At 42.9% G+C, this 143,861-nt stretch overlaps 5 protein-coding genes and 1 pseudogene across 8 annotated transcripts in view; 4 read left to right on the forward strand and 2 right to left on the reverse strand.

The window, feature by feature from the left end:
- Window positions 1–510, forward strand: part of lhx5 (LIM homeobox 5) — a 22,748-nt gene extending 22,238 nt beyond the window's left edge. Inside the window, exon 5 of the mRNA XM_015943103.3 lies at window positions 1–510. This exon is cut by the window's left edge and continues 1,178 nt beyond it. The gene's annotated coding sequence lies outside the window, so the exon portion shown is untranslated.
- Window positions 511–23,291: 22,781 nt separating this feature from the next.
- LOC139070254 (uncharacterized) lies at window positions 23,292–25,266 on the forward strand (annotated as a pseudogene).
- A 2,371-nt stretch (window positions 25,267–27,637) lies between these two features.
- On the reverse strand, window positions 27,638–41,611 carry LOC107374825 (beta-1,3-galactosyl-O-glycosyl-glycoprotein beta-1,6-N-acetylglucosaminyltransferase 4). Its single transcript, XM_015943104.3, has 2 exons — window positions 40,920–41,611; window positions 27,638–32,404 (listed from the first exon to the last, which is right to left on the reverse strand). The coding sequence occupies exon 2, from the start codon at window positions 32,401–32,403 to the stop codon at window positions 31,099–31,101; it is 1,305 nt and encodes a 434-aa protein (XP_015798590.1). The 5' UTR covers window position 32,404; window positions 40,920–41,611; the 3' UTR covers window positions 27,638–31,098.
- Window positions 41,612–51,540: 9,929 nt separating this feature from the next.
- LOC129164199 (interaptin-like) lies at window positions 51,541–55,200 on the forward strand. The gene has a single exon (XM_070552427.1). The coding sequence runs from the start codon at window positions 51,629–51,631 to the stop codon at window positions 55,058–55,060; it is 3,432 nt and encodes a 1,143-aa protein (XP_070408528.1). The 5' UTR covers window positions 51,541–51,628; the 3' UTR covers window positions 55,061–55,200.
- A 13,565-nt stretch (window positions 55,201–68,765) lies between these two features.
- LOC107374826 (3-hydroxy-3-methylglutaryl-coenzyme A reductase) lies at window positions 68,766–81,879 on the forward strand. 3 transcript variants are annotated; one of them, XM_015943105.3, is made up of 20 exons: window positions 68,766–68,885; window positions 71,901–72,097; window positions 72,173–72,284; window positions 72,543–72,630; window positions 73,728–73,812; window positions 73,926–74,031; window positions 74,118–74,224; window positions 74,301–74,420; window positions 74,549–74,682; window positions 74,771–75,039; window positions 75,232–75,338; window positions 75,423–75,617; window positions 75,736–75,894; window positions 75,989–76,146; window positions 76,249–76,354; window positions 76,775–76,945; window positions 77,017–77,157; window positions 80,388–80,546; window positions 80,926–81,074; window positions 81,152–81,879. In XM_015943105.3, the coding sequence occupies exons 2-20, from the start codon at window positions 71,936–71,938 to the stop codon at window positions 81,204–81,206; spliced, it is 2,583 nt and encodes an 860-aa protein (XP_015798591.1). In that variant the 5' UTR covers window positions 68,766–68,885; window positions 71,901–71,935; the 3' UTR covers window positions 81,207–81,879. The 3 variants fall into 3 exon arrangements, with proteins under 3 accessions (XP_015798591.1, XP_054600499.1, XP_054600498.1); XM_054744524.2 differs by having other exon boundaries at window positions 75,235–75,338; XM_054744523.2 differs by lacking the exon at window positions 68,766–68,885 and adding an exon at window positions 70,279–70,347.
- Window positions 81,880–82,305: 426 nt separating this feature from the next.
- LOC107374827 (ceramide transfer protein) lies at window positions 82,306–118,987 on the reverse strand. Of its 2 annotated transcripts, XM_015943106.3 has the most exons (19): window positions 118,644–118,987; window positions 114,320–114,454; window positions 99,461–99,577; window positions 99,261–99,326; window positions 96,252–96,359; window positions 95,971–96,106; window positions 91,716–91,796; window positions 91,374–91,531; window positions 91,201–91,293; window positions 90,897–90,983; window positions 90,723–90,815; window positions 90,536–90,592; window positions 88,388–88,483; window positions 88,175–88,307; window positions 86,403–86,473; window positions 86,164–86,292; window positions 85,953–86,082; window positions 83,316–83,452; window positions 82,306–83,218 (listed from the first exon to the last, which is right to left on the reverse strand). In XM_015943106.3, exons 1-18 carry the CDS (start codon window positions 118,752–118,754, stop codon window positions 83,325–83,327), a joined length of 1,929 nt encoding a protein of 642 aa, XP_015798592.3. In that variant the 5' UTR covers window positions 118,755–118,987; the 3' UTR covers window positions 82,306–83,218; window positions 83,316–83,324. The 2 variants fall into 2 exon arrangements, with proteins under 2 accessions (XP_015798592.3, XP_015798593.3); XM_015943107.3 differs by lacking the exon at window positions 90,536–90,592.
- Window positions 118,988–143,861: the final 24,874 nt, after the last annotated feature.

Here is a 143,861-nt window from a genome sequence, read left to right on the forward strand (position 1 = left end):
GAGGGGGCAGACAACATCTGTGACATTACGGCTGTCTGCTCTGAAGCACTCGCTGCCATCTAGTGGCCACTTTTCCACACATGAACCAAAACCAAGCAGAGTCCGGCTGAATTTTCCATTTTCTGAAATGAGTCGGGGTCAAGCTTCATCGAGGCTTCTGTTTTGTTTTGTTTTTTAAACTCAGCATCAAATGAAGTCTTATTTTCAGCATTTCTTTTGGCGCCGTCTCGTCACACAAAGCACATCTCACACCAACTTAGCTCTACTTGAAATCTTGCTTTGAGATCGTTTGTCTTTCCTTTGAACATTTTATAAAATCTAGAAAGAATGTGTCTTATCTTCAGCGTACCCAAATGTGCTGGGATACGGACGAGTGTGTGTGTGCGCGTGTGTGTGCGCGCGTGTGTGTGTGTGTGTGTGTGTGTGTGTGTGTGTGTGTGCGTGTGTGTGTGTGTGTGTGTGTGTGTGTGTGTGTGTGTGTGTGTGTGTGTGTGTGTGTGTGTGTGTGTGTGTGTGTGTGCGTGTGGGGTTAGGGTGGGGGGTTGGGGTGAGGCTGTATGATTTCTATGTAAATAGCACTGGTAATAAAATTTCTCTTACAACACCTTGAACATCTGGTTTGGTGGCTGAGTTTTGTCAGTTTAAAATAGAAAGCATCTTGTGATTAGAACCTCCTCATCTGAAAAGGCGGGTTTTCTTCCTGTACGTTCCGGAGCGCAGCTCTGCAGCAGCAACAATAAGAAACCCATTTCCCCAGCTCTGCAAACACAAAAGTGCTAAATGCTCATTCACACCAGCAGCGACGGACCCCCCGTGTGGACGTTCTTCCTTCTAAAACCGTCATTTTCTAGAGAATCTGAAAAACCTCGAAACCCTCGCTGAGTAAATTGGAATCAGCCAAAGTTAATGTTGCCAGGTCAGAGCTGGACAGAAAATTCAATTCAATTCAAAGATACTTTATTAATCCCAGAGGGAAATTAGAGTTTCACACACAATTCAGAGATCAGACATACATGGGCAAGACACATGACAAGAATTGGCATGGACGTAATTTTCACTTTAGAAGTGGGGTGGGGGGGGTGGGGGGGTGGGGGGGGGGCACGGGGGGGATCTTTACAGTATGTTCTAATGGGAAACAGGCTTCAACACAAACGGTTGTTTTCCGCTTGGTCCTAGAGCTCAACCAGTGTCAATTTAATATAAAGTAATAATGTTTTTGGATGGTAAAAAGTGCAGGGGTCAAAACTTGACATGTCCCCCCCCCAAAAAAAATTACGTCCATGAGAATTGGTGACTGTGGTCATTCACAACCCTGAGTTGCGCTACCTTAATAGAGATCAGAGGGGTTGCATGAGGGTTGGTTCAGGTGGAGGAAAAAAAGGCAGTTCAGAGTTACCCTCCATGGACATCGGCACGGTCCCTTATAGCCAGAATCAGTCCATCTGAAATTTAAAACAAAAATGAGAAATCTATAACAGTGTGTCAGCCTCAGACCGTCAGAATGGTACCTGTCAAGTCATGTGACCACAAATCTTTCAAAATACTCAGGGCGCAAAGAAAGCTCTGCCCGTGTTCACTTGTAGACATTTATCACACTTTAGTCGGGTTTTTGTAACAACTATGTAAAAAAAGTAGCTTCAGCAATTGTTTTTAATTCGATTTCTGGAATTCATCACGAGTGACGCAGTGAGGTCCCGACCCCAGCTCTGAGAACCACTCATCTATAGTAGACATAAAAAATAAAAGCAAGACATCAGCACAATGATCTGATTTTGGGCCAAACGTTTGATTTGACTTTGGCTTCACTGCAGCAGAAGCTAATCCCAGTTGAATCTGTCTGACGTTCACGTAGCTTTATGAACTCAGAAAAAGGGTTTTATCACGACTTTAACTGGCTGGAATGTCAGCTGTTTTTTTCACCTTTTACACACAAAGCAAACTTTTGATTTCATTATAGCATTCATCAATTAATATAAGGTAAAATACCTGAAATATGATCAGAAGTTTAGTTTAATCAGCTCCACTTTTTAACAGAACGGAGCTTCTTGGTCCAGCTGGTGATTAAGCTTGATTGGAGATTCACTTTAAAATTTGTTAGAAAATATTAGATGTTGTTTTACCGCCCTAATGTAAAAGTATCTGTTTAGTAAAAAATCCATCGAGCCTCCAGCAGATGCTGCGCTGCCTTCTCTAAACGCGCCACACCTGCTGCTAAAGCTCCTCCTCTTCAGGATTCGCTGCTTCGGTTCGGTCCGTTTGATTTCTGATTATGGAAGTGTTTTATCTTGAAGTAACGGCTTCTCCGTGGTGACAGCATTCAGCAGGTCTCTGGTTCAGATCTCAGCTGGAGCCACGGACCTATTTCACTAAACATTTACACTTGAGAAAGAAGAAGGGCTGCATTCCACTTCTGCAGCGGTGCATCCTGCTGCTGTCTAACAACACTTGCAAGTGGAACTTCTTTTAAAATGGAACACCACACCAAAACAAACAAATAACTGGGGTATAAAACAAATGCAAAAACAGGACAATTTAATTTGTTTATCACCATTGAAGATTAATTTAAACTTAATTAGAATAAAATTTTAGAATTAAGGATATTTTATGTATTTAAGAACTGCTGCTTTTAAATAAACATAACATTCATGGTTGTCTGATAAAACTAGATTTACCTTATAGAGTAAGGTGTTCGAATCAGAGTCATTCCCTCATTAAAGTCCTGCTACGGAGGCCCGGAAAGGACAATCTCAAACACAAAATGTTATTTTTTTTTCCATTTTGTTCTTTAGTTTTAAGTTGTTTAATTTCTATATGTTGGGTTGCGGCTGCGCAGTGGCGCAGTGGTTAGAGCTGTTGCATTGCAGCAAGAAGGTCCTGGGTTCGCTTCCCGGCCTGGGATCTTTCTGCATGGAGTTTGCATGTTCTCCCTGTGCATGCGTGGGTTCTCTCCGGGTACTCCGGCTTCCTCCCACAGTCCAAAAACATGACTGTTAGGTTGATTGGTCTGTCTAAATTGTCCTTAGGTGTGTGCGCATGATTGTTTGTCCTGTGTGTCTTTGTGTTGCCCTGCGATGGACTGGCTCTTTGTCCAGGGTGTACCCCACCTGATTGCCCATTGACCGCTGGAGATAGGCACCAGCACCCCCCCCCCCCCCCAAACCCCACATGGACAAGCAGGTTCAGAAAGTGGAAGGATGGATGTTTGTTTGCTTATGTGGCTTCTTTTTCATGTCTAGACCTTCGGTCGTCTTTAGCAGCAACCTGCAGTGTGACCTCACGACCTGGACGTTCTGCACACATTCAAATGGAAGTTTTTGGCGATTTGACTTTTTTTAAATGCCTTCCATCGGTTAAGATCTTTTAAATGAATAGTTTAAATAGTAAAAATGTTTTTTTAAATGCTCTTGATGTATAACACAAACCTAATTTCCTCCAGGCGTTAACGTTTACTTTCTTTAACTGTGCCAATAATAATAAAAATACAAGAGTCCAAAGACAGATTTTTTTAAATTTTGACTTTTTTTTTCTCAAAACACTATTACAACTGTTTAAAGTTTCAATGCTGATTTGCTGCAGCATAAATTCTATGTTTTTACTCAACCAGACCAGACTTTTATCTGATATCTAAATACTTTACAAGAGGGTGTAAAATAAAACTCCTCCATGCTTTTAACCGTGGCAGCAGTGATGGACTCAGCACAGGAAATCCTTACTCGCAAGAAGCTGACTTCAGACCAGTGCCGTGGGCAGTCTGGTCCCTCTCTAGGCCCCCATGACCCCACCCCCCACCACCACACACACACTATACACACTCCCCTTCCTCCCTCCCTCCATCCTCTTATCCCTCTCTTTATCCCATCCTCTGGCTCCACATCCAACTCTCTCCGTGGGGCCAGGTGGGCAGACGGTGGTCCAGGTCTGCAGTAATTTTCCTCCTGACTGGTTTTAATGTAAAGGGTAATGTGAGAGGAGACAGCCACACACACACACACACACACACACACACACACACACACACAGTGTGAGTGGATATATGCTCACACACAGGCGGATGTGTTCCACAGCATCCAGCAGTCCATTACCAAGAGGCTCTACATCCTTTTTATTTATTTCTTCTGCTCCCTCTGTTTACTCTCAAGAGTATTTTCCTCAATTCTGGTTTTTATCACTCCATCTCCTCAGCCGTGTATCTCCAGCAGAGCAAGACAAGCGCGCGCACACACACACACACACACACACACACACACACACACACACACACACACACACACACACACAAATACAAACCTCCAAAACTCCAGTAAACCTCCACCAAACAGCCCGAGTAACCTTCAACTTCTTTTCACCCAGAAGCATCTGGTTATCAGTCTCACACACATGCTTATTTGAGCTTGCACACATACACACACACGTACGCACATGCATGCACGCATGCACGCACACGCACTCACACACACATACTCACATGCACACACGCACGCACGTGCGCGCACACACACACACACACACACACACACACCACCATCCCATTAACATCAGTGCTTTGGTAATGGATGTGTTTGTGGTGCTGCTGTGGGAGAGAGGAGAGACCTGAAGTAGCTATCATAAATCATTCGCTTGTTCCCCCCCTCCCCCTGTCACACACACACACACACACACAAGCCATTCATTGGTATCGCTACACGAGGCTCCCATTCACTGACTCTGCAGCAAACACACACAATGCTTCTCTCTCTCTCCCTCTCTCTCTCTCTCTCTCTCTCTCTCTCTCTCTCTCTCTCTCTCTCTCTCTCTCTCTCTCTCTCTCTCTCTCTCTCTCTCTCTCTCTCTCTCTCTCTCTCTCTCTCTTTCTCTCTTTCTCTCTCTCTCTCTCTCTCTCTCTCTCACCACACACACACACACACACACACACACACACACACACACCCTACAAACTCCCTCTATACAGCCTCGGGTGGGTAAATCCTATTACCCTATGAAGAGAGGGAACACATCATTAATTACACTCACATACTCCTGCACACACACACACACACACACACACACACACACACACACACACACACACACGTATGTACGCCAAACTTCAGCGCATCACATCAACTCTTCATTCACACAAACCCAGAACTCCAAAATGAGCTGTACCAGGCTGCAGGATTTCTGTACGTTCCTCTGTCAGCTGCATCTTGACAGGTGATATTAGAGCGGAAGGAGCTTTATTTGATGGCACACACACACACACACACACATACATATACACACACACACACCCCTCCGCATCAGCAAGAAATGTGTCAGAAAGTGTGAGAAGGAGCAAAGTTACGATCACCAAGAGAGATTTCAGACAACACGGACCAGGCAGTTCAGGGACTGTCAGAGCATCAGCCTCAGATTTATTCGGGGTCTCAATCGTCCATTTCAAGGTTTGCCACATAAATGGGTGCCATGAAGTGATGTATGCACACTGTAAAACAAATGGAAGGGAGTCAAGGCATGCATGCCGGTCTGGTGTGTTCATTTACCCAGGTGGGCATCTTCAGGACACGTTAAGTCACGTCTGTCTGAGCCCAAATAGAAGCAACTGGAGAACATTTTTAACACGGATCTTCTTTATTTTTCTGAGTGTTCAATATTACACGTCCTTGTTACTAAATTGTGAATGAACATCTGTGTGTTTTATTATATCCCCTCTTTTCAGAGCTGATTGGTATGCAAGCCTTTAAAAGGCCAGTAGTAAGCTACTCCTCCTATTTAAACTCCTTTCAGCAACTGGCACTATTTATTTGTGAGCCATGTAAGTTGAATTATTTTGTTTTTATCATTATTTGTTTGTTTAATTGGAGTTTTGGTTTGGTAACACCAGCTTTAACAGTTCAGAAGTTTAGTTTTTTTCCACAGTTAGGAGAGGTTACAACTTTTTAGTCAATGGCATGCTTGGGTTGAGGCTTTCTCCTTCTTCTTTAATTTAGTTTGAACTTGGTCTCTTGAATCTCGTATGTCTGCTTTGAGAATATTATTTTCAATTAAACAGAAAATGTTGCAATTTGAATCACTCTTTTGATGCTTAGACGATGAGGTTTGGGGGCTTGTCCGGGATATGAACTCAGTATTTCGTATTGAGTTAAATTCTGTCTAAAAGAAAAACATTCACTACAATGAGATTACTGCAGCAGAACAACTGTATACAAAAGATAAATTCTAATAAACATGAGGAATTTACCAACCTTCAAATCCCATAAATGTCCGTAAAGAAAATATTCATGTGTTTAATGTTACTGATGTCACGATCTGCCCCTGCCTTCCTGACTGTGTCTCTCTCCTGCCCTGATAGTATGATCCCAATGAGCCATCTTATAGTCAATTTGATTTCGATTCTTGAAATGCATCTAAGGTCTTATTTTGATTGTAAAAATTAAGAATCTGCTATTTCTTTATTTATAGCTAATCAAATCTGTGCTAACAGTGATTCCTCATATGAAACCAAACGTTTCAGCATTTTATTCTCACTTTTTTCACCAAATATTTTTTATTTTGTGTAACAGTTAACTAGTACTGGTATGAAACCTGAGAATGTGCCACAATTCCAGTATGTAAAAGAAGAAGCACAAAGAGGGTGAACTAAGAGCCTTTTCTGATTGATGTAGCCACAGCGCCCCCAGGTGGATCCAGAGCACCACTGCACATGTGCTGATCAGTTTTCTTGAAGCCAGAACAAAAAGATGAAAATCAGTGAATCGAAGTAGATTGTAACAATAGAAGAATCAACAGTCAAGTAAATTAAGAGTTTTTACAACAGCATCCAAAATTAAATCTTCGGGATTATTGATGGATCAAGGTCAACAATGTCATGAAAAGGTAAACCAACTGATTCAGTGTGAGTGGAAGAGGATGGATGGACAGCTGGATTATTATCACTTTTCTCCATTGAAACACATAAAAAGTTCTGAAGCAACAATCTGCCATTAGGGGAGGTAAGCTTTCTTTTCCACAGAATCCGAAGAGATCATTCTGGTCTACAGGTTAACAAGGTCAGTGAGGTAAACAGGTGTCATCCAGTGTCTTGAAACACCATCAAATCTTAAATTAGGATTCTAAAATGAACAACGAATCAACCCAAACAAGCCAAACAGGTGAGGTGGACTGAAAGGAGTCTAAAGTTTTGACAAGCTACGCTCGACTAAGTCAAGTTTAAGTTCCAGTAGTCATCATCACACACTGGTGAAATGACATCTCTGCATTTGAGCCAGCTGTGGCTGTGCTCGGGAACTCTTTGGTGATTCAATTCCCCAATCCAACCCCTTAAAGCTGATTGTCAAGCAAGGAGACATTGGGTCCCAGTCAGGACTCGTACCACTAGGCCACTGAGAAGGTTAAAGCAGCTAAAGCAGGAAGTAACACAAAAACATATGATATGATACACACACACACACACACAGATATATATATATATATATATATATATATATATATATATATATATATATATATATATATATATATATATATATATATATACACATACATACACAGTGAATGTAAGCAGTTAGTTGTGGTGGGTTGTCAGGTCAAAGATGACACTCGTTGATTTTGCTCTGCAGGTCAGCTTGTAGAACAAAATCCTCTTGCTAATGCTACCTTTGGTCTAGAGTTCTCAGCTGATAAGTGACTATTTGCAAAAGCATCATTGGGTTTAGAAGAGTCATCATCAACCACAGCATGGTCCGTTTTAGCTGAAGTTAAAAGCTTTGTGCAACATGATTTTTAAAAAATTAAAACAGAAATTAGGGTGAAACTCTTTATGTTGTTTGGGATTCATGTTTGCTGGTGGAACAAAAGTGCAGGTCCTCTAGGAACCAAAAGTATCTGTAAAATTATTCAATTGCTAAAAATTTAAATATGAAATTGATTGTTATTTACATGTTTGTTTTAAAATTTGAACTAAATAAATCAGTGAGAACAGATGAGTGAAGGTGAAGTTTTACTTGAGTTTGCACTTGTTTCTTTTTGCATGATTTGTTCCCTTGTGTAAAAAAAACCTCACACATACACACACATACACCTCAGTGGTCATTGTGGTGCAGCAAACACACGTACAAAATAAAAACACAAACAAACTCTACTCTTTAAACAGTAAGTGCAGAGGAACTTTTCACCATCCTGAAAACCAATTATCATGTTTTGAAATTATTTCCTAAATGTCCGGATGGGATTCTTCCAAAGACTGGATGGATTCATTTCATACCAGAGACCATTCTCGGAATACCAAAAAATATTGCATCCTATTTTCCGAGAGAGGTCACCACCTAAACAGGATTAAAACACAAAGCTCTGGCCCTGGGGATCCTCAAGGATTGTTCTGATAAGTTTTAAAAAATATTTTCTCTGCTGCTGGAAAATCAAAAATGTAACTTCTGAAAGACTCTTTTTATAAAACCAACCCAATAAATGATAGAAATTGTTTCCTTGTTCTTCGTGGTAGTTACTGACCAGCATGTAGTAGATGTAGACTTTAATTTCATTTTCATCACTTCTTTCTTTGGACATTTTTCAGTATGAAACGTCTTTGTGAATAAGTGCTTATGATAGGGTTTCTAATTTTATGAGAAAGTGAAATTTTATGAGTTTTAGAAACACGAAACTGTTCTTAGCAACACATTATTATTATTATTATTATTATTATTATTATTATTTATCTTTGGTGTGTTCTTACTCTGTTTAGTTTCTAATTCCATTTTTGGTTCTTTTTAAAACACAGGAAAGGTTTTTCTTTACCTTGCTAACGTACGTTTTGTTTGCCGACTGCAAAACATCCTCAGTCGGCAAACGAAACGTACGTCAGCAAGGTAAAGAAAAACCTTTCCTGTGTTTTAAAAAGTAGCAAAAATTGTATTATTATTATTATTATTATTATATGTGCAATTCTAAAAGAAGACATATGTACACATTAAAACAACAATAAAACACCTAGAAAAATGAAAAGAAAAAACCTGAACACTGGAAGGTTATACACACACAGGTTATATATATATATATATATATATATATATATATATATATATATATATATATATATAAATGAAAAGAAAAAAGAAATAAAAACTGAATTCTAGAAGGTCACACACACACACACACACACACACACACACACACACACACACACACACACACACATATATATATATATATATATATATATATATATATATATATATATATATATATATATATATATATATATATTAGTGTTGTGCATCTCTACTTGCTTCACGATTTGAACCGATTCCGATTATCTGCCTAAAGATTCGACTTGAGTCTGAAATGCATCACGATTCTTCACACAAAAAATGTCATTACTTAATAAAAGCAGTAGAATAGTTTTCAATTTCTTTTTTATTTCGATATCCCCGAAAAACAGAATATTCATCTATTCACTATAGTGAGCAACAATTTTTAAAGTGTGCTGCCTATAATTACTTAAATAATATAGGATATAATGTTTTCTGTAGAGCAGCTTTAAGATAGAATACAACTGAACTTAAAAATAGTAAACAAACACTGTAAGTGATTCTTTCACATCCAGGATCCCAAAACCGAAATTAGCCCAGACATCCGATTTAAATGTAACAGGTGCATCTTTGATTATTGGTAATGTTCGTCCTGTATCCCTGTTCGCCATTTCTGTTGTAAATTGGCGCTAGAGCAACGCAGTGCGCGTGTCATTGCAACTCTGCCCCCAGAATTAGTTGTAAAACCTCAAAACTTTATTGTCCTCGTGCATCCAGAACATAGACATAGACATAGGGAGAAAATCTCATTATGTCACGTTGCTGCATCGATGCAGAATCATGCTTGGCTGAATCGCGGATGCATCTTAGAATCGATCATTTTTCCCACCTCTAATATATGTGTGTGTGTGTGTGTGTGTGTGTGTGTGTGTGTGTGTGTGTGTGTGTGTGTGTGTGTGTGTGTGTGTGTGTGTGTGTGTGTGTGTGTGTGTGTGTGTGTGTGTGCGTGCGCGCGCGTGTGAAATTTGCACCTGTAAACTTCAAATCAACCCCATCGTTCTGTGAAAATGTCTCAATGACTTGCTTTCAGCTCTAAGAAAAGAACAAACAGCTGATTCTGTTCTTGTTCTAAATAATTGCCTAACAACAGGGGATTAAACCCCCCCCCCCCCCCCCCCTCCACACACACACACACACACACACCCTCTGTAAAGGCGGTTCTCATGTGTTCACCTGCGAGGATAAAGGAAAAGCCTCTGAGGGCTGTCCTACTGGCAGCTGTTCCGTTTGGCTTCACGCCTGGCCTGGGGAAGTCCTGCCCAGAGACTAAGTCGCCAGAATAATTAGCATTAACGCCCAAACGTGTTTTAACAAAAATCTAAGAGAGACACATTGACATTTAACTGGATAAATACGACAGATTTTAGGTTGTGGAATTTGATGTTTTTGAAGTTTATGCAGCAGATGCGGAAGAACTGATCAGCTGATGTTTCTGCTTCTCTTCTCATTCTCATCCTGATGGACTCTCAAGGGAAAGGGTTGTTCTCTTAAAGGGCGCGGTATTTCACCATCTGAGTCCTCATTGGTCTGTTTGATGCTTGGCGTGGCACTGGTAAGCAGGTGCTGCACTAAAAACCCATCAAATCATTTTGATGCAAACTGCAAACTGTTACTAAAGAAAATAAGTACCACAATGCACCTTGAGACATCTCAGCTCCGATGATGTTCCATCATTCTATGGTCCTTTATCTTTTTGTTTCACAGTATGACCTCCTCTTTAGTAACTGTGATGCACATGTGACACAAATCACCCTGTCTTCTTCTGCTTCTCCAAGTCCATCTCGGTGAGCCGGGAAGCCCATAGTGTCCCCCACATCCCACCAGCTCCTTCGGGGGCATCTCTAGGCATTCCTTGGCCAGCCTAGAAAGAGAACACCCCCCAGAATATTCTGGGCCTGCTCTGGCAACTCCTCCCTGTGAAGTGTCAGGTTTTTTTTTTTCTGATCTCAAGCCCGAGCCACCTCTAATACCTAATGCTTTTAGAAAGTCAGTGTGGTCCAGTCTGCTGGTAGTTCGCAGGGATGCTGAGAGGAGAGCTGCAGGTCCCACAGAAGCCACTAAGGGGCGGTGCAGCCCAGCCAGAAAACATTAACGTGGACGTCTTTGGGCCTTTCCGTGGTCTCTTAACTGTGTTGTAATAAATTCTCAGCATTAAAGGTAAATAATAATTAAAACTTCACGTAATCATATAGATGGATATAGGACTTTTAACACCGATATACAGAAGAAGACATTATGCTTGTATTTCTGTTGTGGTTGTTAAAGCCACTCCCCCAAGCCCATTCCCCACAGCAGCACACCTCAGCTAAACCAGCATCACCTCTGAGGAGGACAATGCGCAGCTGTTAGGTAAAGTTTACCTTGGAAGCTTTCTGCCAGGATAGCTCCTGGAAAGACATATGAAACCGTGTGATGTCATAGCTTAGCAGCAAAGTGTTGGATTCAGTTGCTACACAAACAAGCCAAAAAAGATACTTTAACATGAATCACTCGCACACTTAGTAATAACAGTGTTTTCCTTTTCCATTTGGGTGGTTTCGGGTAAGAAATGTGCCGATGATCTGGAAAATATTCTAGTTCTGGCTGGGGAAAATGTTGGAACACTTCCAATTAAAGGGGCCCTAGAATCCAGAATCACACTGACCTTGTTGTTGTTGAATACAGGCAGCTGTAAGGTTAAGACTGTGCCAACCTCGCTTTTTTTCTTTTGTAAATTACCGTAAATCCTCTAATACAGGCCCAGGCCTGCATCTGACTCAGGCTCATCAAGCTCCAGGCATTTATTGGAAGGAGGGCCAGTATTAGAGGCAGGCCTCTATTTCTATTTGAGCAAAATGAACTAATGTTTTGCTGGAGTTTTTGACAATTAATATTGCGCCCACATTTTCAAAGTTAAACACATTTAACAATGGTAGTTTCTGCTTCAGCCCTCTCCCCCCTCCCCCTGCGCAGCGGCCGCAAACACACTGATGCGCCTGCAGCCTCTCAGAGTTCCTGCTGCTCTAAACATTAAAATAATTATTTCATTTTCTGTTCCTCACTTCTGATTACCTTCAGTGGTGTCTGTTTGTTGCAACCAGCAGGTACAAAAACTAACTTGTTTTTATTTGACAATTTTTCTGTCCTGTCTCTTTATTATCTTCCTGCATCTCCTCTCAATCCTAAAGAAAAACTGCTACCTGGGTTCATATATATTCACCTTATGAGTTACCTTTGAGCTGCAGTTCTAAAAGATCTACCGACCGCAAAAACAGCGGAGCGCTTGCTGTTTGCCGGCCGCATCAGTGATCGGTGCTTCGGAGGACAAGTTGATGCGCCCCGCTCCACAGCAGCGAAACACATCAGGGGCAAACAAAAGACAGAAAACATTAAAGGAAATGAACCGACATGAACGATCGCGTGTTAAATAATGTGGCAACACCTGATTGTTACTGTGGCCGTGCTCAGGAGGCAGATCTACCGACCGCAAAAACAGCGGAGTGCTCCCTGCTTGGCGGCCGCATCAGTGATCAGTGCGTCGGAGGACAAGGTGATGTGCCCCGCTCCACAGCAGCGAAACACATCAGGCGCAAATAAAAGACAGAAAACATTAAAGGAAATGAGCCGACATGAACGATTGCGTGTCAGTATCGACGCTCTGGCAAAGCACGTTCCCCCCCGAGCGCAGGAGCTTGTCACCTGCTGACAGCAGGCTGCTGTCTTTTCCGAGGGCTGCATCTTGCCGGTCATTATCACGTGACAGCGACTAGTCGACGACAGGCATAAAAAGTCACTATAGTGAAGTCGACTAGTTCATACAACCCCTATTGCTCCCCAGAGTGTTCTGTAGCGCACGTTCTCTTTGAACTTGATATCAAATTTTCGCCTCCTCTTCATCTCCGCACGGTTAAAGTTACCCTCGCGGTCTATCACTGGCAAATCCAAAGTGAGACGATGACACAACCGCCCCCGTACTTGTTTGTTACCACATTCCACCCGGCGACAATAAGAGACCGGCCATTATTCACCTCCGCCGACTCCGACACCGGCCAAAATTGGAGACCCGGCCTTTAATTGAATACTGGCCTGTATTAGAGGATTTACGTAATAATGTTGAAATGGCCACTGAGAAACGGTGGGTTCTGAGAAAAGCGGCGTTAACTCACCAGAAGCTTCAACAAACACACACACACTTAAATTTGCATGTGCAACCTACTTTAACATCAACAGTGTACATATTGGTGAAGCCATAGCAGATGGCCTTGACTGGGCCAGGGACCAAAGGCGCCCCAAAACCAGGATTTCTCCTTTTCCCTTGCTCCTTTGGATTCCCTTCTGATCCTGGACCTGGGTCAGCAGACAGATATTTCCCGCCTCTATTGGCAAGTGTAGCGTGGATAATCTACATACTAGGATATAACGCTGTTTGCTATCAGCTTTGTTAGATCCTGAGAATGATCAAGCAAATTAGCTACACAAGCATGGGTGCTAATTGTAGAACAGAGGTAGCCCAAGCTGCTAACGTCTTTTCTCAGACGAGAGGAAAACAACAAAGAAGAATGTCACAACACACATGTAACGCTCCAGGATGTAATGGGAATATTCAGATTTGGATGAATGCCTATTGAGCTTCAGGCAGTCACAGAGCCATCGGGATAAACCGGCCAATCAGCAAGCAGCTCCTTTAACCCTTTGAGCGCCAGTGTTTTTTCAAGAAAATATTTGGTTTTGACATGACTATTTCAAAAGGTTGTAATTTGGAAATGGCTAGGGATAAAGGTAAACGGTAAATGAGTAAAATCTTCAGTAAGACCCAAAGTTTGTTTTGGGAGCAAATTCACTCATCTAATTAGCATATTATGACATCATCAGGCTGCCGTATTGGAATGCATCGTTTTTACAGATTTATTAACTATTAACTATTTTGAAATTTCATTATGTTTAGAAAATTGTATTTATATCTACATTTATAAATATTGTTTATCTTTTATATTGTGTGTTTTGATATTTAGATGTGCCTCGCTGAAGAGAAATGTTTTATAGCTGTATTTGTCAGAATTTTTTTTGGGCTTGTACGGCTTCAGGGGTGTCCTTCCCTTGAATGTAACGAACATTTAATCCAAGGGCAAGAATATTTTTATGATTATGTGACACATTTTGACTTCCATATATAACGCATCTGCCACTTTATTTTGGCTTTTTTTTACATTACCACTATGTCTGTAACATTAGCATAGTTTTTACCATCATTTCTACATTCACCGTGTCCCAAACACAGTGAAACAAACTTCATATCCAACATTTGGAGCTTGTAAATGCAGCACCAGCTGTCTGTTGCTGCGTGCTGCAGCAGTGCCAGTCTTTCCGGCTGGATGAGTGAATTACTTAATTATAAAGTCAATGTTCTGCTTCATAATCGGAGTCAGTCATGCCCAGACAAAAAGATCAGTCAATAAAGACCAGACCTGCCGGCAATTGTAACTTTTATCCCTCTATTCACCCTCTTCGTGCTGATCTCGTCTCCCTCTCTTGTCCTCTCCCCAACCGGGAACCTCTCGGCGGGAGGCAGTTTTAAAACTATAAAAACTCTGAAACGTTCAATATAAACACACCCATAAGTGTTGCTCAGCCTGAAGTTACACATCTCCACTTTCTTCTGGTGTAAATTGTAACTTCATGATATTTGTAGCTGTGGCTTGTTGAAGTCAACAATGCCGCTTGTCGCAATAATGTGACTTTAGCGCTTAAATAGTTAATTTCCATGTCCTGGCCAAGTGGGCGGGGTTAACCCAAGAGCACCTGACTGCAGACCTCCACTGTCAGACTGCTTCCGGTGGAGGCTCCACTGTCAGTATGGTCAGGACGGGAAATGCACGGCATACATTACAAAATAAAATGGCAAACATACTTACGCTCGGAATTGATAGGTTTCAATATAAAATATAACTTCAAATCTATCAATTATTTCTCTGTTGTTTATATTTAATTGTCATTTAACATACTTACGGTTGTAAATTTTAAAAATGAATTAACGAATGGCCAGGATAGGTTTCAACATAAAACGCTAACATACGCTAACATACTTCCGGTCGTCATATTTCTAAATAAAATCCCAAATGCTGTTTCGGTTGAATCGCTCTTTTCACAAACGCATTTATTTTATAATATTACGTAAATCTATCAATTCTTTCTCTATAGTTCATATATAGTTGTCCTTTATTTAGTAAACCTTAGTTTTGTTTGTCATTTTTGTTGTGTGTTTTCCTTTACTGTTGCACAACGTGGTCATTATGATATATTCTTTCATAATCTAACACGTGATATTAAAAAATGAATGCGTTTGTGAAAAGAGCGATTCAACCGAAACAGCATTTGGAATTTTTGACAAATCTTACATAATTTCTGAAAGGGACGAACTCCGGAAAAATCCTTTAACAAAACATCTTTAAATGTCAAACAGAAAGTTTGTCTCCTGTCACTGTTAGTCAGAAGAAGCCTGCTGGTCACAGATCAGTTTACTGCGGAGGGATTGGTTAAAGGTGACTGAACAACCTGGAATCAGCTGGAGGATCCAAGTCCTTCAGCGCTGAGAGTCCAAACACAACCGCTTACATACCAGAGAGCACTGTGCTGCAGCGTAAGACCCCAACACCAAACTCAGCAGCCTTTATCCGTCAGACTATATGTGCTGCCAGCGTGCACAATGAACATTTCTATTACTTGTGCGCTCAGAACAGTGCGTTGCATTCTGGGTAGAAACCTGACACCTCTGAGACATGTGGTTGGTGAGAGGCCACAGAACTCTATTTAAGGCCTTTTCCTCTGCCCTGCTTCTCGCCTTCGTAGAAACCACACAAGTGTGATTTGTGCAAGTTTCTTTCACAGTGATCCATGTTATCTCTCCCGTTTCTGAAGAAGGGACTCGTTTTACATGTGGAGGGATTTGTGTCCATAGAAACGACAAAAAAATGTAAATGTGTACTTTCAATAGATACAACTATCCTAAGTAGTTTGCATAGTTGCGGCATGTGGGTGCACTCAGATAACATGCATGTAAATATGTTTCCTCTCTTACCATCTTTATCCTTTTATTGAATCATAAATTCCTAAGTTTCTTAGATTTTCGTCACTTTAACAGGATTACTACATTATTTTAACTTTAACTCCTTTGAGCTTTCAGGAGATAAAGGCTAATTGTACTTTTTATAATTACATAATATGATGTTTTCAGTAATATGTTTCATTATTTAATTGAAATTGACGTCAGATAGTTTCATATATAAAGATTTAAACGATAAAAAAAAAAATGTTGAGTTGATTGTTATTTACTGTGTTTATGCCTCCTATTGGGGCTGTTTTTCTGCTGCAGATTACTCAGAAACCCTTTATATTTCATCGACCCTGATCTGCACTCCACCCATCAGCAGCTTATCAGTTCACCTCAGCCGGAAACAGATCTGCCGCTCCTCCTTAGGTGTTGAGAATTGTTCTTATCCAGAACTCTGCTGCTGCTGCTCTGCTCCTACAAGCCTGAAACTCCAAACTACCAACTCTAGAATGAACATGTAGTTGACAAACCGGTTTCATACATCTCAGTTTTGCTTCCTTGTGATCTGGTTGTGGTCAAAACGCAACAGAAAGTTCAGTTGACTCATTTCTATTTCCAGAAAAACATAAAAAATACCAATAAAATATTAATTTTTCATCATTTAGGAAAACATTTCCTAAATGATATGTAACTGCTGATCTAGACCAACTTAGAAAATATAGTATAACAAATACACCAGATATACTGCATAGCGTTTATTCATGTTGTTTTAGAGGTATTTCCATTAAAAGCAGCATGTTTTGAAATCCTATAGGAAAATTCCAAGCCACACCTGTACAAGGATCACCATTTACAACCCTGAGTGGTTGGGTGGCTTCATCTATGTCCTCAGCTCTCTGAGCTCGAGCCGACTCCACAGTAGAAGTATACTTTATTTTCAGGCTTAGGCTTTAGCAGAACTTGAATCTCAATAGGAATGTTTTAGAGTTAGTAATTAGCTAATATTCAAACTGAGACCATACAATAGTAGCAGTCAGGGTGAAGAAATCCCTTATCTAACATCTCTGGGTCCCTTTGATTGTACAGATAATGTGAACCTGTTTAAACATCAATGAGTCAATGAGCAATTAACACCGATACGCCGGGGATACACCGGCCGCCGAAGCGCCGCGAAACGGGGACCGCCTTCATGTGGCGCCATTGTTATCCTATTCTATAGACCACATAGGCCGCCGAAGAAATAAAATATACTTCTACTGTGGAGTCTGCTCGAGCTCAGAGACCCAACGATCCAAACTCCCTGGAGCGTATGTGGGAATTGCTTTCAGGGCTTTGTGAATTTTGTTTAGTTACCAAAAGTCATAAGACACCATCCTCATTTGATCTGTGGGTTTTCATGTGCTTTCTGTGTGGCTTAATGGGCAAAAATTAAAAAGTAAGAAGGGTGTTTTTGTTGCCTGTGCAATTAAAACAGTGATAAAGACTGTGATCATTAACCACCAAAGAGCTAAATAAATATAGAATGTATCAACATCATGACCTGAAGACGCAATCTCTGGATTACTTTTAAGGTGAGGACATAGATGAAGCCAGCCAACCACTCAGGGTTGTAAATGGTGATCCTTGTACAGGTGTGGCTTGGATTTTTCCTATAGGATTTCAAAACATGCTGCTTTTAATGGAAATACCTCTAAAACAACATGAATAAACTCTATGCAGAATTCCTGGTATATTTGTTATACTATTTTTTCTAAGGTGGTCTAGATCAGCAGTTACATAACATTTAGGAAATGTTTTAACTCATACTTCCTAAAAAACTGCTGTTAAAATGGAGCTTGAAGCATCCTCCTGGAGGAGTACGTTTATGTTTATACATCTGGCAAATGCTTTAATTCAGATACCTTCACCCAGAGCACACAACGGGATTCAAAAATTGTCCGACAATTTTCAAAACATAAGAACACACTCTTGGTATTCATTTGTTTTGGTCCTACTGTGTGTGGTGCAAATACTACACACAAACCAATGTCACACACGAACGGGGATCAGACTGAGAAATATCACAAGATCAAATGTGAATTTGGAGCAAACTGACAGAGGAGTGTGCAGCGTGCCTCCTCACTTACCTGTCACATTCAATATGCAGCACACTTATTTATAAAAGTTGGACCAAGACAGTCCCAAGATGTTTAATATCTGAACAGTCTTGATGTGCTTTTGAGCAGACCAGAAAACTCTTAACACATCACACACGGCAGGAACATCTGATAAGATCATCTTTAGAGCCATTACAGTAATTGGGCGCATCCCTTTAGAGCAGGTTCACAGAGAAAACTGATTTTACTTTTTTTTTTTTAAAGATCAGGTACTCTGAGTTTAAAATGCAGGCTGAACATAAAAATAGTTTTCTACCCCCATCTTGGCTCGTGATGGGGAAGGCTGTTGTTGGTTTAGCCTCCAGGGAACTTGGCTAGTAGAAGCTATCGGTTAGCATTAGTAATTCCACCGCACACAGCAGAACTCCTTCAGGCTTGTGGTATTCACGGAGATTAAACATTGTCGAGTCAGTGGTAGAGTCTCGTTGCTGTTAGCCAATCAAAGGCGAGATGTCCAAATATTAGGAAATAAGACTCCAAATCCTGTCGTCTGGTGCCACTTTCTCCTCCAGCTGACTTCTGTGTCCTCAAACAGGAACATATGAGCATATTCATTCCTGCTAGAGACCACTGAAAATGTATTAAAATGTGAGTGAACTTGAACTTTAACATTGTAGGAAGGGGTGGATCGGGCCAGACTTTGGCACAATTATCCTGCCGTGTAAAACCGGACGTTACAGATGTGGCAGCACTGCCTGTGCAACCTCTGCAGGGTGCAGGTATCATCCCATGCTACCAGGTGACAATGACCCAAGTCAAATGCCAAGCTACTTAAAATCAGTCAAAGACGAGGAGGGAAAATGCCGGTGGCTGACACCTGTAAAACCATTTCTGTTTTGGGCGTTGGTTCCATTTAGTGCCTGCTGTAAATTTAACTATCAGCAAAGTAGCTGACAGTCATTAGCAACACCCTCTGCTACATGACCGACCAGATTAAGATCCCAGAAATGTATCTGCTTTGATACTATATTAAAATATGTTCCTTTAACTTTTGAGATGCAGTGTTTAATTGTGAATACAGGACCTAGAGGATAGTTTTATGACATGGTTATTCCCATGTCCGGCCATGCTGCCACTAGCCTGGCCTGCCAGACTCCTCTGTTTAATTCTGCACAGAGAATGAGTCTGGTGACTTACAGGCAGAGAGGCACTTGAGGGGCGGGACTAGGCAGCTCAAAAATGACCAATCAGAAAAAAGACGGAAATTCCGACTGTACTTTGTAGTTGTAGTAAAAAAAAATAGCGTCTGGCAACGGCACAAACATCTTTTACTTTTTTAGAAGAAATGCTTTTAGCGCTTCTGCTTGTGGTTTTAAAGACATTTGAGTCATTTAGAACAGAGGAAAGAGTCGCAGCAAACACCGCCGCTGTCTTCGTGGTTTATGAGAAACTGAGCGCCGCCGTGTGTGACGTCCGCGACGCTGTAGTGTTTTTTAGCTGTAGTAAAAATGGAGTCTGGCGACAGCGCAAACATCTTTATTTAGAAAAAATGCTTTTAGAGCTTCTACTTGTTGTGGTTTTAAAGACAAGTTCGAATCATTTGGAACAAAGGAAAGAGCCACAGCGAACTCTGCTTCAGTTGCCATGTTTATGACAAACTCGGCGTTGTGGTGTGTGACGTACGATACTCAGCGCTGATTGGCTCGGTTAGAATTCTCAAGGGGTGGGGTTATTTGAATAGGAGAGTTCCCAGACCCTCTCTGTGCAGAATTAAACAGAGGAGGAGTCTGGCAGGCCAGGCTATGCTGGCACACCACACGATCTCAGTAACGAAGGTGCTGATTGAAATCTCAGTTTGTCAAACAAAGACTGAACTGTACATGGAATAAAGAAAAAGAAAACTTCACTGAGCTTCTTCCTGTATGAACGGAAACCCCTTTGAACGTTTCAGTGGGTGATGTTTTTCTAAATTCTGGTTTTAACAGGAAGTCTTGGTATTTGTTGTTCTGGAAAGTCCCATGGTTGGCATGTTAGTTTCATTTCATTAACCACTGTGTGGTGTAGCAGCAGCTTTGAAACAGCTCTCAGCTTTACGTTATTGACATGTTTTCTTTTGCTTATGGAAAACACCTGCTGCAGCATCAGGATGGCGATTCACCTCAACAGACAACACACATAAATATGTTTGAGTCCTGGCCAAGAGGCAGCAAAAGTTACAAAGACATGTTATGTACAATATTACAGAAGGCAGTTACAATACAGGGACTCTGTCTGAAGGGCTCTTGGTCTGGTTTTAAATGTATTTAAGGAGATAAACTTGGTTACTTTCCAGTTTTCCTGCAGCCTGTTCCACGCTGAAGGAGCAGAGTGAACGAAAGCCCTTTTGCCCAGTTCGGTGCGAGCAAACAGGACACAAAGTAACAATTGATCGTTTGCACTGTGAGAAGTTACACTTCTTGAGATTAAGTTACGGATGTAGTTGGGAAGTAATCCAAGCATGGTCCTATAAATGAAAGTGTACCAATGTCCCAACCCCCTGGTGGATAAAGAAGGCCAGCCCACTCAAGAATACAATTCACAATGATGGGTCAGTGGTCTGCAGTTAGTAATAAACCTCAGCGAGGCATAATAAACTACTTACCAAGACACTGGACTGAGGCATTCATATACAAAAGATCTCCATAATCCAGATCTAATAATCTAGCTAGAAATGTTGCAGTAACTAGTCTTTTTTTTTTTTGCCTCAAAGGAAAAACAGTTTATTTAAAAAATCGAAACCCAGTCTGACTTTGACTTTCTTCACAAGATTATCTATATGGGGCTTGAAGGAGAGGGAGTCATAGAGCCAGACACCAAGGTATTTGTATGTGTGGACCACCTCTATGACATTTCCCTCAAGAGTGGTCACTGAAGGCATACTTAGAGGTATTTTTGTAGAGTTTGAAAACATTGGTTTAGTCTTGTCAGCATTGAGGACCAATTTTAACTGCGGAAGTGTTTGTTGGACCTCATTAAAAGCTTTCTGTAAGAATTCAACAGCTTTAGTGGGGGATGTTGCAAAATAGTAAATGATTGTGTCATCAGCGTAAAAGTGCTAATTGGCATCCGGCACATTTTGTCCTATGTCACTGATATACATAATGATCAAGAGGGGCCCCAAGACTGAACCCTGTAGTACTCCCTTGTGGACACTCAAAAATTCAGAGGACAACCCATCACATTTAATGCATTGAGTTCTGTCCTTCAAGTAGTCTGTGAACCACAAGGTTGCATGTTCAGACAATCCCAAACAACGACATTTCCCACATTTCTGTGGATTATTTAGGTTCTCAGTTGTGACAGATAAGTATTAGTCTGGTTTGGCCTTTTTGATGAAAGTTGTACATTTATTTCTTAGTAGTCTAAAGATAGCCCAATCAACCAAAACCCTTTTCTGGCTTTGGCCCATGCCACATTTGACTGCTCGTGGGAGAACCAGGGATTTTCTCGTCCTTTGATTCTGTTTCCTGAAGGGGCATGCTTATTTACATTTTCCATGAAAGTCTCCTTGAAGAATCTGCATGCTAGCTCGACATCTGGCAACAGATCTATTTGACTCCAGTTAGCCAAAGACAAATCCTTATGAAAAGCTTGTTCACTGAATTGTTTACAATTTCTGTTGTAAATGATGTGATTTGGATTTAGGCATTTTAGTGCTCCTGCAAGTGGCAACAACACAATGACCGCTCAAGTCGTTGCAGAAAATGTCTAACCATGAGAATTTATGAGGGACATTTGTTAAAATTAAGTCAATCAAGGTGGACTTATCAGGACTCTTAAGATTGGGTCATGTGGGTTAGTTGACCAACTGGCAGAGATTTATGGAGTCACAGAAGCTTTTGAATTAATCTGAAACTGCATTTTGCAAGTCCCACTTGAAATCACCAGCCAACACAAGTTTACTATGATTTAATTTGGACAAGAGATGCCTTAAGGATGATAATGTTTCCTTGGAAGCCGATGGAGGTCTGGAGCACCGGCAACAGTTATAGAAAGTGATTTGGCAATTTCCACATTTAACCCTCTCAGGCTCAAAGTAAGTTTTGATGAAAGGACGAACAACTAAGTCCTTCAATATTCATCAAGAAAACACAACATAGTCCCAAGTCCAAAACAACCAGAAAAAACAATGAGGCAATGTAAAACATTATAATTTTCTTCTTGCAAAGCACAAGGTCAGCAGAATAATGTTTTTAAGAAACAAATGCACAGGAGTTAGGTTCTGGAAGGTGTTGAAGGCTCTGTCAGACTCTGGGGGAGCACCAGGGCCACGCTACGTTTAGGAGCCTTAAACTGAGCAGAAACGCAAGCATGGTCTTCTCTCACAATTTTCTGTTTAACTAATGACGTGGATTTCCTTATTCCCACTTGTGTGATTTTGATGTTATCACTTGTAAAAATAAAGGTGGTGCTGTAATCTCTAGGCGTGTCGCTGCTGCCTGTTCTGTGATTAAACAACTAACAACTAATGAATACGTGTGTGTTTGAGGAAAACTAATACCTGAACGTTTTTTATGCTGCACAGGTGTAGCGTTATATGTGTGTCTAATTACCCACACACACACAGTGCAGCGGCATTAATAATTGACTAAAGCATAATAAACCCAGTGAGCCTTGTGTGTGCTCTTCGGAGTGTTCAGTAACTTAACTACTTGGTGAGGATGATAGATCCTGTTCACAGTGATCGCTGTCACATTACCCAGCTGTTACACACCGTGGTAACATTTAAAGGAATACTCTGCCACTTTTTCATATTTTTAATCATTTTCTTGAGCGAGTATGTGCTAAAATGACCCTTTACAGGATTAATGAAAAGTCACTCAGACCCCCACCGCCCCCCGTGGCCAGAATATCGCACTTGCAAAATTAGACTGGCAGGCCCCCACCTGTGGACTTCCATGAACACAGCTGATTTGTTTAATTTAGTGATTAACCGATCTTGTCGAAACTAATGAAGGCTGAGGAGACATTTCAGCTGTTAGATTATTGTGTTACAAAGACGAACGCACAGCGATAAGTTTCATTTTCTATTCTACTAAATGAACACTAGGGGGTGCTCAAAGCATGCCAAAACTGCCAAGCGTGCCTTTGATGTTGGATGTTTTCTGCATAATTGAAGGTGAGGTAAGAGATGTTCTTATGGAGCAGTATTTGTTTTTCACACACTGATGACATCTAATTAATGTAGTGTAACATTATTTTTGGATATCAACAACTGACAGCAGGTGCTTGCTCTAATGTCCACTTTTCTTTCCAAAGACATCCTGCTACCCGGTTGCACCTAATTACCAAATATACACGCATGCGCACACAGACGCAAATTCAAGTGATAATGTAAATGAAAGCTCTGATATTAAAATCTGTTTAGCTGACGTGGCCCCAGAAGATTAAATGCTCTATGTGGGTCTAAAGGGAGACAGACTTCAGCTTGAGCATCTCTTTCCTGCTTGGTCCAAGCTAGTGCCTGACAGGTATTCATATAATATAGTTGAATTTTTATTTATTTTTAAACTGAGGACATAATGGCATCCACATATTTGTATGAATAAAACTTAATGTACACAATAATTTGTTACCATCCTTGCACCTCTGGTGGGGAACACCCCACACCACATCAAGAACTTCACCGACTTCACTGACAAGGTCCAGAAACTTACCCTGGATCCAGATGAAACCATGGTGTCCTTTGACGTAGTCTCCCTCTTCACTTGCATACCCACTACGGAGGCAGTGGAGACTGTCAGAAAGCGACTGCAAGAAGACAGCACCTTGGAGGACAGGACCAACTTCACACCCGACCAGATTTGCACACTGTTAGACCTCTGCCTCACCACTACATATTTCAAATACAACAAAGGTTTCTACAGACAAAAACATGGCTGCGCCATGGGCTCCCCCGTGTCACCTAATGTAGCCAACCTTTACACGGAGGAAGTGGAAAGAAAGGCTCTTGGCTCTTTTAAAGGGAGAGCACCCAGCCACTGGTACAGATATGTGGATGACACCTGGGTCAAAATCAAAACACAACAAGTGGAATCCTTCACTACACACATCAACGCCGTGGACAAAAACATCAAGTTCACCAGGGAAAACATAAAGGACAACTGCTTGCCTTTCCTGGACTGCGCTGTGCACTTTGAAGAAAATGGCAACCTCAACATTGAAGTGTACAGGAAGCCCACACACACGGACCAGTACCTCCTCTTCGACTCACATCAGGAACACAAACTTGGAGTAATCAAGACCCTACACCACCGGGCAGAACATGTTCCCTCTAAGCCGGAAGGGAAAAAGAAGGAACACACACATATAAAGGAATCACTTAGAACATGTGGCTATCCTAATTGGGCGTTTATAAAGTCAGCAAAGATGCACAGAAAAGAAGACCAGACACCAGCTAGGGAGGATAAGGAAGACAGACGCAACAACCTTGTCATCCCCTATGTAGCCGGTGTATCAGAGAAACTCAGGAGGGTTTTCTCCAAACACAACATACCAGTGTACTTCAGACCCAGCAACACACTCAGACAGAAACTGGTTCACCCGAAAGACAAAACTCCTAAACACAAACTGAACAATGTGGTGTATGCTGTACAGTGCAGCAAGGAATGACCAGACCTCTACATCGGAGAAACCAAACAGCCACTTCACAAGCGCATGGCACAACATAGAAGAGCCACCTCCACGGGACAGGACTCAGCAGTTCATTTGCATCTAAAGGACAAAGGTCACTGTTTCAAGGATGCCAACGTTCACATGTTGGACAGAGAGGACAGATGGTTTGAAAGAGGAGTAAAGGAAGCCATTTATGTCCACTGTGAGCAACTATCTTTGAACAGAGGCGGTGGTTTACGACACCAACTGTCTACCATCTATAATCCAGTTTTGAGATCCCTTCCCAGATGCCTCAACGCTCACGCATATCCTGGGCCATCTGACCTCAGGAATTCACATGATAGGGTGGGGCCAGGCTTCACAATGAGCTCAACCGAAACTCTGCCTGAATAGGACGCACACCCACCCTCACACCTTGGCTCATGTGTTTATGTAGAAGATCATCAGGGGGTCTTTTGTTCCCTCTTCAGGGGGAACCTCCCACTGGGTTTGAATCTGGGACTCTCCACCATTTGACCTAAAGCCGGGCGTACACTGTGCGACTTTTTCACTCGCAGCGTTCAGCTTCAGCTCAAACTGTACGACTTCCTCGCAGAGCAGATCTCACGAGTCGTGTGCTCACACCGTACGACCCAGTTCTCGCATGCGACCTGACTGCTCACACTGTACGTCTGGTAGCAACACGTCGGCCCTAAAAATGTGCTAAAAATAGCAGTTTTTACTCAACACGTCAGACTTTTTTGTCTTGCCTGTTGTCCTTCGGAAGTGCTGCAGGAGGACACACAGGGATTTATGGGGGTTGGATGAGGAAAACGAAATAAAGAAAGTGAATCTGTGTTTTGTGATCAGTTTAATTTGACATGAACACGACAAACACGCTTTCTTGACAATCTTTGTGAGTAAAAAAACGTGTAGAAACAAAAACGAACAGCGTGTGTTATTAGGGAAATAGCGAGCGACCGGCCGGCGTTGATGCAGGATTGCGCGCGCATGCGCCGTGAGCGGTTCTGATACTTTTTGGATCGTAGCTGCTCGCAGCTGCTCGCAGCGCCGCTTCAACAGTGCGATACCCTCACAAGGGACGAGCGAAATATTAAACACACCAGAAGTCCCTGCGACCTCACGACTGCTGATCGGCGGCTGGTCACGTGGTGTTAATCGCCTCTCGTAACCCCCTGTACACTACACGACCGCTCGGCGCAAAACTCGCCCCGATGTCGTGGTTTCTCGCACGACTGGAAAATCGGCTCAAAAAAGTGAAAAAGTCGCACAGTGTACGCCCGGCTTTAGAACTGAAGAAGCCTCTCGGATGAGAGGTGAAAGGTTTTCAAGCAACTCAAAGAAGTCCAGATGCTTTTCTTTCAAAGCTCCTTAGACCAGCAACCCTACAGTTTCTTTCAAAACACCACTGTAAGAAGTTTCTGAAGGGATCATTCATTTGGACAGCAGCAGCTCAGGAGGTAGAGCAGGTTTGTCCAGTAATTGTAAGGTTGCAGGTTCGATACCAGCTCCAACCAGAGAATGCTGCTGTAGTGTCCTTGAGCAAGACACTTAACCTGCTTGCCTGCTGGTGGTGGTCTGAGGGACCCGTGGTGCCAGACCTAGAGCCGAGTCAACAGCGGCAGATCTTTGACCACGGGGGAACAGCGAAGCCCGATGTACTCGGCCAGCTCACCTAGTTTGGATTTTGTTACTAAGCAGGCCGGAGGCGCCTTCACTTTGGAGTCACCTTACCACATTTTTCTTGCTAAAAAAGCCCAGAAAGCTCCGTTAGCTTCATGTTAGCGTATAGCTAACGTCCCGCTGGTTTCCGACCGTGGAGCATGAGCTGATGTGTAAAAGGCCATGGCGTCCAGCCACAATCGCAGCAGTCTGAGGCTCTGTAATGTAACAGTCCCAGTCCATATTGGATCTCCACAGGAGACCAGCATACTGCCTCGCACGGAGGGTCAGTCAGCTGTGAGGGTGGGCTACCCCAGTCCCTGAGGCTCCTTCTTAGCTTCATGGGTTAGCTAAGTTAACTAGTAGCTACATGGATTCATTTGTTCCAACTGTAACAGCCCCACCCTCAGCTTCACCTCTTTTCCCATTTTTGGATTGTCTGGGCGTGACGAGACGTGTGACACGGTCAAAATAGCGGTGGTGAGAACTTCCCATCTGGAAACAAAAATGAATCATTTGAGCCTATGGACATTAAATGTCCAGTATATATGTCCATGCTCGTCACCCGTTACCTTCAGAGTTCATTTTAGAATCCAAACTGTAACGTTCAGGGTTCTACATAGTCCAGCTCCTCCCTATATCACTGAACTGTTAAAGCCAGGTCCACAAACCAGAACCTTCTAGAAGCCCCAAAGACCAGATATAAAAGTTGAGGTGATCACTCTTTCTAGGCTGTTGCAGCCCGACTCTGGAATGATCTTATTGTAGTATCGACAGTTTGGTCGCTTTAAAAAACAGCAGAAGACCCTTTTATTTAAATCTACTTTAACTAACTGTACTGTGATCCCCTTTTCATCTAAATGAAATGAGTGCTGTTCATGGCTGCTCTCGAGGTCTGCCTGTATCTGTTTTGTCTACGTGTGTGTGTAAGAAGAAGAAAATATCATTTCTATAGCGCCTCTCAAGATAAAATCACAAGGCGCTTCACAAAAGCAAAAAAATGTAAAAATATTAAAAAGCATTTAGAAAATGTTGAAAAATATATTTTAAAAGAGCAAAAATAGGAAATTGTGATTAGAAAATGTTAAGAAAGAGAGAAAGTGAACAGGAAAGAGGGAAATCAGTGGATCCTGAGGAAGGTGGAATAGGTGGGGAGAGCAGAATAAAGAGAGAGGGGTGATGAAGGTCACACAAAAGCCAGCTTGAACAAGTGAGCCTTCAACTGCTTTTTAAAGGAGACCACTGAGTCCACTGATCTCAGGCTCAGGGGGAGAGAGTTCCAGAGTCTGGGGGCCACAGCAGCAAATGATCTGTCACCTTTGGTCTTTAGCCTGGTGCTGCACAACCAGTAGGCTTTGATCACTGGACCTCAGGGACCTGCTGGGGGTGTAGGGACTAAGAAGATCACCAATGTAAGATGGTGCTTGTCCATGTAAGGCCCTATAGAGCTCCGAACCCCACGTGACTCTCAGTTAGTAGACGTCATATTGGCAGGTAAAAGAAGCTAAACAAACACGGATCTTAACCATGAACGTGAACGGGATCAGCTTGGATTTTACTTCGTCGGAGTTTACTTCACACTTTAAAACCGAAGAAATTGTTTTATATAGTCAGAAATTAAATAGACTAAACATCTCCGACCCTTACCGTGCCCCTGGGATACTTTTTAAAAATGCCAGAAGCTGTCGGAGCGGACTTCTTACTGGACCTGGCCGGGGAACCCCTTGGGATTCCCCCGGAGGAGCTGGCTCAGGTGGCTGGGGAGAGGGAAGTCTGGGACTCTCGACGCTACTGCCCCCGCAACCCGACTCCGGATACGCGGATGAAAATGGATGGATGGATGGACAAATAACAGATTTACATGAAAGTAGTTTAAATAGAGTGCTGTGCTGTTTGAATGTATAAACTGAACACCAAGAGAAATCACTAGTTTGATTTTTTTTTCCGTGAATAAAATAAATATGTCAGGCAGGAGCGTCTCAGGATCTGTCTGAGAGCTGTCTCGGTGACACAGATAATAGCAATCCAAAGTGCTTTTTATGTGTGATCTGACAATTGATCAACCATTGCTTAAAAATTAAATACAGCTTAGCCGGTTAATTGCTGTGATCATAAAACACGTAAACGGCAGCACGCAGAACTCACGAGGCAACGTTTTACGTGACGTTTACTTGTTGCTATGAGTAATAAGACAGAAAAAGCCACGCCGAAATAAGTTTAGGAAGCCCACTAAGAATCGTAATAAAAGCATTTAAAATAAATACCACACACAGTTGAGGAAACGTTGGTTTAAGTACCTGATATGAAGCGGTCGCTGCATAAGTGAAAACCTTTACTCTCGGGATCCCACAGCTTCATTTTCGCCCGGTCACTAGAGCGTTTCATTACAATGATCCAACGTTTGCGGCGCTCCGGATCTTGGGGAATCCTGTAGATGGCTCATTCCTTATGTCGTCCGTGTCTGTTCTGCATCCTTGGGCACAACAGGAATCTACCATATTTCCCGTTTGATTGAGTTTTTTGACAATAACAAATAGTCCAGCTGCCGGCTTCTACCTGCCAATATGGCGCCGTTTCGATTTGAACTGTTGCATGCCGGGAGAAGTGATGTCAACTCCCGGAGCTCTATAGACCAGAACCAGGATCTTGAAATGAACCCTGAAGTTGACTGTAACCTTGGTCAGGCTGTGCTGCGGAGTCAAATTCCTATGCTTCGGGGCGCTGGAGCAATGGCAATAAAGCTGTTCTGATTCTGAACTAAATCTTTAGTTTTCTTATTTTGAACTCAAATTTCTAATCATCTTTCATTTGTTTTATTTTTCATAATTTTGTGACTTTGTTTAGCTGATTTTATTTTATTTCTGATTTAAGATCATTATGATTTATGACTTTATGATTTTTTTTAATCTATGTGAAGTGCTTTGTGATTCTGTGATGTGTGCTATATAAATAAAACAATAATTTGTAATATGTAATTACTTACTTTCAAGTAGTCGAGATGTTCTCTGCTGTTTCCTGGATGCTAAACCAACAACAGCCTTCTCCATCACGAATCAAGATGGGCGAGTCCCCGATTGTTTGACAGTTTGACGAAGATCTGTCAGGATTTTCTGAACTGAGTGTTTTCCTATTTTCTATCAGAAGCTAATGCAGGAGATAGGTGTAGGAGACTATTTTCATGTTCAGCCTGCATGAGAACCTCAGAGGGACTGTTTGTTTTCAAATTTTAAGTAAAAAACAGTTTCTCAGTGAACCCGCTCTTTAATTTTGTTAAATATCCCCCACGGGCTATTGGAATGAACGGTCACAAGAAGAATACATTAAAACAAGATCAGCATTTTTTTCTCATATTTATTCATCTGTAGTCAAATTGTTTTTTAAATAATGTCAAATTTTAACAATTACAACTTTTCAAGAGCAAAATGAATCTTGTAAATTAACTTTGAGCCCAGATCACATGGCAGGATAATCATGAGTAGCTTCACCGCTTCCGACAATCCCAACCCCGGTTGCTCCAGAAGAGCAGCGGTGTGTTATTCATGGCTTCATTCCTGGCAGTGGAAAAAAACATCACATCAAATGTGATTTCCTTCTTTTTGGTTTCATGGCAGATTGCATAAACAAACCGTGACCTGAAGTGTGATCTCGCGAGTCCAGCGAAGAGCACAGCGAGGAAGCCGTGCCGCTGCCAAGACTCTCCCGGTGTGAAAAGGACCGCTTTGAAGTTCGCGTGTAAACTGTTTTGCTGCCGTTTCGCGCCGCTGGTGTTTCCAGTATGAAACTGGGGTTAGGGTTTGTGGCTGATTTCTGTAATGGCTCTAAAGATAATCTTATCAGATAATCCTGCTGTGTGTGGTGTTTTAAGAGTAGTCTGGTCAGCTCAGAATGACGTCGGGACCCCTCCAATCATAAATTCGACTGTAGAAACTTGTTGGATTGTCTTGGTCTGATTTTCAGGGACGAACAAGTGTGATGCCAGTTGAATGAAACGTTCAGCCATCAGAAAGCAATGTGATGGAAGCACACTGCATGCTCCCTCCACCATGATAGTTTACTTCAAACTTGTGTTCATTCTCATGAGAATTTCTGTTTGTTTGATTCATGAGTAGTCTTTGTCATGTTATTGCACACCATACACGCTGGTAAATGTGGTATAAAGATGTTTTAGCACCTCGTGGGGTCTCTTTGAAAATTATCGACTATTAAAAAATCCTGCCATGAGAACCAGGCTTTAGTTGCTGCATGTAATTATAGCATTTCAAGGGTCCTTCTCTTCTGTGTTAAAACATTATTTTTGCCCATTTGTTACAAAATCCTTTTGAACCAAACAGAGCAGAACAAGTTTTTCGAGAAAAGCTTAAAACAGGAATTAAACCTACTGACCGAATGAGAAGAGCTCTATGATGATGCATTTTTTTCTTTAACTATTGCATAACAGAAAATGATTGTGACTCTGCAAATGATTTCACATGGGCTGTTTCGATTTGACGATAAGTGTCATTGCATGGCTCAGCTGGTGCAACAAAACGACTGTTTCACTAAATTATAAAGCAAGATATAGCAGCACATTTCTTTTTCCAAGGTCACTGCAGATTCAGCTAACTTTACCACAAGTCAAAGCTGTCCGTGACTGAAATAACTTCCTTTTTTCCTCCAGTTTCTCCTCAAGACATTGAATTAGAATGGGATCAACTTTGGGATCAAACTTATTGGCAAACCAGTGGCCATAGCTGAGTAACCACCGCATTTCTGCTGCACCAAAGATACAAACGCTGCGAACGTGCTGTCCGGTGCACGGTGGGTAAAGGTTCTCCTCCAGGTATTGCCACTTCACCAGCCTGGTCTTGCTCATCAGGTCTGTGATATCTGGCTGGGATCTGGGAACCTCTCCGGGAACGCCCGGCACTCTCACGAGCGTGGCCCAGAAGTGCTCGTCCGGAGAGTAGGTGTCCTCCGACCAGGCCAGGAAATCCTTCACCACAGTCGAGGAGTTCATGTGCACAATGAAGTCCCGCGACAGCACAAAGTAGGCGTTGCCTATGAACATCTCTATCCCATGTGGTGGCGGGGTCTTTTCCTGCTGAGTTTTCACTGGCAGTTTTCCATATTCAAAGCTTATGTCTTTAAGCTCATGGTGGAACATGAACCTCTGCTTCTTAAGGCTAGATGGTCGGCTTGTCTCCAACATGTTGGCGCCCATCAGCTTCCTCAGCTCAGACACCAGCTCGATGTTGGATTTGAGCGGGAAATCCTGCCCACACAGGTTAATGACATACTTCCACCTGACTTGTGAATTCAACAGGTCCGACAGGCAGTTGAGATCAGCTTTGAGTCGGCTGATGCTTGCGTAGAAGACTTCCTCGTGCTTGCTGGAGATGAAGACGTTAGGCAGACAGCGGGCCAGGCCCTTCATAGCAGTAACAAACTGAGCTGAGGACTTCTGATCATAATGGACACAGTAAATGTTGTTGGGAGAGTACGCTGCCCTGATTAGTCTCTCCACCATCCACGCATTTTTATGAACAACCAGAGAGTAAGCAAGAGGGAAGTCCTTCTCCTCCTCGGAAATACACACGTCATCATAGCCTCTGGTCTCGATGAAGAGGGAGCAATCGTCCATGAGGTCAATCAGACTTCCATCTTCAGCCTCCACCTTGTTCCTCCTGATGACCAGGGACTTGCCCACTTCCACTGGGTCCATGTCATAAATAGATGAGCAGTTAATGTTGTGTTTGAGAAACGACTGATTCCCCAGAGGAAGCAGGACATCTGAGGATCCGGGGACCTGGTTGTACTTCACTCTGACCAGCAGCAGGACACTCAACGTCAGCAGCAGCGACACGATCGAGGGAACGAGCTGCTTCCTCTTCAGCCTCACAATCCAACGCTTTATATTCATCCTGTAGAAAAACAATTTAAAACATTCAGATAGGAAGAATGACACAAATATTTGATCTTTTTTTTTTTATTATCATGAATTGAATGTCAGCGACGTGCTCCACATTTATACGCTCCTGTCAGAGGTCCCTGGGCTTTTGGTAGCTAAGGAGACAGTTGCTGCAGTTTCAATAGAAACATGTTTCCCCATCAACCTTTCACACATTTCAGCCCTTTGTCTTTTTTTGTTTGTTTGTTTTTATTGTTTTCATGAAGCAAATATTTTCTCCAGGTCAGGGTCGCTGTGCAGTCTGTGTAGCTCTTAGACTTGTTAGTTGTTATGAAGTGTTTCCTGACCAGGAAAGGAGACTTTATTCAGCATTAAAGAGAAAATCCTGTATTTATCAACAGAATCCGAGTCAGAAGACTCCAAAGCGCTTTACACTACAGTGTATCATTCACCCATTCACACACACACACTCACACGCTGGTGGGGATTAGCTATGGTGTAACCACAGCTGCCCTGGGGTTAGGAACAAAGGCGAGGCCACCGAGCACAGGCGTAGGAGACTACTTTCACATTTAGCCTGCACGTTAAACTCAGAGTGACTGATCGTTTTCAATAAGAAGTAAAAAATGGTTTCTCAGTGAGCCTGGCCTTTAAAAAGTACAGTAATGCTTATCATGTTAATAAAATAAATATTTAGAATTGAAAATTAAATCATTTTGAATGTTGTAAAGTTAAAGGAACCTGCCAAGCAAAGACTGGGGTGGGTAGGTCCCCTCTCTAACGTCTCACCATTAGCTTGACGGTACGACTGGGGGAGTCCGTGCGACCTAGGATCATTTATTCATGTTCCTGTCTAGGCTCTCTCTGGAAATGGACTTACCGTGAAAAGGACACGTTAGACAGAAGATATCTTAACCTTGTTTGTTATTGAGTGTTTTGTTACAGCTTTAGTTTTACAAACACGCTCAGTTTGCACTTTATCTACATGTTTAAATTTTGTTACTATTGAGTTTTGAACACTTATATTTTTTTTATTTCAATCCGAAAATTTAGATTAAATCTTTTGTTTATCCACTTTGCCAACACGTTACCTAGTATGCGTATGACTGGCCTGTGGGGAAAAAAACGGGAGTACCCGGGAAAACCCACACATGCTACCTCCACGCAGAAAGGCTGTTGAAGGGATTTGAACCACCAACCTTGTTGCTGCAAGGCTACCATCTACATTTTGATAAATAATCTTTTATATAATTACTTTTAGTAGTTAAAGGTAGGATAACATTGCTTTCCTTTTTTATTGTATTATATTATAATCTGCAGGCCACAGTGGGCAGAGCTAATGATCACCAATATTCAGTTTCAGTGTTGTTTCCATCACGTTTTCTCTGAATCCTCCTACCCTTTGTAACGGAATTAAATGACTGTTTCCCCCTCTCCTCTGACACAGGACTAGTCAGCATGAGATATGGCCTCAAGGTCTCATGCATTTGCTTCTAACTGTCACGGTGTAGGAGGTGGAGATGATGGACCATGTGTGGATGAGCTGAGCAGGAGGAAAAATGCAGGCTTCAGTAAAAGTAAAAAATGGTTTAATGGCAGGATGGGATGAACAGGAACACCAGCAGACAACAACAACAACAATGAACTGACACAGGACAGGGGCAAACAGGTGGTTTAAATACAGAGGGCTAATCAGGGAAACATGGGCAGGTAAACGAGGGACAGGTGAGAACAATAAAGGCAATCACGACAGGAGAGGAACACAGTCATGTTGGGCAGGGGCAGATCGTGACAGTACCCCCCCCCCCCCCCCCCCCTTAAGGGCGGAGACCAGACGCCCACAAGGCTATACAACAGGAGACAGGGACTTGAAGACTGGACATGACAGGAACAGGGACTGGAACAGGGACATGACAGGAACAGGGACTGGAACAGGGACATGACAGGAACAGGGACTGGAACAGGGACATGACAGGAACAGGGACTGGAACAGGGACATGACAGGAACAGGGACTGGAACAGGGACATGACTGGAACATGACTGGAACAGGGACCTGGACATGACTGGAACAGGGACCTGGACATGACTGGAACAGGGACCTGGACATGACTGGAACAGGGACCTGGACATGACTGGAACAGGGACCTGGACATGACTGGAACAGGGACCTGGACATGACTGGAACAGGGACCTGGACATGACTGGAACAGGGACCTGGACATGACTGGAACAGGGACCTGGACATGACTGGAACAGGGACCTGGACATGACTGGAACAGGGACCTGGACATGACTGGAACAGGGACCTGGACATGACTGGAACATGACTGGACTTAGGCGTGGGGCCCAGGCAGAGAAACTGCTGGAGCAGGCGTGACCTGCAGGCATAAGCCCCACAGCGTGGACCAGGAAGTGGACGAACGGCAGGAGCGATGCGAGGGAACCCAGCTCAGCGGCAGGTGCTCGACAACCGGTCAGAGCAGGTACACGGCACGATTGCTGGGTCTCAGGCAGAGGCTTGGGTGCAGGGAAGCAGGAGAAGAGCGGGGAGACCAACCCTACCACCCCGGAGAATGATGGCGTGCGTAGGGGGTGTAACTCCTTCAGAGCTCCAGGATCCGCAGCTTCCATGAGACAAACGGGACGGGAGCAGAAGCAGGAGAGGAGAAGGGCTCGACCACCGCAGGAAATGAACTGGATGCGCCGAAACCCACCCAGAGGCTTGACCACCCCGGAGAACAGGTAGGATGCGCCAACACCCTGGGCCAGAATCTCCTTCTGCTGAAGGACAAAAAAGAAAAAATAAATCCTCCAGGGAGATTTAGAAGTGCTCACCACAAGTCCCGGTTTGGTCAGTTCATTCTGTCACGGTGTAGGAGGTGGAGATGATGGACCATGTGTGGATGAGCTGAGCAGGAGGAAAAATGCAGGCTTCAGTAAAAGTAAAAAATGGTTTAATGGCAGGATGGGATGAACAGGAACACCAGCAGACAACAACAACAATGAACTGACACAGGACAGGGGCAAACAGGTGGTTTAAATACAGAGGGCTAATCAGGGAAACATGGGCAGGTAAACGAGGGACAGGTGAGAACAATAAAGGCAATCACGACAGGAGAGGAACACAGTCATGTTGGGCAGGGGCAGATCGTGACACTAACCTGCTTCTTTTCAGCTCAACAGAAGAATGAAGAATGGACTCTTTTCTTTTAATTAATCAAAGAACTCTATTTTAATAAAGCTAATCAAGCAAAGTGTTAGTCAATAAATAAGATGTAACCAATCTGTGAAATCAAAATAATAATTACTTTATTATAATCCTATAGAATATAAAGGTACTATGACTTTAAATGTTCCAATAGGACTGATCTCATGTAGCGTTAAAAGACATGACACATTGCTTTCACTGATCCAATCAGAATCTGCCAAATCTGACGGAGGCGTGGTTTTGATGGTGTTTGGTAAATCTGTCAACTTTTCATTCGACCATAAACCATAACATCCAAAGTATAAAACTATGCCCACGTCATCTTTAACGCCAGTTCAAAGCGTTCTAGAGAAGTTGTCGGAGTGACCAATCCGTAACTCTCCTCTTCAACCGAAAGAACCAACGACAAGCTGGAAAATTTTTTTGCTGTTCCAACTGCTGCGACGATTCCTTTCAGAATAAAAGCTGAACCATCAAGACCCAGGTGGGTCTCACCAGACACCAACAAAATTGTTGTGACCCGGGAGTATGTCAAGACGGGTGGTCGGCTGCCGTGGCTTCTTCTACGGGCTCCGGCTCCATAAAGGTCAAGCTGGACCTCAACATTCTTGCTCTAACGGGAACTTCCGCTCAGGGTATGTAGGCCGACAAATGGTGTCGAATGTGTTTATGAATCTCCTAACTAAAGCTTAACGCGAAGACATCACCTTCAGTTCCCATCAGAACTAATCGCGTCTTCGGATTTGCTGGTTCTGAGCAACATTACACCTCACCCCATTCACCGTCTCATCCACCTTAGTTACACCATACATTTAGTGTTTAAGTTAGTCTAGTTTAATTTGTTAGTAATACATTTTTAAACTTTTAAACTTGACTCTCTCTCTTCTGTTGTCTGAGTGAATACGAAGCTGTTATCTAATCCCTGCATTAAAAAGTTCCAATCTTCTGGGTTAAAATAACGTCACAGATCCATAAGGTTGATTTCATATTTCCTATGGAATCCTACGCCTTATGGTTTATTAAATAACATGTAATTTAATTCATTACACCTTTGAAAACAAACTGAAGGGACACAAGGTTTATTACCTTCTCCTTGTCGGCCTACGCTGTTGAGATTTATCTGGGACCAAACAGCCTTTAGATTTAAAGTCAAGCTGGTGAGTTTTCCTCCCTGATCCCGCTCTGCTTTTCCCTGGTGGGTTTTGAGCTGCAGCATGAAGCCATTTTAGTTTGTCTTCCTCAGCAGAGAGGCATGAGGAAGTATGCCTCAGCCACTTGCACTGAACATAAATCAATGTTAGTTACACTTTAATATAAACCGTATGAAAGTGTAACGTTTATCATTAATGCTTCAGGAATGAACGGTTGGAAAAGTAGGAGATTGCATCATCATCTCGCTCCTCAGTGGGAACAGATCAGCTGTATTTACTCCAGCTCCTGTTTTGCTTTGGAGATTAAACCTCAGATTATTGAGACCAAAAGGGGAAAATAAAAAGAACGCTCACCTCAACACAAAAAGATAACATTTATTTGAAGTTCTGCCAGACTTTTATGAATTATTTTTGCACTATAGTTTTCTGCTTCTTGCATAAAAAAGGAAAAGGCTGAGTAATGAGCCTGTGGTACTTCCGTTCCTGAGCTCATTAGGCAGCTGGTGCAACAGTAACTAAAAATCAGGGGCAGCCATGGGTTGACATGGGCTGGGGCTCTCCAGGACACTCCCAGCTTTGAACTGGATTTTTTGCAGAAACCCTCAGTTCGGGTTCGGCCGAAGAACACGCCGGCTTTCTGCTATTCTGAATCACGACTGTGGCCGAGGAACCAAGAGCCCGTCTTGTAATCAAAGGGTTGTGTCCCGTTTGGTCTGCTACTGCCTGCTGGTGGTAGTCGGATGGACTGATGCGGCTGTGACTACGATGTAGCTCATCACCACCGGCGCGTGAATGTGTGTGCGTGGGTGAATGATTATGTAACGGAATGAAATGACTGTTTCCCCTCTCCTCTGACACAGGAATAGTCTGCATGAGATATGGCCTCAAGGTCTCATGCATTTGCTTCTAACCTGCTTCTTTTCAGCTCAACAGAATGAAGAATGGACTCTTTCCTTTTAATTAATCAAAGAACTCTATTTTAATAAAGCTAATCAAGCAAAGTGTTAGTCAACAAATAAGATGTGACCAATCTGTAAAATCAAAATATTAATTACTTTATTATAATCCTATAGAATATAAAAGTAATATGACTTTAAATGTTCCAACAGAACTGATCTCACGTAGCGTTGAAAGACATGACACATTACTTTCACTGATCCAATCAGAATCTGCCAGATCTGACGGAGGTGTGGTTTTGATGGTGTTTGGTAAATCTGTCATCTTTTCATTTGAGCTTAAACCAAAACATCCGAAGTATAAAACTATGCCCACGTCATCTCTAACGCCAGTTCAAAGCATTCTAGAGAAGTTGTCGGAGTGGCCAATCCGTAACTCTCCTCTTCAGCCAAAAGAACCAACAACAAGCTGGATAAAGTCTGTTGCATTTTACAAACAAGCAATGGTTCCTTTCAGAATAAAAGCTGAACCATCAAGACCCAGGCGGGTCTCACCAGACACCAACAAATTTGTCGTGACCCGGAAGTATCTCAAGACTGGTGGTCGGCTGCCGTGGCTGCTTCTACGGGCTCCGGCTCCATAAAGGTCAAGCTGGACCTTTACACCTCCTGATCTAGACGGGGACTTCCACTAAGGGTATGTAGACCGGCAAATGGCATTGAGTGTGTTTATGAATCTCCTAACTAAAGCTTAACATGAAGACATCACCTTCATTTCCCATCAGAACTAATCGCTTCTTCGGATTTGCTGGTTCTGAGCAACATTCCATACTACACCATTCTCTGTCTCATCCACCTTAGTTACACCATACATTTAGTGTTTAAGTTAGTCTAGTTTAATTTGTTAGTAATACATTTTTTAACTTTTAAACTTGACTCTCTCTCTTCTGTTGTCTCTGAGTGAATACGAAGCTGTTATCTAATCCCTGCATTAAAAAGTTCCAATCTTCTGGTTTAAAATAACCTCACAGATCCATAAGGTTGATTTAATATTTCCTATGGAATCCTACACCATATGGCTTATTAAATAACATGTCATTTAATTCATTACAACTGGATGTGTTGTGAAGCGCCTTGAGGGGTTGTAGAATCCTAGAAGGTGCTATATAAATAAAGCCGTTTACCACTTTACTCTTTCACAAGGGTGTTTTTTTTTTTGTCCAGGAAACTTCCCAGACTGTCTAGTATTTATGTTTTCATCTCGTGGTCCAGAGCCCGATCACACTGAGAGCTGTGAGTGAGTTTTCACTGCTGGAATAAGCTCCCTTCCCCAAAAGCCCAGCAAGGAGTTACCTCATTATCTCGAAGGCCAATGTAGAAAACAAATCTGTTGAACGGGTGAATCATAACAGTTTCTACTTTTAGAGTTCACAAACATGGCACGCCTATTAACGTTTGTAACTGCTGATAGCTACTGGGAGATGAGGAACCAGAATCATCGAGGAGGTTTACCTCAAAACGTGCAGACGGTTTCTCATCAGGAGCTCCTGATAAAAAGTAAAAACACTGACATCGTCATCTTGGTCTTTCTGACATCAGATGAGAGGGATAACAATAGTCACTCAGGAAGAACTGCACACCCTTCACAGCTGGGGTTGGAGGTTTTCTTATCTGTTGTAGATGGATGATGAATTGCCTCTTTTCTTAGAAATGGAGCCAACAGTTAATCTGAGGACAGGTTGGATAAAACTGCTCTGTTCTCGTAAATATCAAAGCAGTTTATCTATGTTTGGTTAGAAACTTTTAAATGCTTCTGATTCACAACTAAGGTCAAAAGTTTCAATCAAAAGCAGAAACGGCAAAAGATTCAGCACCTAGAACGCTTATTTTTATATTTTTACCAGAGGTGTGACCAAGTCACTGCTTTGCGAGTCACAAGTAAGTCACAAGTTCCAGTTTCCAGTCAAGTCTCGAGTTAAGTCCAAGTCAAAGACAACCAAGTCTAAGTCGAGTCCAAAGTCAATGATCTGGAAGTCCAAGTCAAGTCCAAGTCCTTCACTTTGTATTTTCAAGTCATAATCAAGTCATCTGTCCAGCTTCAATTTAACGACAATGATAACAAATAAATTCCAGAAATAATCCTTCTTAAAGCTTCGTTTATTTGATCAAACAAGCAGAAACTGAACTTGATTATAAACAAAGCAGAACTAGATCTAACCCAGAACGAAGAATGATGTATGATTCGTGTCCATGTCTGCCACTTTTGGGCTAAAATCTCAAATATGCTCAAGTCATGATCAAGTCAACAGATGCAAGTCGATTCAAGCCGCAAGTTATTGGCGTTCAAGTCCGAGTCAAGTCGTCGTTGTCGTCTTCCTCCGCTTATCCGGGTCCGGGTCGCGGGGGCAGCATCCCAACTAGGGAGCTCCAGACCGTCCTCTCCCCGGCCACCTCCACCAGCTCCTCTGGCAGGACCCCAAGGCGTTCCCAGACTAGATTGGAGATGTAACCTCTCCAACGTGTCCTGGGTCGACCCGGGGGCCTCCTGCCGGCAGGACATGCCTGAAACACCTCCCCAGGGAGGCGTCCAGGAGGCATCCTGACCAGATGCCCAAACCACTTCAACTGGCTCCTTTCGATCCAGAGGAGCAGCGGTTCTACTCCAAGTCCATCCCGAATGTCCGAGCTCCTCACCCTATCTCTAAGGCTGAGCCCGGCCACCCTACGGAGGAAACTCATTTCGGCCGCTTGTATCCGCGATCTCGTTCTTTCGAGTCAAGTCGTAAGTCTTTATAGATGTTATCAAGTCAGAAGCCATTCAAATAGTGACTCAAGTCTGACTTAGTCTGACTCGAGTCCAAGTCATGTGACATGAGTCCACACCTCTGATTTATATACTCGTGTTTCTGCGAGTAATGGGTCAGAGGTCCTTTATCTCGGCCCTCCTTGTTTTTATGAGACGTTTCCCTTTTTAAAGCTGATTTTACGTCAAGACCTTGAAGAAAACATTTAAACAAGTTTGATAAGGTAAGCAGGTCATCGAAGCATCAGAGCTCCTAGTCACTGCCCAGTTTTTATCTGATAGAAGTTTTAGTCTGAGGAAAGTTAAATCATTCACACCATCTGTACAGGTGTTCACTTCCCGCGTTTAATTACCTCGTAATAAGGTGACAAATACAAGCTGCACCTCAGCCCCTAACAAATGAAATTTTAAAGTTTAACAGTTGACTGTTTCTAAAGAAATAAAAGCTGTCGTTATTCCTTCCACTCACCTTGATCCATATGCTGGTGCTGGGTGGGTAAACTCCTCACAAACCTCATCGAGTCATCCTGAAACCGAACCCATCTCTGCCTCTCGCTGTCTGACGATCCTCTCCAGTCAACTTGTCACAAGAGCAAAAAGGATGATTCTGTTTCCTCTTCTTGTCTATTTGCTCCGCCGGGTTTTACGCACATGCGGTTCAGAGGAAGACCTAACCAGCGAAGAAGCACCAACGTGTAAACAGACAGATTTTGTAATAAAACTAATCAGAGAAACGGAAAGTTAAAGAAGATCTACGTGCGCGCGCTCTCTACCGGTGACCCCCACCGCACCCCGGTGAGAAATAACCGGAAAGGAGGGCTAAAGAGGCGAAATATACCCGGTTCATCCGCTCAGCATACAACCGGGCTGTCTTTACATGCCTTATTAATACCACAGGTGGATAACAGATGAGGAAGTGAGAATGAAGCTGAATTAAAACGAGACAAAAGCGCAGTGGCGGCGGAGGAAACGCGCAAACCGCGTCTGAACGCACTGGAAGTCCCAGTCCAACTGTCGGGAAGTTCTGGGGAAAAAAACTTTAGAGCGGGGCGGTTCGCTGCTGCTGAGACTGAGTCCGGCACAAAAAGAGTCACACACGAGTAGCTGGACGGGACCAACCCATCCAGGTCCTCCGATCCGAGCGAAGGGAAGCGGCTCAATGCCCGCATTGTCTGCGTGAAAAAACTCAGTCCAGCCTGTGTGTGTGTGTGTGTGTGTGTGTGTGTGTGTGTGTGTGTGTGTGTGTGTGTGTGTGTGTGTGTGTGTGTGTGTGTGTGTGTGTGTGTGTGTGTGTGTGTGAGAGAGAGAGAGAGAGAGGGAGAGAATCTAGGTGTTTTATAACTATTTACATGGACGTAGTTTTCAGGTCCCTCTTAATTGTTTGATTTGTTTGCAGGTAAGCTTTGCAAGTTTCCTGCCTTAGTTTTAATTCTGCTGTGAAAGAAATAAAAGTCACGCATCTCAGATATGCCCAAAGGGACCCGCGTGAAAAAGTCCTTTGTTTTGTTACAGAGGATATATTGGTTTAACAGGTAAAACGACGGCAAGGCATTTTAACATTTAATCAAATCCTTTGCTCAAAACAGTTGTTTCAGTTATTGTTTACATAAAAATGTAGACTGTTAAAACTTTTTATTTGCCTGTCTTTCAACAGATTTATATATGTTTTTAAAAATGGTAAGTACAAGTGGCACACACTTTTAAAGGCACACTTGGCAGTTTTGGTTCGCTTTTGCGCCCCCTAGTGTTCGTTTAGTTGAATCAAAAGTTAAACTTACTCTTCGTCTGTTTAACATGTTTATCTAACAGCTGAAATGTCTCATCAGCCTTCATTCATTTCTACAGGTGTGATTCATGACTAAATAAAAACATCTGCTCTGTTCATGGCCTAAAACATGCAGGAAATGAGCTGGAAATAGACTGAAGTGCTGGCATGAAGTCCAACAGGTGGCAGCTCTCCACTCTGGATTTACAAGTGCTGTATTCTGAGTGACTTTTCATTATCTCTGTAAAGGGTTGTTTTAGCACATACTGGCTCAAGAAAATGAATGAAAAATGTGGATTTTTTCAATAATATGGCTTTAAATAGGTATTTAATAGTTGAATTGTTTATTAGCATTTTTTTATTTGCTTTGATGTTAATGACCGAAAGAAGATGAAAGTATGATTTGAGTGTTTCTGCTAAACAAGCTAGCTGAAAACACTTTTTTCATGCTTCTTAACGTTATAAATAAATTGTGAAGATAAAAAAATGAAAAACAAAGAAGTTCTCTGGTCTTTGTCCAAAAACCTCAGCCAATAGCACGGCTGTCCAAAACCAACAATTGGATCCTCTGGTTGTCTGTCTCACTGAACCGCCACACTTCTGCATTAAACCCGGGTCCTCCGCTCGTGCACGGGTGTGAGAGGTTCACTTTTCCAGGGCATCACTGAGTTCCTAAAGCAACATTGGGAGTTTAGTCCACCAAAGACAGACCTGAACAGCCTGCCATAAAAACACCTTCGTCCTCCATGCCATCAGCATTCTGAACAGCTACTGACACCTTTTATCACATATTGCTGCTGTTTCTTATTCCCTCGTTTGCCTCCATTTTTTCAGTCTGCAGAATTTGTCTGCATTCTTTGTGTCTGCCATGTTTTTTTATTTGTCTTTATAAACGCTTCTAAAACCATCAACTGCTGCACCCACACTTGGTAAATAAATCTGATTCTGATGAGGATGAAAAATCTCAAAAGAGGTGAAACAATCAGTGTATTTTAAATCTAAAAGAGCCCGACTGTGGACTTGTCTAAATGTTTTTTAAGTACTTTTGCTTTCTTCATGTTGTCAAACAGGTTCTGTTGAAGATGTATGGATGTGACAGTGTAAGCGTCCTGTCACAATGTCCCGATTGATGATGTGCCCTGGCTACTTGGCCAAGGGGATGTCCCTTTGGCTGACTGCTTAGAGCGTATGACTCTCACCCGGGAGGCTGGGGATCGAATCCCGTCCGGGCCCTCGTTTATCCACCTTGCCACATGTATTCTACAGGTCTGATGAGCCCGGGTGTGGTGAGAACTGAACTTAACATTGCAAAGTAAACAGTTATTCACAGGTGATTTATGCTTAAACCGTGACAGGGACATGTTGGTTTGGGCACTTCTTTCCTTTGAGCAGTTCAGTATTTAATGTTATCTTTTTCTATTTTTGCTGATCTGACACAATCTGTAACAAAAAGGACAAAACTGAAGAAATGTTTAAGGCTGCAAATACTTTTCATAGCTCTGCACATCAGTTGTGAAGAGGGTCATCAGTGCATCATTTTAAACGTGTGTGGCAAGTGGTAGCCATAACATGAATGAATTAAGGATAAAAAGTTGCAACAACACCACCCTGGGTTATCAGTCTAATGTGAGCCACCTGGCTCTGTACTGGGATGGGAACAGACAAGATCCCATGTGGAGAGGGGCTTGGAGCGCGTCGCAGAACCAGAGCGCATGCGGGAAGATTCCTCCGACTGAAGCGAGACTTGTCACTTAGAAAATGTTCTAAGTTGTAGTGTGTTACTGATGGTGACCTTTGTTACTGTGGTCCCAGCTCTCTGCAGGTCATTCACCAGGTCCCCCCGTGTGGTTCTGGGATTCTCGCTCACCGTTCTCATGATCATTTTGACCCCACGGGATGAGATCTTGCGTGGAGCCCCAGATCGAGGGAGATTATCAGTGGTCTTGTATGTCTTCCATTTTCTGATAATTGCTCCCACAGTTGATTTTTTCCACACCAAGCTGCTTGCCTATTGTAGATTCACTCTTCCCAGTCTGGTGCAGGTCTACAATTCTTTTCCTGGTGTCCTTCGAAAGCTCTTTGGTCTTGGCCATAGTGGAGTTTGGAGTCTGACTGTTTGAGGCTGTGGACAGGTGTCTTTTATACAGACAATGAGTTCAAACAGGTAGAGCTGAGGAAAATAATCAAATAATCGATGCATCGGGATGCGGACATAAACGATTCTGCATCGTAGAAGAGTACGCCATAATCGATTATGGTGGAATGTAGTTTTGTTTTTAATGGCGGCACCAGCGCAGATCCAAATCTGTCAGAGTGAGCGTCCTCCACATTTACCAAGTGGTTCCGCCTTAATGTGGTACTGCAGGGCTGAGCGCTTGAGTTGTAACCTGAGACCGAACCGGAACCGAATCAGCCCGACCGGTTCTGTTGGATTTGGGCCGTGAATTATGTTAATTGAGCGGGTGGTCACGCGGCACGCTCCGCTCGCTCAATCAGCGACTGAGAGAGAGAGAGAGACTGCTCACACGAGAGGATCGGAGGACGCGCATCCAAACCGATGCTCCAAACATGCATTATTATTTTCATAATTTAATTATTTTTTCTCCTGGAAGCGCTCAGTCAGACCAAGTGTTGTAATGCTGGGAGATCTGGTCTCGGGGGAGGGGGCGGGGTCAATGACGGCGGCTGCAGTGTGATGTCTGTATCTTTTATTTAGGGACACGGAGAAGTTAAAAGGAGAGAGAAATAGAAGATAGAAGTTCTTGTTCCACTTTATTCTTTTGTTTCATGATGATAAACTGATGTTAAATTCAGCTTAAAGAGAAACTGGGAGGAAGCTTTGGTTCATTTTAAGTTACAGGAGACTTGTCTCCTACAGTGGGGCAAAAAAGTATTTAGTCAGCCACCGATTGTGCAAGTTCTCCCACTTAAAATGATGACAGAGGTCAGTAATTTCCATCATAGGTACATTTCTACTGTGAGAGACAGAATGTGAAAAAAAAATCCATGAATTCACAAGGCAGGATTTTTAAAGAATTTATTTGTAAATCAGGGTGGAAAATAAGTATTTGTTCACTCCAAACAAGGAAAATCTATGGCTCTCACAGACCTTTTGTCCTCCACTCGTTACCTGTATTAATGGCACCTGTTTGAACTCATTATCTGTATAAAATACACTTGTCCACAGCCTCAAACAGTCAGACTCCAAACTCCACTATGGCCAAGACCAAAGAGCTTTCGAAGGACAACAGGAAAAGAATTGTAGACCTGCACCAGACTGGGAAGAGTGAATCTACAATAGGCAAGCAGCTTGGTGTGGAAAAAATCAACTGTGGGAGCAATTATCAGAAAATGGAAGACATACAAGACCACTGATAATCTCCCTCGATCTGGGGCTCCACGCAAGATCTCATCCCGTGGGGTCAAAATGATCATGAGAACGGTGATCAAGAATCCCAGAACCACACGGGGGGACCTGGTGAATGACCTGCAGAGAGCTGGGACCACAGTAACAAAGGTCACCATCAGTAACACACTACAACGGCAGGGAATCAAATCCTGCAGTGCCAGACGTGTTCCGCTGCTGAAGCCAGTGCATGTCCAGGCCCGTCTGAAGTTTGCCAGAGAGCACATGGATGATACAGCAGAGGATTGGGAGAATGTCATGTGGTCAGATGAAACCAAAGTAGAACTTTTTGGTATAAACTCAACTCGTCGTGTTTGGAGGAAGAAGAATACTGAGTTGCATCCCAAGAACACCATACCTACTGTGAAGCATGGGGGTGGGAACATCATGCTTTGGGGCTGTTTTTCTGCTAAGGGGACAGGACGACTGATCCGTGTTAAGGACAGAATGAATGGGGCCATGTATCGTGAGATTCTGAGCCAAAACCTCCTTCCATCAGTGAGAGCTTTGAAGATGAAACGTGGCTGGGTCTTCCAACACGACAATGATCACAAACACACCGCCCGGGCAACAAAGGAGTGGCTCCGTAAGAAGCATTTGAAAGTCCTGGAGTGGCCTAGCCAGTCTCCAGACCTCAACCCCATAGAAAATCTGTGGAGGGAGTTGAAAGTCCGTGTTGCTCGGCGACAGCCCCAAAACATCACTGCTCTAGAGAAGATCTGCATGGAGGAATGGGCCAAAATACCAGCTACTGTGTGTGCAAACCTGGTAAAGACCTATAGTAATCGTTTGACCTCTGTTATTGCCAACAAAGGTTATGTTACTAAGTACTGAGTTGACTTTTTGTTATTGACCAAATACTTATTTTCCACCCTGATTTACAAATAAATTCTTTAAAAATCCTGCCATGTGAATTCATGGATTTTTTTTTCACATTCTGTCTCTCACAGTTGAAGTGTACCTATGATGAAAATTACTGACCTCTGTCATCATTTTAAGTGGGAGAACTTGCACAATCGGTGGCTGACTAAATACTTTTTTGCCCCACTGTATTTGTATATTATCAGATCCACCAACTGATGGGAAGTTTCTCCTGGACCACTTATATGGGACTCCTGAATGGCAGATTGATCATCAGTATGCCAGTCCAGGAGCAAAGTGACAGAAAGACTTGGACCCTCTTCAGTCCAGTCTGGTACGGCACATTTCTATGCAGTCACGTTTAGGGATGCACCGATCAGGTTTTTTGCTGCCGATCACCATTACCGATGTCAAAGAATGCTGATCACTGATACCGATCACGTGGATTGGCCAGAAATTTTCTACAACATTATAATGAGTGCTACAAACTACTGTCTGAAGATTGTGGGGGAAGCTGCACAAAGACATGTAATCTGTCGTACTGGTACACCTTTTCTTTGGTTATAGCCATGAATGGTTGTGTATTGATTTAGCTGTTTTGTGTGTTTCCTTTAGGGAAAAGATGTTCACATTGCTGACCTCTATGTCTTGGCCACCTGGAGGGATCCACAAGTCAACCTGCTGCGTTGCTTGCCGGTATGTTTTTGTTGGGTTTTACTCCTGCTTGTTTATGTTTACTAATTTGTACCAATACATGTAGGAAAACTTTAGGTCCAAAGACATCCTGATTTTTCCTGCTTGGAGTCGGCAGGCAGGTGAAGCTGACCATTATCTGCTCTGTGTGAGTGCCCTTGATCTTTCTTGCTCTGTGTTTTTTCATCTGATAGAAAATAACAGAGGTTGACATGTCGTGTTTTCATGGATGATGCTAACATGTCTATTTCAGGCTATATTGGTAGCTGAGAGACAGATACTGTTTCTGGACTCACTTGGCCCTGATGGTTTTGGAGATGATCTCTACCGAACCACATTTAGGTTGACACTAAAATGAAAATTTGTTCTGGCCTTGTTCAATGGCCTCTTGTGTTCTTTGGAAAGATCGTCTAAAAGAGCCTCGTTCTTAGGCTTAAAGGTTTGGGAGGCAGCCTCGTTCTAAGGCTACTTCATGATAGGGATGCACCAATACTGATATCCAGGCCAATACTGTTCTAATTAACTCGTATCTGTATAGTTTAGTTAACTGATACTATGAACCGATACTTTAAATGTGGAAACTGCAAAACTTTCACAGAAAATGTTTTTTTTTCACGTGAACTTTGAATTTTGTGGTCATTTTAATTCATATGTTTTTTTTTTATCTAATTCACCATTATTTGTAACAAGCACTGAAGAAAATAAAACTGCCTTCCGATTCATTCCATTCCATTGTGTGGTAGAATTATTAGCATTGGTACTTGGGATCAACAAGTACTCGGATCCAATTATCTGTATCGTATCGGTTTGAAAATGTATTGTTGCATCCCCACAACATGAATTTATTTTTGTTTTATGGCAAACATTTGATTGGTGTGTTATGTGTGTTCTCTACAATGCCAGGAGAGCAGCAGCCTTCATTGACTCTGGATTCTGGGTGGAGAAAACAGGAAGAGACCTTGAGGAATGTTTTCAGTGCAAAAGTTTGAAAGCTCATCAGGTGCATCATAATGCAATTAAAAACTAGCAGGTGCATGTCAGCTCTCTTCATTTAATGAAACATTTTTCTTTTTACAGTTCTTTCCCCAGCAGTTCATGGGAAATTGCTGCGGCACCTTTATGCTGATGGTGAGAATTTACTTGCCATTACTTGAATATAACATTTTAACATGTTAAAGACTGATTTTACTTTGCAGCATGCTCTCTGCATCTGCACCTCATCTCCACCATCTTTCACAGAGGTAAGCTTTTTCAGACAGTACCACCAAAGTATCTGTGCCAGTGTCCAGTCTTTATAAACCTTACATTATATTTGTCTTCAGGAGAAAATGCCAGCAGTTCGCCTGTGGTGGTGTATTCAGCTGATGGAGAGATTCGGCATTGAGGCGTATGGCAGGCACTTTAGACAAACTGGCACCATCATATTTGCAGCTTTGGTTCAGGCAAGACATCAGGTCAAACAAATGTTTGTGAAAGTGGCTTACTGTAAACCCTGTGACTGAACACACTGAAGAAAGCAGCAGTACATAACTAGAGTCCATTCAGACTGGCGTTGTTTTCTAAAGGCATGGACAAAGATTTGCCTTCTGGACAGAAGAAGCATCTCTTCTCCTCCAGGGAACTCTCCAGCCTGTCTTCAGGGTACCAAAGGCAACCTCCTCCAAGTCTAATCAGACCGGTGAGAGAGGACAACAATCAGATAACTATTTGTAGGACAGAACCACACAATGTTGAGACTATTCATCACAATGCAGGTTTACATATATGGTGGTAATCTTCATTTCAGTCTAACGTGATAATCATGTTTTCTGTTAAAGGCTGAGGCTGACAGGTGTCTTATACTGGAGGTAATCTATTTATTTTCCTGTTTCTTTAATTTGTTGATATAACTGAATTAGTAGTTATAGTCACAGGCAGCTCCTTCAGAGACATTATTCAGTAGTAGAATGAAGTAATAGTTATGAAACACTACCCAATGTAATGTGTTTTCAGTCCTCATATTTCTGAAATTTTATGGACAAATTTTGTATTTTCACTATTGTCACCTGACATAAATTGTACAGTTACCAGAACGTGTCCTATGGACATATTGGAAGAGGTTGTTCTTCATGAAGGGGATACAGCGATCTTCAAACTGGCTCTGGTGTGCTCCATGTTCAGAGACCTTGCATGTCTACTGAATGTTTCAGAAGACGAGCACACTTCAAGTGGCTTCACAGTGAGGACTTCAGTAAATAATGAAATTATATATACAGTTATTGTTGCTGTTGTCACGTTTTTCACTACAGCATGTAAATGTAATCTTGTTTTTATACTTCTGCTTTCCACAGGTGTTTGCACATGGAGCAGGTTCTCAGAAAAGTACAGAGAACAGTACTTTAACATGTACTCTATTGAGATCTGCCTTCAATGTGGAGACCAATACAAACACTGCCCCGGAGGTATGCAACACTCAATAATCTTATATTGTTGTCATTACATATAATAAAAATCTCAATGATGCATGACATAATGAAAACCATACCACTTGGAGCATATTCTTCTCTGGTTGATTTTTTTAATTTATTTTTTTTACAGGATATGTTGGCAGAGGAAAAAGAGGAGAACTAAGGGCACTTTACCCGGAGGAGATGCTCCCAGGCTACTGCAGCCACTTTTGCAGCCAAATGAACAATTAATGTGTCCGCTCTGTCGCCGCCCCCGTCTCCACACACAACCACACGCACGCACACACTCATACACACGCACGCATGCACACACACGTCTGTCTTTCTATCATAGTGAGGACCCTCCATTGACTTCCATTCATTTTTGTGATTTCACCATGCCTAACCCATACCCCAACTCTAACCATAACCAACGCTGATCTTTTCCTAACCCTAACCTTAACTAAAACTTAATTCACACTATGCCTCTGAGTGGTATAGTAAGCTTCTGGTATGCTTCTAAAAAAAAGTGAGGCCCAAAAAATGTCCTCACTTTGTAGGGAAAATGGTCCTCCGTATGTAGTATGTACAAGAACACACACACACACACACACCACCCTGGTTGTAGTGACCAGGTTCCCCATCAGTGATTCTCCCACATCATGGTTTGTGTTTTGATGCCTGTTTTTCTTTGTGAGAGTTTTTGATCATTCTTCTTGGAGAATCAATTTCCCTCTGGGATTAATAAAGTATTTTTGAATTTGAATTGAATTGATTACTATAGCAAAAACTGTAATGCTCTGATTGAGAAAGTGAATCTGTTGGGCTTGTACCTGGTACTCGGAGTACCACACTGCCAGAAAGGACACGCTGAAAATAAAAAGCTTTTTATTTCCATCAATATGTGTCTCCTTATTCAAATAATTGTAACCATCCTCTCAATCCTTTTTCTGTTGTTCATGCTCTTGTAATCTGTTGTTTGTGTTCTGCATTATTACAGTAAACCGGTGGAAATTATAAAGTGGACCTGTGGTATTTTATATGGATATAAACATGAGTGTAGTTAAATCTGTATTTAACAAATGTTTAACCTATGAACACCATGAGAAACTATTTTACAACATTAATTTTGCAACATTGTGAAAATGATCACTATGGTATTACAAAGAATTAAGTTATTTCAAGACAAAGTGGCAAACTAAGAAATCTAACACAAAAGTAGAAAGTAAACAAATTTTAGGTGATGAGCCAAATTGGCTTTTGTGCAAGAATATATTACATTTCATATTGGAAAACATTCATAGGACATGTAGTGCAAATTAAGAATATCTGCTGTATCACAATGACACATTTTCAGCTTTTAAATGAAAATCTAACCTATTGTGTGGAGAAAAAACAAACATGAAATAGGTTACCTGAAGACTAATCAGCCAGTGTTTACTGACAATTTACAGTGGACATCATCAACAGAACATCAAGATAATTCCAATCAATCGTCTCCACATTTACAAGCATAAACACGCTAAATCAAATTTAACACGCATATAAAAACACGACTTGTAACAACGCAAATTCAGTTTACAATCGGGCTAATTCGCTCATTCAGCAAGTGGCAGTATCCTTGTACACTGTGGAGTAAACTGCCATTGAACGGATCACAAGAAGAATAGAACATCTGCACATGCGCGGTACGGATCAGGTAGACCCGATCTGTACGGTCCGACGTTTTCTTTTTTTTCATTTTTATCTACATTGTATTGAAATGTTTCAATATTGCAAACATTTTAATAGATACTTATTATTTTTAACATCTTAACAGATGCTCTCTGACCCCTAACTATCGTAAAAGACTTCGAGCGGAAGTTGACGTCTTTCGCGCATGCGTGGTACCGATCGGGTTTCCGGTACCACGCATGCGTACTGACAGGTACAGTCCAGACCGACAAAGCCTTTATGACATCATCGTCTACTCAACAGGTCAGAAGGCAACAGTCTATCACCGCGACAGGAACTAGCCACTAGCAGAGATGGCCGCTGAAGCTATCAACCTGAATTATATGGATTTACAAGAGAGTTGCAAGGATCCACTGCACGAATTAAGGTCTGTAGAAACTGAAAAACAGATTATCTTCAATGATAAGCAGGATTTTTTAAAAGTTCTGAAAAAAATTAACGACTACAAGGATGAGCTTAAAATCATTTTCCAGAGAGAGAAAGATGATTTGGAAGACGAAAATCAACGTCTAGAAGAAAAGAAACGGAGGCTTGAGCAGGAAAGCAAAGATTTGGACACAGCTAAGACAGAAATTCAAAAAGAATGGAAGCAGATTGAAGAAGTTAAAACATCAAATCAGGAATTTCTAGAAGATTTGATTACGAAAAAATCTCAAACGGAAAAGCTTTGGAAATCGCTGCAAGACAGCAAAGCAAACGCGATTGAAGAAATAAACCAGATGAAAAGAGATCTGGAGAAAGAGAAATTCGATTTTGATGAATCAAAGAAATTATCAGAAAACAAACTTGAAGAACTGAGACAAGCTTTGCTGGCTGAGAGAGACGAGTTTGAACAGCAGAAGTCTAGCTCAGAGCTGGAGAATGAAAATGCTCGACAGATTCTGCAAGAAGAGAAAGAAAATCTACAACTTATTTGGCAAAATCTGGAGGAAGAGAAGGTGGATTTTAAAAATGAGCTTCAAATAGTAAAGGTAAAGTTAACTGAAAGTCAAAATCATTTACAGAAAGGCATTCAAGATGTAATTCTCCAGACAAAAGCCCTGCAGGAAGATCAGTTGAACTTTGAAAAAGCAAAGGCTGAAACAGAAAAGGAGCATGAAGAAATATACAGCTTTCTCCAGGAAGGCTGCACATGGTTAGACTTGGAGAAACAAAGCCTGGAGCGGCAGAAACTCGAATTTGTGGAAGTTCAGAACAAATTGGATCAGACTAATAAGGAACTCCTGCAAAAAGAGAGAGAACGGATGAATCAGGAGCTGCGAGAGGAAAATATTCACTTTCTTGAACTGATAAAAGCAGAAAGACTTTGTCTAAAAAACGGTCAGAACAATTTGCAGGAGGGATTAGAAGATCTGATTCTCGACAGGAAAAATTTTCAGAAGGAAATGATTCACTTTGAAACACAGAAGACAGAATCTGAAAAGGAGATTGCAGAAATATACAGTCGTCTCCAAGAGGGGTTCGACATTTTACATGTCGAGAAGGAAAGTCTGATGCAACAGATGGCAGAATTTGAGGAAAAAGAGAAAGAATCAAATCAGCTTTGTCTGGAAGTTTATCAGACTCTCCAGGATGAAAGGGAACTGTTAGAGCTGATGAAACAGAGTCTGCAAGATGAAAAGATTCACTTTGTTGAACTGATGAAAACAGAAAGTCTTAGTTTACATGAGAAACAAACTGATCTGGAGAAGGGATTAGAAGATCTGATTCTTGATAGGAAGAGTCTGAGTGAAGATATGATTCACTTTCAGCAGAAAAAGGAAGATTCACCTCATGAAATGAATTCAGTCCTTCAGACTCTGAAAGACGAGAGAGAAAGCTTAGAGCTGATGAGGCAGGCTCTGGAACAGGAAACAGAGTTTGAAGAAGCAAATCAAAAAGAAACCTCCAACATAAATGATACAGAAACAGCTGCGGAGGACGAGGTAGAAAGTCCTTCTGCTCAGACTGAATTTCTGCAGGAACGAATGATGAGTTTTGAACTTCCCCAGACTAAATCTGAAGAGGAGATAAGTGAAATGTACAATTATCTCCAAAATGGGCTTATATATGTAGACGCTGGACTAGAAAGTCTGGAAAATCAGAGGAATACATTTGAGGAGATGGAGAAAGAGTCTCATCAGACTTTACGAGACATCCAGCGGGGTCTCCAGGAGGAGAGAGATAGTTTAGAAATGCAGAAACACAGCCTGGAGGAAGAAAAATTGGAGTTTGAAAATATGATTGCAACAGAAAAACTTAGTTTACATGAGAGACAAAAAGATCTGGAGAAGGTATTAGAAGATCTGATTCTTGATAGGAAAATGTTTCAGAAGGAAATGATTCACTTTGAAACACAGAAGACAGAATCTGAAAAGGAGAATGCAGAAATATACAGTCGTCTCCAAGAGGGGTTCGACATTTTACACGTCGAGAAGGAAAGTCTGATGCAACAGATGGCAGAATTTGAGGAAAAAGAGAAAGAATCAAATCAGCTTTATCTGGAAGTTTATCAGACTCTCCAGGATGAAAGGGAACATTTAGAGCTGATGAAACAGAGTCTGCAAGATGAAAAGATTCACTTTGTTGAACTGATGAAAACAGAAAGTCTTAGTTTACATGAGAAACAAACTGATCTGGAGAAGGGATTAGAAGATCTGATTCTTGATAGGAAGAGTCTGAGTGAAGATATGATTCACTTTCAGCAGAAAAAGGAAGATTCACCTCATGAAATGAATTCAGTCCTTCAGACTCTGAAAGACGAGAGAGAAAGCTTAGAGCTGATGAGGCAGGCTCTGGAACAGGAAACAGAGTTTGAAGAAGCAAATCAAAAAGAAACCTCCAACATAAATGATACAGAAACAGCTGCGGAGGACGAGGTAGAAAGTCCTTCTGCTCAGACTGAATTTCTGCAGGAACGAATGATGAGTTTTGAACTTCCCCAGACTAAATCTGAAGAGGAGATAAGTGAAATGTACAATTATCTCCAACATGGGCTTATATATTTAGACGCTGGACTAGAAAGTCTGGAAAATCAGAGGAATACATTTGAGGAGATGGAGAAAGAGTCTCATCAGACTTTACAAGACGTCCAGCGGGGTCTCCAGGAGGAGAGAGATAGTTTAGAAATGCAGAAACACAGCCTGGAGGAAGAAAAATTGGAGTTGGAAAAAATGATTGCAATAGAAAATCTTAGTTTACATGAGAGACAAAAAGATCTGGAGAAGGGATTAGACGATCTGATTCTTGATAGGAAAATGTTTCAGAAGGAAATGATTCACTTTGAAACACAGAAGACAGAATCTGAAAAGGAGAATGCAGAAATATACAGTCGTCTCCAAGAGGGGTTCGACATTTTACACGTCGAGAAGGAAAGTCTGATGCAACAGATGGCAGAATTTGAGGAAAAAGAGAAAGAATCAAATCAGCTTTATCTGGAAGTTTATCAGACTCTCCAGGATGAAAGGGAACATTTAGAGCTGATGAAACAGAGTCTGCTGGATGAAAAGAATCAGTTTGTTGAACTGATGAAAACAGAAAGTCTTAGTTTACATGAGAGACAAAAAGATCTGGAGAAGGGATTAGAAGATCTGATTCTTGATAGGAAAATGTTTCAGAAGGAAATGATTCACTTTGAAACACACAAGACAGAATCTGAAAAGGAGAATGCAGAAATATACAGTCGTCTCCAAGAGGCATGTGAGGAAAAAGAGGAAGAATCAAATCAGCTTGATCTGGAAATGTAGAGCTGACGAGGCAGGCTCTGGAACAGGAAATAGAGTTTGAAGAAGCAAAGAAGAGTTTCAAGAATCTGAAGGACCAACAGCATTTAATGAGAGAAATGCGAGTAACTGAACCCAAACAATGTGACAAAGATGGTTTATTTGCGAGAAGGGACAGAAAATCTTTTATGACTCTTACTTTAGATTTTCCTTATAATTTAGACTTACTTGTAATTTAGACTTCCTTATAATTTAGATTAATAGTCCAATCGTATACTTAGGGGTTTAGGGTTAGAGCTCAACTATAACCATGTGTCATCATTTGAACTTCATGCACTTTAAGGGAAGCTAGGTTTCAATCTAGGGGCGCTTCAACGCCGCCCAAACTGGGCTAGAAACACGTGCTAATAATTTAGACCTTTACTTATAATCGGGTTTCGAATTACAGGGGAGCTAAGGGGAGCCCGGCTGTCTTCTTCAGGATATTTCTAGTTTATTTATTTATTTACTTATTTATGGCAACGTAATTAGCACACAACATTGTAAAAATGCCTCTTTAATTGGCCTGCCAAATAATTAATGATTTGCTTTGATGACATCATCAAAAGGGGTGGGGCAAGGGGAATTCCAACAGAAAATGTGTGCCAGGTTCCTTTTTAACAGTTCTTCAGGGATTTTCTAGTTTAACCTAAAGTTAAGGCGGCGGAGCGGGGTGGGGGCTAGGGTTAGGGTTCAGAAGCTGACATCAACGAGCTGAGAAACAAAAATCTGACTTTTGTTGCATTGTTTAGTGTTTATGTCACGTCTTTATTACCGACCCTTTCATAGGAACACCGATCTAGGATGTAGATGGATATGTAGATGGGCTGCATGGTGGCACAGTGGTTAGCACTGTTGCCTCGCAACACGAAGGTCGCAGGTTCGAAACTCAGCTGTGGCCTTTCTGCGTGGAGTTGCGTGTTCTCCCCATGCATGCGTGGGTTTTCTCCGGGTACTCCGGTTTCCCCCACAGATCACAACATGCCCTATAGGTTAAAAAATAAAATAAAATTGTAAGTCGCTTTGGGTAAAAGCGTCTGCTAAGCACATAAACATAAACATGAGCATTAAAACTAAAACCAAAATAAACAAAAAAAGAAAATTAAACATAAACAGGGTTGAAAACAAACAAAAAGATTAAAAAAAACTAAAAAATAAATTAAAAAATAACTAAAATTAAAGAAAAAAAAATCCCTTCCGCAGAATCGCCACCTTATCGTGGTGGAAGGGTTTGAGGAGCTCCATGATCCTGTAAGCTGTGTTGTCAGGGCCATCAGCCCCTGTCTCCCATGGCAACATGGTCTCAGCTTAGAGCTCGGACTAAGAGCGGTTCAAACACCTCAAGGGCCACAACTGTGGGAGTGAAACGGATCTAAGGGAACCAAAGAGCATTATTTTAATGTTTCGAAATGGTAAATGTCTTGTATTTGTATAGGGCCTTCTAGGGTTCTCCAACCCCCCCCAAGGCCATTCACCCATTCACACTGTAGTGTAAAGCCGGGCGTACACTGTGCGACTTTTTCACTCGTAGCACTCAGCTTCAGCTCAAACTGTACGACTTCCTCGCAGGGCAGATCTCACGAGTCATGTGCTCACACTGCACGACCCAGTTCTCGCATGCGACCTGACTGCTCACACTGTACGTCTGGTAGCAACACGTCGGCCCTAAAAATATGCTAAAAATAGCAGTTTTTACACAACACGTCAGACTTTTTTGTTTTGTTTTGCCTGTTGTCCTTCGGGAGTGCTGCAGGACACACAGGGATTTATGGGGGTTGGATGAGGAAAACGGAATAAAGAAAGTAAATCTGTGTTTTGTGATCAGTTTAATTTGACATGAACACGACAAACACGCTTTCTTGACAATCTTTGTGAGTAAAAAAACGTGTAGAAACAAAAACGAACAACGTGTGTTATTAGGGAAATAGCGAGCGGCGTTGATGCAGGATTGCGCATGCGCCGTGAGCGGTTCTGATACATTTTGGGTCGCAGCTGCTCGCAGCGCCGCTTCAACAGTGCAATACCCTCACGAGGGACGAGCGAAATTTCAAACACGTCAGAAGTCCGTGCGACCTCACGACTGCTGATCGGCAGCTGGTCACGTGGTGTTAATCGCCTCTCGTAACCCCCTGTACACTACACGACCGCTCGGCGCAAAACTCGCCCCGATGTCGTGGATTCTCGCACGACTGGAAAATCGGATCAAAAAAGTGAAAAAGTCGCACAGTGTACGCCCGGCTTAAGAAAGCCATGTAATACCAAAGGTCATTACACTGCCCAGCCATCTTCATCAGTGGGCTAAAGGTAAACTGTGCTTTCCAAACTAGAACAAATGCTCTTTTTTTGACCTCGCCATCTGGGGAACCGTCATAACAAAGTTCCTCTCCTGCTCTTTATCTGTGCTGCAGGACTCCTGGAGAAGACGAGACTTTTTAACCTTAATAAAAGATTAATATTCTGTTTTATACAATGATTTTCCCACTTAACATATTAATTACAACCATAGACCAATGAATGTTTTATCTAAAGTAAGTTTAATAAGACTTGATTGCTTGACAGTAATAATGAATCAAAATAACTGTTTATTGTTAAAATGCATTGTTTCAGATCTTAAAGACACCAAACGAATCTACTCGATGAGTTTTTGAATGAATGAATGAATGATCAATTTTTGAATGAATGATCAATTTATTCAGTCAGTCATCTTAAGATAATGTACAATAACATGTCATACAAATAGATACAAATACCATTTCTCACTGACATATGTTTTCATTTGTATATGGTGTCTATTTGGTATCTCATGACTGAATAGGTTCAGGCAGAATCAATAGCTTATATAATTGCCTAACCTACTTACAAAACAATTTTTCAGTTTCCCGCAATGAACCAACAACCCAAATAAAAGTAAAACACAAATCCATCCATCAACATCAAATTAATACTCTTCAAAAATATTTTTACTGATAAGTTTTTTAAGAACTGAAAGAGAAGTTGCTAATTTTAATTCTATTTTAGCCTGATTCCAAAATTTTACTCCCATTACAGAGATACATCTACTTTTCATGCCCTTTTTGGCTTTTTGTAGAACAAACATACATACACCTCTTAAACCATATTTACTTTCCCTCTTTGCAAAAAACATTAGTATATTTTTTGGCAGAGCCGTTAATTTTACTCTAAACATAAATTGCATTATTTTATAATAATATAGATCTTCTAATTTCATAATCTGTGATTTTAAAAACAACGGGTCAGTATGAGCATAATAATTGCTCTTGTTTATAACTCGAATAGTTTTCTTTTGTATAGTTTTTATTTCATGTATATATGTTTTAAAAGTTGAACCCCATATTTCTATACAATATGCCATGTATGGTTGTATTAGTGAACAGTATATTAGACGTAAGGCCTTATGGTTTAGTATGTCCTTCAGCTTATATAATAGACCCAAGGATTTGGCAATTTTTCATTTTATATAATTTAAATGATGCTTCCAGGATAAGTTAGAGTCAATCACAACACCAAGAAATTTTATTTCAGACACTCTTTCAATTTCAGTATCTGAAATTGTTAATTTAAAGTCTCCATTTTTTACCTTCTTATTTCCAAAAATCATAAATTTAGTCTTTTTTATATTCAGTGATAGTTTATTTACATCAAACCAAGATTTGAGGATATTTAACTCTTTTTCGGCCTTCTTTAAAAGTTCTTTTATATCTTCACCTGAACAAACTAAATTTGTATCATCTGCAAACATTATAAATTTGAAAAAACAATTTTATAACACTATCTTGCCTATTGTAGCCAGAGTTTGGTTGGATTAACGGCAAATGTAAGTACAAGGCTGGCAGTAGAAAAAAGAGGGCAATGTTTCTCTCATCTACTGGTAACAGTTAGCTAGCAGCAATAACGGTTAACAACCATGCACTTTATGCAAGGTGACCAAACCTCTTTTTCCGTGACATTTTTGCTTTTTATGTGCTATTAGGGGCATCTGGGAAGATTTCATAGATTGATAAAATGTCTAGGTTTTCATCGTTTTTCAGAAGACTTCATCTTACAAATACATAAATGTGACAGCACAGCCCTGTGATATACTCCCGACCTGCTCAAGTGGATGGTTCTGAAAGGAGGTTGCGGTGACACTCCACCTGAGACTCCAAACCCTGCAGTGGGAACACCACCTGACGATGGGGGAGATAATGGTGCCGCTGAGACTCTGGCCGTGGCCCAATACCTTGCGGTGGGAACACCACCTGCCAAAAGGGGGGCTGTTGAGATCACTGACCCTCCTCCACCGGTACTGCTGGCGCTGGTGACCTCTGTCACTGATCCACCTACCACAGGGGGGGTTGCCTGCCACCCTGTACCACTACTGGCAGACCCTAGTCTCTCTGACTGCACCTGTGCGTCGAACAAGGGCCCTCCAGAGAGCTCACCTGCGCCGATCCCTCGCAAAGCCGCGCCTACACAAATGTACGGTCCAAAACATTCTTTGTTTCAGTTTTCAGGACTGACAAAGTACCTTTTGTTAGTTGCGGGCAGCTAAACTCCCTCCGCAGCCTCTCCTAACGCGACCGTATGTACCTGAGTCCTCTTCGGGTACCACACTCCGAGAGCCCCCAGATCTACTGATAACATCTCATGACAATCATTTACCTTTGCGTAAGGTCAAAGGTCATTCTCATTCACTTGGAGCTGATAAGGATCTAAACAATCTTACAGACTCTCTTGCCACTCAAGGTGAAGCTGTTGGTACCCCGTGGTCCTTTGACCCCTTGTGGCACCCTGACGATGTGTCCTCTCGGTCAGACCCACCCGTTGTGTGTGTCGTGACTCGAGCTCAGGCCGCTAAGGCGTCCACCCCTCGACCATCTGATGGTTTCGTGTCTGTTAAACCAGTTTTTTCTGACAACAACCTTGTCAGCCTCCAGTCCCGGGACCCTGCTATCAGCAGGATGAGCCTGTACCTTTCTTATCCGACAGCTCATCTGCCTTCTTCTGTCGAGCTTGGCTCCGTTCCTGAGCTCCGTGCTCTCTTTCGGGTTCGTGTCACGCTGAGGATGGTTAAAGGTTTGCTAATGCACATCTCCAAGCCTCCGTCGTCACCTGTCCTTGTGGCACCACAGTCCCTAAGGGGGGCTATGATAGTACAAGCCCATGATTCTCCTTCTTCTGGGCACAAAGGTGTCAAGGCCACGTTCAGTGCCCTTAGCCAGGTTGCTATTGGCCGGGGATGCATCAGAACATCTCAGACTACATCCAGAGCTGTTTGGTTTGCTGCCAATTTCAACCATCTAACCCCATCCACAGAGCTCCTCTTCAGAGCAGAGGGCCGTCCACTCCGTGGTCGGACCTGCAATTCAATTGGGTGGGGCCCATGACCAAGTCCAGCAGAGGTAACAAATACTTCTTGACCATGATGTGTGCATTCACCAAATGGGTTGAGTGTTTGCTGGCACCTAACGACACGGCTCAGACAACTGCTGTCCTCTTGATGAATCACATCTTCTCCCGGTTCGGTCTCCCCGAACATGTTAACTCGGATAGGGGAACTCACTTCACCTCTGGGGTGATGGAACACCTTTGGAGGATGTTGGGTGTCAAGGCCAATTTCCACATTGGTTATCGGCCCCAGTCTTCCGGCCAGGTCGAACGCATTAACCGAACAGTTCTTGGCATGTTGAAGAAATATCTGTCCTCTAATCACAGAGACTGGGATGTGAAGCTTCCGTTGGTCCTTATGGCCATAAGGGCCACTCCTCATGAGTCTACAGGCGTCTCCCGGTTTGAGATGATGACGGGTAGACAAATGACCCTGACGCTTCACTTGCTGTATCAGTCATTTCAACCCAGTGCAGATACAGCTTACACCAACGAGCAGTATTTGCAAGACTTGGACCATCTGCCTGCAGCGTTTTCTTTTGCACAGACAAATCTGGAGAGATCAGCTGAAGGCAGGAAGGCCTGTTATGATCAGAAGACCTCACATTCTGAACTCATTCATCGTGGGTGATAAGGCCTGGTTCTATATTTTTGCTCCAAATACTGGTCAAACAAATACAACCTCTGGTAAACTGGCTAAGTGCCGAAGTGGTCCGGTCCATACCGGATAACTGAAAAACTCTCTCCGATTGTGTATCAGATCAAGATCACCGAATGGAACAAAGATCCCATCTATAAGTGGGTCCACAGAAATCAGATCAAATTACACAAGGGTTCCGCCTATTTGGACGAAGCTGCAACCCATGGATCTGCTGACCAAAATCAAATTGACTCAAAAAGGGGGGGGGGGGGGGGGGGATTTTCCATCCACTCTCCCTCGGTTCCCTGTTTCAGGTCTCACAAGTTCTGTTGTGTGTATGTGTGTGCGTGGATAGAATTCATGTCTAAATGTAGCATACGAACTTGGATGACACTGCTGTGGTTCTGTTAGGTCATGACAGTTAAAAGTGAATAAATCCACAAACTGTTATGTTTGATCCAAAAGCAATTTGTATTTTTCAACTTCTAGTGATTTTGACCTTTTTTTTTGTACGCTGAAGGACTAATTTGGGTCCATTTATTAATTTTTATATATTTCATTTTATTTACTAATCTCTAATTTCTACTGTTTATATTCACATGTAGGTTTGAGTACTAACATCTCTGATTTACATTAATGTGTTTTATCCTCTTTATATTAGCTGTATTACTGATTCTTTAAACAGATAATCACAGATATATTTCTGCATTATTTCATTACAGCTGATTTCCTTTTGTCATTTCTATTATGATCAATTTTATTTTGATTTTTATCAGTTATGGGCTACAGTTTATTTTGCCTTCTTTTTTGATAACATTTTGCTCCAAGCGTTGATTTTCCCTTACTTGTATTATAGGGTTATGTTGATTTAGTTCTTTTTGCAACAATTTTTCAGTACATGTAGTTTACTACATCCATTTCTATCACCTGAACTCCGTTCACATAATTTGCTTCACATAGCACATACAGGTAGGGCTGCAGCTATCGAATATTTTTGTAATCGAGTACTCTATCGAATCTTTTTTTCGATTAATCGAGTACTCTAATAAATTACCCTTTTGTGTTTGTAAACCATTATATCAAATAGCATGTTATAATTATGAAAGACCTCTTAAAATGAGCAAGCAATCGCCAGTTATTCTTCAAGTTTTATTCAAAATTAGTTTTCAAAACTTCAGCACTTCAACTTTACTTCACAGTAAACAAATGCCTGTGCAAAAAATTAGTATACAACCTGAGCCGATTTTCCCCTCGTGTGAGAATCTGCTAACCTGCAAGCCAGAGGATAACTGTTGAAGTAGCGCTGCGAGCGGCTGCGGCCCAAACAGAACCAGAACCGCTCACGGCGCATGCGCAAACAGCTCGCCGGCTGTTTCCCTATTAACACACGTCCATTTTAATTTCTACACTTTTTTCTCACACAATAACAAGGATTGTTGAAAACATGTTTGCCGTGGTTTTGTCAAATTATACTGATCACAAAACATTTATTTACTTTTTTTCGTTTTCCTCCGCCACTCATAAATACCCGTGTCCTCCTGCAGAAACCCCGAGGTACAACGGACATCAATAACACAATAAAAAGTCTGACGTGTTGTGTAAAACTGCTATTTTGTAGCACATTTTAAGTTCGACGTGTTGCTACCAGATGTATGGTGTGAGCTAAAACTGAGTGCTACAAACGAAAAAGTCGCACAGTGTCTGCAGAATATATAGAAATACAGGCTAAAAAGCATTATCTTGTAGAGGCTGAGTCCGCTTGCAGAAGTGACATTTACAGGTGCTGCAGCACGGAGGATGTGGTGTTGTGGTAGGCTAAATCCATTTTACAGTATTTATACTGGACTACGTTTTCCGCCTTACGACGTGAAAAATGGTCCCACACCTTTGACATTTTGAGTCTTTTTAGAACTCCACCGGGGTCCACGTTGTCCGCCATGGCTTAAGAGAAAGTTAAGTTACGTTCGCTACTCGCGTGTGCATTCAGCCCAGTGGGCATGTGCGTCACTTATTTCGGTCCGGGTGAAACATGACCCCGGGCGATTGCAAAGCCATGAATTAATTAAATATGAATTAAACGAATCCTCGAGGATTTTTTGTACTCGAATTAATCAAGGTACTCAAGGAATCGTTTCAGCCCTACATACAGGGTTCACATAATTGCTTCACATAAAACATGTAGGCACATGTAGTGCTAGGTTTATTTTTGTTTGTTGTTTTGCATCAGGCGCCATCCATGTGTGTCTACATTGAAATGCCCTGTGTCTGCTCTTCTTCTCCTCTGGGTTCGCCTGTGATCGTCGCTTCCTAGGCGGGTCTCTCTACACCATCGCCTGATGTAGCTGCCTGCTGACTGAGGGTTCGGTTCGTGTGGGTCTGGACGTCCTGTGGTTCCTGCCGTACAAGCAATGGTCAGTTTAGGTACAGCTGACCTTCCATCTATTCATCTATTCAACATCTGGTCTTTAAGGAGACACAACATTGCTTGTGTTCCCTTTAAACAAGTCTGCCTTCACACCAGCTGGGAGTCAGACTCCACTTGTCTGATCCAAAACAAGAACTAACTTTTCCCCCAAGGTCTTATCTGCACCTCCAGAAGAAAGAAGAGCAGCTCAAATAAGTTGCTAAACTCAAGAATATTATAATAAATCATTACTAACTCCTTTTATTACTTTAATCTATTAAATCATTAAATTAAAAATTGCTTATTATTACTTTTGGGAAAAATATAATGAAATGAAATGCTTCATTAATCTAAACCACTGAGTGGATGTTACGTTTATCTAATAGACTGTGTTCACCATGTTTTGACGACAAGGTCTTCACACCTGCTCACACTGCTCAAAAACCATAACAAGTACAGCTAAGTCAAATTCATTTCACATAGCTAGACCTTCCACCCAGATCAGAGTCTTCACATTAAGAAGGCATGTTTCTGTTGCCTTGGTAACATTTATGTTCCTGTCAGCTTCTAATTGGCTGACCAAACCATAACAAATAACTTATAAAACTAAAGCAGACTGAGAGATCTTCAGTTCTGAACAGTCCTGGAGAGTACTGGAAAGTTCTGGAGATGGCTCAGATTGGCCACCTGTTTTTAATACTCCATAAACATCCCAGATTTTTACACATCGAGAAAGAACCTTTTTGTATCCGCAAAGCTGATGAGAAAAACTTCCTGCAGATCAAAGCTGATATTGTTCAACTCCATAAGAGAATCCCTGAGACGCAAGCTGATTCCATCCTGTATTGCCTGTTGACATCTTTTGGACCGTGGAAAGTCGCTACCGTGTGGTCAAAATACTGGAACTGGGTGCCCCGAGGTCATCTGACCTCCTTGACCTCTGGATCCTGACAAGGCAATCACGTGGGCAATGACAGCATGAACTGGAGGAGTGTGATTGGGAGGAATGGCCCGCCTGGACACCCGAGTGAAGAGAGGAGCGGAGCTGTCAACTGATCACCACCTGGTGGTGAGTTGGGTCAGATGGCAGGGGAAGATGCCGCGTAGACCTGGCAGACACAAACGCATAGTGAGGGTCTGCTAGGAACGCCTGGTAGAAGAACCTGTCAAGACGGTCTTCAACTCCCACCTCCGGCAGAGCTTTGACCGCGTCCCGAGAGCAGTGGGGGACATTGACTCCGAGTGGGCCTTGTTCCACTCTGCAATTGTTGAGGCGGCTGTTGCTAGCTGAGGTCGCAAGGTGGCCGATGCCAGTCGTGGTGGCAACCCCCGTACTCGCTAGTGGACACCAGAGATTCGGGGAGCCATCAGGCTAAAGAAGGAGGCCTACAGGGCGTGGCTGGTCCGTGGATCTCCGGAGGCAGCAGACAGGTACCGGATAGCCAAGCGGGGTGCAGCAGTGGCAGTTGCCGAGGCAAAATCTCGGGCGTGGGAGGCGATTGGTGAGGCAATGGAGAAAGACTATCGATCGGCTCCAAAGAGGTTCTAGCAAACTGTCCGGCGCCTCAGGAGAGGAAGGCGGCAACTCGCTCACACTGTTTACAGTGGAGATGGGGAGCTGCTGACGTCATCTGGGGCTATAGTCGGACGGTGGAAGGAATACTTTGAGGAGCTCCTCAATCCCACCTACGCGCATTCCGAGGAGGAACCAGAGCCGGGAGACCTGGGGATGGACTGTCCAATCTCGGGGGCAGAAGTTGCTGAGGTAGTCAAACAACTACACAGCGGCGGAGCCCCGGGGGCGGACAAGATTCATCCTGGGTATCTCAAGGCTATGGATGTTGTAGGGCTGTCGTGGTTGACACGTCTCTGCAACATTGCGTGGTCATCGGGGGCAGTTTCTGTGGAGTGGCAGACCGGGGTGGTGGTCACCATCTTTAAGAAGGGTGACCTTAGGGTGTGTTCCAACTATAGGGGATCACACTCCTCAGCCGCCCTGGAAATGTCTACTCCAAGGTACTGGGGAGGAGGGTCCCATCGATAATTGAATCTCAGATTGAGGAGGAGCAATGTGGTTTTCGTCCTGGCTGTGGAACTGTGGACCAGCTCAATACCCTTGCAAGGGTGATGGAGGGGGCATGGGAGTTTGCCCAACCAAGCCACATGTGTTTTGTGGATTTGGAGAAGGCTTATGACCGTGTCCCCAGGGGCACCCTGTGGGGGACGCTCCAGGTGTATGGGGTGGGTGGCTTTCTGCTAAGGGCCATTCAGTCCCTTTATCAGAGGAGCGTGAGTTTGGTCCGCGTAGCCGGTAGTAAGTCGGACCTGTTCCCGGTGAGGGTTGGACTCCGCCAGGGCTGCCCGTTGTCACCGGTTCTGTTCATTACCTTTATGGATAGAATTTCTAGGCGCAGCCATGGTGTGGAGTGTGTCGAGTTTGGTGGCAGGAGAATCTCGTCTCTGCTTTTTGTGGATGATGTGGTCCTTCTGGCTTCATCCAGCTCTGACCTTCAGCTCTTGCTGGATAGGTTCGTGGCCAAGTGTGAAGCGGCTGGACCTCCAAATCTGAGACCATGGTTCTCGACCGGAAAAGGGTGGCTTGCCAACTCCGGGTTAGGAGAGAGGTCCTACCTCAAGTGGGGCAGTTTAAGTATCTCGGGGTCTTGTTCAAGAGTGAGGGTAGGAGGGATCGGGAGACCGACAGGTGGATTGGTTCAGCATCTGCAGTGATGCGGACGCTGTGCCGATCTGTCGTGGTGAAGAGGGAGCTGAGCCAGAAAGCCAGGCTCTCAATTTACGATCTACGTCCCAATCCTCACCTATGGTCATGAGCTTTTGGTAATGACCGAAAGAACCAGATCGTGGATACAAGCAACCGAAATGAGTTTCCTCCGTAGGGTGGCCGGGCTCAGCCTTAGAGATAGGGTGAGGAGCTCAGACATTCGGGAGGGACTAGCTAGCTAGCATCGGTAATATTTATAAACATTTAAAGTTTCCGCTGTGGCAGAGTCTGCATTAAAATCTATATTTTTCTCTGGATCAAGCTAACAAGACTCCCTCTGCCTGCGTCTGGTTTAGAAAATAATTAACATTAGCCACTCACGGAGCCCAAGATGGCGTCATGGTGCCCATCCATGGTGACACACAGGCCACATAGCATTCACACCGAATCAAGGTGCATAGGGTCCCAGATTGCAACCCCCTCATTTTATGCTAAATGACTTCCATCTGCAGACATTCCCTCCATGATCCAACAGATGCCCTTTGAACTGTCTGATCCATAAGATCTCCTTTTGGTTTTAGGAATATTTTTCTTGGCAATCTTAAAACCGAGGAGAGATTTATTTGCTTCAGGATTAATGTTTGTGATGTAACCGAGCTGTGAGGAGGAGACAGTGATGGTACAGTCCAGACAGAAAGGGTACAGTCCAGTGTAACGTCCAAAAGGGTCAATTTTCACCTATAGCATAGTGACCTTTTATCTACAGCCTTAATCCACTTTCTGTTTGACCTTCTAAATCCAGAAGGTTCTGTTCAGCGCATGTTTATATACCATGAAGACAAAACATTCAAACCAACATTCTCACCCAAGGTTCTTGCACTCACTGTGTGAAAGCCAGACGTCAACATTCTTCACTCTGAATAAGTGAAGACTCCACGATGTTATAGTTATAAGTTAAATAATCATATGTGATGAATAAACAAGATGTTTTAATCAAATGTTTGAATAATCTGTGCTTAAATCAATGAATTAGACATGCATATTGTTCTTACAAAGATCCATTTATGTCCCAAATCAGTATGTGTTTGATTTAATAAGTTAGTCATTGTTTACCTCATACATATTACAATAAGATACACATTAAGGTTAAAAACATGTTTTTATCTGTAGGAAGGCGTGGCTCTCTGAGGGATGTTGGTAAATACTCAGAAACGTGTCAAATTCTGATTTGCCAAACTTGGCCAGAAATCATAACAAAGTAGTTTCATAAAACAAGAATTACTTCCCATTTAATTCTGCTTCCAGCTGACCCCGATTCGGCCAAATCGGGAAAGAAGCCTCTTTTGAAACAATGTCCTTTGATCTTAAGTCAAAACCTTTCTCCGACGCTGCAAGTGATTACAGACACAACAGCTTTTCAGAGCTACTTCAACTCGGACATCCACCTTGGACACCTAACCTGCAGACCCCGGGTTGCATCTCATGGCCGGGGAAGCTGAACTCAGAGGAAGCTACTAATCTCTGAGTATTGTGGTTTTGACGTCCGGTGACTTCACCACTCTGACCGCAAACCTCCGGACCGCCGGGAGCAACTCATACAAGGGTATCATAAGCCTGCATGCTGGAGTCTGATGAGGTTTTTATCAATAACTGAATCTCTAGTTTATAACAAACAGCAGGGTTCACGAAACTGTTTTAAAACCTGTAAACTATTTTTCTCCTTGTTTCCGTCGTCTCCATGAATGATTATTAAACGAAAATGTTTTTTTGTCTTTTATTTTGAAAGTCATAGGCTTCTTAGCCAGCCTCAACTCAATTCAATTCAAGTCAAGTTTATTTATTTAGGGCCAAATCACAACAAGAGTCATCTCAAGGCACGTCACACAGTAAACATTCCAATACAGGTCAGTTTATTAAGCCAATCAAATTTTTCCTATATTAATTATTAACGTGACCCACCTGTGTTGTGTAACTAAGAAACATGGATGAGGTGCTGGCAAACTGACTGGAAAATTCTGTGACAAAGCAGAAAGAAAAGACTTGCAAAAGGACTAAAAAGCATGTTAAAAGACTAAAAGGATGTTTGGAGTCCCTTCCTGAAGCATCCAGCCAACGAGGTATTTATTTGTCTTTGTTTTATGCACATTTTTCCTTTTGAGATCATTGTAAATCTTGTGTGCACATTTTCACGGTTTGAAGGAGGTCTTTGGAAGGTCGGAGAAAAGATCAATGACGAAAAGCCAACAATAAATCTGTTTAAAGAACAACTTGCATCTGGTCTGCTTGGAAGGCTCCAACATTAACAAAATAAATAAAAATAAATTTAAATATAAAGTCCCATCAGGTATGTTAGAAATGTCACTAGTAATCCCACGAGTACGCCAGTTTTTGTAATAGGCTGCACAGAAACGGGCATAGTTGCTCACACTGCATTTGACTTTGGAGAGTGAGTAGACCCGTTCAATATGGCTGCGACGCTGCTACGCCTTCCAGCGCCCAAAGGTGCGTCGTACGTATTCATGTCTATGCTGAGAGAAATGACGTCTGGGATTTCCGCATCGCCATGTTGATTTTGCCTGCGTTACGTCAGATTAGTCACAGAGCGGCACGAAGATGGAAAAGAGCTTCAGTTTACGGAGAAAAAGCATCTTGTGAAGTAAGTAAATGCTGTGATGATCATTTTAAAGTGTATTTGATAAACCTACGGGAGTAAATTCATTTTGTTATCACACTCGGTCCTCCCCGGTTTAAGATACTCCTGTGTGGCAGCTAATTAGGCTAATGCTAAGTAGTTCTGTCAGTTTGTTTTAGTAGCAGCTAACGCTAAATAAAAATTGTGCTTTGCCACCCACTGCAGATAGCAGTTAGTTACCACTTGTATTTAAATCCTCTAATTTGAAATGTTTAGTTTCAATAGGAAACAAACTCAGAAGTAATCTGAATATACACACTAGCTTGTTAGCTATGAAGGAATTATTAAGGTCATTGGTTGACCATACAAGAAATCTTCAATATCAATATTTATACAATATATTTATAGAATAGACAAAGAAGACACTACATGGTTAAAACGCCTTAGGTCAAAATGACTTTTAAATTAATATATATTTTTATGGTCCTGATTAGCAACTTTTCTGCAGACGGTCTTTAGTGATTTGTTTGTTCAAACTGACCTTCGTTCATTGATTTCTAGACAAGAGTGTTGCAAATATACACAAATAAGCATCCTTAAAGCATTAATCAGTTTTTTGTTCGATCTAAATATTCAATTTAATTAATTATTAACCAAATCCTAATATCCATCTAGGTCACAGATGTAGAGAAATGATGCTTTTGTTACTGTGGGAAGTTCCAACTGCTAAAAACACATTTCTTCCCCTCTGAGACCAGTGGAGGTGTTTTTCTTTTTACATTAATCATTTTATAAACGAGATCACACTAATCCTCTTCATTTAAAGTAAAAAATTGATAAGATTCCCACATCTGGTCCCGTTTCTAACAGCAGCGATAATGTTAAAAGCAACAAAACTGACATTCTGAAATGTTTTTATTGTCGAGACAGAGGCTATCAGTTTAGAGTTCAAATTCAAACAGCTTGCTGTTCGTATGTTTATGTAGATATTTTACAGGACACACACTCACACATTGTATATTTATTTTTACTGGGCAGAAAGAAGTATGACTAAAGATGCCGCAACCTATTGACTCTGGAACACTTTAGTGGATATTTTTACTTATTTGTTTAACCAGATGAGTCGATTGAAAACTCTTTTACAATGACGATCTGGCCAAGAGGCAGCAGCAACAGATGGACAAACAAGCAAGATAAAAATAAGCTTAAAACAGTTTAACATAACGACTGTTCTGATATATAATATGTACACGCCATCAAAACAGACTTAAACAGTCTTTAAGCACTCAGAGGCAGGCACATTGATCAGAAACTATTGATCATAATGGATTGTTGAAGGTAGATAAAGGGAAGTATGGTGGGGAGTTTCAGTGATATTTGCAGCTCATTCCAGTTGGAAGCAGCAACCTGAAGGCAGGTGTAGGCTTTGGGAATAATCACAGGGATTAAGATACTGGATCGTAAATTGCATTGGTTGTTGGAAATGGTGAGTAATGAGCGTAGATATGATGAGGTTCTACCGATGATTGTTTCCTGCAGAAATGGAGCGATGGCTAGTTAACGAGTGAGTGCAGGTCATGATAATGCGGAGATGAGAATTGTGACATCAACAAGTTATCTCCATGCTGTGTTTTTGTTCTGCTCAGCAACTGAACACAGTTCATTCACCGTGCTGATTGAAATCACCTGGTTTAGTTGCTGAACTGAAGAAAAACACGGCATGGAGATGACTCGATGCCACAATTCCCCATCTCTGACCGCGGTGATAGTGAAAGGGGCACCAGAGACAAATCGGATTGCTGAGTGATAAATGACTGATATGCATCTAATTTAGTAAATTTCCTTTTTGTTTTGACTGCACGTGTTCAAATAAAAACATTGTGAATAGGGATGCACAATATCGGTGCGCCTCTGTCAGTGTGCCCCAGGGCAGCTGTGGCTACATGTTTATGTTTATTTATTTCGCAGACGCTTTTATCCAAAGCGACTTACAATTTATAACCTATAGGGCATGTTGTGATCTGTGGGGGAAACCGGAGTACCCGGAGGAAACCCACGCATGCATGGGGAGAACACGCAACTCCACGCAGAAAGGCCGCAGCCGAGTTTCGAACCTGCAACCTTCGTGCTACGAGGCAACAGTGCTAACCACTGCGCCACCATGCAGCCGTAGCTCATCCCCACCAGTCTGTGATGGATGAATGATGCACTTTAGTGTAAAGCACTTTGGAGTCCTCTGACCCTGAAAGGCGCTATACAAGTGCGGGTCATTTATCAGAACATATGCATCAATATCGGTTGTATCGTAGGAGGAAAACCTGCTGGAAAAACTATTAGTCGAATAAATAAATAAAGCTAGGGATGCACCGATACAATACTGGTATCGGCACCGATACCAATACCAGTATCGGTATCAGTAAAAGTTAACCGGTACCAGGAACTGATACCAATGCAGTTGCTTGAACATGGCTTCACTGTAACTTGTCATTTTTGTTCACCTAATATTTTAGTTTTGTGATGATTTCCATTCGTATATTTTAAGAAGAAGAAACTTTACTTTGTATCTACCTCACAGTTTTTCCTGTTGAAAGCTGAGAAGAAAATAAAATCTGTATTCCAAATCATTGCGTTTTTTTGTGTGGTAGAAGTATCGGTTTTGGTAATCGGTATTGGCGAGTACTCCGATCAAAGTATCTGTATCTTATCGGTTTGGAAAAAAGTGGTATCGTTGCATCCCTAAATAAGGCATTCAAAAATTCAGCTTGCATAATTTCCAGTCTATACAAAATTGGCTGATTTCAGAAGTACATTTTATTTCTATAGCACTTATCACAGACATAGAATCACTAAGTGCTTCACATAGATCAAAACAAAATAAAACAAAGTTTATTGTGTTTATTATTTTTGAGTTCAAAGAAATTCTTTTTGGTTTTTCACCAAATCGTGCAGCTGAAGGTTTTATTTCTACAAAACCTAAATAGCATTGATGTTAGAACCGTCAAACTAAACACCTTGTGGTGTTTTTGGTTTCGTTCACAGGTGAAGCTGTCAAAGAACAAATCCACCGTGACACCATGTTAGTGCAACTCTTCAGGTTTCATGGCCTGCTGGTGGCCTCTCACCCCTGGGAGGTGATCGTGGGAACCCTGGCTGTCACCATCTGCCTCATGTCTATGAACACGTTAGCAACTAGCAACCAGATGTGCAGCTGGAACAACTGTCCTAAAGTGGAAGAGGTTAGCATGTTGTGAATGAGCACAAAGGAAGAAGTTCACCCATTCTAACCATAAGAAATGACCGTTTTCCTACAGGAAGTCCTGACTAGTGACGTCATCATTCTGACGGTGACGCGCTGCATGGCCATTATTTACATCTACTTCCAGTTCAAGAACCTTCTACAGCTGGGATCCAAATATATTCTGGGTTAGTGTGTGTGTTGGTCACTTGGATAAACACACTGTTGATTACATGTGTGGCTGAAATAGTACAACATAACTGGGTTATCTGTTTATTCAGAGCCAATGAAATCTGTACTATCAGCCCTAAAGGAAGGTTGTCTTAGACGTTTTTCAGAGCATGGATAATATCTTTATGTAGTAAAAGTAAATGGTTTTTATTACGTAAACGCAGTTGTCTTCAGATAAGACATAGTGATAACAATGACTTTTGTTCTTTTTTCAGGAATTGCAGGGCTTTTCACAGTGTTCTCCAGCTTTGTTTTCAGTTCAGTGGTCATTCACTTCTTTGGGAAAGAACTAACTGGCCTAAAGTAAGTGTTTTTTATGCAGTATTTAGATTTTGGCAGAGGCTCTGAATGCATCCACCACATGTTTTATATTATAGGAACCTTAGAAAACCTGTTTCAACACCTGTAATTAGAGGTGCTGAAAAAAATCGATTCAAGTCTGAATCGGGATTCTTATTTATAAAGATTCAGAATCAATTCCAAGAACTCAAATATTTATGTTACAGGTTTGAGATGCACTTTTTTGATCTTTGTTAGGAGAGTCAGTACTCTGTTTACTTTTGTGGTCCCATAAATTGAGATGATTTATGTTTGAATCTGCTGATAAGAGGGCACTTGAATGTAATTTTTTCCATACTCAGAAATTTGAGATATTCTCATATTTATTTTCTAAGTTGATAAATGAGTACTCAGGATTACTCATGTAACTTGTTTCTACACATACTTGAAAAGTATTTGACCGTATTACTTTCAAAGCTACTGTTAGGTAACTACAGGTTTGTTATATTTTACAAGGTAAGCAAAAAATAAATGTTGCCTTTTGGTCAAAAGATAGCTTCTGTTTACAGTTTTAGAATCACTTTAGTTTACATTGTAAATTAGCATTTTTGGAGCATGACCAGTTTAAAGTCAAATAAAAATGTCCCATAGTTTAACTAACTTGTACAACAAAGTAGTTAATCCTGGAGCTGACACTCTTTGTTAATACAGATTGTGAATCGATTTAAATAGAGAATCGATTCTGAATCGAATCGGCACCCCACGAATCGGAATCGAATCAAATCGTGAGTTGCTCTAAGATTCACATCCCTACCTATAATCAAACACAACAACACTAAAATGCCGTTAGCCTGTAACAGATGGATAAACTAGTAATGTGTTGGTCAGATGAAGCTGGTGAAATACTCGACGTTTAAGTTGGACGACCGCTGAGTCACGCGTTCGACCGAGCGAAACGGAAAAGTGGAAGTGAAGCTTCCATCTTCTAAAAGCACCAGACTCATGAAGCTTTGAGTTTACCTTTGAGTCTCTTAATTTATTTATTCGTCACATGAGAACTTTTGTTTATCACATTTGACAAGTAAGTATGATTTCTCCTTGCTTTGTCTTTTCACCCCCAGTGAAGCTCTGCCCTTCTTCCTCCTGCTCATTGACCTGTCCAAAGCATGCACGCTGGCTAAATTTGCCCTCAGCTCAAACTCTCAGGTTTGTTCGACGCGCCTGGTCTGTGCGTTTGATGAATCCGAACAGTAACGTCATGCATCCAGGCAGCGTGGGATTGTGCTGTGGAACCATACGATCCTGTGGTTTGTGTGCAGGAGGAGGTGAGGGAGAACATCTCACAGGGCATGGCCATCCTGGGCCCCACGTTCACTCTGGATGCTCTGGTCGAGTGCCTCGTTATTGGAGTCGGCACCATGTCGGGTAACTTCTTTATCTGTAAAAGCAGGAGACGGTTGCTGAATTGTGTTAAAATCACGTTGAAGTAGTTGTTTCTGCCATGTTTTTAGGTGTTCCTCAGTTGGAGATCATGTGCTGCTTTGGCTGCATGTCTGTTCTGGCCAATTACTTTGTCTTTATGACGTTCTTTCCTGCGTGCGTGTCCCTGGTCCTGGAGGTAAGAGGGATGCAAACGCAGCCTGGCAGGATGAAAAGAGTTGTCGGAGTCTAACTTTGCTTTCGTCGGTTTGCAGCTTTCCAGGGAAAGTCGTGAAGGGCGTCCGATCTGGCAGCTGAGCCACTTGGCTCATGTCCTGGCTGAAGAGGAGGATAACAAGCCTAATCCTGTGACCCAAAGGGTTAAAATCATTATGGTGGGAACAGTTTTTATCCTAGGCTGTAGAGCCGTATCTAAAGCAGGCTAAAGAGGGAGTTGTACCTTTTTTTGGTACATTATTGATTGTGGTCTCACTGAGGATGGCTGTCTGATGTTACCTCCTAGTCTCTTGGGTTGGCCTTGGTTCATGCCCACACACGACTAACGGCTGAGAGTTCAGGTGGGAACCACACGGCGGAGGGACCCATGGCTAAGAGAATGGACTCGACCGGTACCATGTGGCCTGTGAAGCTCAGCAGGTAAGGCATCAGAATAAAACGTGGAAGTTATTTAATCCTCTGAAGCCTGCTATGTTTGGTGAAACGCTTCTTCTGTTTAACCCACCAGCTTGGAGCTGGAACACGTGATCACCCTGAGCCTAGCCCTGCTTCTCGCTGTCAAGTACGTCCTCTTTGAGCAGGCGGAGGCAGAGTCCTCGTTGTCTCTCAGGAGTCCAATTAACGTCTCGTCTGTGAAGCAAAAGTCCCGGGCAGCTGAGGACTGCTGCAGGAGGGACGTCTCGGCTGCAAAGCCCCAGAGGACGGCTGGTAGTGTTCTGACAACCGGCGCTGCGTCTGACCACAAACTTGTGCCTGAGGGTGAAACCACCATCACAGGTGGGTGGAGCTTATGCGTGTTTGTTTCAGCATATCCTAAATAAGAGCCGTTTCTACTAAAAGGTGGTTATAAAAAGATCTAGAGCACTTTATTCTTTGTAGATGTAGCTTGTTACAGTTCAGCCTCGTCTCTAAACAAATCTGAAGGCTTCGTACGACTCGTTTCTCTCCCTCCTGATTCTTTTGCCTCAGCAGCGACAGAAACTCTGACGGTGGAAAACGACACGTGCTTTTCTCCAAGTTGCAAGTCAGAGCCTCGATCTATGGAAGAGTGTTTGGCCATCCTCTCAGATCCTCAGGTAACTCGCCTGCTCAGGTCAGACGGAGGCCATGAATCTGGGTTTGTGCTTTTGTCTTTAATCAGTTACTGTGTGATGCTGTAGAGGGGTCCTCGGATGCTTAGTGATGCAGAGGTGATGATCCTCGTGACTTCCTCCAAGATCCTGAACTACAAGCTGGAGGCGGTACTTGAGACTCCAGAGAGGGGTGTGGGCATCAGGAGAGAGATGCTATCGGCTAAACTACCAGGAACCTCAGCGTTAGCCTGTCTGCCTTATAAAGGCTATGACTATTCAAAGGTAGTGATGTCATGTGTACCTGTGAAATTAAAATTCTCTCAGTTAGAAAGTAACTTTGTTATAATCATGTTGAATATTTTTATTCTAGCGTGTGATGTTTACCTCCCTCGTCCTGTAGGTGATGGGCACTTGCTGTGAGAACGTCATCGGCTACATGCCGGTGCCGGTGGGCGTGGCCGGCCCGCTTCTGTTGGACAACAAGCAGTTTTATGTCCCGTTGGCCACAACAGAAGGTTGCCTGGTAGCCAGCACCAACCGAGGATGCAGAGCGCTGTCTGTGAGTGATGATTGTCATGTTCCTGTTGGCGTGCACGTGCGTGTGTGTGTGTGTGTGCGTGCATCCTGCTGACACTGCAGTCCTTCCTGTTCAGCTGAGTGGGGGTTGCAGCAGCAGGATCCTAGCAGACAGGATGACCAGGGGTCCTGTGGTGAGGCTGCCCTCGGCGTGCCGGGCGGCGGAGGTCAAACTCTGGCTCGAGACCTCGGAAGGATTCAGCCTACTGAAAGATGCTTTCGATGAGACCAGCAGGTCAGGAGGAGCGCTGGGATTGGCTGACGCCAACAGTCAAATAAAAACAAGCTTGTGTATTTAAAAAAAAGGCATTTTGTAATATCCCTTTGCACTTTGTAGGTTTGCACGTCTGGAGAAGCTGTTGGTCTGTGTGGCGGGGAGGAACCTCTTCATTCGCTTCCAGTCACAGACGGGTGATGCCATGGGTATGAACATGCTCTCAAAGGTACGCTTAGACTTCCCCACGTAGGATAATACTAATAAAGTTATTGATACTAATCTAGTCTGTTATGTGCTGTGGTTGGGCTTTTTTGGTTAACCAATCCATCAAATTTCATTTATAAAGCACTTTTCATACAAAGACCGCAGCTCTGATCACTTTACAGAATTAAAACCGACCCCGTATAGTCTGCTGGCACGCCGCAGACGAGGGTCCGTGTCATCAGTTAATAAACCTTTTGATGTTGCAACTCTGTTAAAAGTTGACCTTTGGCCTTTAGGATAAACATATACACTCCCTCAAGGTCACTTCCTGATAAGTAGGTTCACTTGGAATGTTTACTTTGTGGTGTCTTAAGACCATTCTTGTTGCGATTTGGCGTTACGTAAATGAACTGAATTGGTTTGAACGTGTCGTCTCCTCCAGGGAACCGAGAAGGCTCTGCAGCAACTCCAGCAGCAGCATCCAGACGTAGAGGTGCTGTCGCTCAGCGGCAACTTCTGCACTGATAAGAAGTCTGCTGCAGTGAACTGGATACTGGGCCGGGGGAAGTCCGCTGTGTGTGAGGCCACTATTCCCGGCAGGGTGGTCAGAGAGGTTAGCACCGGCCCACTTTACGTCTGCGCTTATCCGACACGGTTCTGATGGCTTTGCTTGTGACGTGGAAGGTGCTGAAGAGCAGTACGGCTGCTCTGGTGGATCTGAACATCAGCAAGAACTTGGTGGGCTCTGCCATGGCTGGCAGCGTCGGGGGCTTTAACGCTCATGCTGCAAACGTCGTAGCAGCCATCTACATCGCCTGTGGACAGGTAACGAGTCACTTTAGTGTTTGTTGTGCAGAATCAGAGGGAAAACAGCTGACTCAGATGAGCTTTTATCAGTAAACAGCTCAAACTCTGCGTGACATTTGAGTGGTGTTGATTTGTTGCAACAACAGATAAAGACTAGAGGGTAACAGCTGTGTGGACGGCTTCAGTGTGCAGTGTTAATGACATCATGCGTCTGCATCTTTTGGGAAGATTTACAGAAACAGTTCGACAAAACAAAGTAAGAAGTTTTCAATGGAGCTTTAGAGTGAGAGTGACTATCAGGCAGTGTTGTTGTCAAGTCATCACTCGAGTCCTTAGTGTTCAAGTCCCATAAGATTAGTCTGAATCAAGTCACTAGGTCCTACAGGCCAGGTCTCAAAAATATTCGTCCAGTCCAACCTCTAATTTCAACAATCACGCAAGTTTGCTCCCAGAAAGTTGTGATTTTGTCTGAATTAGCATGTAGCGGTTTCTAATGTTAGCTTGTTGGTCCGATTACTCCACAAATGTCATAACCAAATCTTCCCACGGCCTTTGTACGTGCACAGGTGACATATCGAATGCAGGTTTTATTATTTAGGCACTTGCTGCTGCGTTAGCTCGCTGAGCTGTCCCAGTCGTATCTTCTGTTGTCCTTCTGCTTATTGTTCATCTGGAGTGGCTTCTTCTCCTGACAGAGGGAACATCTGCACAAAGTGTGTCTCTCTCTCTCTCTCTACATGTTAAACCGCAGCTCGCCATATTTACATAAGTCAAAGACCCGAGTACCTACATCCCTGCAGTCATGAGCAATCAGCAATGTAGACACAAACGTTTTATCTAAACTGAAACGGTAATGAGTGAAAATCAAATATGAAAACATCGAGTTGCAGCTGGGTGGAGACGCACCATTGTAAGAAAATACACACATTTTCAGTTGGAGTTGCACTGAACCGGAGCGTGAACCATTTCTGTGACGTTTTCCATAAGACCGAGTCTGAAGACCAGCTTTTCTCTACGGTTCTTCATTTACTTTAGTTTTATTTGTAATTTCATCTCAGATCCTCTTAAGGTCTTTCTCACACTCATTCAAACTAAATGAAGATATGTTCTGGACACTTGTGACAGTTTTCAAACCCTTTAAACTCTGAAAATGTCAATAGAAACGCCCAAAAGTGTTGCACAGACTGAAGTTACACATCTCCACTATCCTCTGGTGTAAAGTCATAAATACATGAGGGATTATACTTGCAGCTGTGACTCGTTAAAGAGCAAGTCATCCCCAAACCAAGTTTTTTTGCTGATAAACTATATAAACGAGTGTCTAATCGTGCTGTAGACAAGCATACACAATAATTTGGCACTTTAGTGCATTTTAGTTAAAACTTTAATTTTCTGCCTAAAACTGTCAGTGTTGTGCCGTCGTCGGGTAAAAACTCTGCACTGCATTTGAATTTAAATCTGCCATCGCTATTGGCTAAGAAGTACAGTGACGTTAGCTGGTACCATATGATGTCACAATGTTATTGTGAGCCTGTGTGTGTGTATTTGTTAGCGGCTCCGCCCTCTCGGTCTGCTAGGCAACAGTATTTGTTGCATTTTTCAAACAGGAAGTGGGAGTGGAGTAATACACTGGTAGGGGGTGATCAAATTTTTTTTCTGATAAACTATATAAATGTGTCTAATCGTGCTGCAGACACGTGTAGTCAATAGTTTTGCACTTTAGTGCATTTTAGTTAAAATTTGAAATTTCTGCCTAAAACTGTCATTGTTGTGCTGTCGTCACAAGCAAGTCACCTCCTACCAGAGTATTACTCCGCTCCCACTTCCTGTTTGAAAAATGCAACAAATGCTGTTGCCTAGCAGACCGAGAGGGCGGAGCCGCTAGCAAATACACACAGGCTGTGTTAGAGATGAGCCAGTTCTGCGCAGATTAGACCACCGGTGATCGGCGCGCAGTGCATGCCGGTTAGATTTGTATCCGACTTAATGCCAACTTGCTCTGAAGTCATGCATACGTAGGCAACGATAACCTCGTGAGATCAAGGCAGCCACAGATTTTGGAGCAAGGCGCTGCAGTTGCTCTCCCTCGGCTGCAAAACCTAGGGCATGACAGGAAACGCCTGGCTCTCACCTGATCTAAGATCTGATTGGTTCATATTTTGATCCAAACATCCGGTGGTAGAACATGAAATGTTAGTTGGTCACATGTATTCTGTAAATCATGTTATGTTGATGATGACAACTATATAGGCCATAAAGAGAAATGTGTTTTGTGTTCTTTTGTCACGTTTCCTATGAGCACACTAAACCTACAGCTGATAACCTTTACTTATTATTACAGTCATGTTTTCATATACAATATATGATATCCACAAGCACGTGAGGATGTGTTTCTGCTGCTAACAGGCACCAGAATTAAAATTGAAAATTAAACAAGTGTGAATGCTAACGCGATATCTTCAGCCATCGTCCCCCCCGAGCTACACAAGCAGGAAATTGTGTCCGAATTAAACACCGGCTTTCAGCCACTCCCCCTGCTGCTTCCGTCTGCTCTTGTCTGTTTTCCAGGCGAGGCGCAGATCAACTCGAACATGGCCACACACACAGGCTCACAACATTGTGACATCATATGGTACCAGCTAACGTTCTAGGGTACCTCTTAGCCAATAGCGTTGGCAGATTTAAATTCAAATGCAGTGCAGAGTTTTTACCTGACGACGGCACAACACTGAGTTTTAGGCAGAAAATAAAGATTTTAACTAAAATGCACTAAAGTGCAAAACTATTGACTACACGTGTCTGCAGCACGATTAGACACACATTTATATAGGTTATCAGGGAAAAAAATTGATGTGAGGGTGACTTGCTCTTTAAACACAACAATGTTGCTTAGGGTTCATTTTACAGCAGGCCTTTCAGTTATAAGCCTGTGCATTTATAATGGATTTATTTATAATTATTATTTAATGTCCACATGAGCGGGTTCAAATAAAACGTTTTATTTAGGGTTTTAATTACATTGTTGTTATGTCAGTGATATTCATGGTTTTGTAACTGATTTGTTGCAATTCTTTGATTTTAGTGAGGTTAGCACACATGGTAGCCATTAATGCTACGGTTCTGATTATTGACATACTTGTTTGTTTCGGTGTTTTCCTCAGTTTCGATTCTGACCAAGAACCTTTATTTTAGTGATTCCCTGGTTTGAGTATTTTAGGAATCCTGAAATGATCTAGTTGTTGTTTTAGGATCCAGCTCAGACCGTCGGGAGCTCCAGCTGCATCACTCAGATGGAGGCCACCGGTCCAAATAGGGAGGATTTATACATCAGTGTCACTATGCCCTCGATAGAACTGGGAACAGTGGGAGGAGGAACCAATCTGCCCCCGCAGCAGGCCTGTCTACAGGTACGGGCTGGGTTAAGGGTTTGTACCAGCATTATAGTCCAATCCTCAACCATTTTACTGCATGTAGTTGTTTTGAAGGTGGTTTAATTAAAAATCTCATGAACATGTTGAAGAGCTTAAAGCGGTTTCAAAAAATACAGATTAGCCCTTAGCTCATCAGCGCCATTACCCTTAACTAGGACTCCAAAGTGCTTTACACTACATCATTCACACACACATTCACCTGCTGGTGATGATGAGCTACGATGTAGTCACAGCTGCCCAGGGGCACGCTGACAGAGGTGGTTATAAATGTTTTTATCACAAAAAGACAAACCATGGGGATTTTTATCATTTCCCCCAAAATGAACTAAACTGGACTTTACTGCGTTGTCTTCAGATGCTCGGTGTTACGATGCCCAACCAGCCAGGCGAGAATGCCCGTCAGCTGGCTCGTGTCGTCTGTGCCACGGTTCTGGCAGGAGAGCTGTCTCTGATGGCCGCTCTAGCTGCTGGACACCTCGTCAAGAGTCACATGACTCACAACAGGTTAGCTGCTTGTTCAGTTTTCTTTCGAATGGTTTTGTTGTGGATTCATGACTTTGGTGTGCCATTTTCTCCTCTAGATCTAAAACAAACCTGCCAGAGATGGCTGTATCTGATTCCCAGGCGACTGCGTGACCTTAAAGCTGACCTCTGCTTGTGCTGCATCACCTCCCACAGCTAATAAACACAGCTGGACTCTGACCTGATTTGTTACAGTTACATTGTGCCATCTGACATGCCAATACAGGTACTGATCCTTTCCCCTAGCAGAGTTGTTAATAAGTGTTGAGAATATGGTGCCTCTTTAGGGTCAAAAGCCAAACGCAAAGAGCTTGTTTAATTAAAAAAAAAAAAGGAAAAAAGGTGACCAGAAATCAGATCTTGTAACGGGTTTAATTTGTTTGCCAAAAGTCTGACTGTTGATGTGAATTATTGTTGGTTTAGTTCCTGAATGTGTTTTTCTCAGTATTCATGTTCTTGAGCCCCCCTCTAAACGGAGGCTGCTGTATACTGTGTATACTCTAGAATGGCCATGGTGGCTGCTCTTCTTGGTTTGGATCATGGTGCGGTAGCGTCACATTCTGATCTGCTTCAGGTTTTCATTTGAAGTTAAAAAAAAAAAAGCTAAAAAAAATTTGAAGCCGTTTGATAGGTAAGTATTAGAAAGGCTTCTGATCCCACTCATCCTTGTATGATCTTCAGAAGTGACCTTATGCGCAGTATGTGAACAAGATTTATGGTAAAATATTCAATTCAGAGGATTTGCTTAAATGCTTGTGCACCTATTTAAATAAACACTACCTTCCTACTTGAGTTTGTCTTTCTGTAAAGAAGCAAATAGAGTCAAAGATGGAAAACTAGAGCGAACATTTATTTATTTCACTTTGAAAACGGGGCAGAAGAGAGGCCACGTGAGCTCATTTAGATGATCCCACAGAATTTGAAGTAATTAACAAAAAAAGGTTTACGTACATTCAGATGTATAACTCATGTTGGAAACACTCGTTTTAGATGAGAGCTTAAATCTGGCATCGTTCCACTTAGCTGGAAGGCTGAGCATCATCTGGCTTCATTTAGTCTCCTTTAGCAACAAAACCAAAGGCTGATGACAACCTAGAGGTCTGGCAGAACAAAGGAAAAAGTGCAGAAAAACTAGAAGGCTGTAGTTTCACACCATTCTGACTAAAACTTACACACACTAAACTCGTGGAAAATACACAATCATGTATTAATGTTTTTAAATGATGGGGGAAAAAAAACTGGTACTGGTAGCTGTCAGGCCACATGTAACTAATTAAATACTGACAAAAACTGGATGATGAACTGAAACTTAACCAGAAATCTTAATACTGGAATTTGTAAAACAATCCTGTCAGCCATCTGGGAGCAAAAAACAAACCTCATTGTTAATTCAGCAGTAAAAATCATTCTAAATGAAATGGAGAAGACTTACGAGGATAAAACATTGGTAACTAGAACACAGCCATGAGGCACTTCACCACCTTCACCCCATCTGGAGCTACGGTTTCCTACAACACTAAGGCATCCGGGCTAAGCTTGCAGACCTTCAGCACAAACGGAACTATTTACAGGTGATTAAAATGTCAGAAATATTAACGTCAACACTGAGAATGAACAAAAAGCTAACTTTGTACATTTCAGATGATCTGATTGGTCCTCCTTCACCACCGGTATCAGGTGGATTCATCAGAGGAACACATAACAGACAGCTCTGTGGGCCTAACGACAGGGAAATATGAGCAGCTTCAACGAAGGCTTGAAATGAACAAAAAGAAAAAAAAAACGTGAAATATATATTTTAGTCTAAAATCTACGGTTTTAAATCTTTTTTACAAATTTCTTACAGTTCGTACTTACATGTAAATGTCTGCCTAAAGGGAGGAAGAACCTGAACGTCTGCCTCCTGATGCAGCATCAGGAGCTGCTGGGGAACGCTAACCCAAACTGAAGCGTGGTGAAAGAATTATACCAAATAAAAAATGCCGACTATTTGGGTCGGGGATTAACTCGATTCCTCCACCCGGGTAAAGTGGTACGTTCCTGTCTTTTTGTGTCAAAGCAGCTGCTGTTCTTCAGGTCGAGGGTCCTCCAAGCTTCAGATGCAGCTCTGTCCTCGTCTCCTCTTCCTGTGAAAAACAAAAAAAATTGTTTACGTTTTATTCTGAAGCTTGTTTACTCAAACAACAGAAGAAGCTGCTAATGGGGAAGAGGAAAACGTGTCACCTGTAAGTCTCAGAAGAGAATTGGCTTGCCGGCAGTTTTCTCTTGCACATATGAGGTGAAGCGCTTGAGGAATTTGGGATATTCCCTCTTAGCTACAGCCCTGAGCACGGAGGCAGGAGCCCACCCTCCTGGATTCACTGTAAACAAACACTGAACATGTCAAATTTGGCCTCAACATCTAAAATTGTGCGACGTTCTGTTGATTCTTCCTCACTAGCTTCTCCATGTTGCTCTACAGGACCCCATGATTAACTTATTATTTTTCTTTCTTCCTTCACATTTTTAATCTAGATGTTTTCTTTTATCACAATATATATATATATATATATATATATATATATATATATATATATATATAAATAAACGTTCTTGTGAAGTGCGTTGTGATTTTTATCTTGAAGCGTTGTATTAAAAATAGTTTCTTGGTGTAAAAATTTACTCAAGAACCATTTTGTGTTTGCTAAGATCCTTTAGCTGTGGCGGTTCAGAGGAAATTTGTGCTTGGGGGTGGGGGTCCCCCTCAAGATGTGATGACAGGAAAGCATTCGGTTTTTAATTTCTAAAGGCTAGCTTTGATTAAAACTATGTGGGTGTGGTCCTGCTTACTGCTCCACACACAATCATGGAGATCATATAAACATCAAATAACTGATTCTAACGAAACATATAAGAAAAAAGACTATCATATTTCAACACAAAGTAGCGCGAGAGGCCGACATCTGGACATAAATGATCCTAGGTGTTTAAAGCAGGTACCCAAACTAACCACTGGGGGTATTATTTTTAAAAGCATGCTTGCCATAGTTAAAAGTTAAGTTAAAGTCCCATTAGTTGTCACGCACACAGGTGTGTGTACGAAATTTATTCTCCGCATTTGACCCATCCCCTGGGGGAGCGGTGAGCTGCAGACAAGCCGCGCTCGGGAACCATTTGGTGGTTTAACCCCCCAATCCAACCCCTTAATGCTGAGTGTCAAGCAGGGAGGCGTTGGGTCCCATTTTTTCAAAAACTTAGGTATGACCCGACCAGGAGTCGAACCCCTGATCTCCCAGTCTCAGGGCGGATACTCTACCACTAGGCCACTGAGAAAGGTAAGTAGTCACTGATGTATGCTATATTAATGTATAAATCACTAAGTCATGCCCATCTACTTCCAGACCGGAAGAACAAAAAAGCAAATGCAATTGAACGGGGCTAAAAATGCTATGTTCTAACTCTGCTTGTTATGAGCCATGGATTTCACATTTAAGAAGCATTTTGATAACAACAAAGCACGTATTTCCCAAGGTGGGAGAAGAGATGTCATTTTAAATTTTGTGTGAAAATCCGTCCAGGACTACAAATGCGCTTCACCAAAGTGACGTCGTCGTACCAGACACGCCGATAAGCAAGAGGGTAAAATGGCTGTAAGTTCAGTGAACTTAAAATCAGTCTTTCAGGAGGAAATAACCACCATAAATGTCGTCATGTGGCAAGTAGCAGCTATGCTAAGAGAGGAGATTCCACGGTGACGTCGTATATGGGATGTACCGACGTCAGATTTGTCGTCAGGCTAATTACGAACTTTTACAAGCTGATAAATCTCAAAGTATGTGACAGGCGTGGTCGAAACACCCATCATTAGTTTTTACTTACATTGCAGTACAACATGTGTGATCCAGGGCGTAAGGCAACGCGGATTAGAAAATGGCGTTTTTAGCCCTGTTGACTTGCATTAATTTTTTCGTTCTTCTGGGACCCGTGAGCCAAATGGAAAGGGAGGAAACTAGGCTCCAGTTTTCTCCCCTCTGATTGGCCGGAAGAGCTCTCCTACGATTGGCTATTTTTGGTTGGCGCTAACAGCCTTCCCTCGCTAAGTGCAGACTGTCCTCCGGCCACCAACGGAGTAGCCGTTTGGGAGAGTTAGCGCTCTAATAACCATTTTCTCCTGTTTTGTTTATTTTATTATTTAAAAAAGAAAAACGTAAAAAGTGAACTTCTAATAAATCTTGTTGCATTTATCACACTGTAAGACTTATTTTATATCTGTTGGCTCTCAAGCATTGAGGTTATCTTATTAAAGCAGAGTACATAGGATAAACATACGTGTGCCTTACCTGGGTATGAAATAGAATGAAACCATGCAGCAGGTCTGTTTCTCTTTTAGAATGATGAAAAGTGGTGAAACTACGTCTAATCATGATTCGCTTTGATTAAATAACACATTTAATCACGTGATGAGAGACATGCTCCACCATGCAAACAGCCTTAACCTATTAAAGTGGCCAACAGATATAGAGTCAGTCTAACTGTGATAAATGAAACAAGAATTATTACAAGTTCACATGTTACATTTTTCAGGTTTTTTTTTAAATAAAAGAAACAGAAAAAAAAAACAATTTTGAAAAACAGGACTAAATGTTTTTTTTTTTATAACCGTTCAAAAGTTTACATTTTCTAGATCTGGCTGCAGACCCGATGCTGCAGACATAAAATCTGCACTTAGTGAGGGAGGACAGTTTGCGGTTACATGAAACAGCCACAATCGTAGGTGAGCTATTCCAGCCAATCAGAGGCGAGAAAGGCCGGATCTTCCTTTGACATCCTATCATACCAAATTTGGCTTGCTGGAGAGGAGGACACACTGCAGATACACACCATTGGCTACATAGGTGATTTTACACAGGATGTTGTCCCTGCTGATCTCTTTGTCGCCCTCTGGTGGACTGACCAGCGTCTGACAGATCATGGCGATGTTGATTTTGGCACGAACACATCTGCTGGTTGGCTGTGCACAGGAAGACCACAGATCCTTAAAAACGGATTTCTTATTCAGCGCTGGACATTTTAGAAGGATCCCAGTTCTCACCTGAGCGTCGTTGTGATCAACTGAGAAGTTACAGACCAGCCACGTGTCTGGGTCGCTCTCATTGTTGGCCACCATCTTCCTCATAGCAGACAGGTACAACACGTCCCTCTGAGATGCAGGCCACACCCGCTGCAACACAGGTCAACGAGGTCGCGTGATTCAGTTTGTGATGTTTAGTCATCCAGCAGCTTGTTCTGGTACCTTCAGAGACCTTCTGCAGATGGACTGCAGCTCTTTACCTTGTGTGTCTGATAGACGATGACGGCGTTGTCTGACAGCGTCTCCAGGACGTTGAAGTTTTCAATGGTAGCTATAAAGAATTACATAAAAAATAAACGTGAATGAAATCATCACTACTGATTGTGAGACCAGTTGCCCTAAAAGCTGTGTCCAGGGGCAGCATCCTTGTGAGGACCTATCCTACGTAGGCGGGATCTTCCTCGACCACTAAGAGCAGCTGTGAATCTGGACGGTCTAGCCTTCATAGTTATTCCTGTGCCTTCCTGAGCATATGTTGCCTGGCAACCGTGATGGCAACAAACAGATGCCAGAACTAAACTTTGCACTAATACACAAAGAAATGAGACCCATCATACTAGCTTGATTAGGATTTTTCTTATTTTTGATTAAAATATATATTTAAAACACAAATAAGCATAAAAGCCTGAGAAGGCAACTGCTTTAAGCTTTGATGTGTTGTACTGAGAGATATTAAAATCGCCATGTGGGGAAATGAGGACGTGTTTCGAGTAACATTTAAATTCAGACGGCCTTGTTGCCATGCTGTGATGTAATCGTCCTTAAAATGTGCACTCAGAGGGCTGCAGTTCCTGGATTTAGACACAGATCTATCTATTCAAGGTTATCAGGAATTAAAAATCAATGAATAGGCATTTTAATTTGCCTATCACTTTTCTTTGTCATCAATCAGAATCAGATCAAATCCGCATCAGCAGCTCAGAGCTGTAGAAGAGCCCGTTATTTGCAAGCTTCCCACAGAAACCTAGACCAAAGATCTGAACTATTCCTTTAGGACAGGGGTCCTCAATTATAATGCTGCTGTTTGGATCGCTGGCTGTAATGCACATAACACACAAGCTTGCAATATAAAGCAGGACAACACCTGTCCCCCTCCAGCTCGGCTGTGTGACTGCACTAACCTGTCCTGTGTGACCCTCACCATATAACCCTCATGTCCATGCTGTTTCTGGAGGAGCAGACAGGAGACAAGATCTCCTGTAACTTAAAATGAACCAAAGCTTCCTCCCAGTTTCTCTTTAAGCTGAATTTAACATCATTTTATCTTCATGAAACAAAAGAATAAAGTGGAACAAGAACTTCTATCTTCTATTTCTCTCTCCTTTTAACTTCTCTGTGTCCCTAAATAAGACAGGTTACGCTGCAGCCGCCGTCACTCACCCCGCTCCCTCCCCAAGACCGGACCTCCTGACATCACAGCACTCGGTCTGACTGAGCGCTTCCAAGAGAAACAATAATGAAATTATGAAAATAATAAGTTGTGTTTGGAGGAGCGTCCTCTGATCCTCTGTGTTGTGTGAGCAGACAATCTCCCTCTTTCTCGATCTCTCTCTCTGTCGCTGATCGAGCGAGCGGAGCGCGCCACGCGACAACCCGCTCAATTAACATAATTTACGGCCCAAATCCAACAAAACCGATCGAGCTGATTCGGTTCGGTCTCAGGTTATAACTCTAGCGCTCAGCCCTGCAGTACCACATAAAGGCAGATGAAAGTTTCCTACCCGGTAAATGTGGAGAACACCGCTCTGACAGATGTGGATGCTGCGCTGGTGCCGCCGTTAAAATAACACAACTACATTCCACTATAACTGATTATGGTACTCTTCTATGATGCAAAATCGTTTATTCCCGCATCTCATGCATTGATTATTTGATTATTTTCCTCAGCTATATCCTACACCTCCCGGTCGGGGGTGGGGGTGGGGGGTGCGCGCGGGATTTGGGGGCCACAAAGACGAGGTCAGACACCTACTTTCCCAGTCGTTGCGGTACGTTGTGTCCCAAAAGTAGTGGCAGATCTCGTGACCGGTCACCCCCTTCACTGAGTGAGTAGCCTTCAACGGGTCCAGTACAATCCCGTTCTCCTCCACTTCTCTCCTGTATACCTGTGTCACAGGTGTAAGGTGTAAAACCACACCTTCTAAACGTTTGCTTGTATTTACGGGTTGAAAAGCAAGACTTCTACCTTCATTTCTCCCTCCTCTACAACAAGCTGCCAGTTAGCATCCCCGCCGACGTCCTGCAGGGAGTAGGTCATGTGATTCTGCACCATCTCCTCCACCTACGACACAATGGGACAGAGAAGGTGAAATATCGATTAGATAATGAGTTTAAAAAGTTACTCAAGTCCCAGACGGTGAGGGGTGATGAGAACCAAACTGGAAACCAGTTTAAACCAATCTCCATCAGCAGAAACACAGAAAAACAGGCAGTGCCTCTGCTGTCATCATAACACAGGAAATACTAATGATGATATGATAGAAAACCAGTGTGTGCACTAACTGGACTAAACATTTGTTTTCAGTATCATTTCAACGTGTTTTTGGTAGAAATGACTGGATTTGCGTGTTTTCTGTTCAAATTCACGGCAGAAGCCCGAGTGTTGCGTCGGCTCTAACAGAGCAGCGCTGATGCGCCGCATCAGTTCATGTGTGAAGAGCTGCTCTGTCTGGTCGGACCAGACAGGTGAGCGCTGCCTCCACAGACTGAAACAGGAAGTTGGCATATGCCCACTGTCTGTTTTATTCCACATGTGCCTCACTGATGGGGGGGGTGCTGAGCCCACAGACACAGGTGCACAGTGCGTTCTCTTTTACGTACAGGGCGGGGGGGTGGTGTCCACAGCTCTGGAACAGTGAACCAGTTTAAATTTGCTCGGAGTAAATGGAAGGCGATGGCTCAAAACTAAACTGGATTTTCAGTCAGAACAGGAGATATTGGAGGATGCGGATGTCAGGTGCACAGACTTCAGAAACAAATGAAGGTAAGATCAAACATGGGTCACAAGAGAGCTCCTCCAAGAAAAATAATTCATGTTTAAAAGTTAAAAATGACCAAATATTAAATATTCCTTTCCTGATTGTGTTTTGTTGAATAGCCTGGAATTGATTAAAGCAGAATTAAAAACTTTTAAAGGTCAAAATGAAAATACAAGCTTCTATCTATCTGTATGACTCCAGAGCAGGCAGTGCCTCCCCAGTTATGAACCTCACTGTGAACACAAAGAGCTGAGCTGTGTGCTCTGCTGCCCACAATCACCTCCTCCCTGGAAAACGATGAGTCACTCGGCCCGTTTGGCTCAGAAGCAGCAGCTGGGATTCAGCATTTTCTTCCTGGCAGTTAGCTACACGTTAGCCACACCTTAGCTACACGTTAGCCACACCTTAGCTACACGTTAGCCACACCTTAGCTACACGTTAGCCACACCTTAGCTACACGTTAGCCACACATTAGCTAGTCGTTAGCTACTCCTTAGCCACACGTTAACCACACCTTAGCAAGTCGTTAGCTACTTCATAGCTACACGTTAACCACACCTTAGCAAGTCGTTAGCTACTCCTTAGCTACACGTTAACCACACCTTAGCTACACCTTAGCCAGTTGTTAGCTACATGTTAGCCACATCTTCGCCACACATTAACCACACCTTAGCTAGACGCTAGCCACACCTTAGTCGCACATTAACCACATCTTAGCTAGTCGTTAGCCACACCTTAGCCGCACGTTAACCACACCATAGCTATTCGTTAGCTACTCCTTAGCTATACGTTAGCCACTCTTTAGCTATACGTTAGCCACTCCTTAGCTATACGTTAACCACACCGTTAAACCACACCGTTAAACCACACCTTAGCCACACCTTAGCTACACGTTAACCACACCTTAGCTATACGTTAGCCACACGTGTCGCGAGTCCTGCAACTGTAACACGAACAGCTCTAAGTACTTTAGTAATAGTACTTACCAAGGAGTATTTAGGGTTATTGGTCTCCTTGAATTTAACAAGAAGTCACTAAATTTCCCAGCCATTGACCAAACAACAAATTCTCACCAGTTAGAGATATTCCAGCCATTCTGAACGGCGTTTATTTTCATTAGGGTTTAAATGTCTACCTGCTGTTGAAGGTTTCCTGAATGGCCTCAGTTCAGGGAAATAGTTTAGCTTGCATGAGCTAACAGCTAATCTGAACATGGAAACACTTGTAAATGGCTGAACTACCCCTTAAACAACCCCTATAACAGCTGCAGAAGCCTCCACCGCCGTGTGAATGTGGCATTGAGTTTACACAGATCAAACAGATGATTGACAGGCTGAACCTGGACAGGAAGTTACCTCTGTGCTGAATCTGTGGACATCTTTTGGACGGGCCCTGACTACCTCACTATGAGGCTAAAAGAAGGATGAGAGAAGAGGAGATTGATGGATCGAAAATGTATAAAAAGACAAAATTAAAATTAAAAACTGGGAAGTAATGGAAGACGGACAGATAAAAACAGCAGTTTGAGAAATTAGCCCAGACCTTCTCAGAAAATCTGTGTGAGCCGGAGCAGGAATAAACATCTTCAGGGGGAAGAGGACTGGACCGCTGGATCCTTGTCTTCCCTGTCTGAGACTAAACATAAACAATAGAGACGATTTTGTTTATAAACATCAATCTAAATGACATCACAGATTTCTGGATTCTCCCGCTCACCTGTTCCTCGATTTTATCTTGTCTGTCCAGAGCCGCTTCCACAGCATCGAAGAACTCGTCCTCGTTGATCAGGCTGTTTGGGCCTTCCTGTAAGCAGACACACACGTCACACACACACACACGTCACTCACACACACACACACATCACTCACACACACACACACGTCACTCACACTCACACACACACACACACACACACACACACACACACACACACACACACACACACACACACACACACACACACACACACACACACACACATACACATACACACACACACACACACACACACGAGCTTCACCTCGTAATCTGGACCTCCAAAGTGAGACTTCTTCTTGAGCTCACTGAGGGCTGATTTATAGCTCTCCTCTATCCTTCGCCTCTTCTCCATCTCCTGTGGGTGAACACCAGTCACACTTTGAGACATTTTCCAGAGTAAATGTGTTTGAACACAAAACGGTGAACGGCGCAGACCTTGTCCAGTCTCTTCTGCCAGCTGTCCTCTCTCTTCACCATCAGGTCGATGCAGTGGGACAGGGTGGCTAAGATCCCAGCAGTGGTGGCCTTAAACGTGATGGCCTCGCCCTTAAAGTCTATCCCGTTGATTCCTTTGGGACTTAAAGACTGGAACACTGCAGGAGGAAAGCAGAGGAAACGGGATCGTGTCAAGTTCCTTCAATTAATATTTTATGGGTTATTTAACAGAGTCAATTTGAAAATAAGAACTAAATCAGAACTTTTACATCTGGAACAACAAAACTGTAGAACTTCGCTGCAGTTTCAAATAGAAAAACAAACGTTTGAATGGAAACTCACATTTTTCTTTGCTGCCGTTGTTGTGCAGAAACTCTCCATCTGTACGGGTGCTCGGGAAATCGTCTTCATCGTCCTCTACAACTGGAAGGAGACAAAGTCTTATTGGACACCCAGTCTTCAGACGGGTAACGCCTAGAGCGTCCACTCTCAGCTCAGGCTACGACACAAACCATCAGCAGGGCCAGACAATCTGACAATGGTCTGGTTTCATCTCCACACAGAGAGGGAGGTGAGGAGAACAAAAGCAGGGTTTCATCCGCGGGTTCCGTGTTCAGGCTGCCGTGAACAAATGTTCGGCCAGCATGGACCGGGGGGGGGGGGGCTGTTTGAGACACACTTCCCTGTACATTTTAAAACTTAAATATTCTCTCATGTAGAAGGTTCAACTGTTTGATTTCTCTTTCCAACTAATAAGGAAGAAATAAATTCTATTTAAGAAGCAAGAGTCAGAAAAACAGTCACCTGTGTTTAAAAAGCATGAAGAAAATGTACAACGGTCCCTAAACAGTAAGTAAAGCTACAGAAAAACAACCTTTATTAAAAAGAAATGCTATTTTATTTCAAATGTACTCATCATCGCTGGTCAGTATCTCACTGAGATGAGTGTGTGTGTGTGTGTGTGTGTGTGTGTGTGTGTGTGTGTGTGTGTGTGTGTGTGTGTGTGTGACCAGTTCGCCCTGCTTGTTGATAGCTGTGTGTGTGTGTGTGTGTGTGTGTGTGTGTGTGTGTGTGTGTGTGTGTGTGTGTGTGTGTGTGTGTGTGTGTGTGCGTGTGTGCGCGTGTGCGCGTGTGTGTGTGTGACCAGTTTGCCCTGCTTGTTGATATCAGTGTGTGTGTGTGTGTGTGTGTGTGTGTGTGTGTGTGTGTGTGTGTGTGTGTGTGTGTGTGTGTGTGTGTGTGTGTGTGTGTGTGTGTGTGACCAGTTTGCCCTGCTTGTTGATATTAGTGTGAGTGTGTGTGTGTGTGTGTGTGTGTGTGTGAGTGTGAGTGAGAGAAAACAATTTTTTAATATAGTGTCTCTCAAGATAAAATCACGAGGCGCTTCGAGTGTCCAAAATGTCTCAAAAGGTTTCCGAGAATATTTCATTTGCATTAGCGTTAGCTTGTTGTTAGCATTAGCTATCGCTGGCTGTGACAGGGTTGTTTGCAATAGGTTGGTGCAAACGCTCTCTGACAGGCTCACAGAGGGAGATGCAGGCATGCCCAAATTTTTTAAACATCCGTCGAAAGTGACCAAGACCGCAAGCTTGTGACTGGTCAGGACGCAGCTTCCTGTAAATTCGTCAACAGCACCACCATTACCCCGTCAAAAAGTCAAAAAATATTTAGCAGCTACCGTGGAACAGATCGAAGTACACGTCGCAGAAAAAGTCCAAAAATATGAACGTTTATTACCGCGTGACTGAAGGAGTGCAAAGATATGGTGAAAATATTTTATCTATAGATGGAAATGATGGGAAACGTGGGTTTAGAGGTGGAGGGGAATGAAGAAAAACAAGTCTGTTATAAAGTTTTGGAAACACATAAACAAATTAGTAAATACACCATCAGGGGCGGGAAACATGAGGGTAATGGTGGATGGCATACTCCCTCTGTTCAATCAATCAATCAATCAAAGCTTTATTTATAAAGCGTCTTCCACGACCCTGTCGGGAAGCCCAAGGCGCTGAACATGGTACATGAGAAACGTGAAACATGATGAATAAATCTAAAATAAAAGCTATTCAAATAGTGCAAAAAAGGTAAAACATTGAAGTAGAAGACAAATGGGTAAAACAAGGGATAAAGAGACCAATGAAAACAGGGAAATAAAATCAACACAACTGTTGTCCTGGCGGGGAATTGCTTTGCAACACTCCCCGAGTGATGGAGAAGTATAAACCAGGTGATGCAGTGCTTCCCCTAGGAATTAATGCATCTGAACTCATGCAGTAGGAACTAGGAAATATGAAATACTAGAACCATTTTATTTTAATTTGAACATAATAGTAATAATAATTTAAACAGATTTTTTCCTAACGTTGTTGGCATTTTTCCCACACACAGTTAAACAAAACAATGTTGATTGAGGTGTGTGTGAGAGAGTTAAAATAATAAAAAATAAAACCCGACCGGAGCGGAGGCAGTGACCGACGCATGCACGAGCCGTTTTCAGCTCTGTCTTGTCAAATGCACCACGTACGTTACGAAAAAAATAACTTTAAATATTCAAGCGAAAAAGAGGCGAGCTGAAGAAAACCTAGGGAGTTCTGAAGAAACGTGAGCAACAGTGAAGCAAGCACAGAGATCCGTTACTCTCTCTCTCTGTGTGTGTGTGTGTGTGTGTGTGTGTGTGTGTGTGTGTGTGTGTGTGTGTGTGTGTGTGTGTGTGTGTGTGTGTGTGTGTGTGTGTGTGTGTGTGTGTGTGTGTGTGCGTGCGTGCGTGCATTGCCTGGACGGACTGAGCTCCCGGCTGCAGTTTTGTGTGTAGGGAGGGGCGGGCGCTCTATGTGACTGACCAATCACAGAGCGTGAAGACAGTCAGTTACCCAATGAGGATTTTCCTTCAGCATGATTACAGATATTTATGAGTTTTACTCATCGACATATAAATATTGGACAATGGGTTTCCATAGGCTCCAATAACATGTTTTTGAAGAAAAATGGGAGGTGGCCACCACCGCCATTTTGACCGTGTCACAGGTTCCGTCAAGCCCAGACAATTCCACAAAAGGGAAGAGAGGTGGAGCTGAGGGTGGGGCTGTAAGGCTGGGATCAACTGACGACACCCGGTAGAACTAGCTACAAGCTAACCTGAAGCTAACCCAAAGCTAACGCGGAGGTGGGAGCTAAGCTAACGGAGGTAGCAACCTAGCTACAACCGGAGTTAACTGTGGACAACACCAGAGCTTCTGAGTCAGAGATACGCCGGGCTGACCGCTGGGTAAAACCGGGTGGAACACAGAGGTCTCCGAGACCTCCACAAGCCGGCAGCCGCACAGCAGACAAGCGCCGCTGCGATCTGAGATGTGCAGAGTTGCCGCTGGGGAGAACCGGGTGGAAAGGTTTCCATCCCAGAGCTCCACAAGCCGGCAGCCCGCGCAGCAGACAGAAGCCGCGATCAGACAGATGCGTCGAGCTGCGGGGAGGGGCGAACCGAGTGGAAAACATCGGTCCCCCGAGAGCTCCACAAGCCGATAGTCGGAACCCAGCTCCACCAACATGTTATATTTCAACCCATTTTCTAAAGTGCAGCATTACGTTAAATGCACTGGGTTTTACCCTATTACATTTAAATTTCATGGTTAAACAGTACATGTTAACATCTAAGCTCAGCTCGGCAGTGACCTAAAATACATAAATATAATTTTACTTACCGAAAAAAATGAAGTGGAGACTCCTTGGACGCTCTATTAGTGCAATTAATACCACAGCAAGTCATTTTGTCCAACAATTGCACAAATAATATCCAAAAAAGAATACACACACACAGAGACTCAAAATCCCGGAGCAGTTTCCAAGCCAGACCGAAGCTCTACTGAGGCCTTTCCACGGAGCTAGCTCTGTGGTCACGTGTGTCGGATGCTCATTAATTATACAGAATTTTAGGCTTTTAAAACACTTAAACAGAAGAGTGAGAAAAAAAATTCACCCCCCTCAGAGTGTCATGAGTGTAAACTAGATCATTTAAACCAAAAACATGTTTTGGTACCAGGCTGTAAACATGTTTATTTCTGCTGTGAAATTGGTATTTTTAACATGGGAGTCAATGAGGATTTGCTCGCTTCTGACACCAGCCCCTAGCGGATGAGCTTCAATTTTTCACCCGCATTGTGGGGGCTTGGTTTTACTCGTTTCATGCTCGTATTCGTCAAAAATGCTTTATTCGTACCAGATACTCGTCTGAAACGAGTATGCGGCTCATCCCTAGCTGTAACCACCCTGCCCTGCCGGCTGTGATCACAAGCAACAACACAGTAGTTCCCGCTGCTTCTTCGGGAAACTGCGCAAAAAAATAAAATAAAATAAAAAAATCTTGGGATCTTGTAGGCGTGGCGCTGGGATTTCAGCCGCCTATGTGAGGGAAACACTGATGGAGAAGTATAAACCGGGCTTTGTTTAGTGCTGCATTAACTGAGATGATATGGAGTCACACTAGGGCTACAGGGATAAATCACCGTTAGTAATGAGGGTGAGTTGGTTGAAGCTGAGTTCAGATGAAGTCTCCGTTAAAAACAGAAAACTAATTTTCTGTAAATGTGTTTGTGGTTCTTACTTTTGTCTCTCTGCAGCTCATCTTTGGACACGGCGTCTGCACAGCTATCAAAGTATTTCTGAAGCGTGTCCACCTGCCTGCACAGGATGTCTCTGAATGTCTCCATCTCTGAAAGCTTCTCTCGGAGGCTGTGACCCTAATGAAGATGTGGGGGAAAGATACAACGAAAAGTGGCTTTGGTTAAGTTCTCAGAGAACCAGCCTGCTTCAGCTCCTCGTTTACGTGTTTTAGCAAATATGAACCCCCCGTGCAAGGATACGTTCGTGGCTTGCCATGCTCACCTTGAATGAGGAGGTAGAGGTGGTGGAGTAGCCGCTGGTGGCTGACGTGAGTGACAGCATGGAGCCGTGTCTCCGCAGACTGGACTCAGAGCCATATCCAGAGTCAGCCTGTGGAAACGCCCAGGTGTGGAAGGAGAGAGAGCTTCAGGCACGTCACAAATAAAACACAATTTATTCAAAATAATACAGATCTAAGCTGAATGAGCAGTTTTAAACCAAAAGTACAAGAGAAAAAAATAAAACTGCAATTTAAAAATAAGATAATTTCTATATAATACAAGTTCTCTCTCTCTCTCTCACGCACACACACACGCACACGCACTCGCACACACACACACACACACACACACACACACACACACACACACACACACACACACACACACACACACACACACACACACACACACACACACACACACAAAATCAGAAGGGAAACCTGTTTCCAGCAGCCCAAATTAAACCACTTCCTGTAAGAGGACTAGTTCCTGTTTCCTCTGACATAACCATCTGACTGTGGGTGTGATCGTCCTGCTGCCGGGGGGTGGGGGTGGGGTGGGGGGTGGGGGGATGGGAGCCAACTGCGCCAAAGGTGCACCGACATGCCCTTTGAGACAGAGAGACACTTCTGTTTTCTACCACCAGGGGGCGGGGCAAACATGAGCTGGGGTTATTAGCGGTCAATGACCAGGAGTAGCTTCTGCCTGTGATGGTGTGTGTTTCCGGCCCTTTAGCCAGCATGCTGCTGCCCTGGTGACTGTGTGAATGTTTACATGAGGGATGAGTCATCTGCTTAGTGGATTTTAGGGGGAAAGCAGGAATAAAAGTTAAATGTATGAAATATTTATGATCCAATGGGATTTAAACCTACACACAGGCTTAACCAGCATCTTTTAAATCATTTAATAATGCGAGTTTTCATAAAAGCTACAACTCACACGACTAAATAAAAACGTTTTCTGTTTTTTAACGATAATCAAGATTTCTTTATATTATTTTGCTACGCTGCACATAAACAGGAGTCTTCCTGTTGCCAGTCAAATCTTTCTGATGACTGCTGTTTTTAGCCGTAATGCTTTGTGTTTCCATGGCAACACTGGCTGCTGTGAGTAATGTGAAAGGGAAGCGGGGGCCTTCTAGGAAGGAGTTTTCAGTGGTGACTCAGAATGGGTGGGACGGCTGAAAGGAGCTCATGTGCATAAGATTCCCTGCTGCTTTTGGGTCTGGAATAAAGGGGCGGGGCAAGGAAAGGCAGGGATTTCCCAAGCTGAGGACAAATGGGAAGCATTAGTTTTACTAGACAGAACGAAGGTGTGGTGATCCCACAGACAGACGATGTAACGACGAGCCAGAGTTGTGCAGCTTACCGAGCACCAGCTGTGATTGTGTTTACAGCCAAACTAAATCACCAGTTAGGGACCTTAGATGTACGTTATGAACTGATGCTTCTCATTTGTTTAAATGTTTCTTGGAATTTTCTTAACCAAAAGAATTCCAACCAAAAGCATTTGTTAAAGTCTTTGTAATTAAAGTCATCTGATGTGTTAAAGCGTGTGGTTTAAACCACATCCAGACCTGATGCCGCTGAGTGGCGGCAGGAAAACCTTCCAGAGGAAGGAAACGTCCACAGCTGATCGACCTTTACCGTCTCTAGCGGTAGAGTGTCCGCCCTGGGACTGGGAGATCGGGGTTCAATAAATGATAAATGACCTGAACTTGTATAGCGCCTTTCAGAGTCAGAGGACTCCAAAGCTCCAAAGCGTTTCATTTATTCATTCACACCCATGTGGTGGTGAGCTACACCGTAGTCACAGCTGCCCTGGGGCGCACTGACAGAGCCGAGGCTGCAAAGCACAGGCGCCACCGTTCCCTCCGACCACCACCAGCGGGCAAGTTGGGTTACGTGTCTTGCTCAAGGACACAACAGCAGAATTCTCTGTCCGGAGCCGGGATCAAACCTTCTGATAACTGGACAACCCGCTACACCTGTTGAGCTACTGCTGCCCCCGCAATCCCGGTCGGGTCATACCAAAGACCTAACACATGGGACCCAATGCCTCACTGCTTGACACTCCGCTTTAAGGGGTTGGATTGGGTGGGTGGGGGTGGGGGGGGTGGGGTGGGTGTTGATCACCAAATAGTTCCTGAGCTCGGCCACGGTTGCAGCTTACCGCTCCCCACGGTTATGGGTCAGCTGCAGAGATGAATTTCACCAGTGTGTGATGATGACTATGGGACTTTAACTTTCAAAGGTTTCAGCTGCTTTGATTCGATTCTTTGATTTGTGCCACATGTTTGGACAACAATTCAAGTTCTGAAGGTTTTGGACAGCTCGTTTTCACCAGTAGAGATTATGATTTATTCTGTTTTATCACAAAAAGTAAAGCTACTATAAAAAGCTTTTATTTAAAATTTTTAAGTTAACCTGAATATGTTGATCTCAGAAGTCAAATCTCCAAAGAAGTGGAGAGTCGGTTACTGCTAAAATGAACTAGCTGTAGGAGATGGTGTGTTCATGGACCTGGAAAAATGTCTCATCTTTTAACTGCTGCTTGGGAAAAAACGCGTTTATAAAAAATCTCAGAGTCTCTGATTGGCCAATCACTTATTAAGTTCATCCTGCTGAATATGGGTCAGTTTTCATCATCTGATGACTTCTAGTGCATATTTAGACATGCCCTTATTCATATTGCTAACATTTGAAAATAATATATTAGCCGTATTATTTAATGTTCACATGCCTTCAAAAGTGGGAAAGAATGTAAATACTAATGTTCAACCAGAAGAAGCCTGTAGCTAAAGTAAATCTTAAATAAGAAATAATTTCTCTTGTTTGTAACGAAACCAACACGAGTGGGTAGTTTTCTGTTTTCCTTGTAGTGACTCACCTCCAAGACAGATCCAGCCTCATGATTATGATACAGAATTTGTGCTATTTCTTTCACATCACAATGACACGCACTACTAATAGTGAGTAATAGTGCACCAGTGTCCTACAGACAAACGCACCAGTGGTGGAGGGATGATGATCGTTCCCTGGACTCCTCCCTTCTCTCTCCTCCCCTCTCTGATGCTCTAACAGAAACACACACACACACACATGTGCATACAGTAAACACACACGCTCACAAATCCAGCTGTGATTGAAGTTGTTCTGAATGTCACGAGGATTTCATTTCTCCTGAGGCCTGCAGGTTTGCACGACTAACCCTGTGCAGTTCGATGGAGTCGATCCACTGGTTCCTGTGCTCTGGATCTTGTGCTCTCAGGTACCACACGCTGTCGTTCACACTGATGTCCAGCCGACACTCGTCAAACTCGTGAGGCTAAAAGACAAACACACAAAAAAATAGGCTCATTATCAAATCAGACTGATGCTTGAAGTGCAGGTTAACATTTATATGGATGCACTGAAAAAACATTCAAATCTGGACAAAAGAGACCATCGGCTTCTGGTTTCAGCAAACGAAAAACTGCATTTTAAATACACACATCCTGTAAGGCCATTGTTTTCCATTTCAAACCATTAGAGTGAATTTTGAGTCAATGTGAAGCACATATTTAAACAGCAGCCATGAAAAATTTAGAGAACAAGCTGTTAGCACATTTCCTTAAAAACTTCTGGTGTTTGGGTAAAATTTTGGTCTGATTTACTAATCTGACTTTAGAGCAAGACAAAAGCCGCTTTCTCATAAATAACATAAATTGCTCCATCACCAACAGTGACTAATTAAACAACTAACTAACCATATGTGTGAATATACAGTCTGGCCACGATCCATAGACAGAGATTAGTCGTGGATAGCGATGGGTACTGAATTCGGTACTTTTTAAGGTACCGACCGAATTCCATAGTACCGACCGAGCACCGATTCACGTCATTTCAAACGGTGCCTTGTTTCGGTACCCGTCCTTCATAACGAGAACTTGCCTAGACAGCTGCGCATGCGCAAGAGCGTTACGTCGTTGGTCGCTGCGAGCCAGTTGTAAACAGAGCAGCATGGTAGAAAAAACGCACGCTAAAGCTTGGGTCCACTTCACTAAATGTGATGGGTAACTGGGTGATGATGAAACCAGCGACAACGATCTAAGTGAGACATCCTCATCTTAATCTGCTCCGGTAGGTAAATAACATGTTTAAGATAACGTTAGCTTGATTTGTCAGCTTACGTTCCGCTAATGGTGCGTTCGCTTTCTTCTCTGAACTCCGAATTTCCGACTAGAAGAACATGAACGCGCTCTAAAGTTTGGCTTCACTTTACTAAATGTGACGGGTGATTGGGTGAAGATGAAACCAGTGACAACGATCTAAGTGTGAGGCATCATCGTTTTAATCTGCTCCAGCAGTTAAATAAACTGTTTAAGATAACGTTAGCTTGATAAATTAGCTTCCTATGCCACCATTGTTATCAGCTAATGGTGTGTTTGCTTTCTCCTCGGAAATTCTAACTTCCCAGCAGGAAAAATCAAAGACAAAGGACGGCAAAAGGAATGAAGATACACAGTAAATTTAGTTCACAGTAAAGATGTTTGCTTCAGTTTAATTATCAGCTTATAAAACTACAAGGACGATGTTAAAATACAAGCAGTTGTATGTTATTTATCGTGATATTTATCAAATATTGTTATATATTGAGAAAAATATATATTTAATTATAAAAGAGAATTAAAATATTAAACACTCAAAAGTATCTAAAATTGGTACCGTTAAGTACCGGTATCAATTTCTAGGTACCGGGAATTAGTACCGAATCGATTCAAATGTCAAAGGTACCCATCCCTAGTCGTGGGTCAGAATGTACGGTTGTCTTTTAAACCATCTACACATGCTATTGGACAGCGCTAGGACCAATCAGAGCAACAAACAACGTGACATATTCATCATTATGGTAATCGGTCAACAGGGCAGTTCGGCATGCCCATCAAAGAAGCAGAAAATACATTATTTTTATTAATGAATGACTTAAAGAGCAAGTCACCCCCAAATCAACGTTTTTGCTGCTAAACTACATAAATGAGCGTCTGCGCGTGCTGTAGACACGTGTAGTCAATAATTTGGCACTTTAATGCATCTTTAGTTAAAATTAGGGTTGGGCAATAAATAAAAACTTTATTGTTATTGAAATTTCTGACTCTTATTGAGATCATTTTTCCCATGTCAAAAAAATTGATAATATGAAAATGAAAAGATGTGCGTAAGACGGCAACGTTCGTGTCCTTTTAAGAAGCTGTACCTCCTTGAGTCACGTAAAAATGTGACTCTACGTCATACGTGTGACAGCCCCGTCTAGTGGACAACTTTGGTTTCTGCGCATACCTGTAGTTATCGTCCATTTATCGTTATCGAGGTGAAATCCTCAATATATCGTGATATCAATTTTAGGTCATATCGCCCAGCCCTAGTTAAAATGAAAAATTTCTGCCTAAAACTGTCAGTGTTGCGCCATCTTCAGGTAAAAACTCTGCAATGCAATTTCAATCTGCCATCGCTATGACGTTAGCTGGTACATTACGATGCCATGATGTCGTTGTGAGCATCTGTGTGTGTGTGTGTGTGTGTGTGTGTGTGTGTGTGTGTGTGTGTGTGTGTGTGTGTGTGTGTGTGTGCGTGTGTGTGTGTGTGTGTGTGTGTGTGTGTGTAACCTCTCAGTCTGCCTGGAAACAGCATTTGCTGCATTTTTCCAACAGGAAGTGGGAGTGGAGTAAGAATCTGGTAGGGGGTGACTTGCCTTTTAAGTACCTCTTATCTGCTCTTGTCACAAAAGCCTCTCTTAGAAAACAATACTACCAATTTGCTGCAACGCCATGGCGGCAACAGGGAGCCTTAGGTCGTTTATAGGTGGTCAGGCTGTGGCAGTAATGTGGTGCAATCATGTCCTTTTTACAAAAAATTACACAATGACAGTATAAAGGGGATGTGGGGGCGGTGTGCCGCAGACTTCCGTTTATCTTGGACATAACTTGCTTTTTAATGCGATTGAAGCCACGCTTATCAAGTGTGGTGATCTGACCTCCAGCTCTAATGGAGAGAAGCTCCTGGATCGCTCCAGTTTATCATCTCAGCTGATTCTGTTTACAAAAGCAAAACTCACTGCTCATGTGTAGCATTTCACTAGCTAACGGACCCACACACATAGAGCACAGACACAGCTTCTGCTTTGCTCACACCTTTATGTACACCTCACACCCATGTTAGCCCTCACACCCTGCCACGCTGAGACGCAGACAAGAGCTAACCCAGTTCCTCCAGTCTACTTCCAGTCTCTGCTCTACACCTGTGGTGGCATCCTTTATAATCAGCCGGTGGCTGATTGCTGATCGCCGCCCGGGGCGCGCCGGCAGAATCCCTGCAGCCCCACCTGTGCACACCACCACACCGCATTTACTTTCATTTTTTAATATAGTTACCGGAGCTCAGCAGTAACTCCCCACATCATCATGACACCACCCTCTGTTGCCCCAAGGCGTAACATGCATTTGCAAGTCCAGCGTTGCAGCAACATTATTACCAAGCATGGTGAACGAATGCTGCAAACGTAATGGTGTCAGTATTACACCTATTCGCCAGCATGGCATGTTTTCTAAAAAGGGCTCCAGAAAAGCTTAGGTCCATGTTGATGTCAAAGCCGTTTAAACAAACACTGTTCCTGAGCAGACACCATCTTTGTAGTTTTTCTCTGTTGCAGCTTCGGTGCAAAATCCGCCCAATGTCTCTCTACAAACACAGAGCACTGTGATTGGCTCAACTTAAAATGGTTTCAGCCCAATGGTAGACCTGCTGAGGTTACAGTATGGTTACAGCCATGAGAGTGGGAAAGGTGGGGGGGGGGGGGTGTTGATTTCATAGCCATGGTGCTGTATTTTCACGCCTGAGCCTACGTAGGGGAAACACTGCTGGAATAATCCTTCATTATATTTGTGTAACATCTGGATTTGATCAGAAACTTCACAATGTGTGAAGAATAAAAACAAGCATGTTGAATCTTTAGTCCACACGTAGCCGGGTTTTTTAAAAATGAATATCCGCCCCTCCAAAAACTTGCATCCACACCACCGCGTTTAAAAAAACTCTGTCCACACGTACCCGGATAAATACGTTGTGAAGGACATGCCAGACCTGTAGGCAGCAGTACTTCCCCCGTTCTTAACCTCGTCCTTCGTCTGTGGTCTTCCGCAAGGAGCAGTAATTCCGCTTGCAAAAACAAACAAGCAAAAAGTGCTTGGACAATTGATGGATCGGGTAGTGACAGAGCGCAGCTCTGAGGGCATCCATGCTGTCGGCTGGTGTAAACACAGGTCGCACACGTGATGTCAGCATTTTTTTGTCGCGGAAAGTGCCGTTGCGGACCTTAAAACTCCGGTTTTGTCCGTCCACACGCAGACACCCAAAACGGAGAAAACGCATATCTTCACTTTGGCCGGAGTTTTTAAAAAGATCCGTTTTCGTGTGAAAAAACTCCGTTTTCGTGTGGATGACAGGCCGAAACGTAGAAAAATATCTACGTTTTGGCAGATCCCCGGCTACGTGTGGACAGAGCAGTCAGTTTCAGTGATCAGGCAGTGGAATGACCCACTTATGTGCCGTTAGGAAGATTTCACTGCACCAGTGTGACTTGGCTTCATAGTCGGGCATCTGGACAACACATGGTCTGAGTCAGTAATGCACAACAAGTGATGAACCCTGAGAGCACCTGGTCTTGTGTAGGACCGGGGCTAAACACAGAGATGAGAAGAAGAACTCCAGAATCAAGCCAATCCCTGGTCAACATTCCTTTTGTTCCCACCACTAGATTCAACGCACAGCTGGGTAACGGAGGTTGACCTTGTGGTTGAACCAAACAAAGCTGGACTAATGCAACCTGTTTGAATATAACTTGGGTCACATGGGAGTTTTGAGTCATTCGGTTTCTAGGAAAGGAGGATTTGTTTCTCCAGATCACCTAGGCACAACTGGGTCATTGATTCACTGGCTGTTAAACAACAGCTGAGGACTGTGAGTTTGTGCCGAGAGTGAGAAGACGACTAGGAACCAAGGAGAGAGTAAAAAGAAAACAACAAATAAATCATCCATCACCGTGAGGCTAGAAAAACAACATGACATGCTGATGGTGAGCTCCAACTGGGACGTATGTGAAAAGCAAGCAGAAGAAAACTTATGTTAAATTAAAGCATTTGGGCCAGTTTTAAGAAAACTCAGACTGATGTGCCGCCCAACACAACCAGATGAATAATTTAGCTACGATCGTTGTACTGCACTTTCAATTCAATTACAAGCCAACAGTTAAAACGTGTTACCGGGTAAACTAAGTACAAAAAAAGGAACTACGGTAATCAAACAAGAAGTGTTCCGTTACCATGACTCGGCAGAGGTCACGTTGTTGGCAGGACCTTATCAACATGTGAGAAGAAAGAAGAATACCCATGGCGATTACACTTTGAAATAATTCATGACTATACAAGATGACACATTTTCACGTTTTGTTCACCGACATACCAAAGTCATCTCTCATGGAGGGAGTTTGTCCCGATGCTTCTTCTGAGAACTTCTAACTTATCTCTGCTATTAAAACGCCTCTGCTAGGAGTATCTCTGATGCTGGTCAAATGCCTCCTTTTTATGGGATCTTACTCTTTTCTCACACAAATCACCAGTGACAGGGTTTGAAACAGGGCCTCATGGGTGCGCTTGTTTTGGACGGTTTTCAGACTGTCTGACTTCCAGACAGGATAATGGGAGGACGTGACTTTATAAAACCTTTAACATCACCCATGTCTGAGTTTTTGGACGCAAACATTAAAATGAAACAGCATGATGTTGTCTTTGTTCTATTCAAACAAACGTCCGATTTTGCTTCAAAGGAATCTCCTTTCCCTTTTAACTTCTTTTAAAGGCGGTGCACGTGTCTGCAGTCACTCACGCTTAAAATCACAGGAAAACGAAGATAATTTAAGATTGGAACAAACATGATCAATGAGAGCTTGTGACGCTGCTTTGCACTCAAATATAAAAACACAACTTCTAATTGATTTGAACAACAGGTGGAGGTGGGGGTCTCTGCCCTTCCTGCCCTGGGCGCCCGGTGTCAGTGCCTCGGCTGCTGCTGTCGGGGTGGATGGTTCCCCTGATGGCGTTTTCTTATCCTTATCCTCATCTTAGCTGGTCTGGCTCATCTGATCTCAGCCAATCGTGTTTTTTTTTTTTTTACCATGGGAAAGGGGGCATGTGTGTGTGTGTGTGTGTTGGTGGAGGAGTGTTGTGAAGGGGTTTTTATTGTCAGACTGTTTTTAAAATTCTGGGGATGGGAGGGAATGTGGGTATGTGGGGCCTTTTTAATTTGTTAAGCACTTCGAGTTGCATGTATTGCGGGATTAAGTGCTATATAAATAAAGTTGATTGATTGATTGATTGAACAAAACTAAACTGTATAATTGTTTTTTATAGGATTACAGACTATTAGTTTTCTATCCATCCCTTCATCACAATGCACCTGTAACTAATGCCTTTGTATCTGTGACTCAAATAGAAAGAAATCTGACATATTGGAGGAGGCACCAAAAAAGGTACCAATTACTGATTAAATTGACGTCCAACTAAAATCGAATCACAAGCAATGTGACTCTAGATGAAGAAGAAGAAAAGATCTTTTATATATCGCCTCTCAAGATAAAAATCACGAGGCGCTTCACAAAAAACAAAAAATGTAAAAATATAAAAACGAATTTAGAAAATGATAAAAAAATATATATTTCAAATGAGCAAAAATAGACAATTGTGATTAAAAAATGTAAAGAAAGAAAGAGTGAATAGGGAACAGGGATTTCAGTGGATCCTGAGGAAGGTGGAATAGGTAGGGAAAGCAGAACAAGGACGGGGTGATGAAGGTCACACCAAAGCCATCCTGAACAAGTGAGTTTTCAGCTGCTTTTTAAAGGAGACCACAGAGTCCACTGATCTCAGGCTCGGGGGGGAGCAAATGATCTGTCACCTTTGTTCTTTAGCCTGGTGCTGCACAACCAGTAGTGCGCAGCACTACCACTGACTGTTAGCCCTGCAACGTTGATATTTCATCTCCACAAATAACACAAGCCTGAAGGAGTTCTGCTGTGAGGGGAAGTTGCTAATGGTAACAGTTAGCTTCCACTAGCCGAGACGTTCTCTGCTGTTTCCTGGACGCTAAACCAACGACAGCCCTCCCCGTTGTGAGTCAAGATGGGTGAGTCCATGAATGTGAAGTGACAGTGTGACGTAGATCTGTCAGAATTTTCTGAACTGATCATTTTTTTTGTCTATTTTCTATCAGAAGCTACTGCAGGAGATAAGGGTAGAATACTTTTTTCATGTTCAGCCTGCATGTTAAACTCAGCGTGACTGATCATTTTAAAAATCAATCAGTAAAAAGTGGTTTTTCAGTAAACCTGGTCTTTAATACTTTAAGAGCCAGTAGATGGATCACCACAGCCCTACCTGTAGAAGCAATGCCTCGGTAAGAGGACAAGGACAAAGTCAAGGGAAGGAAAAGCTACATCAGCAAAGGTAGAGGACAAAAAGTTAAATACAAAAACACTAAATACAAAATTTGAGAAAAAAGACATGTTGATCATGACCCCTCTGTCTATTGAAGAAATCATGTGGAAGTCACAAGACAAAAAATTCCCTCAATGGCTGGCATCACTCACTTTAGTCAATCTGACCTCTGTTTGATCTCTTCTTCCTGTCTGTTTAACCATTACATCAATGTTTCATGTATTTTTCTGGAAAAACATCAGCATGCTCATAAAAGAACAAACGACGGAACAAATCGTCACATCTCGAGTTTACACTCAACAGAACTTGAAATATAATTATCGAGGCCAAACCAGCAAGGGCTCCAATTCCTGTGAGAAGGAATTACATGTAGGCCAGCGTGCTCCCATTAACTGGCAATAAGGCCAAAAATGGCACAGGTGGTGGTCGGGCTTTGTTGCTGCAGTTGCACACCCACACTTCCAATAACAGGAACCTCCCACAATTCCAAAAACACAGTAAGAAAGCCCACTCCCAAGAGAAGGCTGGTAAAAAGTCAGTTTGTTCAGTGAGTTGTTACTTTTAAACGAAATGCTTCCAAAAACTGTATGGTCATGAACTGATTTAAGCATTAGATTTCAAAATCAGAACGTTTTATCTTCCTTTCCTTGTGGACAAAATCAACCCACAAGTGTCCTAAAGTCCATTTCCTCAGTGAACGTATAAACAAGCACAAACTTTTGCTTGGAAGTTGAACAAACCTTAAGTGTTTGTTGGTGACTGCAAAGGCAGCCTTAAACAATATTAAACATCTGATGTGTATCGGTGAAATTCTGGTGATACGATACGTATCACGATTTATGATACATTCAGTCAGACAATATTAGTGATTTTTTTAGACTGAATTTATTGTAGGAAAATTCAATAAACAGTCCAAACTGATACTTAACATGAGGTGTCTGAACCATAACAGAGGGGTTTACATTTTAATAATGGAAACAAAATCCATTACTCACTGCTGTCAACTAGCAGTCGGCGTTTGAATTACACCAAAACAAAAGAAAATACACAAATATCTGCATGTAAATTCTTCCAAAAATTAGTTGCACTGCTTTTGAATATCGATGTAAATGTTGCTGGAAAGAATATCACAACATATTGCGATATTGATATTTTTGATACATGGGCTTTGAACATCATATCGCTGGAAAAAATCTATTGCTGTAGCGATATTTTCTTACATCCCTATTAAATAAGTGAGCCATTTCTGATTTAGAAGATTTTACAGGAGCAAGTGTCATAAATGTAGGGATGGGTACCGAATTCGGTACTTTTTATGGCACCGACCAAGTTACATAGTACCAACTGAGTACCAGTTCACCTCATATTAAATGGTGCCTTTTTTCGGTACCCATGCTGCACGCCGGCGCAAGAGCGTAATGTCATCAGTCACTGTGGGCGAGCTGTTAACAAAGCAGCATGGCAGAGAGGAAGCGTTCTGAAGTTTGGGTCCACTTCACTAAATGGGATGGGTACCTGGGTGATGATGAAACCAGCAACAGCGATCTAAGTGAGACATCATCTTAATCTGTTCCGGTAGATAAATAAAATGTTTAAGATAACGTTAGCTGGATGTGTTAGCTTTCGTTCAGCTAATGGCGTGTTCGCTTTTCCCTCAAAACGCCAAAATTCAGACAAGAAGAAAGCGAACGTGCGCTAAAGTTTGGCTTCACTTCACTAAGAGCGATGGGCTGTTGGGTGATGATGAAACCAGCAACAACAATCTGAGTATGAGGCACATTAATCTGCTCCAGCGGCAAAATAAACTGTTTAAGATAACATTATCTTGATAATTTAGTTTTTGTTAACATAGTGAACGGCAAAAGGAATGAAGATACACAGTAAAGTTTGTTCACAGCTGAGATGTTTGCTTCAGAGTAATTAGCAGTTTATAAAACTACAAGACCCACCATCACAAAGTTTGTCCAGAGGAGAAAGGAGAGGAAAAGGAGTTCATGGAGCTGGTTTAGTTTGTGAAACACCACAATATTAAAATACAAACAGCTGTATGGTATCGAAGTTTGCTTAAGTTTCATTTGTAGTTTATAATACATCAGGGCTATTCGGTTCCGGGCCTCGAGTGCCGGTATCCAGCACGTTTTAGTGGTTTCTCTGCTCCAACACACTAGATTCAGTGGTTTAATCACCTAAGGACAAGAAGCCTGTTAATCACCTGCTGACTGAAATCAGATGTGTTGAAGCAGGGTTAAAACCAAAACGTGCTGGATTCTGGCCCTCAAGGACCAGGATTCAATAGCCCTGTACTACATGGTCTCCTCATAATAGTTACTGAAGAGGATTAGGAGTACATGAAACTGGGTTGTTTTTGCATCATTTAGAAACAGTTGTTAAAAGTTTTCATATTGAAAAATTTTGAACAACACTACGATGATAAAATACAAACAATTGTTTGTTATTTATCATGATATTCATCAGATATTGTTAAATATTGGGAAAATAATATATATTTAATTTAAAAAGCGATTTAAATAACTATTAAACAAAGTATCGAAAATTGCCACCGTTAAGTACCGGTATCGATTCGTAGGTGCTGTGAATTGGTACCACATCGATTCAAATGTCAAAGGTACCCATGCCTACATAAATGTTAATTAAAGATGAGAAACTGTGTATACTTTTGTCAGATGAACAATAACATAGAAGAAGTGTTGTACATCTGCTACTGGCTGCCCTGATTTCTTGACTTTGGCCATTGAAAAACACCATTTGACCTCTAATGTGTATGTTTTTATTGTATCACAGTAGGTAATGCAGTCAAATTTTAAAATCATTTATTTTGGAAAAACTTATTTGCAGTAAGATGCTTTGTCAGCTATAACTTTGTATTGTTTTCCGCTGCAGATTTAAGAGGGACAATACTGCTGTAATGAGAAGGGACGACAGCCGAGTCCCATGTGGGAATTATTATTGACATTTGCTGGGAATGGATAAAGCTGAACAAATACAGCCAGCAGCAAAGCCTGCTAGACACTAGCCTGAGGACTGGATTGTTTTTCTCTCGCTACGCTTCAGAAAATAAAGTTAGAGCAACCGTCAGAGTAATGTTTAAAGACTATGACAATCTAAACTCTCAACAGCATTCTTATATTTCAACTCGTTTCTGATACTTAACGAAGAATGTTGACATTTTCTAATGTCCTTGACAACATGTTATTAAAGGCTTGTCTCTGCTTGATCATCCAACAGGCCTCTGCTGCATTTCTAAACTATCTACACAGTGACACAACACTCCGAGTCTACTGCTGGGGTTTTAGTACGTTACCACACAGGGCTGTTGCTTTAATAGTCACCTGACAAGCTTCTTATCCTCAGGCACAATTTGGGAAATAATCAGGAGGTCTTTGTAAAACATAGTCCTCACCTACAGTTTGAGGAACACTGGGGTCATGCTCCAGAACTTTTTATCTTTAACTCATTCACTGCCATTGACGACTGAAGTTGCCATTTTAGATCCAACCGTCGTCATTGGCATTTTTTTTACTGTTTGGGCATCGGAACAAGCCCCTGCGCTGAGAGAACAAACATCACAGCTCTAAAGCCGATCTTCATCTGCATACGTCACATGTCACATGATCAGGAAGCAGAAAATCCATGAGTTTTTGGATGCAAAAATAGCATTCGCCATGGCATCACAGCCCCTCCCTATCTGGAAAGCTATCAGATCTGAATGGTCATTACAGCATCATGAAGACAGTGCATGACCTAAGTGTCTTGTTAACTAAATTAGAGGGGACAAATATGGGCATTTCACCATAAAACAATAGACTTCCTGTAGTAAGGGGGTGGGGCTTAGGTGATGTCAGCTGTCCACATTGTCATTGTCTTGAGCTGTGGTCAGTGATCACACAGACAAAGTTTGATATAGATCTGATCATGCACATGGGAGTTATTAAGTCAAGTAATGTAATGGCGAAAGGTCAAAGTTTGAGGCTTAGCCACGCCCACATCTTTCAACTTTTGAAAAATCAGATGGTTGAATTTTCCCCCCTATGTCTTACGAGTATACATCAGAAGTTTGAAGGCAATTGGTGAAAAGGACGACGGGGCATCATTCTCCAAACAACGTGTGCGAAAACTACTAAATTGAGTACTTGGACCAAAATGGCCAACCTCCAGTGCGACTTTGGGCTTGGCTCCAAAAGACTTTTTTGTAGGTCCTGAGACACCACATTAGTGTACTGAATTTCGTAATCGTCAGTCAAAGCGTGGCTTGGGGCTGACAGTTTTAATAGTCCTAGGGGGCGCTATGTCAGAAAATAGGCCACGCCCACCAGATTTTCACGTCAGATTTTTGGGGGGGGCGGACTAGGATCACTCACAAGAAGTTTCGTGGCGATATCTCTAGAAATGACAAAATGGGAGGCAAACGTATGGCCACGGCGGTACGCCTGACATCGCCGCGCCACCACAGCCCCGCCCTCTGGAGAAAACTCCCATAAAGTGATGCCAAGCAACCCCCACTTGTCTTGAGTTACCAGCTACAAATTTGTGGTGATTAAGTGAAATGGGGCGATTTGGGACCTATCAGAGTAAAACTTGACCTTTTTGGTCCTGAGGGGGCGGGGCTTGTGTGATGTCATCATCCGACCATTCAGTTTACTTTGTGGGTGGATGACGAATGACCACAGAAATTTTTGTAACTATGTTCCATTCAGTTAGGAAGTTATAGCAATTTAAATTTTCTGGTGAGTAGTCAAACTTCGAGGCCTGGCCCCGCCCCTTCAACCTATACGAAAACTCAGAATCCTTGTCTCATTTTGTTCGCCCATCGCTTCTGAACAATTTTACACAATTTTTGAGATGATTGTGCGAAAAATGATCGAGCAATCCAATCAGAAACGGACCCTAAAAACGGCCAAAACAGCTAAAAATCGCCATTTCAACCCAAAATGACCGACTTCCTGTTTGATATTGACCATGGTTGCAAGAGATTTTTCTGTGCGGACTGTTGAGTACTACAAGTGTACCAAATTTCATAACTGTACGATAAACTAAGCTTTAGGGAGAGGGGTATTTTTCACATTCTAGGGGGCGCTGTTCAGCCAATTTCTTTGCGATTTTTTGGGGACCTTTAAAATATCAAATCTTTCACCAGGCCTGACAAGTTTGCAAAATATTGTGAGTTTTGGGGTATGATAAGGTCCCCAAAAAGCCGTTCAAAGCGGGCACGGAATAATAAATAATAAACGGAGGAATAACAAGAGGCCTTCGCAGCGCTTTTGCTGCTCGGGCCTACCTAAGAAATCACAATGTGTGTGTGTGTGTGTGTGTGTGCGTGCGTGCGTGCGTGCGTGCTTCTACTCCGTCTTCTCAATCCCCAGTGAGTCATGGCGGATGGCTGCTTACTGACCCTTTGCACGAGACGTCACGCCATTCATGTGACCGCCCCCTTCGCCATGATGGACGGCGAAAAGACAGTTTACACCCGAAGAAACTCCAGTGAAGGTAGTCAAAACAAGCCAGTTTGTAGCCTTTTAAGGCTTTTGTTTAGTTGATTTGACAGTAAAATGGTTTTAGCTTGCTGCGTGGTTGGCTGCACTAACAGACAAGGACGTAAACTCAACTAGTTTTGTTTTTTTAATAACTTTGATGGAGACTGAGGACGGAGATGAACTGCAGCGATCAATCAAGCGCACTAGCAGCCCTCAGATTAGCAATGAACATGTTTTTACCGGGTAAGATTAACGTTCATTTATTTCATGAGGAAGGCAGGGACGGGGATAAATGTGATGTGTTTATACTAGTTATTGATAATCCTGATGGACGGGTATTTCACCACGGAGGCTGCGCTCCGTCCACTGTCGTGTAAAGCGAGATGATTATTAACAATATTAAAGCTCTGATGTATGATTACGTGTGTTAAAATTACGTTATTTATTTATATCAGCGTCGCCGTTCAGAGATCTTCTCATCCCAGTGTGAGAGCAGCAGCTGAACCCGGTAACACCACCAGCAACAGAAGCTGGTAGAGATCCGGACGTTTAAACAATCAGCTTTGGTGTAAAGTGAAACGCTGTTTATAACATAAAGTTATAAATCCAGCGGGGTGAATTTAGGCAAAGTCAGCAACAAGTTTACATCGGTGAACAGCTGCAGAGAGAACGTAAGCTAACGTTGGTAAGCTAGTTAACATACCGCTCTCTATGAGCCCCGGCTAGATGCGCTACTTCTTCTGATAACTGAACTGGGCATGAACTAGTCGAAGGAATGCTGGAGGAGTTTTGTTTTTGTTTTGATCGCAAAAACAATTTCAGACTCTACTTTTCTCTTTGTTTAATACTCGTGTCGCTCACTGTTTACATGCTTTTGCCGTCCAGCATGGTGGACCCACGTGATGAGGTGACGTTGGTGCAAAGGGTCACAACTGATCCAGGATCCTCTGGAGGTTTCTTCCTGTTAAAAGGGAGTTTTCCTCTCCACTGTTGCTAAATGCTTGCTTAGTATGAGGATTGCTGTAAAGACTGACACTAGTCAGTAACTTGATGCAACCTGCTGGGTTCCTTATATAGGAAACTTTTTACTGATTGGCTTAATGAACTGACCTGTATTGGAATATTTACTGTGTGAAGTGCCTTGAGACGACTCTGGTTGTGATTTGCCGCTATATAAATAATTGAATTCTAAATAAAGGACTTAAGTAGCTTTATCTGTTCTTGACTCAAAGAAAAGGACACGTTTAAACAGTTCAAAGTTGATGCAAAAGCTGTTTCAAACGAGCCACCTCCATCTTGATTGTTTCGCTCTGTGGCATCACCCCAACCACTAAACCGATAAGAGTTCTGTGATTGGCAAGAGAAGACTGGTCTCGCCTACTGAGGCTCCTATGAAGTGTGGTTAGACCAACATACAGAGCTTGCGTTGTCTAGGTTTCTAGGCTAGTAGACACCAAGCATAAATTCCTGATATACAGAATTATGAATGTTTATCTCTGATTTTAAAATTAGACCCTAGGGAATTACATGGAAGTCCAGTTTGTATGTCAGAGTTAGCAAGGGAGCTTTCAAAATAGAAACATTCAAAAGAGTTCTCAATATGAATCACAACGCTTCGCTTACGTGTTGGAGGTTTCTCAGATATGTTGTTTGTGTGACACATTTCTTTTCATAATAGTGACCGTAACCCATCTGAAACTCTATTCAAGTGTGAAAAATAAAGCAAAGTAAAAAAAAAAAAAAGTTTCAACTCTGCAGTGACCTGAGTTTTAAGCACAAAACAAACCTGTGTTAAAAACAGTTGAGCAAAATGGTAAAAGTGTAGGTGAAAAACTATTTTATGGAACCATGCAAGTGCTTTTGTGATTTAGTACTTTTTTTTTTTGTAAATCTAGTTTTAAACTAACCAAACACCAGCCAGTTCTGATGAAAACCACTGCATTAACAACAGAGCTCCGGCTTGCTAGATATGTTGCAAGGACCGGTATCATTGCACAAGTTCCACTAAGTACAAACGATACCTCCTGAAAAAAGGACTTCAGAGGTACTCACAGTAATGACAGCTTTGCTGAGGCAGAGAGAACCCCGGCAGCCATATTCCGTCTCATCGTGAGACTTGTAGTAGCTCAGCGTGTTGTTCCTTAGCATAACCCAACGGTCCTGCCAGCCATGGATGTAGTTTGTCCACTAGAAACAAATTCATGGAGAAAGAGATCATAATAGAATTTAAAAGCATCAAAACAAACACCTGCACTACAAAAGGAACCAAAAACCATATTTAACTGTTGTTTAGATTAGCATTAGCATGCTTGGCTAATGAAATTATCTACAATGTTTTCTGCTGCATGCTTACCTAAATAACATTTAGCAACGTGTGTATGACAGAACCTCCATTTAAAGTCTTGGTAATTATCTCTAAATTCACAGGACCGTTGAAGTGCATCAGACTGACAAAATCTGTCGTTAGTTCGTGAACTTTCAAATTCTAAAACACTCGACGTGCACCCCAGAGTGTGTTACATTCCTGGAAAACATCTTGGGTGGTACAAGTGCAGGTCTAAGAATTGCAAAGGCTTGTAAACTCTCACAAGAGCTGTGATGCATTCAAGGCTTAGCATGATTACACAGGTGAGCTTTACTGAATGCGGATCTGCCTAATCACACAATATGCTTGGCTAGCAGGTCAGTGTGCAATCTGTTTAGGCACACAACCAATTACAGTGAGATTAATACCACATTAGCATTCTCACAGCTTAAAGAATTTCACCTGTGCCAGTCTGTCTAAAACAATCCAACGCAAAGCTGAGGCATATGGTAACATAGGTTACCAAGTCGTTGTCTAGCAGCAGGCTTAACGAGAAAAATAAATAAAAAACAGAAGAGAGACAACAAAAACTGTTCCTTCTTTTCTCCAACCCAATAAACCCACTTCCTAGAAACGTTTTCAAGCAGAACTGAACGATTCTCTGTACCTTACACTCTTGACAAACCGTTATTTACCCACTAACCAGACCTCTGCTCAGAAACCTCTTGGTTTATTTAGGTTGTTTACAGTAGACAGGATTGTACACAAGTCATGAGTGAAGTGCCAGAGAAGGACCAGTCACTAACCTGGACATGACTAATTCTAAATAAATTTGCAGGCTTGTCCACACTTCTACACCCACTGAACTTGCCTCCTTACAGAAGTCTTCTGGTTTTTTTTTTGTCACCCTTAAATGTTTCAGATCAGCAAACAAACCTCAGTATCAGACAGACACCCTGAGTAACTATGAAATTCAGTTATCAAAACAAAAAACTATCAAAACCAACCTATGTGGAAAAATTCAATGAACTCATGGTTCATCAGTTACAGTAAGTTTTCCTGGGCCAGAAGCAACATAGTAGCCCCAGACCATCACACTACCACTGCTGTGCTCGATGGTTGGTGCTCTTTTTCTGAAATGCAGAGTTGGGTTTTCAACAGATGCAACGGGACACAAAGTTCTAAAAAGTTCCATTTTTGTCTCATCAGTCCACAGAATATTTTCTTAGAAGTCTTGGGAATTAATAAGATGTTGTTTGGCAACAGTAAGACAGCCTTTTTGGTCAGCAGTGGTAGTGGCTCTAAAGCTTCCCCACGGAGGTCATTTTTGCTTTCTTGTGGCTTTCTTATTGTTAAAATCATGAACTTTGACCTCCATCTTAAACAAACAAAGACTGAAGTGCTTTAGATAAGATGGAATGGAATAAAACAGAACTTTATTGGTCCCAAGGAAAATGGGATGTTCTGGTTTTATTTGCTGTTGATATTTTTTTAAGTGAGGTATGATGTGTTGCTTTTTGAGATATTTTGTGCCAAGTCATGTTGTTAGATAGCATCAGCTGAAGTGGACCAGATTGGTTTGAATTGTTTCCTTAAATCATTCTTTAACCCTCCCACTAAGGGTGAGGAGTGAACACCACCTCACCCCTGCCACGTGGACCTCAAGGGATAAACCATCAATCCTGCTCAATGGTTAGCTTTCCTCGTGGGGTCACACCCATTAGAACAGTGGGAGGGTTAAATATGTTGTGTTTACTCAGGTTCCATTAGGTTGATACTAATGTGACCTGAAACATTCAGGTGAGACAAAAAGACTAAAAACCAGTGGTGGGCAGTCAGGGCCAGCAAAGCCTTCTCTGCTGGCCTAAACGTACTCAAAAGCGTAAATGTATTTTTTTTCCTTTGGTAATTATTTTTAAATAAAAAAAATGTTTACTGGTCTATTTTGTTTATATCCTATTATAACCACTTGGCTGAGCTGCTTCCAGTGTTAAAATACCAAGGCTGGGTGTTATCCAATCAGATTTAAGCTAGCTTGTGTTTTCAGGCAGATTAAGTCTGCCCTAGGCCTTCAGAATCAATCGAGAAGCCCACTGTCCGCTGTAAGTGAACGGAGACGGCCAGTTGCGATAGCCAATCAGCTCACGAGTCAGCTTGGCCCGGGCCAGCTAGCTGACCTCACGCAAAAGTTGACATGAACGCATCCTGTGATTGGATAAGCAGTAGTTAGAACTTTTCTAGCGGCATGAAGCAAAATATCAAAACTAAACACGGAGATTTGTATCTATAGGCAGCTATCGGTGTATTTTTGAACACATGATGGCTGAAAGAGGAGAAGAGACAGACTTGAATGCAGATTAACTTGCCACACCATTTTCAAGACGGACCTTTCAAGAAAAAATGGATCTTTTGAGAACAGGTCGTCTGACTCCAATGCTAGCTGGCTTGTCCCAGCAGGAGAAAGGATTTGTTCGTCATTTTCAGGCAAGCAACTATGAACGGTACCCACGGCTAACAGCTTCAGAGAACCGCTGCAGGTTATTCTGCTGGGAATGCCTGTTGCTCGCATCAGATGGATTTGGTAGCATTAAAGCGCGTTAAAATGTACGCCAGAAACACGACCGGGCAGACACGTCTTTCAGCATTAGCCTCCATGTCCATAGAAAAGGATCCACTCATGGACCTGAAGCGCACAGATAAACTGTACAGAGCCACTGAGGTTTTCCTGAGGAAAGAAAGAAGGATGGATTTTATTTTCTAATGAGCAGGAGAGGAGGAGATCCATGCTGGACATTTATGTTGGTGAGTAGAAACATTTTATTAGTATTTTTTTAATGTTTTGTCATTTTATTTTGTTAATAATCAATAAATGGTAACGAAATAAAATGGCAAAATGAAATTATTCTGTGTTCTGTTTCTATGCAATTTATATTGTGAATGACGTGGTGTGTGCAGCTGCGCCAACATGTTCAATTGTTTCGCGGTACAATTTTCTCCAAAACAAATGCAAATAATGTGTTTGCTTTACTTATTTATTTTATTGTCTCATCTCTTAAACCCGTCTTTCATTTCTGAGATTTGACGGTATCCGTGGTCAGCTTCCTACTCTCAACTGGGAATGCGAGTTTGATTTTAAAGACTCTGGAAATTATGTGTCTTGATCAGCCACTGGTGTGTGTGTGTGTGTGTGTGTGTGTGTGTGTGTGTGTGTGTGTGTGTGTGTGTGTGTGTGTGTGTGTGTGTGTGTGTGTGTGTGTGTTTTCTCCAGCTGTGATGTCCTATTGATTGTATTTTAAGGTGTATTAAATTAGACTGGACTGAATAGGAAATCACTGAAGGCCCAGGGGTGGAACGTACCGCCCGCCACTGCTAAAAACAGAAGTAATTTGAAAAGGAGGCCAATACTTCACAACTCTGTATTTAAGATGAACCTTTTTGAAACATCTTAAAATACTGAGAGGTTTTGGTCACCTTCACCATATCAAAAAGTTTCTTAGCTAGTATTAGTGAATAAACGGCCCAATGGTGATAGATGCTGCACTGGTCCAGAATACAGATATTAAACCAACTGAGTAAATGTTTAAGACATTATCAATTTTCTATTCATATAATGAATCCAAGACTTAATGTAGTTAAATGTGAATTGCATTCTGCTTTTGCATGCACGTTATAGACTTAGTAGTGCTTTGCAGGTGTTGTGTCGAAATCTGTCACCTGTCTCCACATCTGGGTGTGTTCCCCTTTACTAAATCTAACATGTCAGGTGTGCACTGCATTAACTGATGATGTACTTGACTAATATGTGTGACTAAACTTTGTAGAAATTGTTTTAATTTTTTTGTGAAGCGCCTCGTGATTTTAATCTTGAGTGGCGCCATATAAAAGATCGTCTTCTTCTAAACAGTTTACGACTAGGTAACACATTTCGACACAACACCGGCAACATAAACGTTCATGTACAGATTGACAGTCGCAGAAAAACGAGCCAGGATTTGTAAGGATTGTTCCATTTCTTCACGGGGATATGAAGCCAGCCGTGCCACAGATTTATGTGTTTGTATGTTTACTCACCTTACTGAGGACTCCGCTTAACTCAACAACATTAACGGGATGCCCGCAGTCCTCCCTGGGCTCCAAATCTTCCTCGGACCCGGAGGAGTTCCAACTCTGGTTGTCTGACATGTTTCTAACAGATCCTCGCCCACAAATACCAACGACGCACACGGCTCAGAGTAACGTTATATTAGAACTGGCATCAGCAGGGCTGTCTGGTAATAGTGTAGAAAACAGCAACAGTTCACGGAACGACGCTGTCTTCTTATCGATCGGCTAACAGCTCCGCGAACGGAGAGCTCGCAGAAATAGCCGACGGATCGATAGCTAGCTCCCACCGGGGAAGCGTCCGTTAGCCTCTGCTTTAATGGTCAGGCGGCGCATGTAAACGCTAGCTGTCAAAACTCCGCTTCTCTTCGGCGAACACCACAAGTAACGAAGAAAGATGAAAACCTAGCTAAAGGCTGGGCCGAGCGTCAGCAGTCACACCGAACCGTCTGTCAGAATAAAAGCCCGCTGTTGTGTTTGTTTAGCTCCGAACACCGATGACAGCTTCTTACGCCATGGTGCCCCTGGACTGCTTCTCCTAAACTGAACGAGCGCGTGCTTCAACTTGTGCGGTGCGCAGAGGCGCTGGCCGCAGTGACGTCACCAAATCTACCCCCCATTAGGCAACAGACCCCTCCCCCTCCTTGTTGATAGTACTCAAAATAGACCAAAGTACCAGAATACACTACTGAGTACTAGAAAGGACTTTAGAGCAGAGCTGAAAATAAAGAAGCACAGAACAGAGAAAATGTCACAAACTAAGATCTGTTGGTACATGTGGTGGGAGTTTCTCACCAAAATAAAAGTGTTTTTATTTTGATTGATAGATAGATAGATAGATAGATAGATAGATAGATAGATAGATAGATAGATAGATAGATAGATAGATAGATAGATAGATAGATAGATAGATAGATAGATAGATAGATAGATATAGATAGATAGATAGATAGATAGATAGATAGATAGATAGATAGATAGATAGATAGATAGATAGATAGATAGATAGATAGATAGATAGATAGATAGATAGATAGATAGATAGATAGAACTGCAGATTTGTCAGCTGCTCATCCAGAAATTGACCTCATTGATCTGGTGATTGTGGAAGGTGTTGGAGTCCAGGGAACTCAGGAAACCACTTTGACAATACTCAAACTTTGAGACTTGGTGCATTATCTATGGCGTTTAAAGCGTGCCACAACCCGTGCACGCGCATTGGGTCCACAGCGCGCGTGTGAACGGGACTCGCGAGCGGAAATATACATGGCGAGAGGTCATTTGTGCACTGAGAGGGAGCAAACTGTGTCTGTGAGCGCACAAGGTTGTGCACAAGTGACAAACCTGCGTGCGCGCGTTGTCAACGAGCACACGGCAGAGGAAAACGTGCGCGCGCGGCAGCCTCTGTGCGCGCTCGGCAGCCTCTCTGCGCGCTCGGTTTCTGACTCCTGCTCGCTCGGCTGTAAGGGTTTTGGCACTCTGGAGGCGTGGCCTGTGGCAGATCTTCTCTGTCCTCTGATTGGTTAGTGTACCCGCACTTTACCCTCTACCTATCTATACAAAAAAGTCTGCTATTCAAGCAGTTGCTGGCATAGCTCAGTTGGGAGAGCGGGTGACTCTCGCCCTGGAGGATCTGGGTTCGAGGCCGGGCAAGGAAAATGCAGTAGATGTCATGTTAATTTTTCTTAATTTCAGGTATTTTACAGTTGTGACCGTTCAACTGTCATTAAACGTCCGAATGTTTGCTGGGCAGTGTTTTAAAAAGTGCACATAAGCTAGATGGTTTTAACCATAGAAAATTACATTTTTTGTGATACTGGAAAAATACATACTGAAATAAAACTACTGATTGAAAACTTTATGACTGTGGTTGTACAATATATGACTCACTAATACACTGCAAACTCCCTTAGAGTGGGGCTTCCAGAGAGAGAGAGAGAGAGAGAGAGACAGAGAGAGAAAAGTTCTTGCCTCATTAATGAATTGTTTATTTTTTTCAGTATTTAATTGACAAATTATCCTTTCAAATAATTAATTGATGAGTTACATAATTGTCCATTTAGAATTGTTGAATGGACTGAGTCAAGTTTGGTGCACTTTATATATTTCAAAACATGTTTTTTTTAATGATGCATATAAATAATTTAAATGTTAATTTAATGAAATATTTCTATTTTTTCATTACCTCACCCTTGTTTTGACAAAAACGGGACCTTGCTGGATAATATCATGGAGAAACTATTTGTTCACAGTACATGGCTCCGTAAGGATCTGTGTACCAAAGGAGGAGATACTCAGAAATCTGTCTGCAGATTGTTACAACCCAGACTGGAAGTGGCGGGCTGTAATAAGAAAGGAGACCAAACAGAGCAGTGGGGGTTCAACAACTGATTTATTTAACAAAAGTAAGGATTTACTAAAGCAAGTTAGTGAACAGAAAATGGCCATCTCAAGGTTTTACTCGGATGTCCCTCAGCAGGGTGCAGCACTGTTGAAGGTCATCTGAATGAAAGCTTGATATGCAGTTTCTTTATGAAAGTGTGTAAATATACAGTATGGTTGCCGTACATATGTTGAGGTTCTCAGACATCAGGCTTCTTTGCCCAGGCCTTCACTAGTGGGCTATTTTAAAAGTTGGTAAGGAGAAAAACCACAGCATATAGCTGATTGTTTACAAATGCAAGGAGGGGAATAACAATCAAAATGCTTGTGTTCTTGGACCAGATGAATGGAGCGCTCCACATGCACTCAGAGATGTTATGGCTTCTGTTTCTATAACTTTACATGCAGACATTTGAGGTTTGCCAGAAAGGAAAGCTGGCCTGTACACTTTGCAGGGCACAATGTCATCAATGAAGAAACCCCTGTCTACCAAGATGACCATCTCTAGTTGTAGCATTTTCATCACACCAGATTCCCAGGTTGGTCGCTGATAGTTCCAGCATACAGTGCTGAGACAAAGGTCACTGGCCTATGTGGCACAATCCAAATGAGCCTCTTCAGAGTGCAGTTGAACTTGAGGAAAATATATGACTCTGGAAGAGAGGGGAATATGGCCATTGACACCTCAGATCAGTGCAGTCAAGATTTACTGGTGTTTGGGTAGTCCTGAACGTGTTGTGATGCCCCCACCGTCTCATTGGGTTTTCATTTGTGTTTAATTGTGTTTTTCTTCTGTTGTAGGCAGCTGGTTAAGCAGCCTTGGAGGCACCTGGGCTCAGGGTGTGGTGCTGCCTACAAAGCCTACTGTTTTTCTGCTTTCACTGGGTCTCTCCTGTGTGGTGGAGAGTCCTCACTGGCCATTTTCTGTTCACTAACTTGCTTTAGTAAATCCTTACTTTTGTTAAATAAATCAGTTGTTGAACCCCCACTGCTCTGTTTGGTCTCCTTTCTTATTACAGCCCGCCACTTCCAGTCTGGGTTGTAACAATCTGCAGACAGATTTCTGAGTATCTCCTCCTTTGGTACACAGATCCTTACGGAGCCATGTACTGTGAACAAATAGTTTCTCCATGATATTATCCAGCAAGGTCCCGTTTTTGTCAAAACAAGGGTGAGGTAATGAAAAAATAGAAATATTTCATTAAATTAACATTTAAATTATTTATATGCATCATTAAAAAAAACATGTTTTGAAATATATAAAGTGCACCAAACTTGACTCAGTCCATTCAACAATTCTAAATGGACAATTATGTAACTCATCAATTAATTATTTGAAAGGATAATTTGTCAATTAAATACTGAAAAAAATAAACAATTCATTAATGAGGCAAGAACTTTTCTCTCTCTGTCTCTCTCTCTCTCTCTCTCTCTGGAAGCCCCACTCTAAGGGAGTTTGCAGTGTATTAGTGAGTCATATATTGTACAACCACAGTCATAAAGTTTTCAATCAGTAGTTTTATTTCAGTATGTATTTTTCCAGTATCACAAAAAATGTAATTTTCTATGGTTAAAACCATCTAGCTTATGTGCACTTTTTAAAACACTGCCCAGCAAACATTCGGACGTTTAATGACAGTTGAACGGTCACAACTGTAAAATACCTGAAATTAAGAAAAATTAACATGACATCTACTGCATTTTCCTTGCCCGGCCTCGAACCCGGATCCTCCAGGGCGAAAGTCACCCGCTCTCCCAACTGAGCTATGCCAGCAACTGCTTGAATAGCAGACTTTTTTGTATAGATAGGTAGAGGGTAAAGTGCGGGGTACACTAACCAATCAGAGGACAGAGAAGATCTGCCACAGGCCACGCCTCCAGAGTGCCAAAACCCTTACAGCCGAGCGAGCAGGAGTCAGAAACCGAGCGCACAGAGAGGCTGCCGAGCGCGCACAGAGGCTGCCGCGCGCGCACGTTTTCCTCTGCCGTGTGCTCGTTGACAACGCGCGCACGCAGGTTTGTCACTTGTGCACAACCTTGTGCGCTCACAGACACAGTTTGCTCCCTCTCAGTGCACAAATGACCTCTCGCCATGTATATTTCCGCTCAAAAGGCAGAGAAAGGGGGAGTAGAAGCAGCAGCAGCCTGAAGCGCTGATACACGGCAGGATGGATCCATGGTTTCACGTCGGTGACACCAAATTCTGACCCGGCAGCAGAAATCAGACTAATAAGGCCACATTTTTTAAAATGTTTTATAATCTCTGGTTACCTTGTGTGGATTTAGCCTCAGTTTCCTGTTCTTAGCTGTGGCCTCATGCTGCTGTGGTCCATCTGCCTCGAGGTTCAACATGTTGTTCTGCAGACTTTGGTTGTAACCAGTGTTTTTTTGAGCTAATGTTGCTTTTCTATCTGCCCCTTCTCCTCTGATAACAACAGGACATTTTCATCTACACAACTGCTGCTCACTGGACAACTTAGTTCTCTGTGAACCCTGGAGATGGTTGTTGGTGAAAATCCCAGTAGATTAGCATTTTCTGCAATACTCAGACCAGTCGTTTACACATTTAGTCACTTAAATTCTTTAATACACCTCTTTTTTCATAATGGGGGGGGGGGGGGGGGTTGCCAGTAAACAAGGAATTCAGTGTTTTAATTGACTTTACAAGAGACGAAACTCCAAATATACAAATGAGAAATAGGCACACTGAGCTTCATCCATTTGACTGCCGGTGCTCAACAGATACAGGACCAGCGATTATGAAGTGGAAGAAGAAGGCCGGAGCACTCGGGTCAAAATAAAAATATTTCATTGGTGCAAATAAATGAACTCTGTCTAAGACAGCAAAGTCAAAATGTTAGTTCATTTATTTGCATGAATTAAATATTTTTATTTTGACCCGAGTGCTCCAACCTTCTTCTTCCACTACTATACAAATGCTTGTATGTTATCGTGGTTTGGTCACATTTGTGGTGCGATAGGCAGAACCTGCAGCTGTCGTCACGTAGAAAGTCAAATGATGCTGATCTCTGCTCACAGTTGAGCACATGACTTTTCCTCAGCATTCCACAAACCCAGTGAGAAAGAAGAAGTCACATGAAACACCCTGATGACTCCATGGCTGTTGATTAAAAACATAACTTTGGGTGGCTCTTAAAAATACATTTGCTCTGGAGTCAAGAATTAGTAATTGCATGAATGTTTGAAACATTTAGGCAGCAGTCAGGACTAAACAATAAAAACAGGACGATGGCTGGTCCACAAAATGACATCTCTATCAATCTGGAAGAAATAAAAACTGCCTCATTTTTTTGATTGTAGTAAAAAAAAAATAAAAACAAGTAAGACTTAAGATTAAACTAATTTATTGAATTAAAAAATACTAAATAAACACATCTTTAAATACGAGATTGGTACATTTTCACTAACAACATATTATTTATCTATTTATTTGTTTGTTTATTTTTTCGTTCATTCTGGTGCATGACTGTTTAGTGTTTTATGAATCTGCTGTTTACCTTGTATCAGGATATGGTTTGGCAAGAAAACTCAAACGTTTTCTGTACTGCAGACATGTTTTTGAGTCTGAACAACAAACTTATCATTGTGGTGGGACCTGCTCATGCACGAGTGACTTACATGTGATAAGAGGCCAGTTCATCATTTTCTGCTGAACAAAACCATTAAAGTGTGTTTAGAATATTTATAGTTTATGGCTTTGAAAATAAGCACAGTTGGGCGCTCAAGCCTTTAAAAAAAATCTGGTCAGTGTTTGGACACCCCAGATAAAACCAGTGTGAACCATCGGTGTGAACTCAACAGCAGAGCTGTATAGTCCTAGCAATGGAGCTCCATCTAGTGGTAAGATTGGAAACTGTTTGTAATTCAGTCAGCTGGCAGTGAGCAGGGGTGGGTAAAGTAACTGGTGTAAAGTGTGTAGATAAAAAAGCATAGTATTAGCAATATATATATATATATATATATATATATATATATATATATATATATATATATATATATATATATATATATATGATTTGAATTCTTGATCAGGAGAATACACACAGGGAAAAAGTTCTGACAGGTACTGTGTGTTGGTTGATTTAAACTTTTCCTATGTTTTTGCCTTTTTGAAAAAGTGCACAGGTTGTTTTATTGTCAGATCAAAACAGATTTTTTTTTCATCCAGCAGCCAAACTTTTTGTTTCACATTACCTCACTGAACATCCCAGCGGTCACCTGGCAACGTGTCAGTCCTATATGGGAAAAGGCCTGCGGGCAACTGGTTGTTTGACTGGAAAGGATTCAGTGTTGATGTAATCATGGTGGCATACAAAGTGTTCCTGACTTAGTGGATCTGTGACTCATTTAGAGGCTGGTGAGTCAAGCACCATGACTCAGGCAGGGCTGATCGAGCAGTAAAGTGATTAAGTCACATCCTGTTTGGATTCCTGGGTCAGCATCTCCAGGAGGAGGAAGCAGCAGATGCTTCATCAAGAAGGACTCACACTTTTCTGAGGAAGTTCACAGTTTCCTGAGGATATGTTTGGTCAGTGTGAGGGGGGAAAGTATTAGAAACTGATTCAGTGATTTTACTTTTATAGCTGAACAGAAGGCTTAAAATGTTATACAGAATCAGAACCAGAATCAGAACAAACTTTATTGATCATGGGGCAAATTGTGCAAAGGTGTAACAGCAAGTGTAATACCCCCAAAACTCAAAGGAGAAATAATTTTGACTTATTTAAATAATAGTTCTACAGTCAATACCAAACACGTTCATGAAGTTCTTTGCATGTGATCCCTCTCAAACGAAGCCATTTCAGCTGTTTTGACAGTTTCAGTACCTTCCAGAATGAGCCGTTTTAGGGCTATGTTGCTTTTGCTTCTTTTAGAAAACCATGTCAACACTTTGCCGCAACATCAGAGAGCTTTGGGTCATTTATAAGTGCACAGACCGTGACGCTAATGTTGCACAATCGTGTCCTTTTTACAAAAGATTAGGTGATGGGAGTAAAGGGGGTAAGGGGGTGGTCTCTGTGCTGCTGCAGACTTCCGTTTGTTTTAGATATGACTTGTTTTTATTGCAATTGAAGCTGCGCCCATTAAGTTTTTCTAACAAGCAGCTTCTAAGCACCTGTCCTCCACAGTCCTTGTGCGGTGATCTGAGCTCCAGCTCTAACGGAGAAAAGCTCTAGGAGCGCTGTATAGCTCCAGTTTGCAGTCTCAGCTGATTCTGATTACAAAACTTACAGCCTGTGTTCACCTTCATTTTTAATATACTGCCCTTCCGGAGCGCAGCAGTAACTACCCAGGGGATCATGACACCTCCCTCTGTTGCACAAAGGCGTAGAATGCATTCACAAGTCCGGCGTTGTGGTACTAAAACTACCAAGCATGGCGGCACGAACGCTGCAAAATTCCTGCATCTCCATGCTGCCACAGGGGGTTCATAAGACACACCATTACTGCAGTATTACGCTGATTTGCCAGCATGGTGTGTCATCTAAAAGGGGCTTAAAAAGGCTTTTAAAATACAAGCTGCTGCTAGCATCGCCCACCCTCCCTCCCCCCTCTGGCTGCTATTAGTGGAAAATGGCCAGTGCTGATACTAGAGTCCTACAATCCCCCCCCCCCCAAGGTGCTTTAAAACACACACACACACACACACACACGCACACGCACGCACACACACACACACGCACGCACGTGCACGCACACACACACGCACACACAGAAAGAGAGAGAGAGAGAGAGAGAGAGAGAGAGAGAGAGAGAGAGAGAGAATTGAGGCTGCCGTACTGGCACCACCACTGGTCCTCTGACCTTCACCAGCAGATGAGGGTTAAGTGTCCTTATGAACATTACATCCTCCTCTGGGATCTCTGGGATCTGGGAGGTTCTGAGAGGGATGGCCAATCTTTAGACTTGTCTGAGATGTTAAAATTATTAGCGTTAGCTAATTGTATGGTTTTGGAGTGCCACCGGGGCTTTACTCAAAGTGACTCTTTTCTAAACGGAGTAAATAACTATAAAACACAACTAAAAGACAACGCTCTCCATCTGAAAAGAGGTACAAACAAAAAGGCCTCACAATAGGCTTCTAACTTTAAGTGCTCAAGCGTTCAAACGTCGTCAAGAGCTAATTAATCAAATTCTCAAGTTACGTAAGAGACAAAATGAAGGCTACTAGTTTAACCAAGTCTCCTGAAATGCCATAGAGACCAAACAAAAGCAGCTAAGTTTAATTAAGTCTCCAAACACTCAAAAGGAGACTAATCCAACACTTGAGCTCTCAATCAACTCTTCTACTTTCTACAACCTCCTTCTCTCAGGCCTTGTGCGGACATGGCTGGTTGGTGCTATACAGGTCCTTCTCAAAAACTTTGCATATTGTGATAAAGTTAATTATTGTCTGTAATGTACTGATAAACATTAGACTTTCATATATATTAGATTCATTACACACAACTGAAGTAGTTCAAGCCTTTTATTGTTTTTAACATTGATGATTTTGGCATACAGCTCATGAAAACCCAAAATTCCTATTTCAAAAAATGAGCATATCATGAAAAGGTTCTCTAAACGAGCTATTAACCTAATCACCTGAATCAACTAATTAACTCTAAACACCTGCAAAAGATTCCTGAGGCTTTTAAAATCTCCCAGCCTGGTTCATTACTCAAAACCACAATCATGGGTAAGACTGCCAACCTGACTGCTGTCCAGAAGGCCATCATTGACACCCTCAAGCAAGTGGGTAAGACACAGAAAGAAAATTCTGAACGAACAGGCTGTTCCCAGAGTGCTGTATCAGGGCACCTCAGTGGGAAGTCTGTGGGAAGGAAATAGTGTGGCAGAAAACGCTGCACAACGAGAAGAGGTGACCGGACCCCGAGGAAGATTGTGGAGAAGGACCGATTCCAGATCTTGGGGGACCTGTGGAAGCAGTGGACTGAGTCTGGAGTAGAAACATCCAGAGCCACCGTGTACAGGCGTGTGCAGGAAATGGGCTACAGGTGCCGCATTCCCCAGGTCAAGCCACTTTGAACCAGAAACAGTGGCAGAAGCACCTGACCTGGGCTACAGAGAAGCAGCACTGGACTGTTGCTCAGTGGTCCAAAGTACTTTTTTCAGATGAAAGCAAATGTTGCATGTCATTCAGAAATCAAGGTGCCAGAGTCTGGAGGAAGGCTGGGCAGAGGGAAATGCCAAAATGCCTGAAGTCCAGTGTCAAGTTCCCACAGTCAGTGATGGTCTGGGGTGCCATGTCAGCTGCTGGTGTTGGTCCACTGTGTTTTATCAAGGGCAGGGTCAGTGCAGCTAGCTATCGGGAGATTTTGGAGAACTTCATGCTTCCATCTGCTGAAAAGCTTTATGGAGATGAACATTTCATTTTTCAGCACCACCTGGCACCTGCTCACAGTGCCACAACCACTGGTAAATGGTTTACTGACCATGGTACTACTGTGCTCAATTGGCCTGCCAACTCTCCTGACCTGAACCCCATAGAGAATCTGCGGGATATTGTGAAGAGGAAGTTGAGAGATGCAAGACCCAACACTCTGGATGAGCTTAAGGCCGCTATCGAAGCATCCTGGGCCTCCATAACACCTGAGCAGTGCCACAGGCTGATTGCCTCCATGCCACGCCGCATTGAAGCAGTCATTTCTGCAAAAGGATTCCAAGTATTGAGTGCATAACTGAACATAATATTTTGAAGGTTGACTTTTTTTTGTATTAAAAACACTTTTCTTTTATTGGTCGGATAAATATGCTAATTTTTTGAGATAGGACTTTTGGGTTTTCATGAGCTGTACGCCAAAGTAATCAATATTAGAAACAATAAAAGGCTTGAACTACTTCAGTTGTGTGTAATGAATCTAATATATATGAAAGTCTAATGTTCATCAGTACATTACAGAAATTAAAGAACTCCATCACAATATGCTAATTTTTTTAGAAGGATCTGTAAGTGCGGTTCATTTTATCACATTAAAGTGCTTTACAAATAAATAAATGAATTTTAAAACCTCACATTTAGCATGCTCCTGTGGGTGGCCACTATGCTGTAGAGACTGTAGAGTATTGTCTTCTCTAACATCACCCACAGAGAGTCCAGCTCCAATCTAACAACGTTACTGGCTTTATGCATCAGTTTGTTGAAGTTTGCCCCAGCGTGCAACAGTGTGGTGAATTGCACTGAGCACAATGGGACTCTTAAAACATCCCAGGCTTCATCCGGCAGATGTTGTACAACCTCTGTTGGCCCCAGAAAATAGAGCGGCTCTGACTCTTCCTGTGTCCTCCTGAGACCTGGCGTCCACACATGTCCACTAATAGTTTCATCTGTTTACCTTAGTCCACTTTTGAAGAAATACAGTCTCACCAGAATATGACTTGTTTTTAGACATCAAACTTATGACATTGAATGTATTCTTTGAAATTATCTATTAGAAAATGTTAACTTTCAATTCAATTCAATTCAATTTTATTTATATAGCGCCAAATCATGACAAGAGTCATCTCAAGGCACTTCACATAGTAAACATTCCAATCCAGGTCAGTTCATTAAGCCAATCAGAAAAAAAAATTTTTCTATATAAGGAACCCAGCAAATTGCATCAGGTCACAGACTAGTGTCAGTGACTATACAGCAATCCTCATACTAAGCAAGCATTTAGTGACAGTGGAGAGGAAAACTCCCTTTTAACGGGAAGAAACCTCCAGAGGATCCTGACTCAGTATAAGCAGCCATCCACCACGACTCACTGGGGATCGAGAAGACAGAGCCCACACACACACACACACACACACACACACACACACACACACACACACACACACACACACACACACACACACACACACACACACACACACACACATACACACACACACACACGCACGCACACACGCAGGCACGCACGCACGCACGCACACACACACACACACACACACACACACACACACAACCCTAACCCCCTCCATGAGGCCACCACAGCTCAGCAGAACATCATTGTAGCTTCTTCTGGGGAGAAAAACACTTAGAGAGAAAAAATAAACTTAACAGCTGAAATAGCAGGAAATAATACAGTTAAAGAGCAGATTGTAGAAGAAAGTAGTAGAGTGTGAAAAGTGGTCAGTGTGTCCTCCAGCAGTCTAAGCCTATAGCAGCATAACTACAGAGATAACTCTGGATAGCCTTTTAGATGGAGGCATGTTGGAGGCAGGGCAAGGGAGAGCCGTCTTTACCGACTGTACACTCCACCTCCCTCTACTCCCCCACTTGTCCAGATCTAGGCTAACATCAGATTTTAACCATAAGCACTATCAACTAAAAATGTTTTAAGCCTAGTCTTAAAAGTAGACAAGGTGTCTGCCTCACGGACTAAAGCTGGGAGCTGGTTCCTCTAGAGAGGAGCCTGATAACCAGTGGCGGTTCTACATGGAATTACTCCCCGGGCGAGGCCCCCTTTGAGCGCCCCCCCAACCGCCCCCACCACCACCACCACACCACCCCACCTGCACGAACACACACGTTTTCTACAAACAGGCATGTTTTATTAGAATGACTTTTGAACATTCATTTTTCTAAGTTGCACATATTTACATTACTATGAAGTTGTCAGAATGTAAAGCAATATACATTATATACTGTATCAAAATATATAGATTCAAATATACAAAAACAACTAAACTAACTAAATATTAAGAATATATGCACATAATATATAATAAATATTCTAAATAGCAAAAATATTTCACACATAACAAACTAAAGATAATCACTACAGCATTGCACTTAGAATAGAAAACACAAACTAAAATTAAAACCTAACCTTGATGCAAAGTCATCAATAATGTCATCATATGAAATCTGCTCCCCTACTGAGTGATTGATACTAATCAGAGCCAGGTTAGTGAGCCACCCCTGAAACATAGTTGACCTCAGGTATGACTTGATCACGTTTTGAAAAGCTCCTCTCAGCTTGAGCCACAGTGACTGGCAGAGCAGTCCAAAAGTTGGGGTAGATCTCCAATAGATCTTTATCATGATCCATAATATTTTAGAATTGCCTCTGAAATTGTAATTTAAACTGACATAAAAAAACTGTAGACTACCAAAAATGCCAACTTTTACAGAACAAATCATGTAAAAAATAATCAGTGCAGCCATCTGCAATAAATAAACAGGATAGTTAGTGGTGACTGGGGAGTTTTCTTCTGCTTGTAGAGTTGTTTTATTTATTATTATGTGAACTTGATCAACATGTGTTTGTTGTTGTTCAGGCAGGCCACAGGCTGCAGCGAGCATTTAACAAATCCTAGTTTGAATCAGTAAAAAACGATTCAAGGAATTTATTCGAACCATTTGAATATTCGTTTCAATATTTCAGCCCTATTAGCTCTGTTAGCAATTAGTTGACCGAATTTAACCGTTAAAATTCCAGTTAACTGGTTCAAAAAATTGAAAACATTCATCATGAGAGCGAACATACCTTTATCTTTCTCCTCTTTTTTTCTTTTTTATTCCTGAATCGGGCACCTGTTGGTTTTAGCCTTTTTATGTTCATCTCTTCTGTTTGGCTCCTGACTCAGTAAGTTTCCTTTAGTCAGGACTAAACAATTTGACCTTGATGGGGGGTGACCACAAAATCGTTTTGTTTTTCCTTTTTTATTCGGCCATTTCACACAATTCAGAAACACCTGAAAGAATGATAGGCCTGTGTTTATGATATTATGAATGAAATGTGGAAGAACATCAAGATGTGATCGACTTTAGCCATGTTGATACAGTTGATTCAGCCCCTACCCGCTCATTTCATTTGGACCCACCAGAGGTGAATTGCCCCGCCGCACCCCTCCCCTTCCTCTTCTTCATACACACACGGTGCACGGAGCGCCTGCAGCTGAAGGGGGCGCCAACTTGCTGTTTCCAATCCAGACACTGTCATATGACAGATAATAGAAAACCTCAGTGAGGCGCAGATTTCCTTTTTTTTTTTTTTTTACTCAGCGCTTGTGCGCCCCTTTTGTGTCATGAAAAAATGCCGCCCCGGGCAACTGCCCTGTCTGCCCGTGCCTAAAACCGCTACTGCTGATAACTAAAAGATCTGCCTTCCATCGTAATTTTAGATATTCTGGGAACCACCAGTAAACATGCAGTCTGAGAGCGAAGTGCTCGGTTAGGAACGTATGGAACAATCAGATCACTGATGTATGATGGAGCTTGATTATTAAGAGCTTTATATGTGAGAAGGAGGATCTTAAAATCTATTCTGAATTTAACAGGTAGCCAATGTAGGGAAGCTAAGACAGGAGAGATATGATCTCTCTTTTTCTCATCAGAACTCTAGCTGCAGCATTTTGGACAAGCTGAAGACTTTTAACTACATTCTGTGGACTTCATGAGAGTAATGAATTACAGTAATCCAGTCTTGATGTAATAAATGCATGAACTAGTTTTTCAGCATCACTCCTGGAAAGGATGCTTCTAATCTTCGCGATATTCCGAAGGTGGAAAAAGGAAATCCTACAAACCTGTTTAACTTGGGATTTGAATGACATGTCCTGGTCGAAGATAACACCAAGGTTCCTTACTTTGTTCTCGGAGATTAATGTAATGCCATTCAGGTCAGGTGATTGGCTAAGCAATTTCCTTTTCTGGATTTCTGGTCCAAAGTGAGAACTTCCGTCTTGTCTTGATTTAAAAGCAAAAAGTTTAGAGTCATCCAATTTTTGTCTTCAAGACAAGCCTGTAATCTAACTAACTGATTAGGTTCATCAGGGTTAATGGATAAATATAACTGAGTATCGTCAGCATAACAGTGGAAGTTTATCCCATGCTGTCTAATGATCTTAAAATGCACCAGCAAAATCTTCATCTGTAAAAATTCAACATCAGAAGTTCAACAACAACTGAGGCGACCTTCTGGTGACCCTAGCCAAAGCAATAGTCACTCAATCAAGTGAATACCTCACTCAGGGTTTCCACCAGGAAACTTGCCAAGCCCAGTGGACTGTGAGTGTGGAGGTATGTGTGTGTGTGTGTGTGTGTGTGTGTGTGTGTGTGTGTGTGTGTGTGTGTGTGTGTGTGTGTGTGTGTGTGTGTGTGTGTGTGTGTGTGTGTGTGTGTGTGTGTGTGTGTGTGTGTGCAGAGATGGAGCTGGCCTAAATGGCGCCCTGTGCGAGATCCCCCGTGACGCCCCCCCACCCCCTACCCCCCACCGCCCCACACACACACACAAGAAAAAAAATTACACCTACAACTTTGTTTCAAATTACGTGGAGTGTATTATATATAACAACGTTTGCTAACTGAATACAACATCCAGCTCCTGGCCACCTTCTCACCACTTGTCAAAGTTCTACTGAATTAGTGATGATGACAACACCTGACATCGCCTTCATTCCTGGGAAATATGAAAGTAGTTGGCACCTTAGAAGGTCCTCTTCGAACTGGCTCTGTGCGTATGCTGTCGGTAATTGGTGATGACCACTTGGCTGGGTCTGAAGAAAGAGGCTCATCATCACCTTCAATGGGACTCATTGGTTGATCGTTCAGGCTTCTCTATTGACAGAAAACAGAAGCATAACTCAACACATTGCTATATGGACCATTTCACATATTCTATTAAAATACAATATGTGACATTCAAATTTCTCTAATGTTTGCAGGACACAAACACACACACACACACACACACACACACACACAGTTTCACTATTGTACGTCATCTGTGACAGCAGGGGTGGGGGTGGACGCTTGGCCCGGTGGAGGCCAAGCAAGGCCTGGTGGTCCGCCAGGCTCATAAAACGCTGGAACCCCGCCTCACTGATTACTGTCACATGATCAAAGAAGCGTAATTTGATTGGCTATAAGCCACTTGACTATTTGAGTAATGATTACTTTGACCTTGGTCACCAGGAGGTCACCTAAGTTGTTGAATTTCTGATGTTGAATTGTTGCAGATGAAATATTTGCTTGTGTTTTCAATAAATAAAAAAATCAAACATATAATTTCACAAAATAAAAATTATATGTCTAAAAAGTCATATTCAATAAAAATAATAATAGTAAACAGTAATAAGTTCTTTGATTTTTATGTTGTTTTCGCGCAAAAGAACACAAACATTAGAAATTTTCTAATTCAACAAACTATTCTACAAAATATAACATGAAAACTCTCAGATTTACTAAGAGAGGTATTTGCACAAATAAAAACCCACAAAGGTACTGGGAGTAGGGGCAGACCGATATATCGGTTGGTTCATATATCGGTCCGATATTTGTCCTTAGTAAAGCCGATTTACATTCACTAACAACATTTGCATTATAAACACTCAAAATTTACTTTATTTAGGTGTCTGACTTTAACAAAGATGAACAGTTTCAGAAATGTTGCGCATCAACTGGTGTCATTAGTGACACTTTAGGATGAAAATAAGGTAGAAAATGTGTAGTAATCAGCCACGACAATCGGCGGTGCATATCGGACATCGGCTGACCATGTCGCCTAGGGATTTGAATCTTAGAGCAACTCACGATTTGATTCGATTCCGATTCTTGGAGTGCCGATTCGATTCAGAATCGATTCACAATCAGTATTAACAAAGAGTGTCAGCTCCAGGATTAACTACTTTGTTGTACAAGTTAGTTAAAGCTATGGGACATTTTTATTTGACTTTAAACTGGTCATGCTCCAAAAATGCTAATTTACAATGTAAACTAAAGTGATTCTAAAACTGTAAACAGAAGCTATCTTTTGACCAAAAGGCAACATTTATTTTTTGCTTACCTTGTAAAATATAACAAACCTTTAGTTACCTAACAGTAGCTTTGAAAGTAATACGGTCAAATACTTTTCAAGTATGTGTAGGAACAAGTTCCATGAGTAATCCTGAGTACTCATTTGTCAACTTAGAAAATAAATATGAGAATATCTCAAATTTCTGAGTATGGAAAAAATTACATTCAAGTGCCCTCTTATCAGCAGATTCAAACATAAATCATCTCAATTTATGGGACCACAAAAGTAAACAGAGTACTGACTCTCCTAACAAAGATCAGAAAAGTGCATCTCAAACCTGTAACATAAATATTTGAGTTCTTGGAATCGATTCTGAATCTTTATAAATAAGAATCCCGATTCAGACTTGAATCAATTTTTTTCAGCACCTCTAATGTTGCCTATTTATCGGAATCAGTATTGGCAATAGAAAAAATATCGGTCAACCTCTAATTGGGAGTTACGGGACCCCATCTTTTTATGTACTGGGTGTGTGACTCCTGGCTTTTGCCAGCACTCATCTTTAAATACAAAATAATAAAGTTAGAAATGTGCCTGATCTTTTTGAACATTTCTAGTATAGGATACGAATAACTGGTTTCTAGCTTTGGTCTGATAGGTTGTAATTTAAACTGATATCATAACAAACGGTCAAAACCACCATACAGAAAAACACAATTTAGAACATTTACTACTGATTATTAATGTTCCGCTTTGTGATTAAACTCCCCGGGTGTTGAGAGGAAGGTTGACGTAATTTACAAGAATTATGCCACTAAACACAACTAAATGAATTTTTCACAAGGCTATTAGATAACTCAGCTCTAATAATAATAATAACAATAACAACAACAATAATAATATAATAATAATAATTCCCTCCATAGTTTTTAGTTTAGGCTTGAGCTCATCGTTAACCTCGTCAGCGCCTCCTGTTGGTATAGACTATGTATTACAAGAGTTCTGGACAAACATAGAAAGCAGTCCTAATAAGAATTACTTTCTGCATTTTTTACATCATTGACACAGACAAACTGCTGTAAAACACAATCAATAATCAGCTTCTGCAAAGAACATTAATTATTCAGTTGGTTCAAGTTAAAGAGGCCATTCTTGGACTGATTTCTAACTCTGCTTCCACAAACAATTGTTGTATTTATCATTAGGCTATTAAGAAAATATAAATGTGACAAGGTTTGGGATTCTGTAAAATCCCACTAGTTGGCACTGAAAGTCAAATTTATGTCTGATAAACATTTATTTTGTCCTTGTCTCATTTAGGGAAACTATAGCAGTTCAGTGAAATATACAAAACTATGTAGCCCTCATGAGAGCGCTTGAAGGTCTGAGATGGAAACCATCTCCTCCCTAAAAGATGCTGACTTTTCTCAGGTCCAACTTACAATGAGACTCCACTTATAAATGTGTAATAATAGTTTGTATAAGTGTTACTAACGAACCTCAAATACTTTATGAGTCATAATAAGTGTTTATTATTAAATAATGCAGAGAGAAAGAGTTTGCCAGTTGGCCAAGTAATACACCAAATCTGTAAATAAATCTTCTATTTATTTCATCTACAGCTTCTATATTGAACATTTCAGACTAAGACGTTTGATAATTACAATTCAATTCATGGTGGTTCAGTTCATATGCTGCACGTTGTTTTTTCACACTGAAATAGAAAGATTAGACAGACCAGCAGGGAGCAGTGTGGTATTTTTGTTTTAATCAAGCTGAAGCACACAACCCTCACAGCTCTTTATTTGTCTTTTTTTTATTAGTTTGGTCAAGCAAGACACATTGCATGAAATGAGACAGTAAAAGGCTGGAAAAGCAAATATTTAGTTTCATAATTACAGATTTTGATCTGCTTTTTAAAACTACAGTTAACTGGGGAACAGAAACGCTCGGATTTCTGAAGTCACACGTTCTTCTGAACAGAGGCGGTAGGCAATGGGATTTCACGTTTTACTTTTAAGTCTCTGCAAATGTAATTTGTGTGATTAGTGCAAGAAATTTCTAAAGTGAAACAAAATAGCTCAAAAAGAGTCCGTGAAAAATTCTTTAGGTTATATCAAGGGTGCATAACATTCAGGTGGGAGGGGGGCAGATAGGCCAGTGAAAACTTTAAGGTGGCACATCCAATTGGTCACTATTGAAACTGAGTTTATCCTGTATCTGTGTCTTTTACATTAAATTAAATGAGCCAATGCATCGAACACAAACATTTCCACACAGTCACTTCAGTTATGGTTTTGAATTTTATTATTTTATAATTTTTAAACAGGTTAAATGGCATGTTGCCATCTCCTTAAAGACGACTGGGATTTATACCTCGGTGACATACGTACATGTACATTTAAATTGTGACAAACTGGCCGTGGAACACTGGACCAGCTCTATACCCTTAGGGAGATCCTGGAGGGTGCGTGGGAGTTCGCCCAACCAATCTACATGTGTTTAGTGGATTGGGAGAAGGCGTTCGACCGCGTCCCTCAGGGGCCCTGTGGGCAGTACTCCGGGAGTATGGGGTACCAGGCCCTCTGATATGGGCTGTTAGGTCCCTGTATGACCGGTGTCAGAGCTTGGTCCGCATTGCCGGCAGTAAGTTGGGCTCGTTTCCAGTGAGAGTTGGACTCCGCCAAGGCTGCCCTTTGTCACTGATTCTGTTCATAACCTTTATGGACAGGATAGGAGCAGCCAAGGTGTTGAAGGGATCCATTTTGGCGGCCTACGGATTGAGTCTCTGCTTTTTGCAGATGATGTGGTCCTGTCGGCTTCATCAGAATGTGATCTTCGGCTTTCGCTAAAGCAGTTTGCAGCTGAGTGTGAAGCAGCTCCTCTAAATCTGAGACCGTGGTATTGAGTCAGCAAAAGGTAGAATGCCAGGGATGAGGCCCTGCCCTAAGCGGAGAAATTTAAGTATCTTGGACTCTTGTTTACAAGTGAGTAAAAGATGGAACACAAGAGCTACAGGCGCATTGGTGCTGCGTCTGCAGTGATGGGCGGTTGTTGTACCGGTCTGTCGTAGTGAAGAGAGAGCTGAGTCAGAAGGCAAAGCTCTCAATTTACCGGTCGATCTACGTTCCTACCCTCACCTATGGTCATGAGCTGTGGCTGAAAGAACGAGATCGCAGACACAAGCGGCCAAAATGAGTTTCCTCTGCAGGGTGTCTGGGCTCTCCCTTAGAGATAGGGTGAGAAGCTCGGCCATCTGGGAGGGGTTTGGAGTAGACCCGCTGCTCCTCCACATAGAGAGAAGCCAGTTAAGGTGGCTCGGGCATCTGATTAGGATGCCTCCTGGACTCCTCCCTGGTGAGGTTTTCTGGGCAAGTCCAACTGGTTGACCTAAAGGAAGACGCAGGACACGGTGGAGGAACTATGTCTCACGTCTGGCCAGGGAACGCCTGCTTAGCCTACTGCCACTGTGACCCGACCCCAGATAAGAGGCCAAAAATGGATGGATGATGAATAAAAAGTTTATTAAAATAATTGTCTTTATTTGCTTTAACATTCGTGATGATTAATGATGGTGAATGTATAGTTTGTGTGGACATGAAATTGATGTGATCTTCCCTGGGAGGCCAGTGGAAGAGTCAGTTAATTCAATTCAATTCAATTCAATTTAATTTCAACTTTATTTATAAAGCGCCAAATCACTACAAGAGTCGTCTCAAGGCACTTCACATAGTAAACATTCCTATACAGATCAGTTCATCAGGCCAATCAGTAAAAAGTTTCTTATATAAGGAACCCGGCAAATTGCATCAAGTCACTGACTAGTGTCAGAGTCTTTACAGCAATGCTCATACTAAGCAAGCTTGTAGCGACAGTGGAGAGGAAAACTCCCCTTTAACAGGACGAAACCTCCAGCCATCCACCACGACTCACTGGTGATCGAGAAGACAGAGCAGACCCACACACACACACACCAACACCAGCCCACGCACACGCACGCACGCACGCACGCACGCACACACACACACACACACACACACACACACACACACACACCTACACACCTTTAGTCATTCACTCCTGTTCGAAGACTTTCACTTGCTAAGCCTTTTCCATAACTGATTTAGAAAATCCCACCTGCCTCCAGGAGGAGTGGCTGCTGAGCTGAGAGAAGCTTCATAATGAAGATGATCTGTTACAGATGTCATAAAGAGAACAAGGTTATAAATCCAGCCTTAAAACTGTTTCACATGAGGAGCGCAATGACTCAGGCCGATGGAAGATCATCCTGACGTTTAGCTTTAGGTTTATTTAGAAAGTTAGGTGTTTATCAAAATTCACTCAGATGGAGATTAATTCAAACTTCAAACCAGCAAATGTCAATAAAAGACTGAAAACAACCAGACTAAATGTGGTTCTGAATTCTATGACCCCGTCATGAGGGGACAGGAAACGGAAAAGAAGGACGTTGTGTCACGACGTGCTGCGGAGTGGAGCGGAGGAAAGGCGTGGATCCAGACCGGGGAGTAAACAGGCAGCAGGTAGGAACGGTCAACCAGGATTTATTAAGCACGCTGGACAATGAAACAATGACACCACAAGGAACACAGAACAGCAGGGGTTTAAATACATGAGGAACAGGAGCTATGGTGATTGGGAAACAAGAGGCAGGTGGGAGCAATTAACGGAGACACAGACTACAACCTAGGAGAAGACAGGACAGAGTGTGACAGTAGCCCCCCCTCAAAGGGCGGATCCCAGACGCCCACAGGAACCAGGAGCAGGGCGGGGGGAGGGGGACCCGGAGGGAGGGTCCAGAGGACGATGGAGAAGCTGCAGGGAACGGCAGAGTCCGGGGGCCGGCGCCTGAGGCAGATGAGGCGACGGGCCATTGGGGGCCGGCGCCTGAGGCAGATGAGGAGGCGACGGGCCCTTGGGGGCCGGCGCCTGAGGCAGATGAGGAGGCGACGGGCCCTTGGAGGCCGGCGCCTGCGGCAGAAGAGGAGGCGACGGGCCCTTGGAGGCCGGCGCCTGCGGCAGAAGAGGAGGCGACGGGCCCTTGGAGGCCGGCGCCTGCGGCAGATGAGGAGGCGACGGGCCCTTGGAGGCCGGCGCCTGCGGCAGATGAGGAGGCGACGGGCCCTTGGAGGCCGGCGCCTGCGGCAGATGAGGAGGCGACGGGCCCTTGGAGGCCGGCGCCTGCGGCAGATGAGGAGGCGACGGGCCTCTGGAGGCCGGCGCCTGCGGCAGAGGAGGAGCTCTGCAGGCTGGGCCGGCGACAAAGTCACTGCAGGCTGGGCCGGCGACAAAGTCACTGCAGGCTGGGCCGGCGACAAAGTCACTGCAGGCTGGGCCGGCGACAAAGTCACTGCAGGCTGGGCCGGCGACAAAGTCACTGCAGGCTGGGCCGGCGACAAAGTCACTGCAGGCTGGGCCGGCGTTGCCCTCAAAACCACCATCGGAACCGGAGACCGTGGAGACGCCGGGCTGGATGGAGCGTCGGCCTCTTGATTGCAAAGAGCATCCCCAGACGAGGCGGCGACGTCATCGGACGAGCCGACTTCAGAGGACGAGGCAGCGGCGACGTCATCAGACGAGCCAACTTCGGGGACATCAGAGGAGACGACTGTGGGGTCATCGGACGGGACGTCATCAGAGGAGACGACTGTGGGGTCATCGGACGGGACGTCATCAGAGGTGACGGCGACGTCATCGGACGGGACGTCATCAGAGGTGACGGCGACGTCATCGGACGGGACGTCATCAGAGGTGACGGCGACGTCATCGGACGGGACGTCATCAGAGGTGACGGCGACATCATCGGACGGGACGTCGTCAGAGGTGACGGCGACGTCATCGGACGGGACGTCATCAGAGGTGACGGCGACGTCATCGGACGGGATGTCATCAGAGGTGACGGCGACGTCATCGGACGGGACGTCATCGGACGTGGCGGCGACGTCATCAGACGAGCCGACTTCGGGGACGTCATCACAGGAGGCGGCGACGTCATCAGACGAGCCGACTTCGGGGACGTCATCACAGGAGGCGGCGACGTCATCAGACGAGCCGACTTCGGGGACATCACAGGAGGCGGCGACGTCATCAGACGAGCCGACTTCGGGGACATCACAGGAGGCGGCGACGTCATCAGACGAGCCGACTTCGGGGACATCAGAGGAGGCGGCGACGTCATCAGACGAGCCGACTTCGGGGACATCAGAGGAGACGACTGTGGGGTCATCGGACGGGACGTCATCAGAGGAGACGGCGGGGTCATCGGATGGGACATCATCAGAGGTGACGGCGGGGTCATCGGACGGGACATCATCAGAGGTGACGGCGACGTCATCGGACGGGACGTCATCAGAGGTGACGGCGACGTCATCGGACGGGACGTCATCAGAGGTGACGGCGACGTCATCGGACGGGACGTCATCAGAGGAGGAGGCGACGTCATCGGACGTGGCGGTGACGTCATCAGAGGAGGAGGCGACGTCATCAGACGGGACGTCATCAGAGGAGGAGGCGACGTCATCAGACGGGACGTCATCAGAGGAGGAGGCGACGTCATCAGACGGGACGTCATCAGAGGAGGAGGCGACGTCATCAGAGGAGGAGGCGACGACTTCGGACACGTCGTCATCAGAGGAGGAGGCGACGACTTCGGACACGTCGTCATCAGAGGAGGAGGCGACGACTTCGGACACGTCATCATCAGAGGAGGAGGCGACGACTTCGGACACGTCGTCATCAGAGGAGGAGGCGACGACTTCGGACACGTCGTCACCAGAGGAGGAGGCGACGACTTCGGACACGTCGTCATCAGGGGCGACGACTTCAGAACAGGAAGGGTCGTCGACTTCAGAACAGGAAGGGTCGTCGACTTCAGAACAGGAAGGGGCGTCGACTTCAGAACAGGAAGGGGCGTCGACTTCAGAACAGGAAGGGGCGTCGACTTCAGAACAGGAAGGGGCGTCGACTTCAGAACAGGAAGGGGCGTCGACTTCAGAACAGGAAGGGGCGTTGACCACCATCGACTTCGGGTCCACGGGCGTTGACTTCTGGTCCTTCGATTTTCGGACCGTCGACCTCTGGACCGCTGGCCTCTGGACCGGGACCGGAACCGTCTGCTTCTTGCCCGGAGGAGTCGGCTTCTGGTCCCTCGACTTCTGGACCGCTGAGTTTTGGACCGGATCCAGCTCCATCTGCTTCCGGGTCGGTACCCTCCGTCTCTCGGCCCGCTCCGTCGGCTTCTGGGCCGGTACCGTCTGCTTCTGGCCCGGAGGAGTCAGCCTCTGGTCCCTCGACTTCTGGACCGCCGAGTTTTGGACCGGATCCGGTACTGTCTGCTTCCGGGTCGGCAGCAGGGCCGCTGCTAAGAAAGTTTGGAGCGATGAGGAGAGGCGGGAGGTCAGCTCGTCCAGTTCTAGCTCCCTGAGGCTGAGCGTCCGACGGAGCTGGGCCAGCTCAGCCCGCTGACCGGCGAGCTCCGCTGGGGAAACCCTGCGCTCGCTCCTCTGGCCCCGGGACGAGGAGGATAGGGCGTCCAGGTGAGACTCCTTGCGGCTGAGGAGCTCGCGGAACCGGCCGAGCTCCGCCCGTTGCTCCATCAGCCGGGCCGCGATTGCTGCTCCTTCCTCTGCAACCGACGGGGGCTCCGGTTCGGCAGGAGACGGGACTGGTGGTCTGGCCGGGGGCGTGTCCGAACTGCCGCGCCGGGCACGGCCAGCGGCGGGCTCAAAACTCCCTCCAGAAGCGCTGGGCTGTGGTGGCTTCCGGCGTCTCTCCCCACGCCGTGGACCGACTCCGGGGGAACAGATCGCCAGCCTCGTGCCCTCATAGCTGGAGCGATCTGGCAGCGGCTCCCGGTCCAAACATGCCTCCGGTTCCGGGAGGACAGGGAGGAACGCTGCGGCCGAAGGTCGGCGATGCCGGCGGCGGCGAGGCGGAGCTGGTGCTGGAGAGGGAGAAGCCGGCTGGTGGGTCGGGGTAAGCCACTGGAGCAGATTCTCCCAAGGCAGAATCTCCCGGCTGGATCCATCAATGGGTTCGGGTGGTGTCATTCTGTCACGACGTGCTGCGGAGTGGAGCGGAGGAAAGGCGTGGATCCAGACCGGGGAGTAAACAGGCAGCAGGTAGGAACGGTCAACCAGGATTTATTAAGCACGCTGGACAATGAAACAATGACACCACAAGGAACACAGAACAGCAGGGGTTTAAATACATGAGGAACAGGAGCTATGGTGATTGGGAAACAAGAGGCAGGTGGGAGCAATTAACGGAGACACAGACTACAACCTAGGAGAAGACAGGACAGAGTGTGACACGTTGCCTCTTGTGACACTGCCCAGTAAGGAAGTTTTCCATTCTCTTAATCTGGTGAACCTTTGCTCCTAACTTTTAGCTCTGGAGTTATTGTTGTTTGTTGTTTCCCATTCAATAAAATAATGCAATTCTTTCTTTAACAAAATCTCTGACTTGTCACCTTTATGTTTGTTACCCAAACTTCTAAAGGAGCCACACCAGGATTGTAACATAAATGGGGGCTTGTCCGGGATCTTCTCTACTCAAGCCAGGGTTGCGTAAGTAGTTCATAGCTTTCTTGACCAGTAGAGTTTTTTTTCTTTTTTTTTTAGATGTGTTCAGGTTAGTATGGTTTTTAAGTAGTGTGTTTCATCATGGCTCAGTTTAATGTGGAGGCTTTTATGGAGGCTCCATCTCATGAGGTGCTGGATCATTGCTGTAAAGCAGACCTTCTGCAGATGGCTGTCCACCTCTGTCTAAACACTACAGGGGCTTTATTGAAGGCTGACTTAAAGCAGCTTGTCATCCGACACTAAAGCCCTTTTCAGACAGACATTCTGGAACATTTGTGGACATTTCAATCCGGTTTTTAACCGGAACTGTGCTTTCAGACACACCACTTTTGTACCGGAACTTGTCCTTTCGGCTGCCTTCACACAGCAGGGAAAAGTTCCATATGGGGGGGGGGTCGGACTTATGTTAGGAAGAAGAAGAAAATATCATTTCTATAGCGCCTCTCAAGATA

This window comes from Nothobranchius furzeri, chromosome 6 (genome assembly GCF_043380555.1).
Source record: "Nothobranchius furzeri strain GRZ-AD chromosome 6, NfurGRZ-RIMD1, whole genome shotgun sequence".
NCBI classification, from domain to species: Eukaryota; Metazoa; Chordata; class Actinopteri; order Cyprinodontiformes; family Nothobranchiidae; genus Nothobranchius; species Nothobranchius furzeri.

What these genes read in the sequence shown, in the direction of transcription:
- LOC107374826 (XM_015943105.3), top strand. Translation starts at nt 71,936, where the DNA reads ATGTTAGTGCAACTCTTCAGGTTTCATGGCCTGCTGGTGGCCTCTCAC. An exon ending in CCGGCAGGGTGGTCAGAGAG is followed by an intron (nt 76,946 to 77,016) that starts GTTAGCACCGGC and finishes GTGACGTGGAAG; the next exon opens with GTGCTGAAGAGCAGTACGGC. An exon ending in AGTCACATGACTCACAACAG is followed by an intron (nt 81,075 to 81,151) that starts GTTAGCTGCTTG and finishes TTTCTCCTCTAG; the next exon opens with ATCTAAAACAAACCTGCCAG.
- LOC107374825 (XM_015943104.3), bottom strand. Translation starts at nt 32,403, where the DNA reads ATGAATATAAAGCGTTGGATTGTGAGGCTGAAGAGGAAGCAGCTCGTT.
- LOC129164199 (XM_070552427.1), top strand. Translation starts at nt 51,629, where the DNA reads ATGGCCGCTGAAGCTATCAACCTGAATTATATGGATTTACAAGAGAGT.
- LOC107374827 (XM_015943106.3), bottom strand. Translation starts at nt 118,754, where the DNA reads ATGTCAGACAACCAGAGTTGGAACTCCTCCGGGTCCGAGGAAGATTTG. An exon ending in AAGATAAAATCGAGGAACAG is followed by an intron (nt 90,816 to 90,896) that starts GTGAGCGGGAGA and finishes GTTTATGTTTAG; the next exon opens with TCTCAGACAGGGAAGACAAG. An exon ending in GTACCGCAACGACTGGGAAA is followed by an intron (nt 86,474 to 88,174) that starts GTAGGTGTCTGA and finishes AATTCTTTATAG; the next exon opens with CTACCATTGAAAACTTCAAC.